Source organism: Blennius ocellaris (assembly GCF_963422515.1).
Source record: "Blennius ocellaris genome assembly, chromosome: 21".
NCBI lineage: Eukaryota > Metazoa > Chordata > Actinopteri > Blenniiformes > Blenniidae > Blennius > Blennius ocellaris.
Genome location: NC_137670.1, coordinates 5,626,480 through 5,759,156, shown reverse-complemented (window position 1 = coordinate 5,759,156; position 132,677 = coordinate 5,626,480). Strand labels below are relative to the sequence as shown.

The following is a 132,677-nucleotide window of genomic DNA, read 5'->3' as shown; positions in this document are numbered from 1 at the left end:
ACACACGCACACAGTTTCTACAATTATGTGTTTAACTCAGCTGTTTTGTCTTGTAAATTATAAATTAGTATGGTCACTAATAGAAACAACAATAATATTAATGATAATAATAATGATAATAATGTCGATCGTACATCGATAGAAAATGTAAAGCCACAGCAAAGTGCAAACAAAGAGAGGCTGAATGTACCAAGTCTCTGAGGAGTTGTGTGTATGTGTGTGTGGGGGGGGGGGGGTCAGAGCAGAGGGAGAAATGCAGCAGCGGTCCTTTTTTTTTTCTTTCCTTTTTCAAGGAGCTTTGTGAGGCAGAAACAGGACTAGATCGCCCCCTGCTGGTCACAATAAAAAAAACTGTCCTTAATTTACGAATTTATTTACGTTGTGTTTTTCCCCTAATGAAGCTTCAAACCTTATTCCAAAAAAAAAAAGTTCCCCATCCTTTTAACGACTCACACCAGGTGCAGTGGGCTGAACGGGAGGGCTCGCCTGTGGACTCAGCTGTGGGATTCAAACCTATGACCCTCCTGCACGAAGCGTACTTATCGAAACTGTAGGCTGTGAGTCAATAAGAAGAATTGTGTGAGGAAAAACTGTATACTTCGTATTTGTCCATCCCTCTCACAAGTCATTTTGTAGTTTATGGCGAGCAATGTGAAGTGAAAGGATCTATCCAGTCAAGGGAGTCACACACAATCTTATACTTTGCTGTCACTTAATGTGTGCACTTCCTGTCTCATTTGTGTATCTCCTTTAAAAACAGGCCGTCAGAGCCGCCTCACCTGCTGTAAATTAATCGAACTGAGCCACAACTACGTTGGCAACGACTGAAGCATTGCTCATTCCTTCAATCGTATGCGAACTTCCTGTCAACTTCACTTTGGTTGACGGCGAATGTCGACGATTATTCACACAGTGGACATAAACTGAGAGGCTGATGTCAGTTTATGCACATAAAAGCTCAATCGCGGTGCTGCTCTGGAACTAAACCCAAAATATTCACCCTTTTCTGCTTGATTCTTTCAGGTAAAAGTCATGCTGGGCCACAATTTTCAGTTTGTAATGGGCAGAATTCTATAATTCATTTCAGAGGTGGTGTGTTGTGCATTTCTGTGTCATAATGATACAATATGAACAAATCTGCAAGGCCATTTATAAGAAATAATGCATTTTTAAATGGCATTGTTTGCTTTTTACAGCAGCATTTACAGTATTTTAACAGAAATGGGAAAGTCTGCAGTTTAGAAGCACATTATTTTGTCGTGATTGTTGGTCAAACATATTTCATTGCACCCTTCTTTATGTGCAGGATCACACAGACAGTGATCCTGCTGCACTTTTCGTCAAAACGTCAAAGAATCTGAAGAAAATAAACTTTATTAAACCTTCAAATCTACACAAAGGCACAAGAGTCAGGTGTGTGTGTGCGTGTGTGTGTGCGTGTGTGTGTTGTGAGACATCGTTTCAATAAAATGATAAAAGTTTCATTAAAAAGGTGAAATTAGAAACATTTTATCTGAATCTAACAGGAGAAGAAATAATGAACTTTTCTCCCCGCCACTTTATTTATTTATTTATTTATTTATTTATTTATTTATTTATTTATTTATTTATTTATTTATTTATTTATTTATTTATTTATTTATTTATTTATTTATTTATTTATTTATTTATCTATTTATCTATTTATCTATTTATTTATCTATCTGCTTTGCGGATACATTTAAACTTTCTTTAAAGGAAATCCCCTAAACACAGCCGCTCAGTCGGGTAAAGTAGCGAAACCCGCCGAGCGAGAGCAGCTCTCACAAAAGTTGGGACGAAGGAGACGGATCAGAGGAAGGTCTGGCCGGACGAGGTCAGAGGTCAACGGCGTCCACAGACAACACTCTGCGCGTCACACTCTGAGGTCTTTTCCTGCTCCCCGCCACCCGACCCCCCCCACCCCCCAACCCCCCCACCCACCTCCCCCTCCCTCCTCTCAGTAAAATGACATTTAGAGCAGCAGGGTGAGAAAAGCAATCTGCCGGTCCTCCCTGGAGAGGAGGAGGACGGAGGGAGGAGATGTAAATGTAAAAATGAGTGGAATAAAAAAAGGGGAGATGGGGAGGAGGAGGAGGAGGAGGAGGGGTAGACATGGAGTGGGAGCAGGAGGAGGAGAAGGAGCTCTGTGTGTGTGTGTGTGTGTGTGTGTGTGTGTGTGTGTGTGTGTGTGTGTGTGTGTGTGTGTGTGTGTGTGTGTGTGTGTGTGTGTGTGTGTGTGTGTGTGTGTGTGTGTGTGTGTGTGTGTGTGTGTGTGTGTGTGTGTGTGTGTGTGTGTGTGTGTGTGTGTGTCGGCGCCCTGCTAATGTCAGTTATCCTCCATGACTTCAGCGATTCCTAAATCGCCGTTACGAGCGATTTAAATGAGGACCTCACGTTGTTTCAAGATTTGTTTGACTCTTCAAACCTTTTGCAGCCGATTGATACAAACACAAGGCCGACAAAAAATCACTTGAATTTATTATAACAAATGCGTCTTGTAAATTCTCCTCAGACTCTTTCTGTACAGCGGAAACTGTTCAAATGTATTAAAATGACTGAGCAGGTGTGTTTGTATGTGTGTGTGTTTAAGCGGAGAACCACAAAACAAACCTAAATAACTAAAACTGCGTAACTTTCCATCTTATTTTCCATCTTTGTAAGTGACTTATGTAAAGACATTCGAGTAAGATTACATCTGTATGCAGACGACAGAATATCTGATTCCTCTGCTCCCTCTGCAGTGCAGACGACAGAGGAAGTTATTGCAAAGAGCTTTGAAAGATCTAAAATTGCTTTTAAATGCATTAAGAAAAGACATTTATGATGTATCACATGCTCGATTGCAAAGCCTTGACAGTCTGAGAATTTATACCTTTTCTTGAAAGTGTTTGGAATATGGATTGGTGAGAAACTTTTTTTTTTTCTAACGTACAAATCTCCGATCAAGTTTATAAACTCCATGTGACCTGCTGGAGATCTGCTAGCATTCGTAGACCGTTTGACATAGAAGACGCTCTGCTGGGGAAACGCCAAGAATGCATCATCATGGAGGAGGAGGAGGAGGAGGAGGAGGAGGAAGAGGATTTGTGTATAATGGACGTGACGTTGAAGCTCTTGTTTGAAGCTCATTTTGTAAAAGTTTTAACTTTCTGGTAAAATAAATTTAAAAAAAAAACACCAAAAGAATAGAACTAATCACGTGTGAGGAGGTGGAAAAAAAAATGTTTTAGCTCCTCACCCGTGAGGAGGTGCTGCCTTGCTCAGCAGTGATCTTCAGTGTGAAGGACAACAGGGCGTGTTGATGTTAACAGGAGGCGACGCGGAGCCGCTGGACACATGTTCATGTTCATGGAGGTCCGCAGGGAGCAGGACGCTCCTCCTCCTCTTCCCCCTCTTCGTCCTCCTCTTACACCTCCTCCTCCTCTTCCTCCTAAACCTCTGCTACAGAGTTCATGGAATGATGTAATCTCGTACTGGCAGAAGGCAGAAGGTCCTCCTGAAAACAAGAGCAATTATGTCTGTGTGTGTGTGTGTGTGTGTGTGTGTGTGTGTGTGTGTGTGTGTCTGTGTGTGTGTGTGTGTGTGTGTGTGTGTGTGTGTGTGTGTGTGTGTGTGTGTGTGTGTGTGTGTGTGTGTGTGTGTGTGTGTGTGTGTGTGTGTGTGTGTGTGTGTGTGTGTGTGTGCGCGCGCGCGCGCGCGTGCGTGTCATTTTAAAATAATCTGCACAAAACAAAAAGCCGTGATTGGTTTCTTTTGTCTGTGTCATAAAGTTTCCAGGTGCTCATTAACCAGCAGTTTTATCAGGAGGAGGAAGAGCGGGAGGATGAGGAGCGGCAGGAGGGGAGGGAGGGGAAGAAACATGTAAAGAACTCAGAGGTGAAGGAGCAGGAGGAAGAGGAGCTCCAATCATTCAAAAAAATCATTCACATCTAGAGCTTCATCACACACACACACACACACACACACACACACACACACACACACACACACACACACACACACACACACACACACACACACGATGATGATGATGATGATTTTTATTATGAGGAGAAGGAGGATGACGACAATATTGAGGATCATGGTGTTGATGGTGATGATGATGATTATGTTGATCGATGATGATGATGAAGGTGATGATTATGAGGCTGATGTTGAGGAGGCGGATGATGATGATAACAATGGTCATGGTAGATGATGATGATGATGATGGTGATGATGATGACGGAAGTGATTATTGTGAGAATGATGATGATGATGATGAGGATGATTCTGATTGATGATATGATGAATCACGATTACTGACGTATTCACTGAATCCAGCCTCGTCGACTGACTGCGTCACGAGCCTGTGCAGCTCCATCAAGGTGGTAAAACGAAACATAAATATATTGCGAAAAGTTTTGGAAAAACTCACAACAACCACATCCATTGAGAGGATCAGCTGGTTAAACTCACCTGTGAGAAAAAAAGTTTGGAAGATGTGCTTGAAACATTCCTCTTTTTTTTTTTTTTCTTTTTTTTTTCTTTTTAAATCTTGACAACAGACTCAGGTTTAACTTCACTGACTACAGGTTTTATCTTCCTTCAGTCAGCACAAATTTACTCTGGTGATTTAAACCTGCACCCCTTTACTTGTCAGTGTATCTGCCCCCCAGCCTCATCACAACCCCCACACTCCTTACATGTCAGCCCCCCCCCCCACCACCACCACCACCCCCATATCTCTCGCTCTAAGAGGACTCTTAAAGACTTCCCAGTCGACTAACCCCTCTGCTCTCTGCTGCCGCCTCATTGGTCGGTCGCTGACATTTTGTTAGATGTCGTTAAGGCCGGCGGCTCCATAAAGCAGCCGAGGGTGACACCCCCCCACCACCACCATCACCACCAGCCTCCTCCCCCCCACCACTACCAGCCGCCACCACACAGTGGAGGAGACGGGGGAGACAGGGGGACGGAGGGAGGGAGGGGGCATAGAGTTATAGTTCTTATTTAAGGTCTCGATTAACCTTCTTTTCTGTACGACTAATCAATTTTCATGATACCAGCTCCATAAAGTCTCCTCAGACCCCCTCACACACATATGGCAGGACTCAGACCCGGACCACAGAGACCACAAGGAATAGGACCAGGCCACCACAACAGGCTCGTCGACACCAGAGAGTCAAGAAGTACAGAGAACCAGGACCATCAAGGCCATAGTCACCAGAACCAAAAAGTTCATATTGGCCAGGCAACTTGAACCAAAGAGACGAGGACCATTCAGACCATCATTATGAAGTTAATAAAGCTTTCAGACTAGGGGCCCAGTCTCAGTTGGAACAGGGGGCCATCAAAGTGCAGGGTACATATCGGTGGGTGGGTTCCCTCTCCACTGGTCATGGGGTCTAGGTCTATATAGATTTTAGCTGATGGCTTGTCGGGTCTCTGTGTCCCTCCTCTTTCTCCTGCAGGATTCTCCTTCTTGGGGTGGTCCTCTCTGTGTTTCCCCCCTGATCCCATCATGTCGGAGACGTGGATGTATGAGGTCTGATAGTCTGTGAACGCCATGGATCTTTGTACGTGTCGCTCTGGGGTGTCACTATGAGCTGAGAAGACGTCGGTCTCAACTGTTTTCAACTGTAATATTTCTGTGGCCGTTGAGGAATCTCAGATCATCAATAGGGTTACTGTGTGACTGACCAGACTGAAGCTGAAGATGGCCAGGGTGTCAGACTGGATGTTTCTGGAATTGTTGAAGGCATTGAAATTTCCACATTAAATGTTGCTGGAGATGTTGAAGGTCTAAGGCTGGACTTTTCTTAAGATATTCAAGGTCTCAGACTGGACATTTGGGAAGGTGTCAAAGGTTTCTGAAAGTGATGAATGTGTCAGCTGAATAATAACGAAAGGGTTGCAGGTCTCTGGGTGGAGGTTTCTGAAGATGTTGAAGGTCAACGACTGGAAGTTTCCCAAGGTGTTGAAGGTTGAGACTGGACATTTCCGAATTTCTTAAAGGTCCGACACTGGACATTTTGAGACTTGTTAAAGGTCTCCAAATGAAGGTTTCTGAAGGTGTAGAAAGTCCATGACTGGATGATTCTCAAGGTCTTGAAGGTTTATAAGTGGACTTTTCCCAGGTTGTTGAAGGTCTGTTGAAGGTTTCTGAAAGACACTGAACACTTCTGAATGTGTTAAAGGTCTCCGACTGAACATTTCCGAAGGTATTGAAAGTCTCAGACTGGACATTTCTGAATATGTTGACGGTATCCAACAGGAAGTTTCTCAAGGTGTTGATGGTTTACGACTGAACATTTCTGAGGTTGTTGAAGGTCTCAGACTGAATGTTTCTGAAGGTGTTGAAGGTGTGAGGCTGGACGTTTCTAAACTTGTCAAAGGTCTCCAACTGAATGTTTCTCAAAATGTTGACGGTCTTAGACTGGACATTTCTGAATATATTGAAGGTATCCAACTGGAAGTTTCTCAAGGTGATTAAGGTCTCAGGTTGAACATTTCTGAACGTGTTGATGAAGGTCTCAGACTGGATGTTCTGGCAGCGTGAGACTGAACATTTTCTGGATTTCGTAAAAGGTCTTAGACACTTCTAAACCTGTTAAAGGTGTCGGGCTGAAGGTTTCTGAAGGTGCTGAAGGACTCAGACTGGATGTTTCTGAAGCTTTCAGGGTAAAAACAGTACCTTTCTGCTCTTTGTTCCCTCTCAGTCTGTCTTTAACTTTTCTTCCTGCTCTCATTCATCTTCATCTCTCTCTCCGTCTCCATCACTCCACATTAGCTCTCTCTCTCTCCTCTATTACCTCCCTCTGTCGTCCATTAGTAACACCTGAATCCTTCTATTAGATTCAGGAAGTTGGCCTCATAAATTCGCGGCGTCTGCGGGCCGCCGAGCGCCGGCTCACTGTTTTTGATAATGAAAGGATCCAGGCTTAAATTCACATTACCTTTGTAATGTACTTCATGCTTGATCATATCCAGCTCTTTGATTTTATTAACGTCTCTGAATGGATTTGCTCCTCTCTTCCCGTCCATCTACGTCTGTCTGCCCCCGAACGACTGCTTCGACCTCCGAGCGGCCGCTGAAGGTCGAGGTCGTGGGGCCGCAGCCTCACCCGCATGCTGCTACACAGAGGTATGATGGGAAATACAGTGACAGGGTTCAACTGGAGAGAAAAAAAAAAAGAAAAGGTGCACATCAGAAATCTGCAAACTCAGCAGCTTTGTTTCATTCTGTTTATTTAACAATTTAATGTTCAACAGAATCGGACGGTGTGTGTGTGTGTGTGTGTGTGTGTGTGTGTGTGTGTGTGTGTGTGTGTGTGTGTGTGTGTGTGTGTGTGTGTGTGTGTGTGTGCGTGTGTGTGTGTGTACACAGCTCAGCAGAGTGAAAGCTCTGCTCCAACATTTAACCTGATCAGATTAATCCGAGCCGGCGGGTCGATGCCAACAACTTCACACACTCACCGTTTCATCACATAAGCACAAAACCAATTGATTTAACCCGGTTAATTTACCCCGCTGTGTACGTGTGGATGTGTGTGTGTGTGTGTGTTTGTGTGTGTGTGTGTGTGTGCGTGGAATTGAATTAGCTGTTGTGTTTTTGTGCAGTACAGCAAACATTGTTAGCTTTACAAGCTGATCACTGAACTAAAACTACATCACTAATTAAAAACCCGCTCTGAATGTGTGTGTGTGTGTGTGTGTGTGTGTGTGTGTGTGTGTGTGTGTGTGTGTGTGTGTGTGTGTGTGTGTGTGTGTGTGTGTGTGTGTGTGTGTGTGTGTGTGTGTGTGTGTGTGTGTGTGTGTTGAACTCTGGACGGGTCAACACACACATACTTTCTTGTTTTTTCCATTTCTCCATTTCTTTTCCGCCTCTGCTGTCACTCTGTCCGTCAGCCCCCCCTCTCCTCCCCCTCCTCCCGTCAGTCAGCCAGTTATTCAGCCGACACATTACGAGTTTCCGGACACAGACACACACACACATACACACACACACACATACACACACATACACACACAGAGGGTGGTGACCTGCTATTACTGAGCTTTTCTGCTTCACTGCAGTCTGGTAATGATGGTCAGCTGTGTGTGTGTGTGTGTGTGTGTGTGTGTGTGTGTGTGTGTGTGTGTGTGTGTGTGTGTGTGTGTGTGTGTGTGTGTGTGTGTGTGTGTGTGTGTGTGTGTGTGTGTGTGTGTGTGTGTGTGTGTGTGTGTGTGTGTGTGTGAGCTGACCAGTTGGCAGTCCATTAGTGTGATGTGATGGACTGTTTGGCCGGAGTGGCTCTGTGATGGTGGTCCATTCAGCTGCTGTTTGAAGTGAAACTGAAACTTTAAGAACAACCAGCTTTTTTTTTTTGTTCGTGCGTTTCGTGCATGTGTGTGTGTGGTTCCTCTCCGACCACAATTTTGACACATGATGATTTCCTGGTGAATCTTTCGGTTGCCTCAAAATGTTTTGTGGCTGTCTCTACAATAACCGATGCACCAACCGTCTTACCGTTAGACTGACAGAGAGGTGGAATCGTGGTCAGCGCGCTCGTCTCATATCAAGAAGTTCATGGATTCAAATACTGGCCAGGCCTTTCTGTGTGAAGTGCCTTCAGGGTTTTTCTCTGTGTGTCCAGTTTCCTCCCACAGTACAATAATATGCATGTGAGGTTGATGAGATTAGATATAATCAGTGTTACAGGTTGTGCGGGTTTTATGTTATCAGATGATATTTGCTGAGACCAATCGTTTTCAGTATCTCATGTTGTCGGGGCCAACATGTTGTCAAGATCACATGCTTTCGTCGTTAGATGTTGTCAGGATTAAATAGTAAAAAGATCACATGTGATCAGGTCAGATCATGTATTACGGAGGCGATATGTGTGACCCGTGGCTTTTCAGAGCTTTGTGATGTGTTACTGTGTTCCGGCACATGGCTTTCTGATGCAGATCAGAGTTGAAGTCTGCGTTAATATTTCATGTCACGACTGGATAATTCATGCGTGCGCACGCGCGCGCTCGTGCGCACGCACACGCCCCACTGGCCGCGCGCGACCACGTGCACGCCTAACGAGCTGTGGCGGCTCCCTGCTGCTGAAAAATTCACACAGAGCATCAAAGTTTAACCAGGACTTCCTCTCTGTGTCCTAATGAATCTAAGTCCATTTGTTCACATTTAAATACCCGACCAGGCGCCTCAATTAGAATTGCAAACACACACACACACACACACACACACACACACACACACACACACACACACACACACACACACACACACACACACACACACACACACACACACACACACCACATGCACACAATTGAAAAAAACAAAAAACACATGAGGAATCCTGAATGTTTTATTTCAATGTGCATGGCGCACTCAACTATAGTGTCACATAGACCTGTGTGTGTGTGTGTGTGTGTGTGTGTGTGTGTGTGTGTGTGTGTGTGTGTGTGTGTGTGTGTGTGTGTGTGTGTGTGTGTGTGTGTGTGTGTGTGTGTGTGTGTGTGTGTGTGTGTGTGTGTGTGTGTGTGTGTGTGTGTGTGTGTGTGTGTGTGTGTGTGACTGATGGTTTATTCATGACAATGTCAGAGTGGTTGAAACAGGAAACCTCTCATCTCTGTTTAGCTGCAGGCTGAACGCTGTTCGACCCATAACCGCCTCGTCTGTGTGTGTGTGTGTGTGTGTGTGTGTGTGTTTGTGTGTGGGAGAGTTTTAGATGGCATGTTATAATGTGTATCACCTGTAGCTGCTGTTCATGGAGCACAGATCCAGCATGTTCCTCAGAAACCTGCTGATCTGACACAGTAAATGCTGACCTGACTCAAACACAACATTTCAAAAATAGTGTTAAACTCAGATCAATATGGCATTATGAGCATGGTTAACAAGTTAAAAAAAACATTGTTCTGGCAGTGTATAGACAAACACCTTTTTTTTCATACTGATTCAGTCTTTCTGATTTTAAGGTGAGTTTAAAAAAAAAAAAAAAACAACAACTTTACCTGCTCCTGCTTCCTGCTGTTTATCACTCCCAGTAAATCCCAAACTCTTGAAGACCTCTCTTATTTATAGTTATTGATGTTGGTAGAACACATGGAGTTACACTTTAGTTTTTAATAGGTAAAATGTGCAATACAGTCGTTTTGAATTTATCACTGTATGGGTGATTTATGATCAATTATGGAGGCATTTGTGTCATTACATTTGATTCATTTAGGTGCATTTGATTTTTGCGGGTTGACTTGTGTAGATTATATACGTGTTGGAGTTTTTAAGATGTATTTGATTTGTATAGTGGGGTACGTTTGTGGAGGGGCATTTGTGTAGGTGGACTAGGAGCGTGCGAGGCAAGTTGGTGCGTTTGATTTGTGTACATAAGCTTCATTTCTTGGAATGCATTCGATTGTGTAGATGTCTGTAGGCGTGTTTGATTTGATTGTGTAGATACAGGTGATGTTTGTGGGTTCCTTTGATTCAGGAGCATTTGATTCGGTTTGTTTGTTAGGCCCGTAGTGGTGCGTTTGATTCTGGAAGTGTGCAGGTGCGTTCGATTTACGTGGCTCATTTGTGCAATTGTTTTCATTTATGCATGTGATTTGTAAGCCTGCTGTTGATCTCTGTGTGGAGCTGGACCTGTTTCATCTGGGTGTGTTGTATGTGTGGAGGTGCGTTTGATAAATGTAGGTGGATTTCATTTATTTGGGTGACTTTGACTTCTGTAGGTTCGTTTGATTTTGTATAGGTACGTTTGTTTTAGGGAGATGTTTCATTTCTGTAGGTGTGTTTGATATGTGCGGATGCATTTGATATTTATCGATGTGTGTGATTTGTGGAAGACGCTCCTGCGGGTACATTGGGTTCTCCCTCCTCAGTGTCACTCCTCAGTTATTCAGTGGATTATTTGGCTCATTTCACGGTTAATATCGGTGTTTTTTAGCTTGGCTGCAGATGTGTGAAACTTTAATGTAAGGCTGTTTAAGGCGGGTGGGTTTCCACTGAATATTTCACACTGTAATTGGTTCCTCGGGCGGGTGGAGTTAGTGTCAGCAGCTGTTTTAATAACTAATACCGACTGTCAGTCCGAATTAAACATGGCTGCTGCATAGGAACAACTCCAAAGCCTCTGTCAGCCAATCAGCAACGTTGTTCTGAGTGGACCGAAAACAGGAAACAGAAGAGCTCACAGACCTGATCGACATTTAACACACCCGATCCACGCCTCGTGTCTCACTTTGCAACAGTGCCGCAAACTGAAGTTAGTGCATTGATTTGACCAAATCTCTGTGGGACTTTTCGTCCTCCTGTTTGACACAAATCTGCCCGTTTTCCAAATTAACTGACAGTCTGTGTGTCCTTGAACTCATCATGTGCTTCCTCATGACGCCCAGTGAATATTAATGACCAGGTAATTAATCTTAATTACACAATGTGTACGCGTGTGTGCGAGTGTGCGTGCCGAGACATTAGTACCCCTCACTGTATTCTTCAGGTGATAGACGTCCTAGTTGTTGTCTTTAAATGTCAAGGTAGACTTGGCTCAGAGTCCAAGACTTCACCTCCACTTTATAACCTCACAGACTGGAAAATAAAACCCACACACATACGCACACAGACACACACATGCTCCAGCTCCTCAGAAAGAATCCCATCCACACGTCACTATGAACAAGGTTTAACATGACGCCTAAGGGCATGTACTACATATGCCAGGCCTTTAGGGGCACTGTGGCTCACCAAATACACCAAGGAGACACAGCGAAGTTAACTCCTGCTCATAGACTTCGGTATAACTCAGAGTTATATAGGTCTATGATCCAGCTTCTCCTGGCACTCGCAAAATCCAGCAAATCCCCTTAATAAAACTGTTGGTTTCAGTAGCTTCTGCAGCAAACAGCAGTGGGCCCAGAACACAGCCTTTTGGAACTCCACATGTCATTTTGATGGGCAGACTTGAACTTACGTCCTGACACGACGGGTGTATGAGAGCAGTTTTTAGGGCTCGCGGAACGCGTCTGTGCTCTGATGTATACCGACTGAAACTCTGTCGTATATATATATTGAAATTGCTGTTTGAAGTGTGCGTAGGAGCACTCAGGTGAACACATGTTGCACTTGTGAATTCAGGCTCTGGGTTCAGGCTCGAGTTTTGGTTCAGTCTGGTATTTCGTGACGGAAATGCGCAGTGGCATTTGAGGCGCGTTGAAGCCGCTGTTCTCGCCGCCGCAACATCCAGGAGGTTGAGAGGTCGCGGGGACGAGTCGCGTTCTTCAGACGAGACTCTGCTCTGCTCTCCATCAGGCTCTCAGTGGGAGTCTGTGAGTGCCACAGGATGACGATCACAGGGTTTACTTTCTCAATCTGCTGCGGGACAATTCAAAACATCCTGGCATGCAGGGGGCGCCGTCACCGCACGGTGAGTCAACCATGTACGGGCTGCTTCCCAAACACATTGATTGACAAAAAAAAATAAAAAAATTTTGTCACGTGTTTAAGAAATGTTGAGGGTTCTCTGTGTTTGTATGCCGTCGAATGGTGTAAGCATGAAAAAAAAAAACACTTCATTGTGACACGCATAAAGCGTTTTTACCGCCGCTTCGTCGGCTGCGTAGCTGCACTGCAGCTTGTTAGCGCTGTAAGTGGAACCGTAATGAGTTAATGAGCTGTTTACAGGCAACGCGGTGCTAATCGTTTCGGCGTAGCCTTTTCGAGGAGGGAATGTTTTCTTGTTAACAAAATTAGCCAATTAACTGAAAGCAGATGAGGTTGTTACTGTAATCAGCGATCCACGCTCCTCCTTTTCTTCGCCTTCCCAGGGTAATTGCTTTTAAAGAATTTTGACCTAATTATGAAACGGTTTTGGGCTCGTTTAGATCTCGGATAAAGAGGAGGTGACAGAGTCAGTTTCATCATTTTACCCTGAGTGATATCTGAAGCTTTTGAGGCTGGAGGAGACAGATGTGGAGGAAGAAAGAGGAGGAACAGCAGGAGGCGGAGTAAAGATGTTGGGGCCTCTTTGAGTACTGTGGTCTTTTTACTGGAGTGTTTCCTACTTCATCTCTGTAATTGACCCCCCCACCCCCGCCCCTCCCGTCCCTCCCGTCCCGCATGCCTCCCCTCCACCTCCTCCTCCTCCTTCGCCTCTCTCCGTCTGTCTGTTTTTAGCTGCAGGCCCCGTCTTTCTCTGTTGATGATTGGCTGGTAATTCACTGAGGGAATCGCTGTGATTGGCAGCTGAGAGGCCACAGAAACAGCTTGGCACGAAGAACACAGGACTACTAATTACTGAGAGAGAGAGAGTGTGTGTGTGTGTGTGTGTGTGTGTGTGTGTGTGTGTGTGTGTGTGTGTGTGTGTGTGTGTGTGTGTGTGTGTGTGTGTGTGTGTGTGTGTGTGTGTGTGTGTGTGTGTGTGTGTGTGTGTGCGTGCGTGTGTGTGTGTGTGTGTGTGTGTGTGTGTGTGCACGCGTGCGTGCGTGTGTGTGTGTGCACGCGTTCCTGTCGTTGGATGATGTGACGATCATGTTGTCCCCAGCGGTCATCAGAGAAGATTAGCTTCCATCACCAAGGGACACACACACACACACACACACACACACACACACACACACACACACACACACACACACACACACACACACACACGCACAGAGACGACAGCCAACAATCTCAAGTTGTCCTATAGCTGCATTCTGTCCTCTGCATTACTGTGGCTGTATGCTGTCCTCCATGTTTTTAGCCTTGTAGCTGCTTTATATTATCCTCCATATTTGTAGTCATGTAGCCGCCCACTGTCCTATTGTGTAGTCCTCCATGTTTGTAGTCCTGTAGTAATTTCCAGTAAATCCAGTGTAATTTTAACTCTACATCCACAAAGTGTCCGCCCAAATGTGGATTTTGCTCCTCATTCAACCAGTCTGAATCTCACCGTAACTGGACTCTAAGACCTTCAGCTGAGTTTCATTACAATACAAATCGCAGCCCGTTGCCTCGACACTATCGTGGACCTTTGGCGTTTCTACTGCGAGGGGATGTCTTGTGGAACACAGCGACTGAGGCAATTGCTATTTTATTTAAATGAGATTTCTTATAAATTAATATCCAACTGTCAAACAAAGCTTTACTCATTTTAATTTGTGCTTATGTACTGTAAAACAAAGTGGAGTACCGGAAGCGATGTAGTAGCGCGGACCAATCACAGCCCTTGCAGTCTGCTTTGCTTTGATGTACAAACAATTTTGGAGGTTCATGTCAGGCAAGGCATAGGCTTTGTGGAGGAAGTTCACAGCAGCAGCACATGCGACCATAAATTGGCCTCGACTTTGTCCAACAGAGACGGAGGTTGTCTCTCTGATGCCAGATCTCATATTTTATACACAACGGAGTCACGGAAGGACATCAGAACCTCCCATCCCAGTTTCTGTCCTTTTTTTTCCTTTTTAGAACAACAACCTGTTTTACACTCTGTTCTGTCCGTCTCGCTCTCTGGAATGACCTGGAGGGTGGGTGGGTGTGTGTGTGTGTGTGTGTGTGTGTGTGTGTGTGTGTGTGTGTACTTGATCATTAGTGTAAATCTCCTCATGATCAGAAGCTCTCGAAGTCTTCAAACTTTGATTCCTGATGAAAAAGTTTCAATTCTGTTTCTGTAGGATCAAGGCTGGTCATCACTCTGTGTGTGTGTGTGTGTGTGTATGTGTGTGTGTGTGTGTGTGTGTGTGTGTGTGTGTGTGTGTGTGTGTGTGTGTGTGTGTGTGTGTGTGTGTGTGTGTGTGTGTGTGTGTGTGTGTGTGTGTGTGTGTGTCCGTGTCCATCTCCATGTCCGATAGAGAAAAACATATCATCTTGTCACACACACACACACACACACACACACACACACACACACACACACACACACACACACACACACACACACACACACACACACACACACACACACACACACACACACACACAGACACACACACACATACACACACACAGTAATAGACACACTGTAAATCTGTCCTAAAGGTCGGCAGAAGCAGAGTCACTGAGTAAAAGCTAATGGCAGGAATAAAAATCACATATCACCTGGGTGTGTGTGTGTGTGTGTGTGTGTGTGTGTGTGTGTGTGTGTGTGTGTGTGTGTGTGTGTGTGTGTGTGTGTGTGTGTGTGTGTGTGTGTGTGTGTCCGGAGGCTGGTCAGTTTGTCTCGTTAACGGCCCCTCCTTCCTTAATTATCTAATAATGAGCACTCGTTAAGACCCAGCTAATAAAGCAGGGTTACTGCTCGCTATCAAAGTGTATGAAGGAATCTGTCCAGGTCCCGACAATCCTGGTCCAGATAGCTCTGGTCCCATCAGTCCTTGTCTCTACAATCCTGGTCCCTGCAGTCTTGGGCCTGGTCTGGATGGGTCTGTGCGTGGGGCTGAGCCTCCCGGGCCCTGGGCCCTGTTCCTTGGTGGTGTTGGACTCTCACCCGGTCAGGTGTGCTCAGCCTCATTAATCACTGATTCTTCTTCTTCTACTTCTTCTTCTGTGGTCTCATTAGTGTCCTGACCACCCAAGGCACGTTGCGTCCTGAGGGTGGAGGCGGGCGAGCCTCCATTGATCCACGCCGCAGCCGGGAAACTTCCAACTCCATTTGTGAGCGCGCTGCAACCTTTGACCTCCGGGGGGTAGCGACGGCGGTGCTCGATATGCGTAGCAAGCCAGCGCCGCCGTAAATGCGCGCATTAAAACAACTTCTGCTCATTAACGAGCAACCTCTGACCTCCAGATGTTTACAGGAGAGTCTTCCGTTTAACCTGAACGCAGTGCCGAGATCTTATTAATAAAGGAGCAGGAGGAGGTGGTGTGTGTGTGTGTGTGTGTGTGTGTGTGTGTGTGTGTGTGTGTGTGTGTGTGTGTGTGTGTGTGTGTGTGTGTGTGTGTGTGTGTGTGTGTGTGTGTGTGTGTGTTCGGGGTTTTGCATCTGCTGAAGCATCGAAACATGAGGAATTTAAAATGTGGATTAAAATGTGTGAAAATGTTTTGAGTTGTTCCTGACGGCCCCTGACTTCAAGGCATTGGAAACGAAGGCTCAGCCTTCAGGAGAGATGCTGCTGTAATCGCGGCGAGGGGCATTTCTTTTTTTTTCAGCTGACTCCCCACAACTTGTATGATCAGATATCGTCTGTGTTGGAAGCTGGAAGGAGTCGGAGGAGCACGAAGTAACACGGCAGCGGGAAAGAGTTTCAGTCCCAACCATATCAATTCCCTGAAAACTTCCCTTCTCATATGATGAATTTGAGACACACTGCTGTGGGTAATTTAACTGGGGTTTTTTTAATACTTTATTCAACACACAGATTGGAATTCCAATATTGTTTGCTTGTGAAAATAGAAGTCTGATACTGTGATATGGCTCATGGACACACATTTGAACACATGTACGGACAAATATGGAGCTGGACACGCCAGTACGGTATAATCGTGTGTGTGTGTGTGTGTGTGTGTGTGTGTGTGTGTGTGTGTGTGTGTGTGTGTGTGTGTGTGTGTGTGTGTGTCCCTCGGCTCCTCCTTGTCCTCCCTGATAAAAAGTCTCTGAGGTCCGAACTCTTCCAGGACTCTCCAGGATTTTCCAGGACACCTTTGATGTGTTTGCCAGGTGAGACTGCTGCACGACACACTGCCAGACACACACACACACACACACACACACCCACACACTCTGCATGAGTGTTGTGTGTGTGTTTGTGTTGATAAACATAAATCTCAAAATGGGATGGAGATTTCAGTGACCTCCTCTGTACTCTATGTGAATACTGTCGTATCATTCGTTGAATATTGCATATTACTAATGTGTCAGTACTGCAGTACTATTGTAAAAATACTGTAGTAATATTGTAAAAGTACTGCAGTAATATTGTATTAATACTGCATAATTAATACAATAATATTGTTGTTTTATTGTATTAATACTGCAGTATTAAAGCGACTGCAGAGTTTATATGCGGACCAACAGCTTCTCCTGCAGGACCAACAGGGAACTGCAGTTTTGTAATTCTGCAAAAAGTAGATCCGCGCGCGCGCGCAAACACACACACACACACGCACACGCACACAAAAATCCTATGGGAGATTATTCGAACATTTTCAACTGTTTTTAGTTTTCTTCTCTCCTGCAAACTGACAGAAAATCAATCACACCTCCATCAGTCCCTCCTTCTCCTCTTCCTCATCCCCCCATCTCAAATACACACACACACACACACGCACACACACACACACACACACACACACACACACTAGAAGCTGGTATTCCATACATACAAGCATCATATAGTCACCATGACACCTACAGTTACTCTGATTGGTTTTCAGGGTTTACTACTTCATGTTAAACTGTGCACACACACACACACACACACACACACACACACACACACACACACACACACACACACACACACACACACACACACACACACACACACACACACACACACACACACACACACACAGCTGTCTGTCAGGCAGGGATCAATAGGTGTGTAAGTCGGTTAAAGTTGCAGCGGAACCCAATTAACCTGAGAGAGCGGGTGTGTGAGCGCTGGTTTTGCTCACGACGTGGGGACGTTTAACCCCATAAAACCTTCCCGTAAATCACGGAAGTCCTCTGAAATCTGAAGTTGTGTTTTTTTCTCAGGTCAGCCAGGTGAACCTGCAGGGCGCAGAAGGTGAGTGATGTAGCGCCATCGAGTGGCTAAATGGTGAAAAAAAACCTGCATTTGTTTGGGGTTTTTTTTGCTTAAGTTTCAAGAGAAAAGTGTACAAATAATCAGATGATATTAAATTAAAGGAGCAGTCAATAAATCTGATACTTTGTCGTTTTTTGTGCCTCATGAAGAATTTATGGTTCAGAAAGCAGAACAAAGCTCACAGAGGGAGAAAACAGGCTCCAGTCAGCAAAAAAACACTGCCTTTAATCTGACTGTCACACTTTGATTTCTACGTTTCTGCTGCAGTGTTTTCCTGCCGACGGCGACAAAGAGGAGGAGGAGGGAGGAAGTACAGAAAGAAAGAGGAATGACAGAAGGGATGAGTGATGGAGCCAAAAACTAAAGCCAGAGAGGAGGAAGAGCGGGAGACACGGTGAGAGGGTACTCCTGTTTAAAGTGTGGATGTTAAGTCAAGTGTCAAGTGAAAACAAACAGCCAAAAGGTGGTCTTCAGGAGAATTATGGACCTGTGGTCTTGTTCTCCCAGGCCCCATGGCCGCGCCGTGGTCTGATACCTTTACGCCACAGAGCGAAGGCAACTGAGTTCTTGTTGTCCGGTGGGACGTTTTCTGGAAACCTCCAGTTCTCATAGAGCCACATCTCTCTTTCTGAGCTACATCGCTGACCGAACCTCAGAAACTTCATTGTCCAACTGGACGACCTCCCGCAGCCGGGCAGACTGCAGCAGAAGTGCAGGAGAAATAGGAGGAGGAGGAGGAAAAAGAGGATCAGCCAGGGGAGGACATGAAGCAAAATGAGGAGCAGGGCGAGGAAGAGGAGTAAATCAGGCAGCAGCAGGAGTTTGTGCATTGAGGGCCTCGGGGACGCTGATTATTCCGCTCAAAAACCTTCAACATGAAGTTGATGTGAAACAAGCTGCTGAGGATGGAGGAGGAGGAGGAGGAGGAGGAAGAGGACAAAGAGGAGAAGGATGACAAAGAGCAGGAGGATAAAAGGGAGGAGGAGGTCGAGGAAGAGATGCAGATGGAGGAGGATGAAGAGGAAGAGGAGAAGCAGAAGTAGCAGCAGAAGGAGGACATGCAGGAGGAGGAGGAAGAGGAGGAGGAGGAAGAGGAGGACCTGAGGGACCAGGAGAAGGATGTGAAACAGCGTTTAGCACTCGGCCGACCTTCACTCCTCCTCTACTTGTTCTTTCGCTCTGTTTACTCAAACAGCTTCCAGTCATTTAACCAGACCTCAGGAGACAAATCCTCTCTCCATCTGTTCATCCATCCATCCCTTCGTGTGGTCATCTGCTCACTCCTTCAATTCTTCATCTGACCAACCCTTCAGCCATTCATCACTTCATCGACGTGTCGAAATAAGTTCATGTGACGTAGTTCATGTCTGCAGCACGAAGGACTCAACAATGAAACAGCATCATTGTTGTTACGTTTTTACTTCCGAGAGATGAAGATAAATAGAGAACATAAATAGAGACACAGACATATGTAGGTTGACACACACACACACACACAGTCCCATGAAGACATACACTTTCCACTTTACTCGGGACATCTTTCTAGCAGCAGGTTGGACCTCTACCTTTATTAGGGTCTGAGTCCGAACAGAGTCCGGCAAGGCCCTATAGGAATGCAAGAGCTTAGTTAACCCACATTTCCTCACACTCTGACGAACATTCTTTCACTTGATGTGTTTACAGGTTTAGTGTGTTCATACTGTACTTCATCCATTAACGTGTTCACTGTGTTCGGATTTGGTGTGTTTATCCGTTTAATGTGCTAACATCTAATGTATAGATTCCTTAAAGCACTGTAAATAGCTCTATGTTTCAATGGCGCTCTGTCAATTAATGTTCCTTGCCTTGCCTTTAAAATTCACAGATTTCCATCACAACTAAAATGTTGGCGAGATTTCATACCTTTAATAGGTTTAATAATAATATTAATTTGGTGTTTAACATGGATGTAGGTTAAGATAAACTTTATTTTAGAGGAATTTGTGTTTCCTCAGACCCTAACCGGAACTCGTCATCTTCCCGGTTAGTTTTCTTCAGTCCAGGTTTGTCGACGGGACCAAAACAAACAGTCACGTGATCTGATAAACTAACTGGATCTCTGCTCAAAGTTGTGTGTTTTCCTTTAAAAGATAGCGCCAACGTTTTGGACTTATATACTTTCCTGGTTTGCAGTTTAAATATCCCACGATGAAGCTTCAGGTGAGGTCCCCTTCACCGTTCTAACCGTGAGCAGAGTGGCTAATCCAAGTTAGCATTCGGGGGAATATAAATTACACTTACAAATATATGTGAAGATACATTGGGCGCGCGGACTCGGACAAGAAGTTATATGTGATCTTTCCGAATAAGTTTAATTAGATTTTTTTTTTTTTTTATGCCAACCGTTTGATTTTATTGTTTTTACTTTTGCGTTAGAATGGTTATCGCGAGAGTTTCATGACGGTCCCGCGATGTCACTGGATTTGAAGTTTAAAATAATTTCTCTTGACGTATCACACAGATTTCCCATCCGGTCCATTCAGGAGGCTTCAAACTAAAAGTAAATGATGCCCTCAAAGCAAGAGTGTCTCCAGCGCCACTCATTGTTGTTACCTTGGACAATAACAAAACCAGGTCACTACCATCTGAAAAGGTTTTATAGCTTAAGATTGATATATATTTTCATGAATTTACTGTGAATTGCTTTGTGTCTTAATGGTGAATGAATAATGTCCCTTGCGTTCACCTGCGGGGCTCTTGTTCTGAAGAATCACAACTTCCGGTTGCTGCAGTTGCTGAAAAGCTTCAGTCAAAAGGTCAAACCGTCAGTCAACAACAGTCACTACAGCCCGCAGCGGTCCGTCCTCACTGTGTTGCTGAGTTATTTTAGCAGATTGATCCGCAGGTTGCGACTTTATTCTTCGCTGAGTCGATGCTCGCGGTGGAGCGTTGAGGCTGTTAGCCGTTAGCATGCAGTGTGCCAACCTGCTGAGGAAGAGGAGTCTGCAGGAGGAAGAGCAGCTGTGGAGCTGCACCGCGGTGAGTGCCGATACAGACACCGGCACAGTGGAGAGAACAGCCACGGCAAGATTATTAAACAGTTTGTGACTAAATTCAAACTTTTCTACCGCGATGCGCTCGGGTTGTGTGATTTCAGACTGGAACGTCCGAACTTCACGTGTGTTTTTATTTCTATTCTGCACGTGCACGGTTTGGATTCCCTGTTCGTAATCCGAGCTGACCTGCGTAACCGAGTCTTCGGTTTTTGCCTCCTGGTGTTTGGATGATGACCTTTGGCCAAGATCATTTTTGACTTCCAAGTGTTTTCTCCTTTCAGAAACGCAGGTGTTTGGGGGCGGAGCTTCGGGTGGTCGACTGTCCAATGGAAACCTCTCCCAGTGTTGTGCTGACCAATCAGCAGCAGGAGCAGCAGGTAGTGCAACAGGAAGTGAAACTCTGCTGTAAAAGTGTGATAACGACTGATAAGCAAACACCCGTCAGCAACTGCTGATACATATTCATGTTTTTATATAACGCCAGAGCCAATATGACAAGATCTACCTGCCTTTTATTGTATTAATTTGCAATATAATTAATTTAGGGGCTTTTTACAGGAGTATAAATTGTTATGCACCGTATCAAACGTATGCTAACTCGTCCGGCAATACCCAACTTTATGCTGCTGTAAAGAACTCCAACTGAGCAACTCCAACCTCTTTGTTTCGTTTCTTTAAAAAAAATTATGGTGTTAAGGTTAAGATGTTGTCAAAGCTATGTGGCCAGTAGCTAATTCTGTTGCTATGGTAACCTGTGTGTGTGTACACATACACAGATGGGAGTGGTCCGGGACAGACCTGCACTCTGCTGCCCCCGGTGTCTCGGCGGAGAACCGGTAAGACTCATGAACAGTACACACAAAAACCGATTCCGGTGGAAACTGTAGGAAATCTTGAGACCTTTTGGTAAACTGATTCGTCTTATGACTTCAGGGCCACATCAATCACATCCTGGGCCACTGATCAGCCACACTCCTGCACCAGGACCAACCAGGACCCTTGTCTCGCATCCGTCCAGTTCAATGTCTCCGTGTTCCCTGAACCCCACCCTTGAGCATTCAGTCACTCCTGGTCGAAGCCACTTACTGGCTTCTGTTTGTTTTTCCTACAACCATTGAGGACTTCTTGGTTCCTTCAGTTTACATGCTGTTCTCACAGGTGCCTTTAAGGACGGAGTGTCTGTGCGCCACCTTGTGGCCCGTCCGGAAAAATACAGTGTTAACATTTTTTTCTAAATTCTTTTAGAAGCACCTCAGCCGTGTAGCCACTGATGCATCATGGGAGATGTAGTTTACACAGGTGTTATGATTTTACAAATGCTTCGAGCTGCCTACTAATTTCAAAAGGGAAAAAAAAAAACCCCAAGATAAGATTATCTTGAAAAGTTGCACCAGGTGAAGTTTCACCTCATCTGTCTGACTCCTTGATTGGTTTTATATACGTCAAATTGTTTTTCTAAGTTGCACTCTATGCAGCAAATGAGTCTGTGTTGTGTTTTCTGTGAACACACAACTGAGCCAGTATTTCAAAATGTAAGCTGCGGTAACTATATTTCATGAATGAGGTTTTATATACACACGTTGTGTGTAAAAGTTTTTAAAGATTCAACGCTCTGGTGTCGCGTGTTAATGACGCATTCAAGTCTTCCCGCCGCTAAATTTCTATTTTTCTGATAGATTTTTTTACTTTTGAATCCAAGTGAATGAATGTTGAACAGCATTTGTACTGATTTGAAAATAAAACGCAGATATTCACACTCTTCAGACTCTTTATTGGAAAAGGAAAGAAAAAAAAAAAGTCTTGAACTCAAGCCGAGTAGAAATCAGGCGCCGCTCATCAGGTGTGTTTGGGTCTCTTCGTTGACGGCTCGTCACCTGCTCCAGTAAACACAGTTCAGAAAACTGCACCTAAATGCATCGTGTGGCACATCTTCAGAAACCTACGGTCTGTTTGGTCCTGCAGCGCCTCCTCCTGTGGACGTTTTGAAGTGGAGATGATCCCACTCGCTGTCCTCCGGGTGTCTGAACACACACACACACACACACACACACACACACACACACACACACACACACACACACACACACACACACACACACACACACACACACACACACACACACACACACACACACACACACACACACCCTCAGCTGCTTCCTCTGACAGCACTGCAGTGTCGGTGTGGCGGCAACTTACCCGCGTGCAGTAAAACCGATCTGCAGGAGGCGGAAACGGCCGCTTTGGAGTCTTCGTCTGACAAACCGAACAACGACCCTCTGATACACACACACACTTCAGGAACACAACAACTCACTCAGCGCGCACACACACACATCACTACACGGCGTGTTTGTTGATGGATACAGGGTGATGATGTCATACGGTCCTCTGAGCTCCAGAGCCTGAAAACACAAAAAGATACGATCACACCTGAACCCACCATCCTCTCTGGGAAGCCTCAACTGGCTACTGACCTTCTCTGCTGCACTGGACAGGATCACATTCTGAAACACAAACACGGGTCCGACATCAGTACGGCGCTGTGTGACATCACACTTCAGCCGACCAATCGCATACCTTTCGTTTGCAGCTCTCCGTCAGACAGACCGCGTTGGCGATGGTGTAGCGCCTCCTGGTCGAATCTCTGATGGCTGCTGAGTAGGACAGCTCAAACAGCACGCCTCTGTCTGCAGCCTACACACACACACACACAGATACACACTGAGTGTGTGTGTTGCAGTGACACATTCAGACATGAGGCCGTGTCGTGTGTTCACCCCGTTAATCGGCGCTCTCTTGAAGAAAAATGGAAGTTTCTCCGTGACTGAGATGCACACGATGTCCACGTCATAGGTCATACAGGCGGCCTGCACACACCAGAAGCAGTGTCAGTGAACGCCATGCGCCGCTGCAGCAGTTAATGTGCGTCAGTGAGGCTCACATGGAAGAGTTTCTCGGTGGTCGGCTCCACGGCGAGGAGGTCGAAGCGCCTATACTCGGCAGCATTCGGCCTCTGGGAAACAGAGTAAGTAAAGATCACACTGTAAACAATACGTAAACACACACACAGGTGACTCAACAGGGACACTCACAAAGTGGCTGGCGTCCGACGTCACCACCGTCAGCCTGTTCAGCACCCTGATTGGACGAGAGCGGCCCTGCACCACTGGCAGATGACCAATCAGCTCACTGATTGGGGTCGGGACTGGGATCTCCTGCAGAGACAGACTGAGGGTGAGCCAAAAAGAGAGCTCCGGTGTTCTGCTGTCTCTGAACGCACCGCAACAGGTGACCTCACCTGCTTCTTTTTGGTTGAAGGTTCAAAGACATAGTTCAGAGCCACCGTGGAGAAACCAACTGGAGAGGAGACACACATAGGGTCGGTAAACGGTAAATCATGCACTTTAATTTGTACTTTAAGGCACCGACATATAATAGGCATTTAAATCCCAACAAGTCCAGTTTTTAAGTTGAAATAACCGGTGTTTTGGTTTAAGTGGTTTTCATGTCAACTGGTTTTAACATCCGGCTGGTGCTACATGTTAAAAAAATCCGACAGAAACCTGTGTCCCACACCTTTGAACAGCATTTACAATAAACGTTGTAAGTGCTGTCGCTTTTGCGAGTCTCTTTTTTTTTAACATCTGCTGCAGCAGTTACGGGTCGCTGGAGGAAGTCGGTCACCGGTTAACACGGAAACCAGTTAATCCGAAACACCCGAGCTCGGAGCTCCGGCAGAGCAACTCACGGTGAGCCGCAGTGTCAATGAGTTGCTGCAGTTTGCTCTTGTCGGGATTCACCCTGATGTTTAGGTCCATGAACACCGCCATGCTGCTGCTGCTGCTGCGGCTGCTGGGAACCCCGGAAACACGTGGGAGCTGCTGAAAGGCATGCCGGGACGTGTAGTGCATCGCAGAGGCCTCCGGGAGATGTAGTTTAATACGAAAGTTACTGCATGGAATTGCATAAAATCATTGGTAAAAATAACATGGTGTTTATTGTTTTCTTTTTGTAAATTATGTATTTTTTTTATCGCTTCAAGTGAAGCGACGAGACACATTTATTGACCTGAGAGACACTTTGAGTCCTGCAGATGGCAGTAACGAAGCAGCACGGATATGGAACCGTAGAAGAAGAAGGACCAGCAGGAGGTCGCGTGGAGGCTGCTGTTACCTCATATCATGAGCTGAGATCCACTCTGGATTAAACTCAGGATCCGTCTCGGAGAAGAAGCTCCTGATTGGATCCAGACCTGAATACGACCGGAAATACATGGTAACGTCACGTGGCTTTTTGTTATTATTATTGTTTTTGGGTTTTTTTAGGTTTATCTGAAAATGGCTCATTGCAAGACGATTTGATCCTCCATGCAGGTGCAGCAGGTGGTGTAACTATCAGTGTTCATTTTGATTTATTGACTAATGATTGGTGTTTTCTTGTGTTGTGGTCCATGTATCTATGAAATCACTACTAATTTTCTTTTTCTGAACTGAGATCAAACAGAAGATTAACAGTCAAATGATCTAAACCTGTAGTAGCTGTATTACTGTGACGTCCAGCACCACTGTGAAGAACCTGAGAAGTTACTTTTGACCAGGTTTTATCCCTCCCACAGTCTGCAGGACTTCTTTCTTTCACCTGTAATGTCTCTATAATCAGAAACATGTTGAATCACATTGTCTGTGATTTGTTTTGTGCTTATTGTGGTTCTCGTGTCTATTGTCGTTGTGTGTTTTTTTTATTCTGCGTTTGTATCTTCTTGAGTGTTTGCTTTGCGGCTTTTAACTGTTGTACAGAATGTGGTTGTGTGATATTCTTTATATACTTTTTTTTGTGGTTGTGCATTTTTTCTGATGAGGTTGTGTGTTCATTTCTTAGGTTGTTGTAGGTGTTTAGTGGCTCTCCACATGTTCCTCCCTTCCTCAGCGTTGTGTGCTCGCATAGCTTTATCAGTCTTTAGCTTAATGCTGAATTCCGAATTGTGTTCAATTCCAATTTTTCATGCACAGCCTTTGTGCAAAGCTCAGTTAATTTGTGCGTTTGTGCCCTGCTCTGTGTCTGCAGGTTCATCATGTTCAGGTCTGTCTGGCTCCTCCTCTCAGCCACGAGACATCCAGTGATCCACCGTGGCTACTCCTCAGGATACGTGTCCCGGATGAGGTACAACTTCTCCGATCTGATTGGTTGGCTGGTTGAGCATTTACCATTTTGTTTATTGTTTGGCTAGTTGGTGACCCTTGTTGTTTCGTTGGTTGATTGTGTAATGACTGGTTGGTTGAATAATGAATTCCTCTTTTCAGGTACCTGAGCCGGTTGAGGGAGGACGATGAGGCATGCTTCACTGCACTGCAAGCGGGTTGCGTCTTTCTATTTCACCGGCTTGCTCCTCTGCTGCAGAAAACCGACGGGGTAACCTTCAGACCCACCACGCTCGCCTGCTCAGGTAGAGGACCAAAGCTGCGACGAGCACCTCAGATAGAGGTCTAAATCAAAGTCAAACAGACCCTTACGTCATTGTGCTTTCCATTCCAGATGTGCAGTCAGTACTGCAGAGACTCGGCGCAGACCAGTCCCTGCTAAAAGACTCTGTTCTGGTCGGCTGCTCTGAAAACAACCAGGCTCAGTTCTGTCTGGATGTTGGTAAGAACAAGTTTGGGAGGAAACTCCAGAAGGCACCGGCTCGACTCTGATGTTCTGGTCTGTGTTCAGGAGAACTGGACAAGGCAGCAGTAGAAGCGGAGTGTAAAGGAGTCTTTGTGGATCTGAGGAAAGCTTTCTTTCTCCTTGATGGAGATGCAGCACCTCGGGTGGCCAAGGTGAGCAACTGGAGCCGGAGCCCAAGGTTTGACCTCTGATCTGCGTTCCGATTTGCTTTTGCAGGGTCAGGCTCTGCTCAGGTGGCATCAGACCAACAGGTTTAGTAGCGTCACGGGTCAGCCAACCCAGCGGAACCAGTCTGGCAGTCAGAGGGTCTGCAGCAACAGCGCCACCATCTTCTACCCCAAGGTACCAGAGCCTTCCTCCACCAGAAAGACCTGGTCCCCTTACAAGTTTCATCAGAGTTTTCCTGGTTTGTTCACAGATGTCTCCGGTGGTGATCGTCCTGGTATCTGATGGGAAACGGTGTTTGTTGGGCCGTCAGTCCACCTTCCCTCAAGGGCTGTACAGTGCTCTGGCAGGCTTCTGTGACATGGGTTAGTCTCAGCTGACCGTCGGGTGTGAGCAGGAGAGCCGGGTTGACTGTGACCCGTGTCGCCGCAGGGGAAACCGTGGAGGAGACGCTACATCGGGAAGTAGCGGAGGAGGTGGGCCTGGAGGTCCGGAGCATCTCGTACAGCTCCTCACAGCACTGGCCTTTTCCGAACAGCTCATTCATGATTGGCTGCCACGCCGCCGTAAACCCGGCCCACACGCAGGTGACGTGTGTAGATATGATCTTCTGTAGTTCTGACCGTGATCCAGGTGACCGATTGGACCTGATGACTCGCGGGTGTGTTTCAGCTGGACGTGGACCACTTGGAGCTGGAGGACGCTCGCTGGTTCTCTCTGGAGGAGGTCATCTCTGCCCTGCAGGTGAAGACTCCGCCCAGGAGGGGCGACCCGCCCGTCACCTGGCTTCCTCCCCAACACGCCATTGGTCACCGCCTCATCTCCGAGTGGGTGGAGCGTCAGCAGTGCGGTGTCCAGAGCTGATGCACGTTTCCTGATTTGCACAGTCCCGAGACTGACCCAGAACCCTTGATAACCGGTACTACGAAGCTGGGGCCTCATTTATACACTGTAGTTTGCATACGCACAAAGCGGGTGATGAAAGATGCGTATGCCACTTCCCACCGGCACGCACATTTTGGAGACGGGGAACCTGACAGCGCTGATTGTGAGGTGGAGAATTAAAGCCAGATTCATCCCATACATTTGTTTTTTTCAAATATCAGACTTGGAGATCCACGTAACCATAAACAGCCTAGCTGCAGTGGTATAGATGTGTTTCTTTAATGAACCATTACTGCTGAATCAGCAGCACGATGTCAACCTGTCATCTTCATATGATACAGAGCGGTGAACAAGTCCCTGTTCAAGTATTTAATTCATACATTTTAATAAACAGATAAAACTTAACTTTATCAGTCAGCTGTGGTCTCCACCAAAGCATGGGTGCACGTACATATCCAGTCGGAATCCTATTCTACGTTATGTAAATGAGGCCCCTGGTAATTAACTCAGTAATTCAACCGAAGCGAATTCAAGTGAACCAGCATCCTAGTACGAAAAGCTCTGGCTTGATCCCTTGAAGTTGCCTCGAGAAGAGAAAATCCTGCTTCGTAGTACAGGCCTCAGGACAGTTAGTTTTTTTCAATTTATAACTTCGTCCTTTTGTTTCATTCTGAATGAAAATGGTGAAAAATAGTAACTCTATTTTTGTTTTTAACAGGGATTATTGAAATGACAATTATTGTGAGACAATAAATCACTTGAAAATGCCTGTTTGTTTGACAAAGATGAGCTGATGATGCGATCTGCAGTGTTTTGTTTGTGTTTAAAGATGAGCTGGGATATTTAACTCTATGAAATCTCTTTGGAAGGAGGATCTGGGAATACCAGATGAGCATTCAACAGAGATACTACATATGCCTTATTCAATGTAAACATGTACACCATACCAACTATACCAATGTACAGTTGGCTAATGTTTACTAAATTAATCCCCGTTGATGTCAGCTGTGACCTGCAATCTTGATTCTCTCTTTCAGGCTCTGTCCTCACTTATCAGATATTTCTGTCAGAAGTTTTAGAAGAATGAATTAAACCAAGTGCACTTCTGGAAAATTGAACCTGCCTCATACTCATTGAATAAGAGACATTTTGTATTCTATGAGAGTGGGGGGGGGGGGGGGGGGGGGGGGGGGAGATGACTGTTTGTTTATTCAATGATATTTGGGGTCCTTTCTTTCAATGTTAATTTTCACTCATCCTTTGCATGAACATATTTAGCTGTGCCTCACTTCAGAATTCTGAAAATAAAAATTACAAATAAGATATAATGAAAGTGTACGTGGGACAAAGATAAGTTTAAGACTGCAGGTCTTCACATTTTAATGAATGTTAAGTGATGTGTTTTTTTTTAGGGTGTGTGCTTAATTTGATATATTTTTTCTGTTTTGCTCATTATATTGAGGTTTTACTGTAATTATAATTGACTGACTATGTATTTTTTTTTTTGCAATGTATGTTTGAATGTGTTGCACCAAGAACACAATAAACAAAGTTTATTTTTTTTCTTTGGAAAATTGTGGGATGAAACATTTCTTTTTCCGGTTCAACCGGATGTGTTTCCACCCGGAGCAGAGAGCGGGGGACACTGGCCGTGCGGTGTTGTTTTCGTCCCTGTTTATGCTCCGCGGCAGCGTCTCGCTGCGGGATGAGCGCCTCCGCCGGGCTGCTGCACACGCAGCTGGCCGCCGTCATGGAGTCTCTGGTCCACGCTGCCGTGGCGGAGCTGCTCAAGCTGCTGGAGGAGGAGGGAGGAGGAGGAGAAGGAGGAGGAGGAGGAGGAGGAGGAGGCAGCCCGAGGAAGGAGCCACCGGAGCCCGGGAGAGAGAGCAGGGAGAAGGCGGTGAGTCACCTAAAACGGCAGTTCTTCGAAATGCTCACAGACTTGCTGTGTTGTCATTTTTCGAGCAAAGCGGTAACTATGTGACGTCACAGAGGCTGGGGACAGTAACCTTTGACCTCTGGCGGTGCATTCAGGTGCTGTTCGCCTCCGTCATGGAGACCCTGGGAAACGAGGCTCTGGGGAAGATCCTGAACATCGTGGGTGAGGCTCAGCCGCTGCTGGAGTCCGAGGCTCCTCGGAATGCGAAGCGTCCACAGATCAGGGTGCTCAACGTCCTCAGCAACGCGAGAGTCGGTGCGTACGCCACCGCCACCCAACCAGGCGTTTCTCCTCCTTACGATGTTTAAAGAGTTTGTTGTTTTGTTGTTGCAGACCTCGAGCACTCGTATGGCGTTCGAGCTGAGAACACACACGCAGACTCACTTTGTCAGGTAACAGACTCCTCCTCGGACTCACCTGCGTGTGTGTGTGGTGCATTCACTGACCTCCTGATGCCTCTTGTCTTTGTAGACTAAGTCAGAGCAAGAGGGACCTGAGGTGCCGTTCGTGCTCGCCGTCACCGTCAAAAACGAACTCGGAAACATCGACCTGGGAGCCATCGCCGAGCGTGAGTTCCTGAATGCACCACGCGCGAGTCTGTCTGATCTTCATTGATGTGAATCTTTGTTTTTTTCGAGGCATTCAACTCGAATGCGACTGTGTTCTCTTGTTCTCTTTCAGGAGCTCGGCTGGAAGCCGCTCAGCCGTCCGACTCACAGCCGCCATCGCCGCCGCCGAAGGTTTCCGTCAAGTCTGACTCGAGGCCGCAGGGCGCTTCCTGGAAGTCGCTGGCGTGTTCCCTCTGCAGCAGGTCCTTCACGTCTCAGAGCAACCTGAAGTCGCACCTCCTGATCCACACGGGCGAGAGGCCGTTTTCCTGCCCCACCTGTGGCCGGACCTTCCGCCAGCGCCAGACCATGCAGAGCCACATGCTCACGCACAGCGGCGAGCGCCCGTTCGAGTGCGCGGAGTGCGGCAGGCGCTTCTCCAAGCAGGCGCAGCTGAAGACGCACTCCATGGTGCACAGCGGCGAGAAGCCGTACGGCTGCGACGTGTGCGGCCGCCGCTTCAGCCTGCTGCAGAACCTGCAGCGCCACGCGCACACGCACACCGGCAAGAAGATCTTCGTGTGCACCGTGTGCGGCAAGGGCTTCACGCGCGCCGTCACGCTGAAGACCCACCAGCTCATCCACACGGGCCAGCGGCCCTTCAAGTGTGACCAGTGCCCCAAGACCTTCCGCTACGCCGTCAACCTGAAGAACCACCAGCGCGTCCACAGCGGCGCGCGGCCCTTCAGCTGCGAGCTGTGCGGGAAGAGCTTCGGGCAGGCGGTGAACCTGAAGATCCACCGGCGGATCCACACCGGCGAGCGGCCCTTCCGGTGCGTGGAGTGCGGCAAGGCCTTCAGCCAGCAGAGCAGCCTGATCTCGCACGGGCGCACGCACTCCAGCGAGCGGCCCTTCGAGTGCGACTCCTGCGACAAGAAGTTCAACAACGCCAACAGCCTAAAGCTGCACATGCGCGTGCACACCGGCGAGAAGCCGTATGGCTGCGACGTGTGCGGCCGCACGTTCAGCCAGGGCAGCCACCTGCGCACGCACAAGCGACACGTGCACGCGGGCGGCAAACAGTTCATCTGTGACAAGTGCGGCAAGAGATACTCGGACCAACGCAACCTCAAGCTGCACAAGTGCGGCTACGCGTGATCCACGGCGAGGCCACGCCCACTTCCTGGAAAACAAATTGAATGTTATTAAATATAAGGACTTTTTTTCTTCTTTTTTTTTTTACCAGTACAAAAAAATGTGTTGGGCTTGTTTAAACTACTATAGGTCATTCATATTGCATTGGGTGGAACTTCTACTATAAGCTGTGGCACCATCAAGCCCCGCCCACTGACCTGCTGCATTCTGATTGGTTGGAGATGGTGACTTCACCTTTACTATGACTTTTCATGTAAATATGTATAAAGTTAAGATTCTTGAGTTTTATAGACAATCATTTTTTATGTTTGGGAAATAAAATGTAGAAAATGAAAAACAATGCGACTGAGTTCACTCAATTCTAGAGAAATGGTACATTTCTAGAGCATTAATACTCCAATGAACAAACTTCCTCTCTATTGTTTCATCAGCATCAGGGTGTATCGTCCGAATACAGAACATCAAAAGAATATAGATATTTTTTGTCTTATTGATCTTTTGGTGTCCAGAATATTGCATACTTTTTATTTATCCATGGAAAAATGTTGATCATATCCCCAAATGTATAATAGCCAATATTTAAAATCAATATCTAAGAATTAATTTGACTTATAGGATTGCATTTTCAGCAAACAAGGTGATATGATCTAACTCAAACCAATCAACCAAATGAAAATGTGTTTTTCTGGAAATCACCAAACGTAAATGCTGATTATGATGAGTCTTAATATTATTATATTTACATTTCTGAGCGTGTTTAAGTGAGAAACCCGTTATATTTTGAGTGTTGAAGCAGCTTTTCCTCCGACCGCTGGGGGCGCTGTGCCCAGCCCAGTGGCAGCCGTGTTCACTCTTTACTTCCGGGTTACCGTTCAGCACGCGTGCGGTGACCAGCTCCAGCAAAAACACCGACTCCTTCTACCTGCAGCAGCCGCGAAGAGCGACTTCTGTCCGGCCTGAGTGACTCGAGAGCCCCGGGGAGCTACCGCCATGGCTCCGGTGAGTGTCTTCAGACCGGAGTCTCTCCAGGAAACATGATGACAGTCGACATGTTGGAGTCACTGTGGATAAAAACTGTTAAATTCAGTGTTTCCAGAGAAAAAAGTGTGGTACTGGTTCAGTAACAGCTAAAGTCAACATGTGTATAAACCCAGGCATTGTTCAGATTGAAGTCTGGTTCTTTTTATTTAAACTCAACTTTCTGAGCAAGAAAAGCAAGGGAAAATATTTCTGAAACCAAATCTAGAATCTGGACCTGGACACTCTAAACCAGAGTCTTTAAATAAGACCTGGACTCTCTCCAGACCAAGACAAGAATTTAGAATCTTTAACCTAGACTTTGGCTCTCCAAACTAGACCCATACTCTCCAAACCAGACCCGGACTTTGCAAAGCAGAGTCATTAATCTAGACCTGAAATCGAGATTGGAAATCTAATCCAGAATCTCTGACCCAGACTGAACTCAGATTCCAAACACACACTCTTTAAAAACTAATCTTACTTTTTATTTTTTTATTCAGACCTTTTAAAAGGTTAACTTTTACTGTTCAACAGTAAGTTTATGACTTCTGAATTTTTTCCCCCCTAAAAGTTTCAGATTATCTATCTTCCTAACGTTACTATTTGTATGAGTAAAATTGAATAGCAACACGTCCCGAATCTGTTTGGGAGCTTCTTTAGGGAACCAACAAATGTCGTTGTCATGGAGACAAGCTCCTTTCACACTGTTTATCTGTCACGCGCTACGATGGGCTAATGGAGCCCGACAGTTTATCAACTCGATATGCTAGATTTCACGTTCATGACATCATCCGATTTTCCCAGTTTGGTAGCATTCAGGAGGACGTTGCAAACGGCTTGATGCTTGAGTTGCCTCGGATATTTCGGTAACCCCGTGTTTGCCTCCATGTCCGCAGCCACGCTCGAAGAAGCGGCGCCCGTCGTTCCGCCGTCTGCTGAAGACGAGCGGCGTGAAGCTGGACAACAAGATGAAGAACCGCCAGCAGAAGAACAGCGTCACCGCCAAGAAGCAGCGGAAAGAGCAGAAGCGGCTGCGGCAGGCTGTGAAGGGCGCCGTCGCCGCCCGGCCGCCGCCCTCGCTGGAGACGTACTGCCCCAGGCCCGGTGAGAGGACGGCGTTAAGATCAAGACTTGTACCATTTTAAATTATAACATAATTCACAATTACAAGGTTCTTTGAGCTTTTGTCATTGGTCTCGGAAGTTTGGTATTTGGCCTGTAATCTTCAGGGTTTTCTGACCAATTGTACACGTTTTTTTGTTTTTTTTTAAGTCTTTCTTCTAATGTGCGATGGAAAGTGAACAGTCTCTCTCTTTCTCTGCTTCACAGATGAGGAGGAGGAAGAGGAGTTCCTGGACACGTTGCCCACTGACATGTTGGAGGACGACGACGACCTGCAGCAGATGAGCACCATGGCTCAGCGGGCCTCCTTCGTCACCAGAGACCTGTCGTCATGGTAACACCTGCACGCGAAAAACACACGTCTTGTTGTACGGCGCACACTTTGCTCACTGGGGTGCGTTTGTTTGGTGCATGGGGGTGTCCCAGCGCGCCAGTGCACAGTGGCAAGAAGCGCGGCGCGGAGGTGACACGGGGCTACGAGAAGGTTCCCCGTAAGTTGGCGAGGATCGAGCAGAAGGAGGTGATTCACCTGCTGCCCATTAAAGACAAGACACGGCTGATCCCACAGAGCATCGAGAGGGGTAACTCGTCCTACTTCGAACTACCACCTCGCGGCGACCGCGCAGGTGGTCACATTTGTTCTCTGTGCCGCCAGCTGTGCCGGAGCAGCTTGAGGACGAAGAGGAGGGGGAGGAGGAAGATGCCGCCGAGCAGACGGACCACCAGGAAAATGGTAAGAAGTGTCCCCGATTTGTTCGTGGGCAACGTGGCGGGCGTGTCGCGTGACTAGTGGTGTGCCCTCCCGGCCAGAGGGGGCAGCGGCGAGCATGGAGGAGCTGACGCCAGCGGAGAGGGAGCAGCGCAGAGCTCAGAAGGTCCAGGAGAAGAGGCTACACATTGCTGCCCTGGGATCAGCCGTCGTATCGGACCCCGTCAGCAACGTAAGAATTCCCGCCGCTGCCGCCGTCAGGCTCCCCGGGGTTTGGAGGTTGCCGTGGTAACGTGACGTTGTGGCGCTGCAGGTGAAGCGCGTCAAGGAACTGCGTGGGATGCTGATGGAGGCCGACCCCAGCGTGGCGGTCACCGTCAGGAAGCTGGTGATGGTTTCTCTGATGGAGATCTTCAAGGACGTGGCTCCGACCTACAGGATCCGCCCGCTGACGGAGGAGGAGAAGAACACCAAGGTAAAGACGAGCAGGAAGTGACGCCGTCTGTAGTCCCGTGTGCTGTACTGATACACAAAGTGTGTTTCAGGTGAAAAAAGAGACTCAGCAGCTCAGAGAGTTTGAGGAGATTTTAGTGAGTCAGTACAAGTTTTATCTGGAGGACTTGGAACAGACCATCAAAGGTATATATATACACACACACACACACACTCTTAGACACACACACACAGTGACCCCCTCCCTCTCTCTCCCTTGCGCGCTCAGACTGGAAGCAGCAGAAGAAGAAGCGGCGCCAGGCGGTGAACTTGGCGTCGTACGCCGGCCTGGCGGCGGTTGCCGTGCGCTGCCTCACCGAGCTGCTGCTGGCGATGCCGCACTTCAACTTCCACAACAACATCATCGTGCTGCTCGTGCCCCTCATGAACGACCCCGACAGGAAGGTGAGGCGCTCCCCCGTCCCCGCTCGCCCTCCTCGCGGGAGCCACAAAAGCCAGGGCGCTTCGCCAGTCGTCACGTTTTCATGCGCTTCCCGACTGTTCAGGAGTCAGAACTCAACGGCCTTCTGTGCGTTTTCAGGTGTCGGACATGTGTTGTGACGCCTTCAGGAAACTGTTCCTGCAGGACAAGCTGGGCACCGCCTCGCTGGCCACCGTACGGGTGATCTCCGGCCTCGTCCGGAGCCTCAACTACAACGTCCGACCTGAGGTAACAAATCAAACGCACCCACGCAGTTTCTGGTCCGATGGAAAGATATCAAACACACAGCGGACAGTACATTGACGTGGAGTGCGACGTTCCGTCGTCAACCATCAGATGCTGCGGACGCTGCTCAGTCTGAGGATCAAAGAGGTGAAGAGAGACATCGAGGATACGAAGCCGACGAAGAAGTTCATGAACCACAAAGAGAAGAAGAAGAACCTGTCGCGGATGCAGAGAAAGGTGCAACACCCAACGCTCGCCTCTACATTCAACACGTGTGTATAGGGCGTGTGTGTTACAGCATGACCGTTTGTGTTTCGTTAACAGTGGAAGAAGGCCGAGGAGAAGTTGGACAAAGAGTTGCTGGAAGCCGAAGCGTCGGAGACCAAAGAACACAAACTGAAACTGGTGAGTTCAAACTTCTCGAACTGGATTCGGTCACCGAGACGATGGGACTGAACTGCTCCTGCTCTTCAGCACACAGAGACTCTCAACATGGTCTTCCTGGTGTACTTCAGGATTTTGAAGAAGGCTCACAGATCAGTTCTACTTCCTGCAGTTCTGGAGGGGCTGGCCAAGTATGACACACACACACACACACACACACACGTGCACACACACACATACATATAAAGACACACATACTTTCTCTGTCATGACACTGGCGTTACTCCCCCAGTTTTGCTCACCTCATTAACCTGGAGTTCTTCGATGACCTGCTCAACGTGCTCCAGAACCACGTCCAATCAGGAGTGAGTATTCCCCCGCCCCCCCCCCTCCTCAGTCTGCTGGTTGTTGATTGGTTTGTTTGTTTGTTTGTTAAAGTCTTGTTTGATTGGCAGGATCTGAGTAATCAGGAGAGTCTGCACTGCATCCAGACGGTGTTCACCATCCTGTCAGGACAAGGTCAGAGCGCTGCTTTATGAAGGGTGTAGGTTTTACTGTGGAGGGTGAGCATGTTTGGAGCTTTATTTTGGCGGGGGGGGGGTTGTGTTTGAACCAGGTGACGTCCTGAACATCGACCCGTTGACCTTCTACCAGCACCTCTACAAGATGTTGCCTCGCCTCCACGCAGGTCAGTCTCTTCAGGACGTCACATGACTGCTGCTTGTTTTTGTTTTGTTTACACCCCGACGTCTCTGATGTGACGTTTCAGGGAAATCCAATGATGACGTCCTCATCGTGCTGCGGTGCCTGGACACCATGCTGACCCGCCGCAAGAAGCAGGTGACCCTGCAGAGGGCGATGGCGTTTGTCAAACGACTGAGCACCGTCAGTCTGCAGCTGCTGCCCGACGCCAGTGTGGGAATCCTTGCCGCCACGCGAGCCGCCCTGCACGTGAGTGTGTGTGTGTGTGAGAGGAAGAGTGTGTGCGAGTGCACTGGTGACAAAATTGTTTAAAGTTAAAATGTCTGTGTGTGTTTTTGTCAGTCCTTCCCAAAGTGTGACTTCCTGTTGGACAACGAGATCCAGGGCAGCGGCTTCTACCTGCCAGAGCTGGACGACCCTGAACACTGCAACGCTCAGAACACGGCCTTATGGGAACTACACACACTGCGGGTATACACACACACACACATACACAGTACACGTATATATGCTCAAAGATAAAGAAGGGACTAAGACACTTACTGTTGTGTTTTGCAGAGACATTACCACCCGGTTGTGCGTCTGTTCGCGGGTCACCTGTGTCGTGGAGCTCCGAGTGAAGGATCAGCTGCACTGAACGTGGAGCTGAGCCGCAGGTACTTCCTGTCACGTTTCACCTCAGGCGGCGTGGCCTGTCCGGGAGCAGGATGGGGCGTTTGTCTTTGATTTAAAAGACTTGACGCAAAGACGTTGTGTGTTTGCGTGCAGGGCACCGGTGGAGCTATTTCGGGACTACAGTTTCAAAGACATGACCTTCAACCCACCAGTGGATAAACCTCCAACCAAGAAGAAGGTGAGAAAAATTGAATACACCTCAGGGATGGTGGAAGAAAGTCAAACACTTTGATCTGCTATGTTTTTGTTTTAAAAAAAAAACAAAAGGTCACTGGCTGATGTTCGGGGGTTATTTGTGTGTTTCAGGATCAGTTTGTGATTGGAGAGGCTCTGCTGGACGCTGAGCTGCAGAAACAAATCAGCAATGTCCTCCACACACATACACAAACACAGCTCTGACACACACATCCTGTTCCTACTGTGATGCCTGATATATTTGGAAATAAAATCAAAGGTGACTTTTTGATATTCAATGAGCACAGTGTTGTGTGTGTTTGTGAATGAAGGAGTGAGTGAATTTTCTAAATTCCACTCAAAAGATGACGAAGATACATTTAGGTAAAAAAAAAAAAAAAAAACCTTCAATAAAAATGTTGAATATAATATATTATGCAATAACTTTAATCACACCAACAACAACCCAAATGAATAAACTCCTTTGTCAATATTTAACCCATACGTGTTATTTTGGCGACACTAAAGTCAAGTTGGATCTCTTTGGTGCTTTATGTTGAGTACTGAATGAATTTATCTGCATTTCTGGCAGTTTTTTTTATTTAAACACTTATGAATAAACCATTTCAGATCAGCCTTGATCATCTTATACTTGAAAATTAAACCAAAAAAAATTCTCCATTCAACCTTGTTTACTTGCGTAAACGTTTAAACAAAATTAGTGTTATAATTAAGAGGAACACCCCTTTTATGTGATTTTTTAAAAACGAATTGTGACGTCATCGGTCGGGGACGGAAGTAGCGGATTGAGGGATTAGAACTGAGTGAGAGGAGAGCGACAGTAAATCTAACGGACGGATTTACGCGTCTCTTCTCACTTCTCTACAGTCCTGTGTCAGTTTTCCTCCGAGGTCTCTGGAAGTAGCCCCGAAACGGAATCTAATGCCCGCTGCTACACGTCTTTTCCAGGCGTTTTGAGGTCGATAAACCGCCTGAACGACCGCCGTCAAAGGACGCACAGAGCCGGTTTCCTTGGTAACGGTGAGCGCGCGGGGGGGATTAAATGACTGTGAAGATAATTATTAACACACTACACTATACAATAAACAACACATTCAATGAAAATAAAGCAGTGTTTTGTTTATTTCAAACACGGAAACCACTCGAACCAAAACAAGGAGCAGGTCGAAGAATTAATCCCAAATTCATATGGATTCCCCTTGTAAAGCGCCAGTCCCACAGGGATTTAGGTGCTTCTCGTCTAAATACTATCTACAGATGTTTCTGCACACTATCCCAGCCACTTGGTTGTGTCTCACCATGTATGCTGATCCTGCTTGTATCTTACACCCTGCTGCTATGTGCTGGATAATCTCTTGGGCATCTTTGCACGGCATGCACCTTGGATCTGATCTGCTACGGTAGACCTGTTCCTCGATCGCCCTTTGTGGTCGGTGTTTGTTCTCGTGCTGCGATGATTATTAACCTTCGCCACACGAAAGTTGGGCGACCGAGTAAAGGTATGCGCTCTGCAGAGAGCCCGTTCGAATTGCCTCTGTGTTGTCCGTCAGTCCGGTATTTTCCATTCATTGGTGGGTCTTCTTGATATCAGTCACTTCCTCGATCTGGCAAGTGGCACAGACCATCAGAACATCTGGAGCAGTTCAGAGGTGCTCACTTCTTGGAATAACTCAAATAACCCTAACCCTAGAACCCTCAAACACCCAATAAATATAAACAACTGCATTTTTCTGGGGGTCATGTGCTCTGTGCTGTGATGGGTCAGTATTGATGTACCCCTGGTCATCTGGGTGATTCCAGGTGTCGGTCATGTCTTCCGGGGAGTCGAGCGGCGACGGGGGCAAGTGGCTCGACGCTCACTATGACCCGATGGCCGGCCTCTACACCTTCTCGTCCTGCGTGGACCTGGCTGAGCTGAGCGGCGACGGGGAGAGCCGCCTGCTGGTGGGGGACCTGGGCTCCGGCTCGGTGGGCATGAAGCTGAAGGTGTACCGCGGCACGTCGCTGACCAGTGAGAGCACGCTGCTGGACCTGCCCTCTGGCCTCGTGGCCTTCTTCATGGATCTCCACGAGCCCCGCATCCCCGCCGTGGCCGTGGCGTCCGGACCCTGCATCTACGTCTACAAAAACCTGCGGCCGTACTTCAAGTTCACCCTGCCCAGCCTCCAGGTCAACACGCTGGAACAGGTACTTGTTTGAAACCCACAAACCCAAGTTTTCAAATTTAAAGTCATTACCAAACAGAAAGTATCAACCCGATTTTTAGATCTCGTCCTTTAAGTCTTTTTTAATGCTTCTTCATTGAAGATGTACTGCTGCTCTTCATTTTGGTGTCTTTACTCCAGCTTTTAAGAGTGTCGTTAAACCTCCACTGAAGAGAAATCATTTAGACCTGCAAGCCTCAGAACTACAAGCCAATATCTAATCTTTAAGAAATATTTTATAAAAAGTTTGTTTTCAATTAAGTTAAATGATTTTACGAGTGTTCACAAAATCCAATCCGGCTTCTGAACTAATTACAGCTCAGAGGCGGGACTGGTCAGGACTACATGAACTCACATAGATGAGCTACTTCTTGGCAAAAGTGCAGCAAACTTAATTATCTCGGAGGATCTTCATAAGCATCTCTGAGTTTTTAATCTAAAAGCCATAAAATGAACTGCAGTGCTCCTGAAGGCTCTCAGCTTCCACTATTTTAACCTTTAAATTCCACCACTTGGAGATGTCAGGATGAAACATCAGTGTCCATAGGTTTGTTTGTTTGTATTTATAAATCTCTTAATAGTCTTAGGTACATCAACTTATCAGACTTGATTTTATCAGATCAGCCCTCACGTCGTCAAATCTTCCAATCATTCCTACAGTTAGAATAGAGCCCACGGCGAAGCTTCCTTTTTATCACTAAGGTAAAATATCCACTTTTTTTTTTTTTTTAAACAAACTTAATTTTAACTAGACTTTGAGATGATTAGTATTCATGTGTATATTCTATTGCTAATTTTTACTAATGTTTTTAACTATTTTTCCAATTTACAGAATGGTGCACTAATAGATTAATTTGAGTATTTTACCATCATGTTAGATTCAGTTATCTTTGTTTTTCATCTTTATTTTTTTGTCTTCTAAGTGCCTCACTCTGTCTCTAGTGTTTCTTCATTGGAGATGTCAAATCGCTCTCCTCAGTCTTTGCTGCCTTGATTTTGAATTTAACCCTTCAGTTATCATCAGTCTATGGACTGACCTGCGATCTAATGCTGTGTTCTGATTGGTCAGGATGTGTGGCAGCAGGTGAGGGAGGGGCAGATCGACCCTCTCACCCTGAAGGAGATGTTGGAGAGCATCAGGAAGAAGGCCGACGTGCCGCTGTCCATGCGCTCGCTCCGCTTCCTGTCCCTGGATCCCGACAACATGGACGACTACGTTCAGCTGCACAAGCAGCAGCCAATCAAAAGACAGGTCTCCTCCAATATCACCCATTTGTGACCACATTGTCATTTGATGCAGTTTTGTCTGCTGTTTGTCAGTCAAACTATGTTCAAGAATCAAAACAACAAAAACATTCTGAGATGAATCCATGCCTGAATCACAGAGGATGTGGAATCTGTGTCCTTCTCACCTCCACTGAGCCTTCTGATTGGTTGATGGTGTGATCTTGTGCTTTCAGACGGTCATCACCTGCATCGGGACTCTGAAGAAGAGCACGGCCGATGAAGACGGCGTCAGCTGTCTGGTCATCGGAACAGAGAGCTGCGACGTCTTCGTCCTCGACCCAGAGGCCTTCATCATCCTCTCCAAGGTACGAGTCCAACAGCACAGCCAGGGGGCGCTGTGAGCCGCTCTGAACTTGCGTTTGGACCCCGAGGGCCATCTGGGGAATATCTGACTCTTCGGGACTGTTTCAGATGTCGCTGCCTGCCGCTCCCTCGTTCATGGATGTGACAGGTCAGTTTGACGTGGAGTTTCGCATCACAGTGGCCTGTCGCAACGGGAACATCTACGTCCTGCGCAGGTGAGAGCCTACAAGGACGGTGACAGTCTCCTCAGTCAGATCCTGAACGTTTCGGACCAGAAGAGCCAAATGCCACGCTTCACCCTGATTGGACCCTCAACTGTCGTTTAGCCACTGATCTACTGTCTGCTTGTCCTCTTCAGAGACTCGGACAAACCAAAGTACTGCATCGAGCTGGCGTCCCACCCCGTCGGTCTGGTGCGAATTGGGAAGAATGTAGTGGTGGGCTGCACAGACGAGAGCCTGCAGAGCTTCACCCAGAAGGTAAGGCCCGACTCTGCCGAAGGTCTGTCAGGTTCACATTCCCCTTTCCCACAAAGTAGAGAACAAATAATTTTTTTTCAGGTTTAATTCAGATGTTTGGGACTAGATTCACCTCACAAAGAAACAGCTTCAGCCTTTTGTGTTGGTTGTGTGTTCAGGGTAAAAAACTGTGGAGGATCGTTCTGGCAGCTCCCATCACCACCATGGCGGCCATGGACCTGCCGACCCGCGGCTTCCAGGCTGTCTTGATCGGCCTGGCCAACTGTGAGGTGCAGCTTTACCGGGACAAAAACCTTCTCAGCACCATAAAGACGCCCGATGTGGTCACCAGCATCTGCTTCGGCCGGTACGGGCGTGAGGACGGAACCCTCATAATGACCACCAGAGCCGGCGGCTTGATAGTGAAGATCCTGAAGAGGACGGCGGTATTTGACGACCGGGACGGCGCCCCCGGCCCGCCGCAGGCGCAGAGCATCCGTCTCAACGTGCCCAAGAAGACGAAGCTGTACGTGGACCAGACGCTGAGGGAGCGCGAGAGCGGCTTGGCCATGCACCGTGCGTTCCAGATGGACCTGAGCCGTCTGCGCCTCGCCGCCGCCAAAGCTTACGTGAAGGCGCTGGAGTCGAGCCTGACGCCCATGTCATCCAGCCTCACCGAGCCACTCAAGATGAACGCCGTGGTGCAGGGTCTGGGCCCGACCTTCAAACTGACTCTGAATGTCCAGAACACGGCGGCGTGCCGGCCCGTCATGAATCTGGCCATCAGCTTCCTGTACGACGAGAGCCTGTACCGCGTCAAGAACCCGTTCCTCAGGATTCCCCTGCTCGTGCCCGGACTCATTTACCCCATCCAGACCTTCGTGGAGTGCACCAGCGACAAAGGCATCGCTGACATCATCAAAGTGTTCGTCCTCCACGAAGGGCGGAGCTCGCCGCTACTGACCGCACACATCAACATGCCGGTCAGCGAGGGACTGACGCTCAACTGAGCACGAGACACATTAGCAGCACACCAGAGTAATCTCCTGTAACTTCACTTTTATTTACTTCTTCTTTACCTTTAGTCGTTTCAACTTCACCTTTATTCATTCAACTACCTTTATTTATTATCAACTTTATTCGCTTTGTTTCTCTTTAACGTTCCTGAAGTTGTCAAACAGCACTAATCAGACCAAAAATATAACTTTCTTACAAACTCAATCAAACTGGACTCAACGTGACCAAAGAGCACATTTACTTTAATATAGGAACAGACCACCTCCACTTCTAACTCCTCATTTTGAGCTTTAATGCACATGCTTGTAGATCTTGTTTTAGTTTTTTGTTCAGAAAATGTAAATAGACCAGATAATTTAAGCTAAATCAAGCCAATGTCTGTTTATTCCCCTGAAAGAATGACTCTAAATAAATCTTTCATTCATTCTGAGGTATTGAGTTGAATATGTTCATGTTTAGTTTCTTATATAAAACTGACATTTTTTTTTTTTTTTATAAAACTGACCTGAAGAACTTTTAATGTCGGACTGAAGTTTAATCAGTAAATGAAACCAGATCTGCATGCGCTCACAAAATTCTATTTTATTTATATAACACCAAATTCAACACAGTCAAGTGAAGGGATAGGGCTTATTTTTTTTAACCTGCACACATACGAACGTTGGCCAGGTCCTGCTGGTTCTGTGAGTCCAATTGGTTGCCACACCAAGAGCCATCTGCTCAGACAGTTGGCCCTGGTTGCCTCATGGGTGGCCTCTCCAGCCAAGCATGAATGGACAAGATGTCCGTCAGATCTAATAGGTATTACATACTCAGTCCATTTTGGTGCAACTCTCGTGAATGTTTTCTTTTTCTACCTCGAGGGAAAAAGATATTTCTTCCATAACCTGAATCTCATGCACAGAGTGGCGGCTGGTGATACATTTCTTAGGTGGGGTTCTTCATTATTATCAATCCCCCCCCCCCCCCCGCCCATGAAACATTATAGTTCTTTTAAAATTTTGTTAACATAGTTGTAAACAAATACAAGCAGATGCTTCATTAAATCTCTCTCATACATCGATCACATTCAATTGATTGATACCACTTCCGCTTTCATGAGGCTACTATTTTGAAAACCGGAAGTAGTTTGTGGTTACGTTTGTACACTTAATATTTTAATTGTTGATTTTTTTTTTTTTTTTTACAGTAAAGTAGCGCCAGTGTAGAGTGGCTCCTGCTTTATTCATTTTTAGTGTGTCATTGTTTTAATTTTTTTTATTGTTTTGTTTAAACCGCTTGTGGACACTCGGTGTGTGGGTGTGTTTGTTTGTTTCTGTGTGTGTGGGGGCGCGTGTGTGTCCTCACACACCCGGAACAACCCCGCACTCGGACCGGGATCCTCTGGAAATAAAAAACCTCCGCCGACATGTCCTCCGCCTCCCTGCGGGCTCTGTGCGCGCTGTTTGCGGCTCTCTGTCCGCCCTGCTCGGCCGCGGCGGCCCCGGAGCTACCGCGCATCCCGCGCATCGCCACACACTTCGGAACCAAGACCCGCTACGAGGAGGTGAACCCGCACCTGCTCCGGGACGCCCTGTCCGTCAACGCCTCGGTCCTCCGGGCTCCGGCCGCCGAACGCTGCACCCCGGTGCACCTGACCGCCGTCATCCGCCACGGCAGCCGCTACCCGACCGCCAAGAACATCCGCAGGATCCGCCGGCTGAGCGAGCTAGTCCGCAGGGAAGCGGCGGGAGGCTCCGACGGCTGGCTGCAGGAGCTCCGCGGCCGCTGGGAGGCGTGGTACACCGAGGACATGGACGGTGAGACACCGGGGAGAACCGGGCTGAAACGCCAAGGACAGAAATGTCAAGTTACAACCGAGAAACCGAGAAAGACTGAAACCTTTCAGAAATCAGGCATCAGAGGGAAGAAAAGTTGGGGGAAAAATAAACAAAAAACTACACAAAATGTTTGTTTTGTTGTGGAAACATAGATGTTAAGCAGACGTGGGCCCAGGATGGTGCCTTGAGGAACTCCACATGGAATTTTGTGAGGATACATTGATCAAACACAGTTTTATTTAATTTTATTTTTATTTTAGAGCACTATTCTGACACAAGGCACTTGTGCTTTCCAAAAAATACATAAAAGCTTTTCAAAGAAATAAAATAAATATGTTTAAGCAAGCCATTAAGAAACTTAACCTCCAGAGTTTTAGCTATTTTACTGAGCCTCTTGACACGGGATGGTTTTTTTTCAGTGTGAAAACAGGAGAGTTCAGCATGAGTCTTATCAGATGAGAAGGACACTAGTACCTCCCTTAACTGAGTTATAAGAGTGTGTGTGTGTGTGTGTGTGTGTGTGTGTGTGTGTGTGTGTGTGTGTGTGTGTGTGTGTGTGTGTGTGTGTGTGTGTGTGTGTGTGTGTGTGTGTGTGTGTGTGTGTGTGTGTGTGTGTGTGTGTGTGTGTGTGTGTGTGTGTGTGTGTGTGTGTGTGTGTGTCCCCTCAGGTCACTTGGTGATGAAGGGTCGTGACGAGCTCCGACTCCTGGCACTCCGCCTGCGTGCCTTGTTTCCGTCCCTGTTATCGGAGGAGAACGTGAGGGAAGGGAGGGTGAGATTCTTCAGCAGCTCCAAGCCCCGCTGCCTCGACAGCGTGGAGGCGTTCCAGGACGGCCTGCGGCGGCACGGTGAGGCGGGCTGCAGTACGCTGGGAAACGTAGGCCTGGGCGGCGTGCTGACGTGGCTCTGACCTCCGCAGATGAGGCGCCGGCCTACGCCCACGAGGTGGATGACCACCTGCTCCGCTTCTTCGAGCGTTGCCGTGGCTATGTGGAGGGAGTAGAGAAGAACCGCACGGCGCTGCTGGAGGTGGAGAAGTTTGAGAACGGCGAGGAGATGCAGGCTGTGATCAGGAAGGTTGCAAACAGACTGGGGCTCCCTCACCACCGCCTCACGCCTGGTAAGCCTGCAATAGTGTTCCCACGTTGTAGTCCTGTAGCAGTATGCTATCCTCCATGTTTGTAGTCCTGTAGCAGTATGCTACCCTCCATGTTTGTAGTCCTGAGCCGTATTTTTTTCTCAGGGGAGGATGCTGATTGACTGACGAGAGCAGGGACAATCATAGATGAATATTCAGTTTGATTTCTTTATCTTTCTGGTGGTTTTGCTGTTTGGTGACATTAAGGCATTTTGTCCCTCTGCGTCTCCTCTAGATCTGGTGGAAGCCGCTTTCTTCTTGTGTTCCTATGAACTCTCTATCAAATCCATCCACTCGCCATGGTGCTTCCTGTTTGATGGGAGTGACGCTCAGGTAATGGTGACGATAACCCCACACCGTTTTAATCACAACTTTTTCTTTAAAGATTTTCCAATTTGGAAGAGTTTTTTTTTGTATTAACCTGTGAAGAAATCTCTCAGTGGTGCTGCTGGTTGAGTGTCCTTAGAGTTGGACATTCTCTGTGTGAAATCTTGACCTACTTTGTGTTTACAGGTTTTAGAGTACAAGTCAGACCTGAAGCAGTACTGGAAACGCTCTCACGGTCACACCATCAACAGCCTGTCCAGCTGTCCACTGTTCCACCACGTCTTCAGGTCGCTGGACAAAGCCGGGCGGCCCCGCAGGTCAGTGAGGGTGAGGGGGGGGGGGTCAATGTTGTCTGTTGATTGTTTATGTATCAGTTGAATTACTTTTTGGTTGAGTTTTTTTTTTTCCCACAAACTTTTTATTCAGGTACATGAAATAAGTACTAGTTATACAGCAAAGTATACATAGATATGACCTTCATTGAAACCCATTACAACAATGTTGGTTAAATGCATAAAATAAATAAATAATTGATTGATCGTTCAGTCGGTATATCGGTTGATTATTCTGTGGGTTGGTTGATGTATCGTCTTATGAATGACGTGTCTCACTCGGGTTCTCGCTCAGGTCCACTGACGCCTCCCCGGAGCCGGCCTCCATCCTGGTGGGTCACGCCGAGACGCTCCTTCCCCTCCTCTCCCTCCTGGGGCTCTATAAAGACCAGACTCCGCCCACTGCCAGCAACTACCAATCACAGCACAGTGAGAAGCCCCGCGCTCATACTCATTCACAACTCGCCTCGTTTAAGAAAACAAAAAAACGTTGAATTTTCAGCAGCAGCATTAGAAGGCCGTTTAAAATGATTTAATATAAATATCTTTCATGCTACATCTTTTTTTTTTCCCCCCCGTTATATGCTGAAGTCTGGCCTCGCCTCATTCGCGTGTTTCCTGTTGCAGGACGCCTCTTTCGAAGCAGCCGCATCGTCCCGTACGCCGCCAACCTCCTCTTCGTGCTGTACGACTGCCAGCGAGGCCCGAGGCTGCAGCTGCTCGTCAACGAGTCCCCGGTTCGATTCCCAGGCCTGGAGGCAGAGGAGGCGCCGCTGTACCGCGACGTCAGGGCGACGTATCGCCACCTGCTGGACGGCTGCGACTTCCGCCAGGAGTGCGAAGGGATTTTGGTGGGCCGGGGGCCCAACATTGAGCTCTGAGGCCAGGGGGGCAGAGCCACCAGCACCCGTGGACAATGCCTCCCCCCCCCCCGAGACAGCGACCACAGTTTGACGGGATCCGACGTTTTGTGTTTCAGACAGTAGGAGACTCGGCTCGACGAAATGTTAACGTAAAGTCTGCGATCCACAACTCCTTCGTTACGATTTGTAAGCGTAGGTTTTATTTTTCCAGCTTTTCTTTAAATCGGAGCTCTCATTCCTATTTTTTACTCCGATTTGTTGCACCGGCCCTTTAATCATCACCAGTAGGTGGCACCGCCCTCTGTAGTTCTTCACTCACCATTAATTTATTCTGTCTTGGGACTCGAACTCACTGATGCTCGTTGGGATGATTTTCAACCTCTTACAGGGTCCAACGCGTCGTCTTTGTGCCAAAATCAGGATTTTTATTTTTTATTTAATAAATCAAAGCTTTAAATAAAGGTTTTTCCAAACTCTGATAAATTTATTATACATTATACACTATACATTTTAGGCTCATTCTTTATTGATCACCCTGGGAGAATTACTCAAGTTTATCCCTGCAAAAGAAAACTAAGAAACTGAATGATGACATGAGTTTATTACATTGACAATAATTCTCTTTTCTGTTTTGAACAGATCAATGGATAAACAATTTGTTTTGAACATAAAAAAAAACAACCCTTTAAATAGGATAAAAGTAAAGCACAAAAACCATGGACATTTAAAAAAAAAATTCCCAGTGTAAACTGTTAACTGTCCAAACAGTTCAAGCCCAAAAGGTCGAAACAAGAATTTTAACCACTAATCGAAAAGAAAAAAAAACAATTTAAAACTTTTTTTTTTTAAACAAATTATTATTTTTTTAAATTGTAGTCTCTGAGGCAACAGCAGCCGAGGCTCATGGGTAAACGGTGGTTTGTGGAGGCCGGACTGAGCGAAACCGAAGAAACCCAGCGACAGCGAGACGAGAAGTGAAGCAGACATGACGCGTCGGCAGCGTTTCAGACGCTGCGTTGAGCTGCTCTGTTTTGCTTTATTGACAGAGAGCAGCTCCTCCGAAACCATCTCCATATTTACACCCGCGGTCAGCTGACCAGGAAACAGACACACGGGGGGGAATTGCTGTCCAACAAGCCGCGGGCGGGCGGGAATCGAACCTGCGCCCCGTGAGCTCAGTCCAAAGCGGCGTGCACCAAGGCGCCGTGTCCTCCCGCAGACTTCGACTTCTTCATCTTAACGATGGCCTTCTCCATGTCGGACTGGTGGATCGGGCGGATGTAGTCCTCCAACGGGCTGCCGGGACACACGGGAAGAACGCCACTGTAACATCGACTGGAACGCCGTAACGGCGCCGTCACTCTGCGTTGCAGACGTCTTACCTGTTGACCTGCGTGTGGACAAAGTCCCGGACGCACAGCAGCGCCGCGTCGCGACACATCTCTCTGAGGTCACTTCCTGAGAAGCCGTCCGTTTCCGTAGCGACGCCGTTGAGGTCGACTGACGGGTCCACCTGCGGGTTGACACTCAGTAAGTTGGGGACCGTCTGAAGAGCCGCCTGAGGACCTGGTGGGAACCGGAAGACCTGAAGAGGAACTTACGCTCTCGTTCTCCAGGATGAGTCTGAGGATCTGCTCTCGCTGCCGCACGCTCTGCATGACGGAAACACACCGTCAGTTTCGGTCCCCGTCTGTCGCGGCGTTTTGGTTTCGGTCGATACGTACCGGCTGGTTGATGTGGAACCTGGTGGGCATCCTCCTGAGGATGGCAGAGTCCAGGTCCTGAGGTCGGTTTGTGGCTCCCATGATGATGACCTAACAGACACACACACACCAGTGACGTGTCTTGACTTTTGTAAACACCAGACTCTCAATGTCCATACTTCTAACTCGGGAGCAGGCAAATACTACTTGCGTGTGTGCATGCGTGTGTATGTGTCTGTGTACCTGACAGTGGTGGTCCGTGTCCAGTCCATCCCACAGACTCATGAACTGAGCCTTCATCATGGCCGTGGCCTCGTGGTCCGAGCTGGACCGACTCCTGAGGAACGAGTCTGTTCAAACACACAGAGAGGAACCGACTGGTTAGAGAGGTTTTTATTTATAAAAAGGTCAGTCAGTGTGTGTGTGTGTGTGTGTGTGTGTGTGTGTGTGTGTGTGTCTGTGTGGCCCCTCACCAATTTCGTCGATGAAGATGATCGACGGCTGCAGCTTGACGGCCAATGAGAACACGGCGGCGGCGAGCTTCTGGGACTCTCCGTACCATTTGTCTGTCAGCGTACTCGGCTGCAGGTTGATGAAGCGAAACCCCGCCTCCTTCGCCGTCGCCTTGGCGATGAGTGTTTTGCCACATCCCGGAGGTCCATACAGCAATACCCCTGTTACCACGACGACGGCGTGAGACCATATCCACGGCACCCAACACCTCATTTTTGCAGAGCGGCTACATTTGAGTGGACTTTTTGTTGTTTGTGTTGTGTCTGAATTCAGTGACGTGTCCGGCAGGGGAGTGACCTCTGACCTTTGGGTGGCTGCAGCAGTCTGGATCCCTGGAACAGGTGTCTCTTCTGAACTGGTAAGATCACGGTCTCCTTCAGCTCCGTGATCACCTCGTCCAGGCCGGCGATGTCGCTCCAGGTGATCTGTGAGCATTCAGGCGTCAGGCGACCAATTCACAGCTGGGGTCTGCTGACGTGTGACGAAGAGCTGCTTCGCACGCGTACCTGCATGGTGAGCGGGTCCACCAGGTGGGCTGCAATGCTCATCTCGTACTCCGACAGCTTCACGTTCTTGACTCCAATCTGTCGCATCAGCTTCTCGGCCTGCAAGAGAGCCGATCGGAGGTGAGGAGGACTCTTCGCATCTCTAAAGCGTGTTGACCTTTTCAGAGCATCTATAGCCGCCGGGGTCCAATCTGCACGCTTTGGACAGAGCCGACACGCCAACGGGCTCACCTGCTTCTGAGCTTCCACCTTCTGCTTCCTGGTGGGGTCGATGGCGTCCACCATCCACTTGATGGTGAAGTAGGTGACGGCTCCAAAGATGGTGAGACGGAAGAGCAGCCCGATGACCTCGTTCCTGCCCAGAGGACGGGCGATGTGCTCAGCCGGGACCTCCCTGATGACCATGGTCAGACTGGCTGTGATCTGACAACACACACACGCAGAATCAGCTGCACAGATTACCAATACTATGAGGTCGCGACTTATTTAACCGGCCGATCGGAACATGGGAGCTCCTGAATCTCGCGGTATTGCAGTTTATTGAAACGAGCCACAGCTGCTCCTTCATCCAACCCAAAGATCTGACACAGGTGTGTGAAACGCCATCGCGTTTGAACACATGCAATGTTCTTCAGTTGAAAGTGATCTGTTCCTACAGAGAGGAGACGGCGCCACCCGAGGAAGACAAAACTAAATGTGTCAAGGACCCTCAAAGACAACCGTCATACTTCACACTACAGGCCCACCATGATGCAAGACACTGAAAAATCTCTGAAGACAACGGTGGTCAGGGTTTTCCTCTCCTGGACCTCCAGGTGAAAACTATCCTATAGAGAGAGACTTCATTTAGAACTCTTGGAAGGTAAGAATGTCCTTCTCTGATGGCACTAAAAACACCAATAATACTGTTGCAGAGTTCCTCCCCCTGTGTGAGTGAGCTGAATTGTTGAATACTATGTACCATAGTTTACAGTAGACAATCCAAGACATGGGGCAACCAGTCTCCTCTGGCTTATCGGGAACAGGACGTGTGAAGGTTTCATTGCCAGGCGTGATTTAGATTAAAATAATAATCTGTAACTTTATCTGTAACAGAACTCGTCTCCAAGGTTACCTTTAGAAGCACTTCCCTTTCTGACCCGAAACATCTCAGGGGGGAAATCAGATCACAAATGAATGCAAACGTTGAAGATATGGTCAAAAGTACGGAGGGAAAAAAATGGGATTGTCAAGCTCCATTATCAGAGCTACTCAAATAGCAGTAAATCCAGAGTTTGTACCCTCCACCATGGATACCGGATACAGCAGGCGGGAAAACAAAGGACTGACTTTTATAGCACAACTGTTTACAGGACAAAACATGAAGTCCATCGAACAACTTTGGACTGAGTTCAGTTTGCCTGTGCAAGAATCATAAGGAATGGGTTAACATTTGCAGAGCATCCTCGGAAATAGAGCAAGTGTTTATGTCACTTATAGAAAAAGATTCAAAGAAAGTATATGATAGCTTGAGGGTAAAAAAAAAAAAAAAGGAACTAGAATGAAACATTGTAATAACACGTGAACAATGGGAGGAAAAATTTAAAGAGGGACATTTTATATACGTTTTATTTCATAAGCACAATTTCATGAAAAAATTGAAAATGTAATGAAAAGCACCTCCTGGTGTATGTTGTTCCTGTATATTCAATAAAAAAAAACAAGTTCAAAAACTATTTATAAAATACACATTTTTCTGCTTCCAATGCCATGTGCGTGTGAGATGTCTTTTGAATTATTCACACTTTATTGATATTCACTCTTCGAAGAAGAGCGAATCTCTTCTATGGAGAGATTATGGTCTCTATGGAGACTTGGGATCAGAGGTCACAGGTTCAAATCCCACAGCTGACCACTGGAATGTGGCAGCTCAACACATCCGAGAGATGGGTCATAAAACAGGAATTTCTCCCAAGGGGATTAATAAAGTATAAAGAGCTGTATAAATGAAACAGCTAAAGGAGAAAACGTGGCAAGACGCTTAAAAATTTCAGTTTTCATTTTCAGTCACACCAGTAGAGGTGAAACAGAAACCACTCTTATAACTCCGGTTCATCCGGTTTGACGTCTCTGGCTTTTTAAAAGCATTAAAACGAAAGAGAAGAGAAGTCATGTTTGTAAATGACAGGGAAATCTATGGTTAAGTTGTAAAATCTCGTCAGCAGAGGCTTTCTGTGATCCGCAGGAAAACTCTTGTTGTGGTGAAAACCCCCCGATGGTCTGACAGGGACACACCGTGACAGTGTCACTGGTTCAGTTAGAGGAGACATTCTGTGATTCTGCGGTTACAGGATCATCTGACCCGCAGCAGGTCTTCGGGCCAGGGTTCGGACCAGCAGAGCCCGGCTGATGGACCCGTGAAGACCCCCGGGGGACCCCGGCTAGCTTTAGCTTTAGCGTTAGCTTGACCTTCCGGGGTGCGCGGCGGTAACAGAGCGAGTCTCCACCGGAGTCACGTCCCTGAGAGGCGGCCGTAGCGTGCCTGAGGCCCCGGGAGAAAGTCACGGTGATTCTCCGGTAATATCCGCTTATATCCCGTTTAGACTCACCTCCTCTCCGGCTGTCGGACCCTCAAACTCTCAGCCGCCAGACTCTCGTGTTGCGGACCTCCAGAACGGTCTTCTACTTCTTCTTTCGCGTTTAAACTGTAGCTGAAACCACCAGCGCGAATCTCCGCCGCCCACTACAGGCCAAGTACAGCACTGCACCTCCTATTAACTATAATTTGTATCAACATAAACCATTATATTCTGTGTGTATAAAACTATTATATTACATGTAATAGTACTGAATGGAACGTATTATTGTTGTTCTGTATAATAAACTATAATACATCTCTATAGTGTGAAACAGAACCCAGGCCCTTTTGCAGAGGAAAAACCCAACAATTTTACATGAGCACGAATAGCAGATGGTGGAAAGATAAAACAAATTTTTACCAGGAAGAAACCTGCAGCACCAGACTGACTTTCTGCTGTTCCGGTTGGGGTTAGAGGATAGAAAGAATAGGGCAGACAGAGAGATTGTGGGTTGGGATTGAAACCTTGGTTTGGGTAGGGGGTGACACAAGGGGAAATCTGGGTCCATCAAACGTATCACTACTGCACTCTGTGTAGTCTTACTGTGTTCAACTTAATATGTTCTGTGTATCTTCACTCTATAAATCTGAGAATATTCATTGTATTTAATATCGATTCAATTCATAGCTTAAATGCATACAATATTCAATATTGCATGTATTTAACTTTGAAAACTGATAATATTTGTAGTCCACAATGTAACACGTAGAAAGTATAGTGTAAAACACTAAGGATACTCTCCTTATTAAAGCTGTCTTCACTTTCACTGCTCTGCTGATTCATGTGTGGTGCAGTTCCGCCTTCTTCCCAGTAGGTGTCACTGTTTTCCGTCGACTTCGTTCATTATTTAATATGACGTTATATTTCCTCAGTTTTATAAACAGTCCTTGTTTACACCGTTTTCAGTGCAAACTTAACACTTTTCACAGTGTTTGTACAATGCATATTGGTGCCGATATACTCAATGACGCACTGTGAGCTTATTCCCATTCCGCTGTTGGTCCGGGTTTGTTACGTAATAGCGGCAAGTTGCCAGGTATTGTAGAAGCTTTATAACGGAGGATAAGACTTTGTAATTTTGGCAACCCTAACGGCTAATTCTCCACTGGAAGTGACGTCACCAAAAGAGTGCCTACAAAATAAGTGCAGTTTTTTAAGCATTACGTCATTTGCTGCATCTTTTTTTCCCCCACATTGTAACGCGTTAAATAAAGCTGAACTAAACTATGAATTCTAAGTGCAAATCAGAAGGGATCCCATTATTAATATTATGAACGAGCATGAAGACACCACCACGAGAAGGGTGAGCTTATTATTCCAAACATAACTGTAAGGTTTCTGTGTTTTTATTTCGCACTAAGCAGGTACTTTATATTGAAGGCTGCTGGCTGCGCGCCGCTCCTGCCGCCGCCTTGACGCGTGCGTCGCCGCTCGTGCCGCTGTCTCGCGTGCGTCGCTCGCTGCTCCCGCCGCCGCCTTGACGCGTGCGTCGCCGCTCCTGCCGCTCAGCTCAGAGTCTGGCGGAGATTTTCTAATCACGGCAGCTCTGCCGCGCTCCGAGGCCGGGGATCAAGTCTTGCCCTGTACCGCTTGGACGGCCGGTTCTGCACGGAGGAGCGACCCGTGGATGGTCTCCGGGCGGGGACCAGGAAGCCCGGGCCCGCAGCGGGAGCAGGGAGGAGGAGGAGCAGCAGGAGGAGGAGGAGGAGGGCCCGACTCCTTGATATTTTGAGCCGGAGAACGGCACCGACAGCCGGGCTCTCTGGCTCTTGAAGGCCGGCGAGCGTCTTTTTTTTGTTTTTTTTTGTTTTTGTTTTTTTGCACCGGGCTTCTGGGGGAGGGCGGATAACGGACCGTATTCTTACCCAGCGTCGGACTCCCGGTGTCCTCTCGGAACATTGTCGAAGTGCTGGTCCTGATTTATTGATGGACTAAGAACTGTGAATAAACTGGGGACCGGGGCTAGTTAGCTCCGGGCTAGCTCGGCAGTCGGACGGCGGAGGCTCCGGGGGAGCCGCGGCGGGGCTGTCGGTCCTTTCTCACCTCATCGGAGGCCCGCGACAGAGACGATGGCTGCGGCTTTGATTAAAGAGATCGTCAGTCGAAACAAGCGGCGGTATCAGGAGGACGGCTTCGACCTGGACCTCACATGTATCCTTTCTTTTTTGTTGTTGTTGTAACGCCCCGGTTCGCAGCACGCGAGCTGCCCGGCGAGGACGAGCCCGTGGCGGGCAGCGTCACCGTGCAACACACCGCTGCTTCAGTAGCGTGTCCATAAATCCAGACTCTCATCCCCGCAGACAGGTCACTTTGTGTCGTTTACAGCTGCTGCTGCTGCAGCAGCCATCCGGGGAGCAGTGCAAGTTTTCTGGTAAAGTGACCTGCAGGATGCTGAGCCACACGAAAACACCCGAGAAATAACAATCACACGTCTGTGCTTGCTGATCTGGAAACATTTGATCATTTCCAGGCGATCCAAAGTAGTGATTCCTAAGTAGTGATAATAGCTCTCATGAAATAAACCTGAACAAAGGTGTAAAAAAAACCAAAAAAAACCCCACAGGTGTGACTTCCACTGGCTGCACAACAGGAGATGTCAGCTGCTCTGCAGCACACAGAAGGAGCTTTCACTCCCATGCCGTCCAGCAAGGTATTCTACCCGATGCAGGATTCTATTTGTCTCTGAATGCACTAGTTGCGTTTGCTTTATTTATAATCTATTCAGAAAGTAGGAAAATAAAAGACAGAGGGTCGGAAAGTTGACCAAACTTTGAAGGTTCCGGCAGGTTGTGTTTCTTGTGCAGCAGCAGACGTGTTGGTCCTGAATGCCGTGAGCAGATATTTATCCCAACATCATCGCCATGGGGTTTCCTGCTGAGCGGCTGGAGGGCGTTTACCGGAACAACATCGACGACGTGGTCAGGTGAGCCGCCCGTCCGACCGAAGCTTGTGACAGACGTTTACATCGCCACGCTCTCATCACTGTTCTCTCTCTCTCTTGCTCTCTCAGGTTTTTAGACTCGAAGCACAAGAACCACTATAAGATCTACAACCTGTGAGTGCCACATTTCTCACACCGCCAAGAGGCCGTTTTTAACTTGTTGCTGATGTTCGTTATCGTTGTTTCCGCAGCTGCGCGGAGCGACATTACGACTCGTCCAAGTTCAACTGTCAAGGTGAGCGTCTCTTAAGGGCGGGAAAACGTTGTCGGCGCCCCCCCCCCCTCGGGGCTCACGGTCTCTCCGTGTCTCCCGCAGTGGCCCAGTACCCGTTCGAGGACCACAACCCTCCACAGCTGGAGCTCATCCGTCCGTTCTGTGAGGACCTGGACGAGTGGCTGAGCGAAGACGAGCAGCACGTCGCCGCCATCCACTGCAAGGCGGGCAAAGGTCGAACCGGCGTGATGATCTGCGCCTACCTGCTGCACCGCCACAAGTTCCAGGAGGCTCAGGAGGCGCTGGACTTCTACGGAGAGGTCCGCACCCGCGACAAGAAGGTACAGTTCAGAGTTACAGGGGGACGTCGGTTACGTAGAACTCCAAAGTGTTCGGTCCACCTCGTCCGGATCTGGTTGTGCATCTTGAGCTGATTTCAGAGCCGTTTCTTTTTTTGGGGAGGGGGCCATAAATACATTTTTATCCGATCCGTCTTTCTTTATAAAGGACTTTAATACTTTAACACAGAGCTAGAGTGCGGCTCACACATTAACGTCAGAGAGAAAAGGTTGGTTTTAAGAAGACCGAAGTAAGGCGCCGTGTGCAGTGGCGGATTGTTTCATAGTGAAGGAGCTTCGAATGGAAAAACGCAGCCTGGTGATCAGCTGACCTGACGAAACGCTCGGGGTCGGAAGGGTGGAGCAGTTCAGGGTTTGAATCCGCCGCGATGCCGAGCGTCATTTGACGGTGGACTTTTTGGAATTGTGCATAACGTTGACTTTTGTGAGCCGTCGTCCTCCATCCTTGACTTTTCAGAGGAACCAGGCGATTCTCCGTAGCTGTAGGTCTCTAAAGCCGAGGAGTTTCCGCGACTCCCCCCGACCCCCCCTCCCACGTGACTGACCCCTGTGTTTTCTTGCTCAGGGCGTCACCATCCCCAGTCAGCGGCGCTACGTGGTCTACTACAGCTTCCTGCTGCGGACCCAGCTGCACTACAAGCCTGTGGCTCTGCTCTTCCACAAGATGCTGTTTGAAACCATCCCCATGTTCACCGGAGGCACCTGCAGTACGTCCCGCCCGCCACCCCAGCATCCCGCCGCCACCTTCGCAAGGCACCTAATGACCCCCCCCACCCCTTTTCCTCCCTGCAGACCCACAGTTTGTGGTGTATCAGCTGAAGGTGAAGATCCACACGTCGAACCCGGCCCACACCCGCCGCGAGGACAAGCTGATGCTGTTTGAGTTCCTGCAGCCGCTGCCGGTTTGCGGCGACATCAAGGTGGAGTTCTTCCACAAGCAAAATAAAATGATGAAGAAGGTGAGTCCTTTTTTTTTTTTTTTGCATGAATCCTCTCTGATGGCGTCTCACAGGCTTCCTCCGGTTGTGAGTGAGACGTCGTCGTTGGTTATCGTTCAGACTCCTGCCGGTCTTTATGAAATCCTCTTCAAGTCGTTCGTCTTTATACGTCAGAGTTCTACTTTCCAGGCTGAGTCCCGTTGGTTAATTCTGGTGTGTTTGCTTTGTTGACTGAACCCTTCCGGACCGACTCAGTCTTATTCAGTTGATACGTTTATCGTCTCATGATTGTGGTAGTTTTTAAAACACCCACGTGTGTACAATTATTTGTGTAGCTGTCCTGTAAGAAGTCTTGGCTTCACGGGTTGCTCTCATTGGTTGAGAATATCTCCAGTTAAAGTATGTCGCTGGGCTTTATTCTCGGTCCTGCGTCACTCCGGTGTTGGACAAGAGGTGTTGCAACACCGCGGGTTAGAGGCGTCCTCACCGTCCGTCGTGCTCTTCTCCCCTCCCCTGCAGGACAAGATGTTTCACTTCTGGGTCAACACCTTCTTTATCCCGGGGCCCGAGGAGACTTCCGACAAGATGGAGAACGGCAACACCGGGGCCCTCCGGGACCTGGGAACGACGCTGGTGACAGGGATGGAAACGAACGAGCGCGACTACCTGATCCTCACTCTGACCAAGAACGACCTGGACAAGGCCAACAAGGACAAGGCCAACAGAAACTTCTCCCCCAACTTCAAGGTAAGGCACCCCCGCAAGCTTGGAGTCCGGTCCGTCGTCGGCCCACCCGGCTCACGCTCGCCTCGTTTGTGCCTCAGGTGAAGCTGTTCTTCACCAAGACGGTGGAAGAAGGAGCCAACTGTGACTCCAGCAGCACGTCGGCCTCGGTGACGCCGGACGTCAGCGACAACGAGCCGGATCATTACCGCTACTCCGACACCACGGACTCAGACCCCGAGAACGAGCCTTTCGAAGACGACCACCACAATCAGATCACGAAAGTCTGACGTGTTTGCGTGTGTGTGTGTGTGTGTGTGTGCGTGCGTGCGTGCGTGCGTGTGTGTGTGTGAAAGAACTGATTGCTGGGACTCTGGATTCAAAGAGCTCTAATCAGTGGATAACCCTGACCCCCCCTCCACCCCCCCCCCCATCCAGGTTTTGGGATCTTTTACTTGCTTCACAGTTGGACAATCAAGTGACCAGGTGAGGGGGGGCTGGGGGGGCGGGGTCATGGATGTGGTTGGACAATGAGACGTTAAATGGACAGGTTAATTAAGAAAAAAAGAAAAAAAAATGTAAGGAGTAAAACTTGAATCTAAACAAACTGAAAGACAAGTCGACTTTTTACAGACTTCCGCCACCACGTTTGTTGGATGAATTCCTTCAGCCGCCAATTTTTCCCTCCATCCTTGTTTCCTTTGTCCACGTTCAGTAACTCTGTGCAGAAACGACGAGACTCTGCGTCACTGCCGTGCTCTTCAGGCTTCAGTAGTGCTGACTCTTCTTTCTGTGTGTCAACGTCACATTCGTCAGCGTAAACTAACTCCTTCTGTGGAACTATTCTTTTTTTTTTTGTGTGTGTGTGTTTTTTTTTTTTTTTATCATCACCAGCCCCGACTTCTTTCAGCTCAACGATTTTATTCGGCGTTCGCTGTGAGCCTCAAATTATTTATTGACATCATGACGCCATGATTGTGATGACTCACCAGTGAGTCGTTTCACGTCGGAGATCTTGGTTTTTAATCGGCCCGATCGGTGTAGAAGGAGACGGTTTGGTTTTGACGTGAATTCGCGCACAGAGAGAAGTTTCAACTTGTCGGATGTGACGACGACGAGGTGAGACGATTTGCGGCACCCTTGTAGCCGGACCCTCTGGTCCCTCCGGTCATCTCGTACACTTACAGGAATCCTACCTTTGGTCGTGCTTGTGTCAATCCTGAAGCGACACGCGGTGTAACTCCTCTGAAGCTGTAAAACTCTCGACGCTCTTGAGGCCGTGGCGGTGCCTGGAGGCAGGGGAAGTTTGCACTTTACAAAGAACACTTAAAGGCCCCGTTGGCATTCCTTGGGCAGGCGTACTCCATCCTCTGCGGTCAGCAACCCGCGTGGTTTCTTGGGACGTTTAGTGGGAATGGAAGCTCGACGTCTTGGTCGGATCCATCCAAGAGGTCGCGATGACGAAGCCGCCGCACCACAGAAGCTCGTTGTCGGTTGTGCAGCAGCCGAGCGCTCAGGTCCGGACCCTGGTTGGACGACACCCGGTCCATCGGTTTTGGCACCGTTGCGTGTCTGGTTTGTGATGTTTTTAACGAGAATAATCGCTCTCTCCATAAATGGTTAATCATATTTACTGGCTATGTTTACTTACGTCAAGGTCTAATTGTATCAAGTGAACATCGCAGACGCTCCAGTCGGATCGAACGCGGAGCCCGACGTCGATCAAGCTTAACTCGAATCCGACAGTTTCTACTTTCTAGTCCGGTGAAGCGTCGCCAAACTTTCTTTAACTGTTTCCGAGTGTCGACTTTCATACTGCAATAGAAGCGAGTACGTCAGTGATCTGGATCTGGGGCATCGGTAACGGTTGTCTGGGGTATCTGTGGTCTCCAGGTATCTGGCGGGTCGACGTTTGAGTCCTCGTGCACGATCTGGGTTCACGGACCTGCCGTGGCCGATCGTTCTTGCTGTTTTTTTTGGGTCCGATCGGACGCACTCTGCTCCATGATTCGGATCCAGAGTTGGTGTTGTACAGGAAGGTTATCTCTCAGACGCTTCAATGCTCAGTAAGACCCTGAAACGGATCCCGTGTGAAGAGAATAATGTTGCTTCATGGTGGCTCCCTTGATATTCCCGTGGTCTTCACCGGTTGTTCTTTGGGCTCCAGCAGTTGGCGATCCTTGATTAACTTCAGAACACTCTGTGGATTCACGCACACCTCCTCCAGTCTCCACGAGTTTGGAGTGTGCGAGTCTGTAAACTATAAGCTGCATTCTGTATGCTCCCTTGTCTCGGTGTTAACAGCTCATTGTGGTGAATTTTTCGGTGCTAAGCTAGCCTGAGTTCCTCCATGGTGCTTTGTTCGCTCCGTCATTCCCGAGGCAACCGAACCGCTACGCTTCCGGTCTTTGGTCCTGTTTGGTGCTATCGGACCGAATGAGGAGTCCCATTCAGATCTGTAGGGAATCGGTCGAACGGACGACTGGGTGGTTCCTGTCAACGAGTTCGCGTACAATCTTCTTTCTGGTACAAACGTATTGCTGTCGTCATGAGTGAAACCTCCCATACGGTCGTTGTTAGAAAATATAGCGTTGACCGTTTTCATTGGATAGTTTCTGTACAAGAGACACAGTGAGAAGAAACCCACGTTATCTTTTGGTCTCCGTGGCTCCAGAGCTCATTTAATCTTAATACATTGGATTTATTAGGTAAATGTCAGGTTTATTCCAGAAGAAAAAAGGAGGCTACGTGAACATCAATCCAATGCACGTGCCGTCGGCAAACTGCTGATGTCCCCAACGTAGCTTTCAGGTCGGTGCTGCGATCTTTTTCACCACAGATTTTCAATCACGAGTGTCAGGAATATCAAAAAATACTTAACTGAACCAGAGTGAAGCTATGACGAGGCTTTTTTTTTTTTTTTCCCCCTTCTTTTAATTGTATTTCATGCGCTGACTCGGCTCAATCCGTCGGCACTGGAAGTCGTTACTTAATTTTGTTAATGAACCAATCTTTGCTTCAGCTTTTCTGTTTACATCGCGTCACCAAACTTGCCAAATAAAGCTCACACTGACATTTTCTTTCTTTTTTTAAAAAAAAATGTTTTTTATTTCCAGTACGTTTTGGCCTTCAGGTGTGCTCGTGTGGTTCCCTCCGCTTACAGATGCAGGTTTATTAGTTTCACATTTCAGACCTTGGGGAGTGTCTGTTGAGCTTTTCAGATATAATCATCGTGCGAGTCGTGTGACTGCCACATAAAGAACCATCCCTTTGGATCCACGAGTCCAACTGTCGCTTAAAAGTCGCTCACATCAACCACGTCTGTCGGGGGCAAAAACAAAAAAAAAAGTCCGTTACTCAAAAGTTTGAGGAAGATCAAATGTTTTACTGGATTCGTGGTTAAGGAGGCCAGTGTCGGCAGAATAACTCCATTCACTTCTGCTAAACTGTGATTGGACAATCAGTGTTTGAGGTTTAAAACATTTTTTTTTAGGTTTAAGAAATTGGTCTGAAAGCTTAAAAGAAAAAAAAAGAAAAAAGTTCTCTTTCATTATTAGCTGTGATTGTCCCAAACATTTCAGCCCACTCAGTGAGGGACGGACGACCCGTTGTGGGACGGAGGGAGGGGGGTTCTGACAGACCTGGTTCTGAATTCCAACCGGCTTCATTTCAGGAGAACAAAATTTATTTTTCATCTGTTGTTGATTTCAGTGACTCAGAACTCACACACACTAGTATACACACATGCCACTTGGTTTTATAATGGAATAAAAACACTGTAAAGGTGAATAAACTATTTATAAACAGTTGTTTGTCTGTCTCGACGGTGTGTGCTGTTCGGCGAAGCCATGCTCTTTTCTTTCTTTTTGACCGATTTATCCATCTTCCATTTTTTTTCCAGCTGCTCACTTTGTTTATAAACATTAACAAAAAAAATAATTTCAAAATGAATAATACTTTGAATGTAAATGCAGACTCGACTGTAAGACTTTGCGTCCTCCCCAGTTGGGAACCACTAACTTATAGCAACAGTCGCACCCCAATGCGACGGTGAACCCCCCCGCGCCCTAACATAACCATGGTTACCAGTGGGACCATTCCAACCCCTGTAATGTCTGCCTCCAATCCAGAGCAGTCAAAGCAGCTCGATGGACTCGAGTGGAAATGACAATACAGGTTTTCTTCAAACGCTGAAATTTATTCAAAAGTGGAAATGGAAACCTTCATGCGTGCGACGTCACTAACAAACGTCCGACTGGCCGGTTAAGTGTCGGGGAGGGCATTCTTGATGACCTCACAGCGAGCTCTTCAGTGCTCCAAGCAGGCTCAGCGCCGACTCCACGCAGCCGTCGAAGTTGGAGTGGGTGAAGGCGTCGCCGCCGCAGACGAGGGGCGGTCGGTTCAGGAGGGTCATGTGACCCGGACAGTCTGGCACTGTGGTCAGCACCTGGAGAGAGGGAACGTGAGTGGACGGCTCCCTACAGCGGGGGGGGTTACGTACGACGGACAACCGGCCCACCTGGGAGTAGCGCCACTTGTGGCACTTGGTACCGATTGGCTGAGGCAGATCAGGAAGCAGCCTGTAGAGCTCCTGCAAGATGATTGACTGGACCGCCTCCTTGTCCTCCTCCAAGTGTTCCACGCCAAACGGGATGCTGGTGTGGACAACCAGGGACGGACCGCGGCCGGCGGGATCTGAGGGGACAGACGGGTGAGACTTGGAGGGGAGAGAGAGAGAGAGAGAGAAAGACGAGTGAGACGCACCTAAACTGCTCTTCCTGGGATCCACGGCGATGTAGCGAATGCAGCCACTCTCTGTGAAGTATCGGGCGCCCCACGGGAAGCTGAAGACGGCGTCCGGGGAGAAGAAAAGGGCGAGGGCGAATCGCGACGAATAGACGACACCGTCCAGCTGCTGCTGCTGCTGGTCAGACAGCACTGAGGGGGAGACGGGGGACACAGACGGGCAAGTCTTTCAACACGCAATTGCAAACTGAAGCTTCCTCTCTGATCACTCAAGAACACACACTGTGTGTTCACTGTGTGTGTGTGTGTTTCAGGCTCTCACAGGGTCTCACATCCCCCTCCAGCTGGAGGATTTGAGGGACGGGCATCGTCAGGACCACGGCATCAAACGTCTCGCTCTCTCCCGCTTTCCTCTTCACCTCCCATGATGCACCGCGGCGGTACACTCCAGTCACGTGACGCTCGAAGGCCAAATCAGCCCCTGAAGGACGGAGACACGAGCTGTCAGGACTGAGTTTGGAGTCAAGTGTGGGTAGTCAGCATCAGGTCGTTTGGTGTGATGCGTCAGGTGGGTGTTTACCAGACTCGGAGAGGAAGTGTTTGACCAAACTGCTCATGCCCAGTGGCGTCACGTAGTCACAGCTGGCGTCCCTCTGCTTCAGACCTTCAATGTGACAGTCGAGGGGCTTCAGGACGCCTGCAGCCAGCAGCTCGGAGTAGAAACTACATACGCACACGCACGCACGCACACGCACAGTTCAGTCCAGTCGGTGCTCATGAGGCCTTCAGGTGGTGTCATGTAGAGGTATATTGTGGTGATGCATCCAGGTGCACAGTGGTGGTTGGTTGTGATGCATTTAGGAGCTTGGTGGTGATGTGTTCAGTTGCATGGTGGTAATTGGTGGTGATGTGTTCAGTTGCATGGTGGTAGTAATTGGTGGTGTTGTATTCAGGTGCATGGTGGTAATTGGTGGTGATGTGTTCAGGAGCATGGTGGTAATTGGTGTTGTGTTCAGGTGCATGGTGGTAATTGGTGGTGATGTGTTCAGGTGCATGGTGGTAATTGGTGGTGATGTGTTCAGGTGTGTGGTGGTAATTGATGTTGGTGTGTCCAGGTGTGTGGTACCTGTGGTGGGACTGAGCGTAGGCAGGTGTGGTGGAGATGTACTGAGCTCCCAGGTCAGCAGGGTGAGACGAGGGGTCTGGGGACCGACTGGTGCACATGCGGCCACCTGAGGCGAGAGACGCGACGACGGGTGAACTTTAATTCCAAACCTGGCGGAGACAATTGACATGAGGGACGTCACTGACCTGCACCCCTGGATTTGTCCCATACCACGATGTGGACTTTGCTCTGCAGCTCCCTTCTCAGCAGGCACGCGCACAGGCTGCCCGTCAGGCCGGCACCGACAATCAGGACCCGGGACATGTCTCACACCGGAGCCGGACCGGGATGCAGACTGGGCGAGAGGCACGGAGGCAGACCGGCATGGGTTCGAGTCCTCGGCAGGAGAAGTTAACTCCGCCCCCACTGTTACCAAACGGGAGACACAGGGAGGGTAAACAAACACTACCGGAACTTCCGGGTTAAAGGCAATTCCTACGCCACATTCGGTTTAGAGGCGGCAAAATTATATTTTCATTTCATTAATTAGCGCTTTCACTAAATCAGTCGTTAAAAATATTTGGAAAATTTAAACATGTTTGAATTGATTTTTCATGTTAATGTTATATTGCTATTTGGACCTTTAAGAACTGATTAGGTTGTTCAGATCATAAATAAATGAAGCTTTTGCTCACAAGCAAAACTGTAAAATATCAAAATTCCAATGCTAGATTTGTCTGGTTTGCATCCCATTTATTAAAATGTGGATATTGACATCGTAGTCAGTATTTTTAAAACATGTTTTTGTCCCTGATTTATCTATATGTATATATAAACAATGCAGTGGAAAATTCTGCACCAATCAAATTTCAGCAAAGTGATGTTGGTTTATATTTGCTTAAACGACAACTAATGACATTTAAGTCCATTTACTTGTTTGAATATCCATTTCACTTGCTTTTATAATTTTATAATAATAATAATGCATATGTTTTATATAGCGCCTTTTTTCTTGGCGACTCAAAGATGCTTTACATTGCATTATTTATTCACTCCAGACTCAATGGTGGTAAACTACAGATGTAGCCACAGCTGCCCTGGAGCAGACTGACAGAAGAGAGGTTGCCACTCTACCTCCTCTGACCACCACCTAGCACTCATATTAAATTCACCCAGGCTTCCTAGTGTTCCCTCACTGGCCCCCATCACGGTACTGACCAGACCCTACCTCACGTAGCTTCCGGGATCTGACGGCGTGGGGCACTCCCAAGGTGGTATGGCCTATTTTTAAATAGTGTTTATTTTGTTTTTCTCTTCGTTTCATATTCCACTCTTATACCAGTCACCACTGAGGCCTGTATGTATTAATATTTCATATTACTTACTTGCAACTCCACAAAGAATTTTCCTCTGGGAATAATAAAGTATTTCCATTTAATTCTAAATACTGAAACAGTATATGGAATTGTTCTTTTGTATAAGTATAATTTAGAACATTTTTATAGTTGATGTGTTACACAACAGAGCCATGGTTTGATCCTGAATCAGAGCAGATCCCCCGTCATCACTGTTTTCAATGACTAACTGCAAACATAAAACATTTTTTATAGATCAGTGGTCCATAAATGATGAGGTCACTGTAGTTCTTCAGTGTGGTGTCGAGGCGTTATCTGAAAATGAACTTTAAATCGGTTGAGTTCATCAATCGATTTGCTCGGGGAGTGTCGCGCTAACCAATCAGGTGACGGTCCGCCCTCTGGTGTCACGTGACCACTCAGCTGCTCTGAAGTTTGTGTCCGACTGATCAGAAGAGGAAGAGGAGGGAGAGGAGCACAGGTGAGCATTATTAACCGGCTTATTACCAGATCATTGCCGGCGTAGAGTGAAAATTCAACTTGAAATGCGATTTAATGAAGCGGAATCTAATCCGAGGAGCCGAAAACGATCAACGAGCTGATGCTTGTGTGTGTTTGCTTGTGTGTGTGTCAGACAATGTTGTGTGTGTCGGTGTGTGTGCTGGTGCTCTCTGCCCTCGTCCACAGCAGGCCAGATGTTTACAGACATCGACACTATGGAGACCCGCGGCACCAGCTGGACCCTGAAGTGCACATGAACATCGTGAGTACAGTATTTGAGCTCAAAGGTCACGATGACTACATTTGTTCAAGAGACACCTTTATTTCTCTGCAGACACTGTAAGGGCCATTTCCCCTCGACAAACAAAATATAGTAATAATTATGGAACCTTCAGTAATAGAATAATATCTTTTAGTTAATTTTTTTTAAATTAAAAATCTGTTTTCAGTGTTGCAACTAACCACCAGGAGGCGATTCAACTTTTTTGTCGGCTTCATCACTGTAACTTTTTAAGGAACAGATCACTGATATAAAGGAACCGCAACCTAAAGCTCGATCCATCTGTTGGGAATAATCTGGGGATCAGCTCAAGGACACTTGGTCATCAGGAAAGTGAGAGATGGGGAACTGAAACATTGCGATCAAGAGACAACTCACTCTATCAGCTGAGTCACAGTCTGCCTAAAGGTCACATATTTAATGGAACAGTTCTTAATATCCAATATGCCTCATGCAGAAAAAGATGAACACTCTACTATAAAACACGTCATCAATATACAATAAACCCGTGAATGGGTACAACTGTAGAGGTAAGTGTGCATAAATATGCGCAAAAAATATTTTCAAGCAGCAGATATGGAGATAAGAAGAAAAGGCCCGGCGGGTATTTGACAGTTCAGTAATTATTAACAGGAAAAATGAAATGTCTCAACTATATCAGCTTATAGATATAAAAGAACAGCTCAAGAATGTAAAAAAACAAACAAAACTGTTCACATATTGAAAAACTTGGTTCACCATTTTAAAGGAGTCATTCACACAGTTTAAAGATTTATGGAGCAGTATAGGAACAGTTCACATATTCAAATGATTCGTCCTTGGATTTAAACAAGTAGATATAAAGGAAGATTCCTCAGATAGAACGGAGCAGTTTACATATTTCCACGAATAAATAACAGACATTCATCATTTATTAGAAGGATATTGTGTTGCTGTATATTTAGATTGTGTTGTTGTTGTTGTTGTTTGTCTGTGCGTGCAGTCAGAGATCATCAGGAGGTGGGGTTACCCTGCAGAGGAACACGAGGTGGAAACCGAGGATGGATACATTCTGACCATCAACAGAATTCCCAGCGGAATAAAACGCAGCGCAGGTATGTGACGACAAAGTCTTTTTGTGATTGTTTGTGTGTCTTTGTGGCAGCTTTTACTTGTTTGTATGTCTGTTAAGACATTTTATGGGTCATTTGTTTTCCCTTGACAACATCTGTGTGTCAATGAGGACGTTTGTGTCTCCAATAGAGCTGCGCGAAAGCATGTAATTGCAATTTCATATTGCCATTTATTATGTAATATGGGACTAACAGCTGTTTAAGATACGCTGGATCCTGGTTGCTAAGTGCTAGAAAAGTTAAAAGAAGAAGTTAAAATGCTATTTTTGATTTCACAGGAAGCCACTGAAGAAGTGTGAAGTGATCTGTTACTGTCACTCCTTTCACTTCAGCATTTCGAATCGGTTGGATTTTTAAAACAATTTTCTCACACTCGTAATCATGAATTACAACAGTCTCATCTAGGAGAAACAACTGCACGGATATATTTGTCAGTGTCATTTTGAGTCAGCGTATTTCTAATTTTAGAAATATTACAAAGGGGAATAAAAGCAGTCTGGTTTAATGTGGGAGTTGAAGGATAAATCCTGGTCAAAAATAACTCCCAGGTTCCTCACAGTGGTAAGGAGGTCAAAATGAATACCATCCAGGGTTACTAGATGGTTGGATAATTTTTCTCTCAGGTGGTTTAAGCCAAATATAACAGTTTCCATTTTATCTAAGTTCAGGAGCAGACAATAACAGCTCAGCCAGAGTTTGACAAGTTGATCAGTATACTCTGGTTTGAAAGAAGAATACATTTGTGTACTATCTGTATCCCAATCCAAGTTGATGGTAAATGGAGATCACTTATACAGCAGGAATAACAGTCCACTAAGCGCAATTTTAGTCCCATTCAATTCAGTTCCATTTTATTTGGCGAGTGCCAAATACAACAGTAATTTTAAAGCACTTTTACAGAGAAAACCCCAACAAGGAAAGTAAAAACTCCCTTTATAAAGGTAGAAATCGTTGTATAATTACACACTTTGACCTCTGGACAGATGGGGGTTCAGACTTGCAGCCTTCCAATTTAGATGCACAATAATTTTCCCTACATTAAGTGTGTGTATAATGTGAAAAGTCTGAACATAGATTATGATTTAGCAGTATTTACTTTTGTAGTTTCACGTCTGGGCCCTGGGACACACGGACACTGACCCCTCTGTCTTCATATTTTAAACTTTGGAGTTGTCAATAACCAGACTTGTCCCTGTGAACGGGTCGATGGTGTACCTGGGGCTGAAAACTCTACTTTTCTTGTACACCCACCCCTCGCTCTGGTATCCCGCGGGTCTGTTTAACGCTTCCTTTCCTGGTTCTGGTTCTACAGGCCCAAAGCCGGTGGTTTTCCTGCAGCACGGCCTGCTGGCCGCCGGGAGTAACTTCATCACCAACCCTCCAGACACCGGTCTGGGCTACGTGCTGGCAGACGCTGGTTACGACGTGTGGATCGGGAACAGCAGAGGAAACACCTGGTCCAGGAAACACCGGAGCCTGAGCCCGGAGGAGGACGACTTCTGGGCATTCAGGTATCGGCACAGGCCAGATCCATGTTGGGCCTGAAGGGACACTGGAAGCTAAACGAAGGGAACGGAGAACAACAGACAAAAAAATAAAATAAACACGTGTGGTACAATAGAAACAAGGTTGAATGGAATGACGATGGTGATGATGATGGTTGTGACGTTAATGCTAATGATGAAGATGCTCTGTGGTTGGCTGCAGCTACGACGAGTTGGCTTTGAAGGACCTTCCGGCTGCAGTGGACTACGTTTTGAAGATGACCGGCGAGGAACAGATTTTCTACGTGGGACACTCTCAGGGAACCACGATCGGTAACGCAGTGCTCCGCTTCCATTTCAAGATCCAACTGTCACACGGTTCCTATCTGGTATTTAATCCACTTTTACCCGTTTCCCAGCATTCATAGCGTTCTCCACGCTGCCGGAGCTCGCCAGCAAGATCAAGATGTTTGTTGGGTTGGCTCCAGTCGCGACGGTCGCCTTCACCGGCAGCCCCATGACCAAAATGGCCATCCTGCCGGACAACATTATCTGGGTAACACCCAGTCACGTGACCCAACATTGTCCTAACCAGTCACGGGACCCAACATTGACCTAACCAGTCACGTGACCCAACAATGACCTAACCAGTCACGGGACCCAACATTGACCTAACCAGTCACGGGACCCAACAATGACCTAACCAGTCACGGGACCCAACATTGACCTAACCAGTCACGGGACCCAACATTGACCTAACCAGTCACGTGACCCAACATTGACCTAACCAGTCACGTGACCCAACAATGACCTAACCAGTCACGTGACCCAACATTGACCTAACCAGTCACGTGACCCAACATTGACCAAACCAGTCACGTGACCCAACATTGACCTAACCTGTCACATGACCCAGCAATGACCAGTCACATGACCAAACACGTCAAAGTTTCTATGAGTTGTGTTTGTTACACTTTGTTTCACCTTGTGTTGACGGCTTGTGGTTGATGTTTCGTTCCCTGCAGGATGTCTTTGGTAAGCGGGACTTCCTCCCTCAAAGTCACATGATCGAGTGGTTTGCGGAACACGTGTGTGGGAAAACGGTGCTCAAGCAAGTGTGTGGGAACATCTTCTTTGTCCTCTGTGGCTTCGATGAGAAAAACCTCAATGTGGTTGGTTCTTTTTTTTCCCTTTTTGATTATGAAAGATCGCAATCTGTGGTGATTTGTCTGACTGACGTGTGCGTTTTGTTCCAGAGTCGGACTCCAGTCTACACCACTCACTGTCCTGCAGGGACGTCTGTCCAGAACATGATCCACTGGTCCCAGGTAACATGTCTACGAGCACCTTCTGTCCGACATCGTTGGTGTAAAGAGGAGGAATGTCTGAATCGGTTTGGGTCTGTGTTGCTTGCAGGCTGTTCACAGTGGGAAACTCATGGCCTTTGACTTCGGAGCTGCAGGAAACATGAAGCACTACAACCAGGTGAGTCTAGATTCCTATATACATCCTCAGTTAGCAGAGTAAAAGGATCAGTGGCCAGAAGCAGTGCCCGGCCAACCTCATATCGCTAGTTGACACTAGTAACTCATATTCTGTTCGAAGGGCTAAAAGATATTCATTGTTTCAGTTAGTAGCTTCATGGTGAGAGAAGTAGCCTCGAATTGAAGCATCTAAAAATGACAAAGAAGTTGAGCGCCTCCACGCTGCAATCAAGTTCTAGTGAACCCACAGAACCTCCAGCCCTCTTTTCAGTAGACGTTATGACAGCTTCTCGCTCCAGGTTCCCATGACAATGAATGAATCATGTTCCCCTTTTTTGAATTGAATCACTGGAATAAGTCGGCTTTTTATTGATATTCTCATTCGTTGAGCTGCAGCCATATATGAGACCCATGATTAGGGGTCGGACGTCAGGTGGTAGTCCATAATGCAGACCTCCTTGGACTACAGGAGAACACATTGCAGTTGGTGCATGACATGGTGTAGAAACTTTCATCTGCTCTGGGTTGATTTCAGTTGCTCGGCCTGAAATCGGGGGGCACGAGTCGACTCATCAGAGTCCAGAAACCAAAAGAGACCCAGACTGATTCATATTTGAACGTGTGAACAGTGTCTTTGTTGACCGTCTCTGTGTTCTCTGTGGCCTCTGCTCAGTCCACTCCACCTCAGTACCACGTCCAGGACATGAAGGTGCCCACCGCCCTGTTTTCAGGGGGCCATGACACGCTGGCGGATCCTAAAGACATGGCCGTCCTCCTCACTCAGGTGAGTCAGTCAGAAGACTGCTGGGAGCACAGCAGCACCTGGTGGACAGTCGAGGCACTGCAGCAGATGCATGAACGCATGCAGAAGAATCAAGTAAAGATTGAAAAGGAACGTTTGTGCTTTTGTGCAGGTGCCAAACTTGGTCTTTCATCGATACATTGAACACTGGGACCACCTGGACTTTATTTGGGGTCTGGACGCTCCTCAGGAGATGTTCCCCTACATCCTGAAGCTGCTGCAGGAGCATCGCTAGATGACCCGTCACACCTCTTTTTAAAGCTCTTAACTTTAAAACCCACCACATTAAAATCAACACCATTTTTAAACCTCGAGTCTGTGCTGCTTTTACACAAGGAAGCTCTCATTGAGCAAGCCAAACAGAAGTGAATATGTAACAATGCTATTAAAATAATAGTATGCATAAATAGGTGTCAACCAGAGGTCAGTGGAGCTGATGACGGATATGGGAGGAGCCAAATAAATCACATTGTGCTGCTTGGATTTGCTTTATTGACATATTTGAAATGTTAAACGAGGACTTTCATAAAAACATTCTTTTTCGGTTTATTTTAATGTTTCTTGTAATTCAAAACAAATGGGATGTGATAGATGGTTAGTAAGCTTAGCATTAGGGAGCGTCAACCAAGTTGAGCTGGACAGTTAATAAACAGGAAGTGCTCATGGCTGTTAGTGTAACTTAAGGTGCGTTTACTCATTACGAGAAGGAAGGAATGTCACGAATCTCAATTCCTGACCACGGATCACGATTTTGACCTAAATTTTATATATATATATATATATATATATAAGTAACAGCAGGAAACGGTGGCGGATCATCACGAATCATTACGCACGGTCACCAATATTGTTCCGCGGTGTCGCAAACTTATGCGCATCGTCACTTTGTCTCACCGATCTGTCAGGAGTGTGGCGATTCGGAAGAATTTGGTAAATACAGTGGTTTGTCCTCTGTAACGTTCCAATCTATTCCATGTCTGTCCTTGGTAACACCATCATATGTCCCCTGTCTGTCTTCTATAGCACCATCGTCTGTCCTTTGGAATATCTCCCATCTGTCTCTCTGTCCTCCCATTTGTCCTCTGTAACATCCCCATCTCTTGTGTAACGCCATCGTCTGTCCCCTGTAAAAAAACCCAGATGTGTGTCCTTTAAAACCATCACATATCCCGGTCTGTCTTTTGTAACTCCCCCATCTGTCCCCCTGTAACGCCATCACAACATCTGTCCTATGTAACACTGACAATCTTTCCCTGTGTCTCCACTACGACACGACCATCTGTCCCTTACCTGCTCCCTTTGCCTTTCCACTACAGCATCCCATCTCACCCGTCTGTACTCTATAACCCCCCCCCCCCCCCCCCCCCGGCTCCCTCAGTAACGCTTCCTCAGCATGACGATGATCTTGTTGAACCTCAGTCTTTTAGCGATGTCCATTGGAGTTTCTCCGTCCTGAAAAAGAAGACGGGCATTGAACCTGTGATTGTGGCTGCTGTGCAGAACGTGTCGCCGTGTGGGCTGGTGTCTTGTCCATACTTTGTTTTTGAGGCTGGTTTTGGCTTTCCACTTCAGCAGAAGAGGAATCAGATGGTGGTTTTTTCTCTGGCAGGCGTAGTGAAGCGGCGTGTTTCCCTGCTGCACCAAAAAAAAAAAAGAACCCACCGGGTTACTGTCAGGGGTTTGCTGGACGGCACACACCAGTTGTCCAGGTTAAAATGGTCAGGATGTGAGCTGAGGCCTGTGAGGTCAATGAAGACTTGGTGCAAACCGCGTGTCGACTCACCAGATCGACGGCGTTGACGTTGGCATTGGCCCTGAGCAGAGCCTCCATCAGAGACGCACTCTTGCGCTGCTTCTGCAGCTGCAACACAAGAAAGCGCGTCAGGCCGACGTCGTCTGGGCTGCTGATCGGCTGAGGGACTAGCTGTCGTGGTTACCATGAGGAAGTATCCGAGCAGCACGACGGGCATCAGGATGGCGATCGTCAGGTAGTCCAGCAGGGAGAAGGTCTTCCGGGAGACATGGTGGACACACGTCCTCTTTTTCTACAGGCGGGGCAGAAGTCAGTTATTGATTTCATTGGCATTTGATGACGACAATGTGATGACATCACCAATAGGAGACACCTTATTGGTTCGGTGGATGTCGGCCTTGTGTTCCAGGAGATATTTGACCGTTCCCAGGTTGCCGCGGCGGCAGGCGGCGATGAGGGGCGTGTCTCCGTTATGTTCCTCCTGAACGTTGATCTGGGACGGGTCGACTTTCAGCAGCTCGTACAACTGATGGACGTCTCCGTCGTACGCTGCCTGGCAGGCCGGCTTACGTGTGACGGGGGCGGACAGAAGGTCAGGAGAGTCGTCAATAATCGAACGAAGAGTTGGCAAGATATGGAGACGAGGAGTGGAAATGTGTTTTGGGAGCAGTTTGAAAAGCGGACAGTGTTATCTTTAGTATGAAAAGATAATAGAAAATAATTGGGACCAAACACCAGGATGTTATTGAGACATAATAGCAGCAGTGCGATAAAGGATGTCTCTTTTATAGCTATATATATATATATATATATCCTACTATCAAGAGCATAAAAGTGGAAAGAAATGTTGCGATTTTAAAAATGAAACCCCCAAAAAAGTAAATAAACAAAACAAAACAAACAAAAAAAAACAACAATCATGGGGCTCTGGAATTGAACCCCATGAGTCACATGAGCAGAAGAGTTATACACATAGTAGTGTAATGTAGTGTAATGTTGTGGAGTGTAAAGTTGTGTAGTGCAGGATAATGTTGTACAGTGTAATGGATTGCAATACAGTTTAATATAGTGTTGTGTAATGATGTGCAGTGTGTTGATTATCAGTGAGATAGGACATGTACCATAAATGAAATCAGGTTTGATTTTGTTTTGAACAACAATTTTTCAGTCATGTTTTCTCACAAAGTGTAATATTGTGTAGTGTGTTTGATGTCAGTGAGTTCAAAACTCAGCCACAGAAGCCTGCAGTGATTTTTTTACTTGCAATGTAAAGTTATCCCATGACGGGTGATTTTGCATGGTGTAGTGACATAGTGTGTAGTGTGTTGTGTCGCTGTGTTGTGTAATGTTTGGCTGTTGCATAATACTTTTGTTTTGTGTGTTGATTGTGACTGACATTGTAAACATACCACAGAAGAAACCAGCAGGTGTGAGGTTTGATTTAGTTTTAAACTAAAATAAACTGAAACTTGTGCGATTAATGTTCTGTAGTGTAGTTGAGACATAATAGTGTGTGTGTGTGTGTGTGGGTGTAACGTGAGTTTGGATGTAATCTGCAAAGGAAAAACGACGTGACAACCTTTTTTTAAAGTTCTTGCGATTTTTTTTTCCTTCCAGCTGAACTTAACCTCACGTGGAAATGGAAACGTGGTATCAGTTACAACACATCTGTTTGTCTCCGTTTGAAAACGTCAAAGAGAAGAAAAGAAAAGAAAAAAAAGAGTCGCTTACCTCGGAATACACGAGGCCCATGACAGCTCCGACACACCTGGACACGTGACTGCCCCGTCATACCTGGATTATTACTTCCTCCTGCGTATTTCACTATAAAATAGGGTTATGTTGATTTGGTCACGTGATGTGACGTCATGCTGGTTTAACGCACATTGTGGACTATTTCTTCAGAAATGTGTTTATCGGATTTAAATCTGTCATTGTTCACAATTTTATGATTTTTATTGGTGTCTACTTTGACACCACAGTATATGTTTTGTTTTTTGTTTTTTTTTTTATTATTTTTGGTTTTGTTTTTTCTGTTAGATAAATCTCTCGGACACTTGTCTGCAACCTTTTTGACCAAAAGAGCCACTTTGTGACTTTACATCAAATTTAATACAACTGCAGCCGAAAAACACACTGGACCTTTAAAATGAGGCTGACACAGCTCTTCAGGTTTCATATATAGTTTTGATATATGAACATGAACAGTGTCTTGTGTTGTATTTATCAAGTTTCAATTACAATTTAGGATGGTAATCATTTAATAAAGTTTTCAGCTGTTTTTGGTACCTGATTTTAGAGTTTTCAACCTTCTTTTTCAGCATTTATGAGACAATTTAGGCAGTTTAGGTGTCATTAAATCATTTTTGCTCTTTAATTTAGGATGCTTTATCAGCCTTTTAAGTTTTTTTCCTCCCATTTACTATGGTTCTTGCTATTTTTAGCCATTTTAGTTGAGCTTTTTTTTGTATTTATTTATAGCAAGAGTTAAGTCATTTTGAAAATGACTTTGCAAAAGTATGAATATTCACTCACTGTTTGTCAGGATATTCTTCTTTTTGTCAGATAGGAATGTAGCTGTGGGGCTTTTGGGTTGCATGTAATTTAGAACTTGTCATTCTAGTTTGTGAGCTCTGTTGAAACCTCTGACCTTCCTTCTTCTTGCTACAATTGGTGCATTTCTGGGACAGTTTTGGCAGGTTTTACCATTCTCTGTCACTCGAGGGCAATCTCACTTCATTTAAATAGACACTCCTTGCAAAGCCAATAGTACCGACAGGTCGAGGGCGAGGCATTGGTGCTGTATTTTCAATTTCCCGCAAACACACAAATATAAGCTTACAATCTATAAATCTCAGTTAATTTGTCAAGCAATTGCAAATATTTAATAACTTATTAAAAGAATCCCATTCAAGCATTAACGTAAACAAGTTCATGATTTGAGGTATGCAAACAACAATTATAACAAATACTTTTGCCAAGACACGCAAAAGATGACACGTGTATATGTAACTGATGAAACCGCTTTACCATTTTAAACAGTACATATAACAACCCATGAAGATTTTACAAACTAAAGCATAAAAATGAAATCAAACCTGGTTTCTCGTGATTGCTGGATGAACTGTCGATTATTCTATCCCCTTTTCACTATGACAAGAAGAATTGAAAGCTTTTTATAGTCTTTCTTTTTTCCCCCCAGTGTTCTAAAGTTTCAGAATGTAGTAGAAATATGAATAAAACGTGTTTCTTTGTCCGGTTTTTGTAAAACACGTCGAAGTGAGTCATTGTTCTGTTTCAGCCAGTCTATGGAGACGGTGATGTGGCGCATGCGCAGCGGAGGTGGCCAGTTGTTGGTGAGTCATCTGTTTTCAGAGACGATCTTCGTCGCCACTGTCTCTGCCGCGGGTCGCCGTTTGAGCCTCGTTCGGAGCTTTTCCCGGTTTTCATCATCCGCAGCCTCCGGGGCAGGTCGATCCGCTTCTGGGCACCACGCAACGGCCGCGGGATGTCGACGTGGTTCGGACTGAGGGCCGAGAAGAAACAGCTGGTAAATTGAGGTTTTTGGTGGATTTTGTTTGTTTGTGTGGATGTACAAAAGAAAAACAAAAAAACAAAAACAAACTGCGTTTTGTTCATCCTCGGCCGGTGGTGATTTAAAAGAGCGGTGAGGTCAGAAATCACAGGCGGATATTAGGATTTATTTACTTTATCCTGAAAGAGCGACGTGACTGAATATCCTTATGTCAAATACTTGTATTTTGAAAAGCCTGGTTCACGTTGAAGGCAGAGCGGATATCCGGCGTGACGTGACAGTGACGTTTCATCTGCACAACATCTGCATGGCCACACACCATCCCTGCGTCTATACTACTGTATAACATCTGCACAACAAATCTCCAACATCTACACAACTGCACAATATCTACACAACATGTACACAACCAACATCTACACTCTCACACACCATGTGCACAATAAACACACAACTGCACACTTGCACAACTATACAGGTCATATCTACAATGACATCTAAATAACAATGACACATAATTTACATAATCCACTACACGGCTACCCAAGAAGATCTAGAAAACTGAAATAGAGCCTGTATTGCACAAGTAGAACCAATCCATTCAATCAATGGTGAAAAATAAATCAAATATATCATCAACTACGCAAACAAAGGCCGTGAGACAACAAATGCACTATTACACAACAACATGACAAACACCACGACTCCAAAACTACACAACAAATCTATACAACAAACATTCTGTACAATTATACATTATTATTACAAGTACGAACTGATGGTGATAATGATGAAGATGGTGATGATGTTGTACTTCATCCCGATGACTCAGTTGATTCTCCCCTACAGTGAAGCATCATGGGAGGTGGCAGATGGGCGAAGCATCGGTGTGCGCAGGAGTGACATTGGGACAAAGTCAAAGGACGAGAACGCGATGGAACAGGGCTTCAGCTTAACCACGCTGGTGAGTCACACAGATGTGTGTTTTACCAGGATGAAATACTTTGCCGCCGTTGTCATTGTCAGCTGATTGCGAAAATTGGTTAACATCTCCTCCGCCAGGAAAAACTGGAAAAGTAATCAAAAACTGAGGATTTATTTCAGAGATGTAACTCTTGACAGTATTCACATATGCACATTTATTCACAAATATAAACAACAATTCCTGTATAAATGTACCCGTATAGCTGCAGTGTATATATACACACCCACTCATACCACACACACAGTCATCACGTGTGAAAGTGAAGCGACACTTATTTAATCCAACATTTTCGTCGACACTAACTAACTATAGTGTGTTCCTGAATCCTCCACAGCCCATCTGTTAAAACTTTATGTGAGCCAGGTGTATTGGAGCGGAGAGACGTATGAAACACGTAGAACAGCGATCCTTGAGGAGTGCAGTTTAAATCAGATATCGCAGAACTTGGGTACCTTCCATTAAGTCACCGTTTCCACTGGTCAACCGCTCAGCAATCTGAAAATACGGGGGGGAAATTCGGGGAAAACATAATTTTCTCTGTCGCCAAGAAAACCGCCCCCCTCAGGACGAAGTTCCAGTTTACAAAACAACTTTTTTTTAAGTGAAAATGTAAAACTTTTGTCAAGTTCTTTTGGAAAATGCGCAGACTTGTCTCCCTGGAAACCGGAAAAATTAAACTTTTCTGAAATGCTGCTACTGCGCATGATCGCCATGGTTGTCGCGATGAGTTCTTCTGCACATGCTCAGTGGACCAAGAATAACAACCATGTTTTCCTCCACAGTGTCATGACTGTCAGTCCATATCCTGGGACTTGGCAGTTTTATAGTTGACAGTCGCCGTAGTAACAATCCAACTGGGTCGCCGGTCCTTACGTGCGCGTACTCCCATTGTTAATTGTGTTTTTCTCTGTTTGTGTGTTTGTGGTTTCATTACTAAAACAACCAACGGTGATCTCTAGTGGCCTGGCATGGTAACTGCGTCTGCTGTTTCCACGTCAGCGGACATCATTTTTGAATTGTTTGCTGTTTAAATGCGGAACTTTTCTGAAATGAAAATGTAAAGATGTTGTCGAGAAATCGGGACTCAAGGTTATTATTGTTATTACTTTCCAGTTGAAGAAGTTATGAACATAACATACCTTAGGCTCACCATATAATGTACAATATGTCAAATAAACACTCTACCAACACATCGGTGATATTTACAAAACCAGCCCAGCGAAAACTCCCATGATTCAACAGGAAACACGATTGCCACGTCGCCGGCAGATTGAAGTCCGAGCTCCAGAGTGACCAGTGTAGTTGATGTTCTGGTCCCAGCGTCTCGTGTCGATTCACATCCGACGGCAGTGGAAAAGATGGAAGTCGTAGTGTGTGAAGAGTGGCTGGATCTGCTGCGTCTGAACAAAAAGATTGTCATAGAAATTTTGAGACTTTCTAAATTGAAAGTGAAGCTCTTATTTCTGGATGACTGTGGGGTTGTTGTTTTTTTTTTTTGATGGTTGCGATTGTTCCTCTCTGTTCCGGGTGTCTCTTGTGACAGAGGGCCGCTTGTCCTCCGCTCAGACGTCTCCTCATGTCAATGAGCTCGGTAAACAAACGCCGCATTCAGGGGGTCGTACATCGTCGTTTCCTGTCCGCAGACTCAATTCAATGTTGGACTTTAAAGTGTTTCCTGACTCGGTGCTGGCCGGTGTATTACTGGCGTTGACATGTAGCCGAAGGCTGTGAAACCAGGCTTTCAAACTCATTTTCACCAGGGGGCAACATCAGCTCCTGGGCGGGATCTGTGAGACTTTATAACACGAACCACTGCCTCACAAGAGATGTACAGCTTTGCAGTTACGTTCTTTGATTGTTAGTTATTCAAATATACACACTGCATGTTAACACGGATTAGTGTGCAAGTGAGCCTTGACACCACTTGTGTGGGATGATCATGGCTCTTTCAGATGCTGAATCTAGACACAGTCCTTGCTTATGGATAAAGTTGACGCTGTGCTCTGATTTTTTTTTTCTCAGTAATTATATTTTATATAAGATGTGTAAACAATTAAAAAAAATAGTTGCAATCTTTTTTGTTTTTAATTAAAAAAAGACATTTTTAAATACAGTACAGTCATTCCAATGTGCTTTTATAGAGAAAAAAAGAAAAGCCCAACATATCCACATGAGCAAGCAGGTTTGTTTGCGACTGTGGAAAGGAAAAACTCCCCCCAAAAGGGAGAAACCTTTGCAGAAACCAGACTTAGAGGTGGCGTCATTCTGCGGAGCGGTTGGGGTGAAAGGATAGAGGAGAGGAGAGGAGAGGAAAGACAGAGATAGACAGTGTGTGTGTGCATGTGGTTTGTCCACTGAATGTGAATGGAGCTGTGCTCTAATATCAAATACGTTTTTTGTGACTTTTTGCACTGAGAAGCAAGAAGTCTTTCGTCTGGGAGGCTCCGGCGCTGAGCGATACCTGTGTTTGTGTAGAAGAAGCTGGCGGCTGAGCCGGAGTACACCGACGTGTCCCTGACGGCGGCAGAGCGGGTCCGGGCGCTGGGGAAGATGGGATGCAGCGTGGAGATCAACGAGGACATCGAGCCCCGGCGGTACTTCCGCTCCGGGGTGGAGATGGAGCGCATGGCGGCAGTCTACCTGGAGGAGGGCAGCCTGGAGAACGCCTTCGTCCTCTACACCAAATTCATCACGTGAGAATCAGACAGACCGTCACCTTGAAAACTTCTCAAAACCTTGACACTGACCTTTTTTTCCACTTGTGTCCAGGCTGTTTGTGGAGAAGCTGCCCACTCACAGGGACTACCAGCAGTGTGCAGCAGTTCCAGAGAAGCAGCTCATCATGAAGGTAGTCGGATCAGACCGACTGTTTTAAAGGCCCGATGGTGTGAATATGCAGTTTAGACGGTGTCGTAACATGTGTTTTTCATTGCTCCAGAAACTCCAGGAGGTGGCATTTCCGCGTAGAGACGAACTGAAGAAACGTCTTCACGAGAAATACAGTCGGGAGCACACCGAGTACCTCAGATCGCAGGTTCGTCCACCGTCCAATCGGCTTCCTGTGTTTTTACACCCTGGGGTTTCCTCACGGCGTTGCTCACCCACGGTTGTTGTAGAAATTGTAGGAGCCGACGACACTCATGAATTCGGAACTTTGAACAGAAGCAGGTTGTGGTGGTCGACGGGTGTGGCCAACAAGTGCAGCGGCTGTCCCTATTGGACGACGACAGGAGGCGGGGCTTGCTGGAGGAGGAGCGGCAGCGCGTCGCCACGCTGAGACAGATGCAGATCGAGTCTGAACAGTTCCGCTACTTCGAGGACCAGCTGAGGCGTCAGGAGCTGGCCAATCGAAGAGGAGTGGAGGCGGGGCACAAGGTAGACGGACGGATACCCGTACAACAGTTCTCCCCCCGTGTCTTGGACCACCAGTACGATTCGGTACTCCTGTTGTTTCTTCCAGCAGGTGGAGACCAAAGTGCCTGAGGTCACAGATGGATCTTGTCTGTCTCAGCAGCCAATCAGAGACAGCAACAGATCCCAGCGGGCGGACCAGAACCGAAACAGACCTCCTGGTCCAATTGGCCAACCAGCTGCCACGCTGGCTGGAGTACACAGTCAGTACACCGAAACCGTTTAAAATAAACAACAACAAAAAGCAACCTTTCTAATACCGCCTGTGGATATAAACTTCAAACTCGTGCACGCGCAGGTCAGCGGGTGGAGGGTCTGAGACGGGTGGTGATTCCCAGAGATCTGACATACCGCTTCCTCCTGCTGGCCGACTCCAACACAGCCAGAGGGATTGAAACCTGCGGCGTGCTGTGTGGGCGTCTGGTGAGCAGTCCACCGTCGGCCGCGCGTGGTCCAAACTTTTTGCTCACGTGCTCCTTTAATTAGCTCAGGACCCGCTGACCCTGTGAATGCCCCCTCCTCAGACCCACAACGACCTGGTCCTGACCCACGTGGTGATCCCCAAGCAGTCTGCTGGTCCTGACTTCTGTGACATGGAGAATGTGGAGGAACTCTTCAGTTTCCAGGACCAACAAAACCTGCTGACCCTGGGCTGGATCCACGTACGATCTCACTTTAAAGTTATACTCGACGCACGCTGATGCCGAAGTATAGAAAATAAGTATCGAACACGTCGCCATTTTTCTCAGTAAATCTTATTTCTGAAAGTGCAATTGACATGAAAGTTTCACCATCGGTTGGAAACAACCGATGTAATCCACGTGTTTCGGTCGAATGTTGTCGTGCGAGACTTTTGGTTCGGGCCAATGAGAGGACGGGATCACGGGCGTTTGACCTCTGACCTCTTGTGCGTTCAGACTCATCCCACTCAGACGGCCTTCCTGTCCAGTGTCGACCTCCACACGCACTGCTCCTACCAGCTCATGCTGCCGGAGGCCATCGCCATCGTGTGCGCACCAAAACACAACGAGTATGTACACACACACACACACACACACACACACACACACACACACACACACACACACACACACACACACACACACACACACACACACAGAGTGTACTATGTTCCGCTGATGCCACGCACTGACTCTGCCCTCTCTCAGTACGGGTGTGTTCAGGCTCACTGCTCCGGGGATGTCGGAGGTCTCCAGGTGCAGACTCAAAGGTTTCCATCCTCACTCCAAAGAGCCGCCACTGTTCACCGTGAGTATCTGCATTCACATCTGACACACACACACACACACACACACATACATGCAGTGTTTTAACAACCTCCTCGGTTGAAGCCCCCCGTACTCGGTTCCATCTCTCTTCAAGGAGCCTGACTAACGCTGCTCCTTCTCTTCACGCTATGCTAACCGAACCACTTTCTACCTGCGGTGGAAATACGACCGAGAACTTTACATTTTTACGCCGAGTCTTCCGGAGGCGCCGCATCTAACTGCTGTAACTCTGCCCCCCTTTTTTCTCAGGTGTGTAAACACGTGCTGGTCAGGGACTCGAAGCTCAGCCTGCTGGACCTCAGGTGACAGAAGTCGCTGTTTACGACCATGCTTCTTTCTTTTTTTTTTCTGAAGAGGAAACTGTGAATGTGTGTATGTGTGTGTGTGTGTGTGCGCGTATGTGCGTGTGGTTTTCTCTGGGATTTGTTATGTAACATGTTTGCAACTGTACAGACAACAAACGTTTGTTTCTACCTGTTTGTTGTGGTTATTATTGTTGACTTGTGGGTTAAGTTGTGGGATTAGTTGTGGGTTAGAGTTTTTTTCCCCCTGCGGTGTGATACTGTGGTGTTTTAAAGGACCTAAACGTTGGAGTGCCTTCTCATGAGAAACACATGAATGTTTGCTGTTCGACCTGATGGGGATTCCCTGAATCCGCTTCATCGGGAAGCTTGAAGACTTAGTTTAAAATTTGCTGTGCTGCCGTTTTAATTTATTGGATTTATTTCAGACGCACGATATGAGGAGTTTTAACCCTTTAATGATCCCTGCTATCTGGCAGGGAGACTTTGCAGCTACTGAAAAGAGTGTTTTCACTGTCCTTCGACAGTAAAAGTGCCCTTTTAAATGTCATTAGCACCTGAATGCCCAACGGATCCTTCACTTCCTGTGAAGGTGGCATTTAGACTATAATTAATGAGCAGTTTGAAACGGGCCGACCTGTTCTTATCCGTTATACCCATGACAGTATGAGACTACCAGCATCAGTTTTCCATAGTACTTTCTGCTCTAATAACCAGGTTAAGACTAAATATTGTCTTACTTTAATTTGTAAATTTAAAACATGTTATTGAATCCCATCTCGCCCCTTTTCTTGACCTCTGTGTCACTACGCTGCTGCTGTTTTCATCACTTTGACTTCTAGTGGGGAGTGTGTGTGGGGGGTGGTTATATTGTTGGGGCTGAACCTGCCCACCAGGAGACAGTGAGTTAGACACCAAATGTTTGAAGGTGTTTGTATTTTTTATTTTTTTTTCCAGAAGGAACAAACCAGCTCAAACTTTAAATCCAAAGTTTTTGCCAGTGTTTTTTTTTTTTTTAAACCCTAATGTGATGTAGTGAGATCCTTGGACTCAGCAGGGGGCGCTGGTAGTTACATTCACTGACCCCCAGTATTCACATTTCATCCCAGATGAAGGAGGAATCCAACAGACTTTTATGCTGGATTCTGAGTCAACAATGAAGAAACGTTTTTCTATTAACAAAAAGCTGCTCAGATGTGTTTTGTGCCCGCACACACACTCTCTGTGCCGACTGCTGGTGGTGTGTTCACAGGCCGCAGGAGTTTTGATGTTCAGGTGTCTCCATGTATGGCAATAAAGCGCCTCGTGTTTCCTCTCACATGTGGGTGTGGATTTATTTCTCAATCGGGGGAATGGAGAAGGGCGAGAAAAACCGGACCGGTGATTTGCCGTCGAGCCTCGATTTACAACTCAAAACCACTTCAGAACCATTTGTAACCAGTGTCACTTGTAAAATTAGAACTACTCTATAACTTTAAGCAAGTTTATAACTAGGTTACAGTATAAGCACATTTTTTTGCACATTGTCATATTTTACATCTATTCATATCTTTGTCTATAACTGTGTAACGACTTTGATCGAACTGAACTTGTTCTATAAAGTAGTAGCTCTGTATCGATAAAGTCATCTGACCAAGTATTTAAGATGGCTTTCGCTTTAAAGTTTGAGTGTGGTTGGTTGTCTGTGTTCTCTTTTGCCATCTTTCCTCGATATGAAAATCTGCGAAAAGCATAAATTAGGACTCATTTGTCCTGCGCATACATGCAAAGAACACATTTATGCACTTCAATCTATGTAAATGCCACTGCTTTTACACTCATTGTGCATCCAATGTGTTGAAATAATCGGTTCTTTTCGATACAGGAGTCAATGATAACTATGATAGTGAGGACAGCGATATTGAAAAGGAGCTGCTATCTGGGGTAGCAATGTCTCTGGTAGTGTTAACATCTTCAGGTGTTACCACAGACGTTCTTTGAACTCTTGCACCACTTATTGTTTACTTTTAATCTTGCTCCTTTACTCCGTTTCCCTACACTTCCATGAGATTGACAGAAATAAGGACCAAATGCCAGAAGGCTTCCTCTGTGTCCGTATACTCATCTAATGTCTTCAGAGCCCAAAGTAATTGGCTTATCTAAATCTGGGGTGGCCAATGTGGCCAATGAAGAGTTTCTCATCATCTTTGCTGGTTTTAGTTTGGTCTGAAGATCATGTGACCTCCAAGCTGCTGTTGCCCCAGTAAACAACAGAAAAGCCAAATGCGGCACCAGTGTTCAAACTGCTGATCCGTGAACTGTCAGAACAAACGGTGAACAACAGACAGGTTTCTGGCTTCAGAGCTTTTTATTGTCATTGTCCAACCATCACCTCACACGTCATCTTTACCAGACCACATGGAGCGCATGGCCATGCCTCCTGACATCATCATACACCGTGTGACATCATAGTGTTGGCGGGAGCACTGGGCGGCCTTCAGGCCCTTATTCATCAAAAAAATAGAAACACTTTCTGACAGAAACATACCAACCTGGAGGGTGGAGGAGGCGGGGTCACAGGTGGAGTGAGGGGGTGGTGGTGGGTGAGGCTTACAGGTGACAGGAGGAGGAGGAGGAGGGGGGGGGGGGGAGGCTGATTGGGCTGAATGTTTCCTGTTGGGCCTTCCGAAAGTTTTCAAGGTTCAGTTCACCAAAAGCAACTAAACACCACGTCCCGTTTTCACACCGGGGCTTCCTGTGGGCGGGGCTTCTGGTGACCTGATGCGGGTTAGCTGGTGCTCGGTGAGGGTTAAAATACAGAAGGTGCTGACACTGAAGGGGACGGGGCCTCTAGAAGCACTTGCGATGGACGATGGAGGGTCCGGCCTCGTCGTACTCCTGCTTACTGATCCACATCTGCTGGAAGGTGGAGAGCGAAGCCAGGATGGAGCCGCCGATCCACACCGAGTACTTTCTCTCTGGAGGGGCAATGATCTAACGGACGGAGGAGGACAAGGTCAGAAACCCCAGCACTGGTTTTCATTTCTAATAATTCAAGACTCAAGTTTAAGGATTTCACTTTTTTTTTCTTTACACATATAGAAATTAGTTTGGTTGTTGTGTACATGTTGAGGGCGCAGTAGGTCATGTCAACTGTTGGTATTAGTACAAAACAAAACAAAATAACTGGGTTGACCTGATACTGTACTGTCATTGTCATAGTAATTGCAAGCCATAATAATAGGTTAATGGTTGCCATAGTGACCGGAATGAACATGAAGTTTAAAAAACATTTAAGTTTCAAACTGCTTTTAGTAAACATCCTATTGTACAAAGCCACAAGAGGTCATCATAAAATGAACCTTCTGGCAGTAGACGGAATTAGATTTTGCTACATCACATTTGTGGACTTAATGAAAATGGATAAATTTTTCTATTACAATAGCTTGCTGTGGTGCGTTTGTGGTGCCCACAGACTGCAGGATTTACTCCGTGTATTTGGAGTCGACTGAGCACTGACCTTGATCTTCATGGTGCTTGGGGCCAGAGCAGTGATCTCTTTCTGCATGCGGTCTGCGATGCCTGGGTACATGGTCGTTCCTCCGGAGAGCACATTGTTGGCATACAGGTCTTTGCGAATGTCGATGTCACACTTCATGATGCTGTTGTAGGTGGTCTCGTGGATGCCAGCGGACTCCATACCTGCAAGGAGGACCCGGCACCAGGTTGGCTTTGTATTCAATCAATTCTTCAACATATTTGATTTTCAAGCTCATCATGAATCAAGATGTCAGATTCAGGAGGCCTTTGACCAGATGTATGGTCACTATAGGATATTTTACGGAAACAAGTAGACTAACTACTGACTGAACCCTTAATAAGAACATCCTAAAGTTGTCTGTGTGTACTAACCAATGAAGGAGGGCTGGAAAAGTGTCTCAGGACAGCGGAACCTCTCATTGCCGATGGTGATGACCTGACCGTCAGGAAGCTCGTAACTCTTCTCCAGAGATGAGGAGGTGGCTGCGGTTCCCATCTCGTTCTCAAAGTCCAGTGCCACGTAGCAAAGCTTCTCCTTGATGTCCCGCACAATTTCCCTCTCAGCTGCTCACACACACACACAAAAACAAAGTGTGTCAGAGAAGGCAGCTGCAATGGGGGGAGGTGGGCGCGGCCGAACTTCAAACCTGTGGTGACAAAGCTGTAGCCTCGTTCGGTCAGAATCTTCATGAGGTAGTCGGTGAGGTCACGACCTGCGAGGTCCAACCTCATGATGGCGTGAGGAAGAGCGTAACCCTCATAGATTGGCACGTTATGTGTGACTCCATCACCGGAGTCCAGGACGATACCTGAGGAGAAGGAGAAGCACTTTTAACACTTTGACTTAGCGAATAATCAGAAACTGTATATTCAGTTAATGGAAGTTCCACTTGAGGTTAAAGTTTCAAATTTTATCTTCAACCCAAACCTTTAACGGGGGTGGTTTTCAACATGGTTCTGTCTCGTGGGAAGTGGCTTTAAGCCCAGTTAGATCTAGTCTGAGGTGGATTTATTCTCGCTTAGATCTGATGTGAGTAAAGTGGTCCAACCTGTGGTGCGGCCCGAGGCGTACAGTGACAGGACGGCCTGGATGGCCACGTACATTGCAGGAACATTGAAGGTCTCGAACATGATCTGCATAGTCGACATTAATTAGGGGTAATTAGCAGTGCTTAGTAGTACTTTGTCATGTTTCATTAGATTAGCAGGCTTAAGCATTAGATAGTGGCAGTCTTTAGCAGGAGTTGGTGATACTGAGCATCAGAGGTTCAACTTCAAATTCAATTCAACTTTATTTATGAAGCACCAAATACATCAGTCATTTCTACGTGCTTTTTACAGAGAAAAACCCCGCAAATCCATATGAGCAAGCATAGCCAACTGTGGAAAGGAAAAACTCCTGAATGGAGGAAAACTTTGCAGAAGTGGCGGCTTTGTCCCATTCTGGTTGGGGTGAGGGGATAGAAGAGAAAAATGGATAAGACAGACAGACAGATTGGGGTCGGGATTCAGACCCTGGTTAAACCCTCGTTCCTCATATTTGGTTGTTGGAGGTATTAAGCAGTACTTGGCAGCCTTATCAAAAGTTAGTGATATTTAGCAGTCGTTAATATAATTTTTTGCTCTAATTTGCCTTCTTTAGCAGCAGATAGTGTTTTTTTTTTCAGTAATCATATTTATTTAGTATTAGTTAGCAGTCCTTAAAATGCGTTAGTGATCTATAGCAGTAGTTAGCGGTGTAGCGCAGTAGTTTGTGATCTTCAGCAGCACGTGGTCCGACCTGTGTCATCTTCTCGCGGTTGGCTTTGGGGTTGAGCGGCGCTTCGGTCAGCAGGGTGGGATGTTCCTCTGGCGCCACTCGGAGCTCATTGTAGAAAGAGTGATGCCAGATCTGACCAATCGGAGTGCAGAATGAGGTGAGGTTAGGCCCAGATCAAGTTTGTTGAGCAGGTGTGGGTTAGGGCTCTGCCTCTCACTCACCTTCTCCATGTCATCCCAGTTGGTGATGATACCGTGCTCAATGGGGTATTTGAGGGTGAGGATTCCTCTTTTGCTCTGGGCCTCATCGCCCACATAGCTGTCCTTCTGCCCCATGCCCACCATCACTCCCTGAAAGACACGAAGCAATCAGGGGGTTTAGGCCTACAGGCGAAGGTCATTAGAAGTCACAGTAAAGCATAATCAATTAACCCAACTGCACTTGTAAACTGTACTAAACGTCACCATGGCTGTGAAAGCGAGAAACCCCCGCGAAACGTGAAAAGCAGTCACCTGGTGTCGGGGTCGGCCCACAATGGACGGAAAGACGGCGCGGGGGGCGTCATCCCCGGCGAATCCGGCCTTGCAGAGACCGGAGCCGTTATCACAGACCAGAGCGGTGCTCTCCTCATCATCACACATGACTGCAGGGGGCGCTGTGGGCGGGCAACGACACTACAAGTCACACTGCAGAGAGGAGACAAGAGTCACTCAACTTTTTGTACTTTCTGTTCCGTGCAGAGTCGGTGGATTCCACGTGCTGTAGAGAAGATTCTAACTTCGTAAGTACATTTGGATGCTAATTCACCACGGCTGGAGCTGTGAGCGATTCACTGAGGTCACTCCACCTTCTCCTGCATCCCATCCTCCTCCTGCTCCCCCCCCCCCCCCCCCCCCCCCCCCCCATCCCCACCCACCCACCATCCCACCCCACCCCACCCACCCTGCTGCCCCTCCTTCATGACATTTTTACTACTCTCCTGTAGAGTGAATGAACACAAAGGACTCTGGGAAAACTTCCTAATTTGGGCATGAAGCCGAATTCTGACTCTCTTTGGTGTTCTCTTACCCCTCTGGACCTCCACGCACACACACACACACACACACACACACACACACACACACACACACACACACACACACACACACACACACACACACACACACACACACACACACACCGCTCCACCCCTTTTGACCATATCTAGTCAAGTTTTTTTGGGTTTCAGATGTTTTTCACAAATATGACCAGAACTCTAACCCATTGTGTTTATAAAGAAATAACATATATAAATAAATAAATATATCAAACGATGCAGCCCTGCATGTTTGACCGGAGTCGGAGGAAGAAGCAGAACTAGAAGAGGCTTTGATACACAAACTGCTGTTTATCAAATAAACCCGAACAGCTTTTTCCACGCCATTACAGGCTGAAGGTCAACATGCAGAGTCGACACACAGCTGAGAGTCGGCCTCAAACTAAATATCAGACTGCGTCTTGATCTGAGGTCAGAACAAATCAGGACGTCACGATTCCACCTCACTTCAGAACAGACTGCTTACCACAGACCAGAGGATGGAACTGTCTCTGTTTTAATGTCGTGCAATTATTTTTACTCAACCTTAGTATTGTCACTGGCAATAATTCACATGATGAAAATGTATCAGAAAAAGTTCCATTCAGAAGACATGTCCTCACAATAGTCTGTGAAACTTAGTCCAAATACCATATAATACATATATAATCTCTTAAACAAGTGTTAAACAATGATCTGCCTCCCTTGAGTCCAAAGGGAATGACGAATTCCAGAAGATCACAACATTCAAATCAGAAGACAATCTGGCAGCAGCAAGCTCATGTTCACTGGTTTGAATCCCACAGCAGACAAATTCTCCGTATGAGTCCCTGAGCAAGGCCGTGGACCCCCTGGCAGCCCCCCTGGGTGCTGAATAGCAGCTCACTGCCCCCCCCGTATGTGTATTTGGGTGTAGCTATGAACACGATGCGTAATGCAGAGAAGTCATTTCCCAGAGAGATTGATGAGGTATAAAGTGTTTAAACTTCAACGTGAAATCCAAAATTCTGTTATGGTTTAACTGAAAACTTTAGTTTGTAGTTTTAAGGGTTAGAGTTTAGGTTGATTTAAAAGTTTCAAGAGTTCCACTTCAGATTAAAGCTTAATTTAATGTTTAAACTTCAAATGTTTAAGGTGGAGAGATTATTTTAAAGTTTAGTGAAGCTTATAATTTAATTGAAGATATGAAGTGAATTTTAAGATTGAAGTTTGAAGTTAATTTGAAAGTTTATCGTTTAGATTGAACTTTGGAATTAAAAGTTTCAATTATGGTGAACGTTCAAAGCTGACAGAATGATTTACAATGATTTTGTGTGCAGGAATGTCGGACTGTTCCTCAATGTTGAGTCAGGCATCTCTCCAGTTGGGAGGTTTGTTGCCATGGCAACTGATCGCTGACAGCAGGATGCTGTTTCAGTTCAAGTTCACCTTATTATTTCATGAATCACTTCTGCTGCTCTCCCCTGCCGAGTCAAAACAAATGAAACCAATTCTGCCCTCAGTTCGTTCTGGGCATCACACACTGTCTCACAAACTGAATGTGATGCTGGAAACCACAAGATGGTGATCTCAGTGAAATCTCAACGATTTTATAAATCCACAAATATGAAAGTGAGCCCATCAGCCATCAAGGAGGGAAAAGTGAGCCCGATAGTCATCGCTGAGGGCAACAAGAGCCTTTTAGTCATCAATGAGGGCAAATCAAACTTGTTGACCTTCGCTGAGGGGAAAAAATAAGCATAATAGTGAATTCTGTTGGCAAAGTGAGCCTGTTGGTCATTACTGTGGGTGGAGTGAGCTTGCTAGGCTCACTGTGGGCAAAGAGAGCCCATTAGTCTTCACTGATGGAAAGGTGAGCCCAATATTGAATACTGTGGGCAAAGGGAGCCTGTTAGTCACACTGAATGCACATAAATCCTGTTAGTCATCGCTGAGGGAGAAGTATGCCCTCAGTAATTGGTTGAGGGCAAGAACCTTTCAGTCATTACTGAGAGGAAACGTCATACCTGAGGGTAAAATGACCCTGATAATCCAAATTAAAGCAAAATGAGCCCCACTCCCCTCAGATTCAACCAAATTTCCAGAGCTGAAAAAGAGACAAGAGAAGAGGAGAGAGGGAGCAAGGGAGAGGAGGAGGAGGAGAGCAGAGATGGAACGCAAAGACAGAAAAAGTTGGTGGGAAAGATAAACAATAAAAAGGACAAAAGTAGTTCAGAAAAGATTAGATGAAATAGGCTCTAGGCAAATAATATGAGAGACAAGCGAGGGAGCTGGGAGGAGGAGGTGGAAGAGGTTTAGACGAGGTGAAGTTCCAGGGGATGGAGGAGGTGAAAGAGGACTTACCGTGGAGGTGCGGGGCCTGCTGGGAGGTGGGGGCAAGACAGAAGTGAGCATCGGAGGAGCTGCGAAGGAGTTTAATAACCCTTCTCCTCCTCCCCATCTCTCCATCCCAAACATGGCAGGGACTCCTCCTTGCTCCTGCACTCCTCCTCTCGCTCCCCAGCTTCACTCCTTGTAGGGCAGGCAGCGAGGGAGGCGGCCAATCAGATGGCGACAGGCGCCGCGGACTTTCTCCCATCATTCACTGCATTCCTCCGGCAGAGTGCTCGCAAGTACTACAACGTACTCAAAATAAACAGCTCTGATACGACACAGTCGCGAAATTTGGTTCATTTCAGCTTGAGCCATATTGCACCAAGTGAACTAAGTTTCCTCTGGGTACTCCGCTTTCCCACAGTCCAGGAACATCCAACGTGAGGTTGATTGGTGACCCGGGAGAACATGCAAACTCATAAACCCAGAAAGGGTCAACCATGACTTTCTGCTTTGAAGTAAGATTACCAATGAATACGTTATGTTCCATTATTATTCAAATGTCAAGAGAATAACTGTGTTTGAGTCTCTGTAGCAATAGAACTCATTTGTTAGGTGGCTGGTATTGTACCCAATTTCACGTGTTTGCCAATTCAACTCAGTTTTATTTGAAAAGTGCCATTAAATCCTGCAGAATCAGTTTCACAGGTGGAGACTTTTATTGTTCTGGCTGGAGGCTAGAAGATAGAAAGAGAGAAAATGAGAGGACAGACAACTGTGCTACCCACATATTATGGGCATGTCGATTCGATTCGATTCGATTCAATTCACCCTCAAAAACACCCTTGAAACAGGAAGAAGCCTGCAGACTCAGAGGTGGAGACGTCCTGCCGCTGCTTGGAGCTGAAAGGAGAGAAAGAGAGCAGAGAAACAGATTGTTATTAGAAGCTAATCCACAGCCTGCAGCCTTGAGAAAATCAGAAAAGGATTTTCAACGGCGAGCTCTAAAAACATAAAAAGACTCAAATTCACCATGTTTGTGTGAAATGGTGACAAAACTGACGTGCAACAACGCTTCCTATGATTTTACGGATAAAGGGAAGGTTGGCTGTAACTTGTTAAACACCCAGAGGAAGGGTGGTCATGACTGCTCAGAATTAAAGGGATACGAGGTCCAATAGACTATTTGTCAGCCTTTAGTGCTGAAGATGAACATCGGGTTGTTCTGATTTTCTTCTGTTAAAGTGGAATAGTAGGAAGTTCAAATTTTACGGGCTTTTTTTGAACTTTGGAATTAACAAACTATCTTTATATGCTGATGAGAATATTTCTAATTTAGTTAGAAGCCTTTTTCTCCTGTTTCTGTGCACAATTTTCTTGAAAAAAAAATTGTTGGCAGTTATCCGTTCTACCAAGGAGCTAAGCTCTTCTGAGTTGTTGCTTTTATGTTCAGAGGATCAATAGAATGAACTGTGGAGCAAAGTGAGGCTGCGGCACCTTCGACAACAAAATCAACCTGTGGGAGCTAATTCTCCTCAAAGCTGCTCACAGCTTTGTCTAACAGACATCTCATATGTCTTCATTTCTTCATGGGGACAGTAAAGCCAGTTAATGTAAATTACAATTATATTAGGAAGTGATCTGATAACAGCGTGGCCGTGAGGAAAAACTGTCATTAATCAATGTCCATGCCATAAGTGAGAACAGGATCAAGGGTGTAAAATCATGAATGGGTTCATTCACCTTCTGCAAAAAGGAAACTGTGTACCAGTAATGAACTAAACTCATCGTCAACATCTACGTGAATGCTAAAGTCACCCACGATATCAACTTTGTCTGACCTCAGGACTAAACTGGAGTCTGAGAATTCTGATAAAAATCTCAGAGTATGTAGCTGAAGGATGAGACACTATGGTAAATAGCTTCTGTGTTTTCCAGTGGAAGTGCACAAGACTCGGAGTCAGACTTTCAAAGGATTTCTGGTTAGTTTTATTTCTTGGTCTGAAAAGAAGACGAGAACATGACAGTTGATATGAGTAGTGGAGGTCACCTCACTTAAGCTGAGATATTCTTACCCCTGAACCACCAGATTTCAGTGAGGATAGTTTTGATTTTAATTACATTTCCGAGATTAACCATACTAATACAACTGCAAAACTTTATTAATATAAGTACATGTTTGGCCGTTGGAGGTTCACAAGGTAGGCGAGGTGGCAGCAGAGAAATATGTAAAGCTGTGACTCCTTAACGCCTTTCCTAGAGTCTGGGAGGTTAAGAATATACAAATGTATTCACAGTCACACACGCATAGCGTGTGTGTGTGTGTGTGTGTGTGTGTGTGTGTGTGTCCTGACAGCAGCTCACTGCACCCGAGGTGTTGAAGTGCAGTGTGTAAAGGTCCCAGTGGTTCACTGAGAGACAAGCTGCTGTCATCAGGTCTGAATCCGAGACAGGGACACACACACACACACACACACACATTCACACACACACGGTAATGTGGTCCCATATACATGTTTGCACATAAGCACATGTTAACATTAATCTTCATGTTACCCTTGCAGATCTGGTATTTATATACTTGTTCACACACACACACACACACACACACACACACACACACACACACACACAGATGAGGTCACACCCACATTCTCTCTCTCTCTCTCTCTCTCTCTCTCTCTCTCTCTCTCTCTCTCTCTCTCTCTCTCTCTCTCTCTCTCTCTCTCTCGCTTTCTCTCTCACACACACACAACTAGAACAACCAGATCAATGCGATGCATTTCGGAATATTCCCAGTTTCCCCTGAATGCAACAATACTTCATTCCTTCATATTGTCACAGACACACTACAGAGTTGTGTCTCCTGCCTCCCTTCGCTGCTTCTGTCATTATTGCCACCTCCACCAGGGGGCATAAATCTGACCTTCCTTGAGGAGATACAGGTGAATGGTGTCACCAAAGCTAATTTAAACTCCTAACGCAATTATCAAAAACAATACCTATTTATTAAAAAAAAGACAGTTTTCGACTGTGACAGAGAGAAGTGTGACTCTGCAGAGAGAAGTGGAAGCCGAGCGAGGGGGCAGCGGCGCAGCATCACCATAAAAAGACAAACAGAGCTGGACAGAACGAGGAGGGGAGAAACGGGAGGGAATGTTTGTGTCCATATGAAGGACGTCGTCCTGACGTCTGAGTGCAGAAAATCCCCATGTATGGACTTTGTTGAAAGGAATTGTGGGATGTGTAGGAGCTGAGGGAGGGGGGCTGACGCAGACTAAACAGTACGAAGGGGTTCAGGTGGAGGTGGGCTCTCCTGCCCCACACCTCCAACGCTTTAGTGTATCCTATTTATTTATATACACCATTGTTACCACACCCAACAATCTGATGTCGCCTTAATGCTGGGACTGTTTGTCTGTCACACGTCATTTGAAGCCCCTTTTTAAAAGCTTGTAACTGATATGTAAACATACAATGTAGATTATTTCTATTATGTATACGTTATCAGAAGTGTTGAGAGATGATGGTTTTCAGATTGCGGCCATGTGTTGCACCACAGGATCCTATCTGTTGTGAATGCAATTGTGCCTTTAATCGATCTTGTTTCTGCAAGTTCTGTGTAATCCAGAGGTGTCCAACATGAGGCCCGTGGGCAAAAACTGGCCCACAAGATTCTCCAACCCGGCCATCCAAACTACCAATCAAATTGTTTAAATAAAAAAAAACCCCAATGATTTAAAAAAAAACCAAACACATTTCTTAACAATAGCACAACACGACACAACACTGACACCCAAGCGGAGATATCAAAGATGCTGCCATGTAAGGTATCAAATTAGCCTCAAGGCTGTCAGAGTTACTAAAAACCTGCGACTTTCGCTCACACCAGTTGAAATTGGGCCATTTGTGGCCCCTGATCTAAAATGAGTTTAACACTCCTTGTTGTAATCTGAGGCTGTGTCTTGTTGAGGTGCTTCCCTCTCGAGGTGTTAAACCTCTCCTCATCTCGACTTCTGACAGACCTTTCAGACCTTGTCGTCTCGCTGACCTGTTAACTGACGCGTTTTTAGCGTCGCGTGACTTTTTCGGGCCGCCGTTGCCCACGTCCGAACTTTTCCGTGCCTCCCTCCCGTGCGACAATTCTGTAGAAGTCAGTTTAACACAGCTTGTTTTAATTCCACACACCACCCCCATCCCGATTTCTATCCTGAACAGAGGTCACTGTCTCCATCCATGTTTCTGGTGAGCTTCATATGAGAGGCAGCAGGTGCAAGGGCTGATGGGTAGTGTAGTGTTTATAGACAGCATTTCTTTTTTTTTTCCTGAGGAATTTTTTCTCTACAGCTTCTCCTTAAAAGGACAATTCAATAGCAGCATGAACACCTCCAGCAGGAGGAGCATCGCCCTACCCCTCACTGCTCCTCCTCACTGCTCCTTGCTCCTCGGTTTGTGTGTGAATGTGTGCGTGGCTCCAAATAAGGCACCCTGTCAGTAAATGAAAGAAGATTTGGCATCAATAACGCAGGACCCCCCCCCCCCCCCCCCCCCCCCCCCCCTCCGTCCCTCCTGTCCTGTGTAAGGAGAGGAGTTGTGGTGGGTGTGACTGGCTGTGTGTATCTTAGTGTCCTTGTTTAGTTGTGGGATGTTCCCCCCCCCCCCCCCCCCCCCAAGCCACAAGTTACCCCTCCATTCAATGGTCTGCCCCCTGCAGGAAGCCTGCAGGACCTGGAGAGGGGTATACACACACACACACACACACACAGCTGCCTGGACTTTGACCTAAAATGGGAAATCAGCTGGACTCCTTAAAGGCTGAACCAGTTTTTGATTGGCTGACTACACTACACAACTGCACACAACCAGCTCAGGAATGTGTGTGTGTGTGTGTGTGTGTGTGTGTGTGTGTGTGTGTGTGTGTGTGTGTGTGTGTGTGTGTGTGTGTGTGTGTGTGTGTCCATTCTTTGCTGGTGGGGAATTAAGCCTATATTCCTCTTTTAAATAAACAAAGGAGCAAATCAATTAATTGTGAGGAGAATAAATGTTTTACAGTTCATGGTTCATGGTTGCGGATTGAAAATGTTTCAGTGTCTCTCCTTGTTCCCCAATGATACGAGTAAAGCAGCTTCAGAGAAAATTGCGGTGCAGTACATGTTTGGGCTGCACTCCCCCTCTGTCGGTTTAGGGTATACACTACACACCTTAATCTACAGCCACTCTTTCTAATCTACTCCATCAGATTATGGAGGGAGTGAGGGAGCAGGAATAAAGAATCATGTTTTCTGAATATATTTGTCGTATTCCCCTTCTCTTATTCTTCTGTTCTATTGTTGGAATTTTATAACCGCAGTCAAGGTTTCCTTGTAATGCTGATGTCATTTTTCTATCAGGATGAGTTCCTATAAATTTTGGTTTCAGCGCTTGCATTGTTAGTAACAAACAAAAAGATTTCAAGGGCTAACTTGAATATTGGAGTTATCTCATGGGAAGCTGTGATTCATGATTCTAAGCTGTGTATTTCTGTATGTCTTCTAATCACGTTTGGTGACTCGCAGGAAGTGGAGGGTTGTGGGGGCTGTGAGGGGTGAGTGGACAGGACAGTGGATGAAGAGATAGCCTCTTCTTTATGTTACATTTTACTGTAATAAGACGTGCTCCATGAAAAAAGACTGGTCAGTGGTCGGGTGGAGGGTTTATCAGTGAGTCACAGTATTTAAACATCATACTGATTTACTCCGGATCAGAGTAAATGTTTGCGAAAGAAGATTCTTTCTTACTAATGTACAGTGTTTCAATTCCCCTTGAGCACAAGTAGACACACACAGAGCTTTGATGCAACAGCTTTATTTGGCTTCTTCTGAAATCCATCCAGTTCTCAGTAATCAACCTGCATAATGATAGTAGTTACATGCATGGTTTACATTTCTGTCTGTCTGCAAACACCCAGCAGCTGTTAGTGATTATGGAAAAGGTTCCCTGGATCCACAGGGACAACAGGTGCTGTACATAGAAGTACTTTTTTTAATCCCTCAAACAAAAGTTGTAAAAAAGGAGAGGAACCAGAATTTGTTTTAGATTAGTCAGAAATGAGAATAACTTCATGGACAGAGGAGGAGTCGGATGAGGAGATAATCAGCAGGTTTCCGCTCATTAGTGTTCTTGTGAAGAGTGAAGATGGGGAGGAGGACCTTGAGTCATCAATTTTATCTAAACAGCAGCGGGATTAACCAACTGAAAACAGGACGTCATGTGGAAGAGAAATTTACGGTCAAACACTAGCGGAAAGGATTCAAACTGGTCAGACAGAAATTATGATATATGGCATATCAATCTTTTTTAAATTCAAGCTCTAATGAAAAAAAGAGACAGAATACTTTGGTGGTTTGGAGAAACACACCAGGGTGCAAACAGGAGAGAAACCATAGATAAACTTATATGTCAATGGAAGAAACAGGAGAGAGAGCTGCATTTCATCATAGTGACCAGATGATGGCATTTTTAATTACTTTTTTACAATTTTTTTAAACACGTTTTAGTCCGTTTTTCTTAAATAAATAAATAAATAATGTGAATTATTTTGTATTACAATATGTTAAATATGTGTTATTGTTTTTTTTTCTAAGTTATCAACGTGATAAAAACAAAAACAAAAACAAAAAAAACAATGACAGGGACTTTAGGTGTCCACGCAGATTCCTGATGAAAAAGATGATGAAGGGTTCCGCGGGAGTCCTCCTCCCTCCCACAGACGAAATGACAGACTGAGATTAAGATGAAAGGACAGAGGCACACATAGATTATGAGTCCAGATCAGTCGAGGTTTTAATCATTCCTAGATCCTCTTCGACGACTCCCAGTCATCCCGTTTATAAAAGAAGTGTTGGACGCCATGAATGAAGTGAATTATCTTCAACAACACGCGACTGAAAATCTGCATTTGGACGTGAAACAGGAGATTAAACGTCTCGGTGCCTGTCAGCTGCAAGATAATGCTTCAAACCAGACTGATGGTAAGAGAAAAAGCAGATATTTGATGTCTACTAGAGGATTAACGGACGCGAAGCTTGATGATCGTGTGTGGGCGGCTATTAAGATTAAATAAACTGTAGGAATACAACATTTACGCACAAATGCTGCTTAAAAAAAGAAACAATAATCTGAACCCTCATTGTGGTTATATTCCGTTCCATCAATCTTTAAAAGAATTATCTTTACAAAATAAAACGGTTGAGTTTGTGCTACCCGGGCGATTTTTAGTGAAGGACGCTCTTTTTTTTTTTTAGATCACTCTTAATGTTACATTTCATTTTAGAATGACTGATTGGATACTTATTTAAAGTAACTTTGGGTTTGTTGTTGTTTGGGGTTTTTTTTTACCATGCGAAGATTTATAAAGTAACGTCGGCTAAAACTGTTGTTATAGCGGAACCAAAACCAGTATAGCGTCCGGACAGTTTATAGCGGCGCACACAGCGACTTTCTTTGTAGTTCACTCCAAAGTTCAAATTTAGGCTAAGATTTTGTGTTAGGGAGTGGAATCTACCATCTCTTCGATTATAATGCACATATTCTGCCCTTTGATTTACGTGCTATTAAATTAAATTAAAATCACAATTTACTTCAAAATAACGTCAACCTATCATTTCCCCCCCAACCGTCAAATAATATCCACTCCCGTTTAAAACTGCACAATAAGACGAAAACTATCTCTGTCTTCATCAAACATTCTCAATTTTACGAATATTTACGAAAAAAAAGATGCAAAAAAGTTTAAAAAAAAAAAAATTCAAGTTTCCTCTGGTCCGAAAAGTGAAGGAAGTTCACTGAATGATGTATATCCTTCTGCTGAATTTTTGAGACGTAGATTTAATTTAGATGACAACGGTTATTCTTATCCTGATGAAGACAGTAAATTGGCCGCTTTCTGACACTTGTGGTTTTGCAAATGTTTTATACCTGAAAAACAAAACTGTTCATGATCTGGCAAGTAATACAAATATAATTACTGAAAAAAAAATCGATATACACAAAAATATATGTAGAAATACAAAGCAAAGCGTTTTCTCTTTTTATAAGGACTTCTGTCACTATTTTTCATCTTTGAAATGTCTGGAGAAATTTTTTGGGCAAAACTGCACTATAGTAGACATGTGGTATGTTGTGTCCAGGCATCCAGCAGCTGGTTGTGATCAAAGAAGAGGCTTCCTGGAAACCCTGTCAGGACCAGGAGGATGTGGACATTAAGGAGGAGCCAGAAGAACCTGAGATGGTTCAGGAGGAAGAAAACATTTATGATCTGAAGGAGGAGGAGGAGGAGGATGAGGAGGAGGAGGAGGAGGAGGATGAGGAGGAAGAAGAGGAGGAGGAGGATGAGGAGGAGGATGTCAGCAGGCTGTCAGTCATCCGCGTCATCATAAAGAGTGAAGACGATGAAGAAGCACCTAAGTCTCGAGCGGAGGCTGCAACCAGCAGCTCAGCCGAACGTGTGAAAAGGAGGCGCGATGTTGACGCCCGCAAAGGAGTCAAGAAGGTGCGTCCTCGCAGAAAATCAAAGTCCAATGCTGCTGGAAAAGATTCCGACTCTGCTGAGACTGAAGTCAGCGTTGAAGATGAAAACGAGTGGCAGAAGCCTCTGTCGGAAAGCGGCCAAGCTCCACAGACGGGCGAGCAACACGGCGGTAAATTATTCAGCTGTGACGTGTGTGGGCAGCAGCTCACCCAGCTGGGGAGCCTGAAGGCCCACATGCGGGTCCACACGGGAGAGAAGCCCTTCGTTTGTGATTTCTGTGGGAAAAAGTTCACCGTGCAGGGGGACCTGAAGCGGCACACCAGGGTGCACACCGGAGAGAAGCCCTTCAGCTGCGACATCTGCGGCAAAAGCTTTCGGCACCAGTGCAATCTGAAGACGCACACCAGGGTGCACACGGGCGAGAAGCCCTTTGACTGCGACTTCTGTGGGAAGAGCTTCACGCAGCGGGTGAATCTGAAGAGACACATGAGGGTGCACACGGGGGAGAAGCCGTTCGAATGTGGACTTTGTTCCAAGACGTTCAACCGGAAAACGTACCTTAAAAAACACATGCGAGTCCATTTAAATTAACAAAAAAAAAGAAAAAAGTGTCATCTTTTATGTTTTGCCCCTTCAAGCTCGACGTGAACATTTTGTCACTCCGGTGCTGAATATCCAATGTTATTTGCATATGTATGTACTTTCAATGTATTTATTTTGTTTTTAATATTGATGCTTCAGCCACTTTGTAGTTTATTCTACTGAAAAAAAAGCTGATGACTATAAATCATCCTATGCAACTTAATTTTATAATTATTTATTTAAAACATGGATGTAATCCAAGAATTTCAGGCTGATTACTTGTTGCAGTTTCCTCATATCACCAGAATTCAACGAACCACAAAATGCATTTGTTTTTCTTTGATGTTTAGTTTTATGTAGTTTTTAGGCATTCTTTATTTTACTTTTGAGAATAATGTATGATTTTCCTGCTGAAAAAGGCTCCTGTCATTATTCTTTTGACAGACACACACACACACACAATTTTGTTTCATAAGTCAATATTTAAATGTGGAATTGCTTTGAAACCCTTTTGGGAGATGAGATCAGGTTTTTATCCACTGAGGATCTACAGGGAACTTTTGAGGAGAACATGGAAGAGTTACAAGGTTTATTTTCACTTTTTTGAAGTCCCACTTCAGCATCTCTTTCTTTACTTTTCAATTTTTTGTCCTCATTAACACTTATATTCAGCCACATTGTTGAAATTGCACACTATTCAATGTTCCTATATGAAAGGCGAAGCGACTGGAATTGACATAAAATAATAAAATTACCAGAAAGAAGACAAGCAAACACAATTTACATAGAGTCACATGCATTTTGTTGTATTTATAACAGGATCTGTCAGAATTCATCTAAAGTATATTGAACAACATGGAAGAGAACTCGGGAGAAAAAACCTGTTGTGAAAAAATAATACAAAATGTGATGAATTTGCAGAGCAAAATGTTGGTTCCTAAGATAACAATGATTTTTAATATGAATATTTGGGGGGGATGAATATATAGGCCAGTATTATTTGGTATACAATAACTTTCCTGCCAGATCATATGACCAGCGAGCAAGAAAACACTTTTGTGCTGCAGATGATGCTGAGTTGCCTGCCCCACACAGCTGTACAGAGGATGCATCTTGTGCTGGAGCAGCTCTAAAAGATCACAAATGAACCTGTCAGCCCTCTCCTGGTGAGTTTTTCTCTCTTTTTTTGGATTTGTGTAAATTATTCAGTAATTATCTTCATGCTATCTATCTAAATAACACAGAGTCATGGAATGTGTATAAGTTATGGCACTAGAGACATTATCTTCTAAACCTAAATATTATGTTAATTTCTCCACCTTATCAAAGTTATCACTCTTTTTAAACGGGGGTCTTGCATGAATGTGTTGTAGTTTCTCAAACCGGCCACAAGATGTCGCTAACCTAATAATCGGCGTTTGTAACCCTTTTTCCCGTTTATAATTTTGCATTTTAAATAAAAATAAACCTTCTCCCAATATATTAACAAGTATTGGTTGAGAAAAAGACCGTTTCATGTTTAAATGATACAAAATGTAAACACACAGAGGCCGGTGTTGCTATGCCGGTTACGTTGGTGACGGAGGATATAGGTGCCCGTTCAGATTCCTGATTTAAAATAAAATAAATAAATAAATCTCCCCGCTGGAGTCCAGAAGGAGGAGGAGAAGGAGACATTATGAACGAAGTGGATTATTTACAACAACACGAAACCGAGAATCTGCACTTGCACGAAAAACAGGAGATTAAACCTTCGGGCGTCTGTCGTCATCAGGAGAATATTGGAAACCAAACTGCTGGTGAGATGCACGTTGAATTAAATGTCTTCACTGACAGCTGCTTTTGTGAGAACAGAATAAGCACACATGGCATTAAAATGAAGGATTTTTTGTGTGGATTTCCTGGATTATTTCTTTGTTGTCTGAGGCTGTGGGTTGCGCCGATTGAAACTTTGCCAAATCTCCAGCTCTGATGCCAAACTGCTCATTCTGCTGCTGTTTGACTGGATGACTGATATCTCACGTCATGGCTATTTAACTCATCATTCATGTAACCAGGGGACTATATTTACTCGGTGCCATGATTAGATTGTATTGTTGGGTTTTTGTACGCAGTATTGTAATTCTCTTCACGTTTTACATTTACAGGGTGCTCAGCTGCAGCTGGAAAATTTGTTGGACACAAAAATCCAACCTCCATGTTGGAAATGTTTATATGACAACAACCAACTCTTAAAATCAATTGATTAAAATAATATTTCCATGTTGGGAAGGTTTAAATAACATTGAGGGACATACTCTACTTAAAATAGCCAATAGTTGTTAAAAACACTGCCTTGCCGTTTAGTATGACAGTAAGAATCAGACAGAGCTTTACTTTTTTTCAGACAATTGAGACATTTCAGAGTGTGGGTCATCTTGAACCCTGAATGGATTCAGCCATTAGAAGAAAAAATGATGATGAAGCAATTTTAAAGCTTGGAGTGAATTTACTTAAAGCAACGCCTTCACATTATTGAACATGTGTTTTACGTTTGCCTGCAGATGTTCAGCAACTGTTGGTGGTGAAAGAAGAGTCTCCATGGATCCACAGTGAAGACCAGCAGGACCTGCACATAAAGGAAGAGCCAGAAGATCTCCAGATCAATCAGGAGGGAGAACAACTCCATGGAATCGCAGAAAATCAAGAAGAAGAGGATGATGAGTGCAGCAGGTTTTCACTCTTTCAGGTTATCGTGAAGAGCGAAGATGAGCTGGAGGAGGAGGGAGCTGAGTTCTCTCAGCCTCAAAGTGAACCCCCAACCAACAGCTTAGCTGCACAATTAAAAACCGGAGAGGACTGCGACGGGGCCAGTAACACAGAACCTGAGAGACATTTACTATTAAATACCGATAGGAAGGATGCAGATTCCTCTGAGACAGATGATGACGATGAATGGCAGGGGCCTTTGTCAGAATCTGGTGCCGAGACTAAAATCAGTGGTCGGGTCCACTCAGGAGAGAAACCCTTTGTTTGTCACTTTTGTGGGAAAGGATTCACGATACCGGGAGATCTCAAGAGACACACCAGGGTGCACACTGGGGAAAAGCCTTTTAGTTGTGATGTTTGTGGCAAAAGCTTCCAGCACCAGTGGAATCTGAAAACACACACCAGGGTGCACACGGGTGAGAAACCTTTTGACTGTGACCACTGTGGGAAGAGCTTCACGCAGCGGGTCGATCTGAAGAGACACATGAGGGTGCACACTGGAGAGAAGCCGTTTGTTTGTGACTTCTGTGGATTAAAGTTCACCGGGCAGGGAGATCTGAAGAGGCACATCCGGATCCACACCGGAGAGAAGCCGTTCAGCTGTGACGTTTGCGGTACGAGCTTCAGGCACCAATGTAACCTGAAAACACACATGAGGGTTCACACGGGTGAGAAGCCCTTTGACTGTGCGTTCTGTGGGAAGAGCTTCACCAGGCAGGTGGACCTGAGGAGACACCTGAGGGTCCACACTGGGGAGAAAGCATCTGGCGTGGCTGCGAAACAACCTGCTACTGTCTCCATCAACAAGTCGATAAACACAGAGGAAGTGGACTTACAAAGAAACCCAAATCCCTGATGCTGTCAGTCTTTAATCCACTTTTAATGCCTGCAGAAAGGACTACAATGGGGATCAGCTATAAAGCAATAACTCATTGTAACTTTATTTTAAATATTGATGTACTTTTCTGAGGATAATGTACTAAAATGGTGTGTAAGTGCAACGTTTAAATCATGAGTTGTTTTTTTTAAAATGCACTGGACATTTTAGACACCATCACGAATAAAGAAGCTGTTGTGATGTGCTATGACATCTTCACCTGTTTCCTTTGTGAGAATAATGCGCACCAACCTGGACTGAGAACTGTGGCGATCGTTGGTGAAACCGCTCAGGTAAATCCTTGAACAAGGCCAAAATGTTAGACTAAAGAAAAAGTCACAATTGGCCAATCATATGGAGCCAATTGCCCACTGGGTTGATGTGAGATTCTGAGGTCACAAGGTCACGAATCAGCCATTGCCAGAGATTACTGCCTATATGATGCATGTGTGAATCAGTGCATACTATCAGGAATTTAATCTGCTGTTTTCTTACTTTTAACCCCACAAGCTGACAGTTTGTTCGTTTTCTCCTGCAGAGACAGTCCACATTAACACGTACCTGTGGCGTGGTTGACTCACAAGGTACACCTTTAATCTCCACTTTCTCTTCTGAATGCATGCATATTTGCCCTCACCTTGTTAATTGTTTTCTTTTATATATATAATCAGCTGCACGTCCGGTCCACGAGAGCTTTTTCACGCTGCATTTTATTGTGCGTAAATAATTCTATTCTTGCATAGTTGAGTGTGTTTTGAACAGGCATCTGCTCGGGCAGCCTTTGTTTTATTTTACACAATCGATCACTAAACGGAGTGACAAATACAAATATCTACAGTAAAACACATTACTAAACTACTAAGAGAAACAAAACGATATAAACGATAACAAACGAACAGTCGTAATAAAACAATAATACGTTATTACTGTTAGTAAGTGGTTACTATGGCGACAAAGCGTATAGGTGCCCGCGTAGATTCCTGCTTAAAAAAAACCGTTATGAGCGCGATGTACTGATCGCGCTGCGCAAATAATGAATCGTTAATTAACGCACGTATTGGCCGATCGCGCAAGCATCGGTCGATCGCGCAGTGCTTTTGGTTGATCAGCCCGAAATGATCAATCGATCAGGCAGCGCAATTCATCAATCTAAAATATTTTAAACAGACTGATCATCTCAAATGCTAGCTGCTACTAGTAAGGCTGCTACATACCCGACAACAACTTCTCATCATGGAAGAACTTGCCTTCAAACAACACGTGCAATGTCTTGCTGATGAACTTGGAGCATCTCCCAGGACCTCCTTGCTCTCAGAAGAGAGGTACAACTCCATTATCCAACACCTGCAGTATCCACAAGAGAGGATTGATCCATACTTAAAACACTGGGTGAAGAAGAAGGAGTTTCAACTCGTGGATCTGCCACAACTTGGGCTTAGACAGGTTCTTGTCGTGCCCAATGACAACAAGAATAAGGTAAATATTACACCTTAAATGTAAATAATATTTACATCATCGTGTTATATTGTATTATTCTTTTTCGGTTCATTAGGATGCCAGTGACTCTCAGTATCTGCGTGTCCTTCACTCCGGGAACGTTGTCAACGTCCTCCACAACATCCACTCCAAGGAACTGAAACACAGCGGATACAAGCGGGTCCTGCACTGTGCTCAGCGCCAGTACTTTGGAATCTTCCGCCGTTTGGTCCAGGAGTACTGTAACAACTGCCCGACATGCAAGCTGAAGCAGCCTGAAGCCACCAGGCCTCCCCCCCGCCCCATCATTGAGGACGGATTCTTGGTCCGAGTTCAAGTGGACCTGATCGACATGCGCCATTGTCCCGATGGAGACTACAAGTACATCGCCCATTTCATGGACCACTTTTCAAAGTTTCACATTCTGTTTCCCCTGAAGCAGAACTCAGCGTTGGAGGTGGCCCAGATGATTGAAGAGCGTGTCTTGGCCTACCTCGGCCCACCGAAGATATTCCACAGCAACAACGGCAGGGAGTTTGTCAGCCAATTTATCAGGGCTTTGTCCGACTCCTGGGGAGACCACGTCACCTTCGTCAACGGCAGGCAGCTTCACCCACAGTCTCAGGGACCCGTCAAGCGTGGGAACCGAGCTGTGGAACAGAAACTTGCCGCGATGAAGGCCAACAGTGACAACACCAGCGACCACTACCCCTGGGCCTCTTGGCTTCCAAGAATCATGTTCGCCATGAACAGGCAGCGATATGACACCATCGGGGATTCACCCTACACAGCCGTCTTTGGCATGAACCCACCATCTGGCATCTTCCCAGGAGCAGCAGCTTGCGTTGACGAAGAGGCCTTGGAGCACCAGCCAGCTTCTAAACCAAAGCCAGTATCTGATCGGCTCACATCAAGGACATCAACACAGCCACCCAGACCACCAGTGTTTGGTGCAGGAGTGGAAATCCCAGCATCACCGAAGACGTCGGCATGCTACACTGAATCGAAGATGGATGGGGATGATGGCAGCAGGGCCTCACCTACAGCTCCTTGGATCCACAGTGAAGAGCAACAGGACCTGTACATAAAGGAGGAACCAGAAGATCTCCAGATCAAACAGGAAGGGGAACAACTTCATGGACTCACAGACAACCAAGAAGAAGAGGAGCAGGATGACAAGTGCAGCAGGTTTTCACTCTTTCATGTTATCGTGAAGAGCGAAGATGAGCTGGAGATGGAGGGAGCTGAGTTCTCTCAGCCTCAAAGCGAACCCCCAACCAACAGCTTAGCTGCACAATTAAAAACGAGAGAGGACTGCGACGGGGCCAGTAACACAGAACCTGAGAGACATTTACTATTAAATACCGATAGGAAGGATGCAGATTCCTCTGAGACGGATGATGACGATGAATGGCAGGGACCTTTGTCAGAATCTGGTGCCGAGACTAAAATCGGTGGTCGGGTCCACTCAGGACAGAAACCCCTGGTTCGTGACTTCTCCGATAAAGGATTGACCAAGCCGTCAGATCTGAAGACAGACACCAGACTGTACACTGTGGACAGGCCCTTCAGTTGTGAAGTTTGTGGTAAAAGCTTCCAGCACCAGTGGAATCTGAGAGCACACACCAGGGTGCACACGGGCGAGAAACCTTTCGAATGTGACCACTGTGAGAAGAGCTTCATGCATCGGATCGATCTGAAGAGACACATGGCGGCGCACACCGGAGAGAAACCCTTCATTTGTGACCTCTGTGGGTTTAAGTTCATCAGGCAGGGAGATCTGAAGAGGCACATCCACATCCACACCGGAGAGAAGCTGTTCAGCTGTGATGTTTGCGGCACGCGCTTCAGGCACCAGAGCAACTTGAGAACACACATGAGGATTCACACGGGTGAGAAGCCTTTTAACTGTGCGTTCTGTGGGAAGAGCTTCATCAGACAGACAGGCCTGAGGAGACACATGAGGGTCCACACGAGGATGAAAGCGTTCGGCCGGGGTGTGAAACAACCTGCTGCTGCCTCCATCAGCAATTCGATTAACCCCGGAGGAAGTGGACTTACAAAGAAACCCAAATAAATGATGCTGTTGGTCTTACAACCCCTGGCAGAAATGATGGAATCACCATCTAGTGATTCATTCATTGTTTAATTTTGTAGAAAATAAGCAGATCATGGACATGCCAGGTGTTGGCTTTAGCAGTGGAAATTTACAGGATGATTCCATAATTTTTTTCCCTCTGTTTGATCTAAAAACATAATTGTTATTGACTCCCACAATTTTTTTTTTCTTGATTTCTTTTAGCGTTTCAAGCCAGAATGTTGCCATTTTAAATAACTTTAGTTTTGTGGCATGTCTGTGCTTTTTTTCCCTACAAAATTAAACATCTGAATGAACTTCCTGCAAGACTGCTGATGTCATCATTTTTGCCAGGGGTTGTAAATCCACTTTCAGTGCTTGCAGAAAGGACTACAATGGATATCTGCTATAAAGCAATAGCTCTACTCATTGTAACTTTATTTTAAATATTGATGTACTTCGCGATGGAAAATGTATAAAAATTGTTTGTAAACATCGAGCTGCTGGATCAATGTGTATGTATATATATATATATATATATATATGTATATTTTAGCACTGTACATGCTTAATGATTAACTTTTCAGTCAAAGCCATTAAAAAAGTCTCTGCACTGTGACTTTGATCAATATGCGACATATTAGACCTCAAGTTTCCATGGATCTCACTCTTGTTTGTGCAGCACATTCCACTGATGCTCCACTGGACTGACATCTGGGGGATTTCAAGGCTAAAATTAATGTGTTTTTTTTCCCTCCTCAAATTCCTGAACCACTTTTATCTGTGCATCAGCAGTCAACATCCTGCTGGAAGAGACCACTTCCAAGAGGAAATACTGCAGATATGTCTAAAGGAAAACCCTCCGTGTTCAACATCTACTTCAGGCTCACAAAGAGGACCAAAAAAACTTGAATTCAACTAAAAAAAAAAAACTGACAAGAAGTGGGGTTGGATTAGGGAGGCAGTTACCGTGGGAACAGAGGTAGTTGCTATGGCAACTGACCCAGACTGCTGCTTTTAAGCTTAAGAGTAAAAAGAAACTGGATTATGTTCAAGGCTCCTTCTTTCAGCCTGAACTGCTAGCCTGAGTCCATGCTGAGTGACAGTTTCTGACGTGGGGAGATTTAAAAATCACAGACAGGAGTAGAAACATCGCACAGCCATGGAGGAGGCCAGCTTTATGACACGACCCAGTAAAAATACAATGATGCATTATCAAACACTCTTCTTTCAGTCTTCCCACACTGGTCAGCAACTCTTCTGATTCCAACTTCGTGTGAGCAAGCTCCGGGTCCTGCTGGTTCAGAATGGAGCAACATTCATGGGGAACTTCTTCCTTTAACCACCGCATCTGCATGCACTGAAACGCACACGTGCACATATTTCACTCCACAGCAGCCTTAGGTAAACTAGGTTTACTGCCTCGTACTTGTCTGCTTCGCGATAATTATGTGGGTTTGTGGATGTTTCATGTGTGAAACTGGTTTGTAACTCTTGTTTTTCCCAATGTAAATGGATTTTAATTACTTTGATGCGAAAATGTGCTATTAATGAAGTTGTCTTTCCTGTAAGTAATGATATAACTCGGAAGGGATGCCGAACATTGGAGTTCTGTTAAAATTTACATAATTTAGTGACAAAAGCAAAAAGGGACCAAAGAGTAATATAGCGCAGAAGTATTTTGAATATCACTCATACTCAATGCTTCATTGAAAAGTTATTGTCATTGGTGTAAATCTGTCAAACGTATGGTAGTTTTCACTTTCAAAGGCTGTAACAACGCCATCTGGGGTTGAAAACAAAATCTAGAATTCAACACTTTAACACTCACTTGTGGTCTCGTTGATGTTACAATCAAAGTCAGCTGCAGGTCCGGTCCACATGAGCTCATAGTCGCATTTTACTATGCAAGACTGCATAGTATAACCCTAACCATCGAATCACGCTGATTACATTATTATTGACGCTTTTGAGATGCTGACTATTTGGGTCTCCGGCTCTGTGTTTTGAACAGGCATCTGTTTGGTCAGCCTTTGTTTATAATTTACTTTATCCAGCGTTAAAAACAGTGACAGTGGTCGATGTGAATATCGTCGGTAAAACACACAAGATAAACAGGATCAAACGAACAATCATAATGAAACGAACCTTTAATAACGCGTTGTTACTGTTAGTACGTGGTTACTATGGCGACGACGCATATAGGTGTCTGCGCAGATTCCTGCTAAAAAAAAGTAAAACGCCACATAAACACACTACACAAAGATAACACAATCACCATGTACAACTCGGCTTCCAGCAGCAGTAACATATTAATATATAACTAATTTAATACAAGTTTAATCTGAGAAGAGAAGAAAAAGAACTCCACGAACCACTGTTGTAGTTTGAATCAGCTGCGTGTAGTCCTTCCCACCTGCAGGCGGCGCTGTGGCCGCAGCCGCTCCTCCCTGTGCCTCGATCTGTGACGTGGATTTTCATTGAGGCAGTCCGAGCTGCCACAAACACACAAACTGCAGCTTTCCACAGCTCTTCTCGGCTTTTCCCCAAACACATTTCAACACATTTAAAAAGTTCAACGCGTCCTTTCTTCTCAGCTTCCTTGTCGAGGTGAGTGAGTCTCTTTAAAGAAGACGAGTTACAAGAAACTGTTGGAGGTCTGACTGGAGGCATGCTGGTGTTCCTCTGCGTTTTCTGTCCTCAGACTTCAAGATGAGTAAAAACAGCAAAGTGTTGAACCTGAAGGACAAAGTGAGCGGGAATGAGGCGGATCTGAGCCTGTGCAACCTCACCGAGGTGCCAGTCAAAGAGCTGGTAAGATACTTTTTTTCAGTTCTCACAGTTTGGCTGTTCAGATCACACACAGGAGGTTCGGCTAAGCTGCTCATTGTCGCATTTCTTTAGACAGAAACACAATCGGACGACAATGCATCATCCCACATATTGTATTTTATCTTTGCGAACAGGCTTTATTCCCGAAAGCGACTGTTGTGGATCTGTCTTGTAACAACATCACCTCCCTGCCTGTAAGTATCAAACTTTTTCCAGATGATTGAAACACTTGACAAGTTAAAAACAACAAACAGCAGATTGAAGATGATTGATATAAGTGCTTATTTTACCAAGCTGAGTAGGTGCAATTCAATTAATGGGGGGAAAAGTACACAGACACAATCAAGACATTAAGCAGTTGATGGTGTCTTCTTAATTCCAAGTGAAATACAAGCCGAGCCCTAACTTGCCAATAGGAGATTTGACATATAAAGCTGACCCAGGGGTTAAAAAAGAGGTTTGTACTCACTAATCTAGATCAAAGATATTGGACACGCCACTTGTCTTGCTCTCTCATGCACAGATTTAAGCTAAACAAGAACAGAGATTTCTGACATCTGCCAAAAGGTGACCTGTACTCGGGAAGAAGAAAAAAAGTTTCCATATCAAATCCAAGTTTTAATGGCTTAATGTCCATCAGCGGTGAAAATTTCGAGAAAATCCATCCAGTAGTGTTGAGGTAATCTTGCAAACAGACAAATAAATATACGCAGATGATTTTATTACATCCTTTGCGGTTGTAATCATCATACCAGGATCAGACTGAGCAACGGACTGAAACACCTTTATTGCCTTCCATGATTTGATTTTGAAGCCTCCTCAGGGTCCTCGTCCACACCTACTGAAGCTGATGTGTCTGATTTGCTTGGATTTCCTTCACGACAGCCAGAGTTCTGCAACCTGACCCACTTGGTGAAGGTGGATCTGAGTAAGAACCAGCTGACGTGTCTCCCGGACGACTTGGGAAACCTGGTGAACCTTCAACATCTGGACCTGTACAACAACAAGCTGACCGTCCTGCCCGCCAGCTTCTCTCACCTGCGGGTGCGTGCTCGGCTCGAGCGTTTCTGACGCGGAAAAGGAAGCTCCGCGAGCCCTACCCGATCGTTCTTTATCATTTCACATCGCCGTAGTGAGCATGACTCGGGATTTTACAGACTCCTTCAGCTCGTGTTTGTGTTTCCTGTGCTCAGAACCTGAGGTGGTTGGATCTGAAAGACAACCCGCTGGAGCCCGGCCTGGCCAAGGCGGCGGGAGACTGTCTGGACGAGAAACAGTGCAAACAGTGCGCCTCTAAGGTAACGGAGCCGTGCACCTCGGGAGCTTTCATTAGCGGCGCAGTCGTCCACAGATCCGTGTCCTGGTCTTGCAGGTCCTGCAGCACACCAGAGCCATTCAGGAGGAGGTGGACCGTGCGCGAGAGAAACGGCTCCTGAGAGAGAAAGGTGGGAATCGGAGCGATAAAAAAATAACAGTCAAAGTGAAGCAGACTGAGATTAATCATGAAAACTCAACTGTGGTGAACAATTGGTTATAATTTTATTCTTTCATATATTTTTGTGATAAAGAACATTGTATGTATTGCATGCGAAGGTCAACTTAAGTCTCAGTGGTTCTTTATCAATGAAGGAAGGATCCGGCTTTTCCGTTGCCGATTTGTAGATTTATTCTTTTTTTAATTAAAATTATGCGATAGGTGGATAAATTGTGGTCGCTCATGTTTTTCTTTATAAAAAACGAAATCTACATTCCTTGCTTAAGGGGCTTGAGATTATTTCCGCCTTAATACAGTGATTCCCAAACCAGAGAAGCCCGCCATGGTGGGAAGGGTCTTATCTGACACTAGATATTTTCTTTTACACCTGATGAAACAATTGAACAACATCTCATTCGTCAGAGCTGGACAGGAAGCGGGAGGTGAAGCAGAGGGAGCGGGAGGCCCGGGAGAAGGAGGCGCGCAAGCGGGAGAAGGCGGAGGAAAAGGAGAAGAGGAGGAAAGAGTACAACGCCCAGATGGCTGCCCAGGCTGCGCAGGAGCAGCAGAAGAAGAAGAGCGAAGAGAAGAAGAAGAAGAACGGCCAGGCGGCAGGTGGGTGTGACCGAGGCGCGTTTACCTTTGAGAATTCATTAAACCCCCCAAAAAAAAAAGTTTGCTCACGTCAGCGTTCCGCTCCTTCCAGCAGATAAAAAGGTGGCGGTGGAATCGGCGCCCAAACCTCGGCGTTCTCTCTGCGGCCTCCTGTTCAAGCTCCTCCTCCTCTCGCTCCTGGGACTGGCCGGAGTCGCCGCCGCCTGCCGGCTGACCGACCTGCGGCGGGAGGCGGTCTGCGTGCCCGTCAACGTGGCGGTGGACGACGGCGTGTCCTGGGCCCGGGTGCAGGGGGGCGCGGTCGGGCAGCTGCTGCAGGACCTGTCGTCTGCGGCCAGAGAGCTGATCGACTCGGCACAAACCTCCAAGAACTAGCCGCAGGTTTCCCACCGTCCCTCCCGTCCCCCGAGAGTCCTGGGATTTTTAAAGGCCAACAAAAAACAAAACAAAAAATACTGAAATCATGAATTTCCTTGCGTCCTCTCGTCCTGTTTGTGGTGCTTGGAGGTGAAGAGACGGACGACGGAGTGAAGGAGGGGACAGACGTGTTCAGATCATTAAATTCCTATGGAATTGTTGTCGCTCTTGTATCCTCTTTGTACTTTGCCTGTTTTTAAAAAAACCAACCTAATCATCGTAAATGTCTCGCCGCTCCGAGCTGCTGGTTCCGTGTCGCACGGGGACATTCTGTTGGCTCCGACATGTTAAGTGACATGTGCCGGCACAACAACAACAACAACAACACAAAGATGCAGGAGACGATTTTAAAAACATGACTTTGTTTGCTTAAAAGCCAGTTTATTGACTTCCTCAAAGGATACTCTGATTCATCCAGTAAGTATTTGATTTATTATTTTTTCTTAATTTAGCCTGGAGAGAGACGATCTTTCCTTTTTTGGCAGTTTTTCCTCGAGGTTCAGCCATCACTGATCTTTATAAATCCAAAATTTAAAAAAAACAATCTTAACGCTTCAAAGTAACGTCTTCCAAATCCTCTTCAATTTCTAACTAAATACAACAAAGTACAGAAGTCGATTCCTCTGTTTTCATTTGAAAATGATAATTCAACTTAGAAAATGTGCACGTTTTAGTTATCAGTCAAAAATGTTTGACACATCAGCCATGTGTAAATGTGCCAATCGTTTTGGATGTTTTAACCGATATAACAAGTTTTTCCCTAAAAACCACTCTGCTGGATTTCATTAGCATTTTCCCTGTTTAACCTATTTCTACTGAAAGTTTCTGTAAATATAAATTACCCCTCCCAACAGTGAAAAAGCACCAGTTGCTTTTTAACTTCTCTCAAAAACTCGTCGTCGTCGGCATGGAATTTAACGACAGGATTTGTTCCCTACTTTAAATAAGCACCAATAAGTTACTTTTGACCGGATTGAATCGTCTTCTTGCTCATTGTCAAGAGAAACTCGGCCTTTGCTGCTCTGGGTTTTTTTGTATCGCTTTACTGAAACGTCGTCTGCGTCATTAAATGGCTCTGCACTGCACCCACTGATTCTTGTGTTTTTGTGACGGCGGTTCGATTCCCGGCCTTGGAATGAAAAACCAATCGGTTGGTGTTTGAAGAAAGACAAAGACAAATGTGTTCATTGTGGCGTTGCAGGGATTAATCTTCCATTTGCTGTGCACAGAAAATACAAGACACCTTCAACGTGTAATCTATTCCTCTGTAGCCACAGAATCAGAAACTAATTAGAGCCAGTAACAAAAGACTTCTAATTTGGTCAATTTAAAAAAAAAAAAAGCAAATTTGACTGGAAGGTCTTAATGACGTCACATCGTATTTGGAGTTTATCTACTATTGATATTTGAATAACGTGTCTTCACATGAAACATTTCAAAGAAGTGATTCTGTGTTGAATCAGTTACTTGATAATTCTTGAAAAGTTCAGAAATCAACTCAAATTCCCTTAAAACACTATTGTTCCATTATTTTTCTCCCGGAATTCAGGCTTCCTCCAACAACAACCCTCTCCCTCACTTTTCCCTACATGGAGCTGCAATTATCACCTTGCAGTCGTACTTGTTTCACAGTAAATAAAAGCAATTACAGAGGCAAAGGGGACGTCGTATGACAACGGCAAGCGTTTATTCAGAAAGCCTACAACTGACTGACTTACAATACTGAATGGTTTTACATAATACCATGTTTCTTTTCATTTCATTCAACTTGTTACATTAATTACTTCAGACATTTACAACAACAACAAAAAACGGTTATACTGGAAATAAATATGACTTCTACCTGCACTCTTTACCCTTTTATGAGTTTTTCCCCTTAAAAATCCCCAAAATCTTTTTGTTTTAAAAAAAAACAAACTAATATGTTTACGTTGCGTCTTTAGTTTCAGTGAATGGGTCTAACGGAGGCAGGAAACCCTCTGTTGGCAGTTTCATCGAGGTATTTCCCCCCCTGGTGGATCAATTCCTATGTTTTAACCGCAACACCGAGCTTATTGCCTTGAGATATCTGTGCTGTGAGTTACTGTGACCTAAAAGGAGAAACAAAACTTGCTGGGTGTGTCTTCCCTCCCTCCTTCCCTCCTTCCCTCCCTCCTTCCCTCGGCCTCCGACGGCGCGGCGGCTTCACTGAGAGAGCAGTTCGTGTCTGTTGCTGCAGGCCAGTCTGTAGTCCCGCTCCTTCATGTGGGCCGTGTCGTCCTGCAGCCTCGTCCGGACCGCCTCGTCCACGGTCAGCACCAGGGTCACCTCTCTGAACACCTTGCACACCGACACCTGCAGCGCACACACACACAGGGAGACACCGCCAGATTCTCACTCGCAACCCCACAACCCCCCCAACGTTGTGAACGGAAGAGATGACGTCACTCCATTACCTCCTGGAAGTGCATCTTCTTGAACATGGCGATGCTGACCTCGTTGTTCAGCCCGATTTTCGCCTCAAACTTTTTGACCCTGAGTTTGTTGACTCCTGGAGGAAGAAGACGACAACAGCAACATCATCATCATCATCAGACACGTCTGCCAACTGTTTCTTTCTGCATGGCTGGCTTCGTTTGTTTGCTACCCAGAATGCATTGCGCACAACAGTTGTAGGCGACCAAATATCGCTTGTTAGATCCGGTTCAGAGTTTTTCCCTTGAAGAGAACTCTGGTCCGGATCAAACTGGTGAATTTGAACACAAGTAACACAAGTGGAGGTTCCCTGAGACTCAAAACCTGCAGGATTATTTCATGTCCTCACCTGACATTCACAAAAATTTTTAACCATTTAAGCGATTTCTTCTTCAAACTTCCTTGTTTGAAGCCATTTTCAGGTTTAAAAAAAATAAAATCAACATTGATGTTGTTTCTAAACACACATATATGTGACTTGATTGGTTCTGTGGCCAAGAAAATAAAAAGATGCGCAGTGACACGGGTCAAAATTTGCACAGTGTCTCCATTTCTTCGGTTCTAAACATTTGAAATCTCCAGCAATGCATTTCTCACCGTAGCACATCATCATGTTCGTCACCTCCTTCCCGATGCCCTTCCCTCTGTAGCTGGGCTCTGTGGACGCCAGACAAATCCTTCGTATTAGGGGGACAAGGAGCCGCCGTTTGACGTGTGCGAATTGTCAAAATGTGTGCGCGTGTGTGTGACCTGCTATCATGATCTCCAGCTCAGCCAGAGAGGGATCGGAGGGGTCGGTTAGGAAGATGTTGACGTCTCCCACCATGCACTGCTCCTCCCGCGAGCTGGCATCCGCCCACCGCTGCTTATCCAAGATGATGAAGGTGCACTCTGGAGAATCAAATAAACAGTTCATCTTCTTCTTAATTACACAACCAGAGGCTCAAAAGGACTCTTAACACTTGGCGAAAAAGACTTACAACAAATAAGTGCTTCTAAAAAAACCTAAAATGACTTTGAGAAGGGTTAAAACAGCTAAAATGTCCAAAAAAAAGAGTTAAACTTCTAAAATCAGGTACAAAAACAATGTAATAAAATGTTTAACACTCTAAATTGTAATTAAAACTTAATAAGATCAAGTTGTTGTACATATATGTCTAAACTCGATATGAAACTATGGGCTGTGTGAGCTTCATTTTAAAGGTTAAACACGCTCTGTCCATTTAAACCTGATTTGGTGCAAAAGTCTTTCGGTCGTAAAAGTGGCAGACATCTGACAAGTCAGACAAATCCCGTACTGTCATCGTCTTCCCTCCAGCTCTTCTGCATGTCGTACTCCTGCTCCAGGGTGAGCGGCTCGGACGCCGTCAGCTGCTGCAGCTCGGGAGACTTCATCCACTCGTGGTACCTGCAGGGAAAACACAGGTCAAACTTATTCCTGGAGACGGTTTGTGCATCTCGAGAGATCAGGGCTGCGCCACGTTCTTTCGTTCCATTCCGGACTTTTAACGTAAACAAAATACAAACACATATTGGGGAAAAAGAAATAAATCAATTTACACGAATGTGAATTTAAAAGCTCACACACACACGCAGAGGATTGAATAGAAATCATTTTAAAGTGATGCTCCACAAAAAATAAATAGAAAAGAAAGTTAAATATCAAATAAGAGAGAATGCAATTAAATAATACTGAATATTACCAACTACAAGCATAACAGGGGCTAATAGAAGCACAGAAATGATGAAATTAAAAGAATACACAGCAAACACGATTTACAGGTAGTGTGTGTGTGTGTGTGTGTGTGTGTGTGTGTGTGTGTGTGTGTGTGTGTGTGTGTGTGTGTGTGTGTGTGTTCCTACATTCAATGCACAAGGCCCACACACGCACACACACACATTCAATAGCAGCAATGCATCAGGAGAAGAATATCCGACATCAACATCCCAACATCTGTCCGGCTGCGGTCCAGATGTGCAGTAAACTGACCTGGGAACGTGGCTTTCGTTGTACGGAACCAACACGACTTTGTGTCCCTCCAGTAACGTGTTCTCGTTCGTCCTCATGATTCCGGTCCGGGTTTGCGCGGTGGCTGCAAATAACGCCTCGTCGTTCGTGTAATCTTTGGGAAATGTGGATTTATTGCAGATTCACGTTCTTCTCCATGACGGCACTTCCTCGTTGTGCAGCTCGACGCGTCAAATTGCTGCTGCGCGCAGAGACGCGAAGGCAGGTGGCGCCCCCTGCTGGACAACCAGCGTGCCAACATCTTGCAGCGGTCGGAGGACGAACAGCCAATACTTCTTTTTTAACGGAACAAAATTGCAATTTCCAAAAATATATATGGTACAGAAACATTGCCTTACATTTTTAAGATATATACAGAATGACTAAAAGATACAATGATTAAAAGGGAAGAGGCCAGACTCCACTTATTTAGTGATTCTTTTTCTAACAATGCCTCTAAATCCTAATAATTTAGAGTAAAAAGAGTTACAACATTGAAGGTACTGAAACTCGAACATAATCTTTATTTCTTTTTTAGGTTTACATGCACAGAGGAAGGTGCGATCCAAACTGAGGTCCATCGCGAACAACTATTCTATTCTATTCTATTCTATTGTGTGTGAAGTTTCAGTCAAGTAGCACGGCTCAGTTTGTGCCACATTTTAACTGGCTCCTGCGCCGTGTTGACCATGTCCATCCAGTGCTGCAGCTGAAGACCCCGAGCGTACATGAACGGACCCAAAACTAACACACCCAACTGGACAGGAGGTTCTGGGGAGGAAACAAAGAGGTCCAAATTAAAACAAAGCACTGGCTTGTCCTGTCATAAGCACGTTGACTAAAGTGAATCAGATCAAAATGCACTCATTAGATTTTTAAAGTGCAGTAAAAAAATAAAAATGTATTGATGGGTGTTGGAGGTCCGCTGGGTCACCCGAGTGGATTTGGTCCGGCTGCTGCAGCTCGAACCTCAGACACGTCTCGTCCAGGTGCTGAGGTCGCAGCTTAAAGGTCATCCTGTGGTTCAGGCTCAGGTCGCGCTCGCCATTCACGACACAGCTGCGCTTGATTTTCACAACCTGAGCGTGAATCTGGAGGCTCACCTGCACACACACACCTGGGAAACAAAGGCAGATCATGTGCTGGGACGTCTGAAATAAATGCATGGGGGGGGGGGGGGGGGGGTTAAAGGTCCATTAAAAAGAGAAAAGAAAAAAAAGTATTGTCTTTATACCTGCATCTGTGCACAGCTGCAGACCTCGAGCCTTCAGAACCACCACTGAAAGCCGCTGCAGAGAAGAACTGTAGCAGAGAGAAATCTGCACATCGCCCAGCTCTGAGCACTGAGGACAGCGAGTACAAGTTTTAATGACACATGCAGTGTGTGTGTGTTTGTCTGTGTGCGTGTGTGTGTGAGACCATGACGCACCTGCGTGTCCTCCTCCGTCTCCAGGTCTCTCCACAGCACCCTGCCGGCCTGTCCCAGCTCGCCCTCCAGAGGAAACAGCACCCTCCCCACGGCGTGGCGTTTGCCGTCGTGCTTCACACTCAGCACACACACACTCAGGGTGCTCTGAGACACACACACTCCGGACACCTGGGCAGCAAGGTGGTAAATAGTCCTATGTCCACTACAGGAATCGAGATTTTATCCTCATCATCCTTTATTAAGCAGTTGAAGGCGAAATGCATTGCTTCTGTTTCCAGGCAGCCACACTGGGGCTGTCTGGGGAGTTAGTACGACCAGTTGTGAGCAAACACAAAATAAACACTTCTCCCTTCTTTATCCCTCCTAAGTTTCCAGATTAAACTTGTGTAGACTCCCCAGGGCCTCACCTGGAAGACGAAGCAGTCGTTGAACTCGGGGTCGGGCCCCGTGCACCGGGCCTTGGCCTGCCGCGGCCGCCGGTCGTCCGGGAGAAGCCGGAGCTCAACCAGCGTGACGTTGCCGTGGAAACGGGGCGGCAGGTTGCCCAGGCGGAGCAGCGAGACCACGAGCTGCTCGCTGGCGTGTCGATACTCCACGGAGAAGCAGAGGCGGGTGGCCATGCCGGGCGGCGGGGCCACCACCTCGTTCAGGGGGGCGGAGTACAGGCCGGCCAGCAGCGTCCCCACCGGGTACCAGCCTGGAGGGGGACACGAAAACGTGCGTGGGACTTTGGTCCAAACAACCAAAGTTTTTCGTTTTTCACTTGAAGACGTCGCGCAAACGGGGGGAGGGGGGGGGGGGCCTCGAAGAACCAGCAATGGCCTACTTCTCACTGACAGCGATCCACGGTGAGCCAGTACGTCCCTCGGCGCCTCCGCCTCCACCTTCACCTCTTCCTCCTTCTCCTCGGTCTTGTGGTTTTGCAGTTCTCCACGGTCCCGGGTCGTTAAGCCAGGAGGCAAGGTAAAAGGGATTTCACTGGGCCTTTCACACAAAGAGAATATTTAGTCTTGTTTAACAAAATTACATACTGGTGTTTCTATGGTTACGTTTAGGTTTTTAAGGCCACTTTTAGGCCTTAATCTCGATACTTTACTCTAATATCCACTAATAAAAGACATTTTTTCTAGTCAAATGTTCACCAGACACATATATATCATGTCCATATGTCTGAATCCTACCAAGGGTCCCTGAGCAAGGCTCTCAACCCCCGACAGGATGGTTTAAAATGCTTGGATAAAGTATCCTCTGCCTTGATAAAGCTCATCTATGTGCACCGTCGTCATACTGACATGGTGCAGGAGCCTTGAGACACCAGGATCACCGGAGCCGAGCATGCCGGGACCGACGGCACAGTGGAGAGCAGCTCCTGGTACTGACTCTGTGCTTTCTTCCTCCTCCACAAACAACACAGTGCCGAAACCAGCAGCAGCACCGACAGCAGAGCCACAGACAGACCGACGGCCAGCAGCTCCTGACCTGAACGCGCACAAACAGAATAGCCGCCAGTCAGCGTCGGTGAGCCACGGCAGGCGGTGGGGTTTAAATGTAAGTTTCTGCTCACCAGCCATGGACGAGTTACTTTTCAGTGACTCTCCCTCTTTGCGCTTTTTTCCTCCCTTTCAAGACGAAGTTCCAGCTTTGCATTCGTTCCCCGTCGTCACATTTTCTCAGCTTCAGACCGACGCAGCTGGCTGGTTCCCACCCCGACGGGCTCTTATCTGGAGGGTTGCTCTCACCTCCTGCAGGGCCGCAGGGCAACTTCCTCTGCTGTAACACTCACTCACACATATTAACCCCAAAATAATCCTTTTAATAGGTGACTGGCTGAATTCTAATGGCCATAGATCTGATTATCTGGAAATCTTCGGCAAGACTATAAAGAAATGAGAAATGTTGTTCAGAAATATTCCTCATTGATGTTTCCAGTGGGGAGTCTGACTGTGCAGGAGAGACTCCGACACATTTTGTCTCATTTCAACCACAAATATAAATGTATTTGATTGGATTATATGAGATGGACCACGACAGTGGAAGGAGAATGTTTTATGCAAATTATGTGTACCATATTATTGAATGAAGTTGATTCTGATCACTTTGCAACCGATAGTTGCGGGATAATTTGAACCAAACGAGCCAATTTCTGGGCGTGAGACTGTAATCTGTGTGAACTAAGAGCCAACAGGGTGCATTCACATTCCTCCGAGCGTCGGGCTCATGTGTCATTAATGTACAACCGTGAGTTTAAAATAAGTGCACAGAAATGCTAAAGTGAACAACATGGCACCAAGTCCTAATAAATATATTTTTACAACTTTATTTTTACACCGATCCCCTCAAACAGACCCGTGTTGATTATAATCCTAAGCAGTCATGAGTATAACGACAAACGGCTCACACAGGGAACAGGACTGCCCTGACAGCTGACCTGGTCAGAATCAAAACGCTCATATAAGCTACTCGCCCACCCACTGCTCATACCCACACACACACACACACACACTCACACACACATGCTCAGACCGTCCACAGATTGGATGGCGGCTAATGAGATGACTGGTAATCCTCAGAGCTAATGGACCAGGGCTAATGGGCCTCTGTGCCTTAAACTCTCCGACACACGCATTCGAACACACCGTCACAGAAGACAAAAAAACCTCCCAAAACTTTTCCAGTGATGCTCGTTGAGGCAGAGGAGAGCATGAAGAGTGAGCGACAGAGTGACGAGGAGGCCGGACTGTGAGGTGAGAGAGGAAGAGATGGCAGGAAGAAGAAGGGGAACCTTTTAGGGTTACCTGCTCTTTGAGAGGGGCAAAACAGGACGCGAGGTAAGAGGAAGATTTTCTCCCTTTTGTTTGACATTGACCCGTAGTTTTATGCCATTTTTTTACAATTGTTTATTAAAAACTTTACATTCAGTCAAATTAGTGGTATTGTTGTCTGATCAAATCACTACCAGAATATTTCAGGATGAATGTGCGATAGATGGTTTTCACATAATTGCTAAACGATCAAAAGCTCAGGGGTTTTGTTTTATCTACTCTCGTACAGAAAAGAACAAAATGAGAACAAGTGTGCGTCAGCATTTTGAAGGCAAAGTAAAGAGCAATCCTTTATTGAAGTCTTTTCTTGCGTTGAGTCTTGGTCTTCTGTCAATTAATGGCCAAATGCTCCCTTTAAATCTGTCTCAATCAATCTGCGTTTCGTCACAGCAATCAAATTATCAGGATTGCGTAATCCCATTTGGCTAATCTGGTAGTGCCCCGCACATGTGGTGCTTGTGTATGTTTGTGTGTGCGCTAACCGGCGTGGACAATCTGCTCATCTAACTCTCTGCAAGCGTGTGTGTGTGTGGGGGTTATTTTTTTCCCCCCCCTTTCAAAACGTGGAAACGCTTCTTCAAAATTGTGGCGACAAACAACACGTGCTACATGACAACGCATGGAATGAGGATGCGGAAAAAGGATGATGATCCTAAAGAGCATTATCATCCGAATCTGGAGCTTCCCCCGGCTTTGTGGAGCTTTGCAGTGGAGGAGACAAAGAAAGTTAACAACCGTCAGATGACCCATGAGCCGCCATTTGCTTGAGAAGTCTGTGAAGACTGAAAAACAGAAAACTAATATCAGCGCTCTTCAATCTGGCTGCAGCCCCTTGAGATCGCCTCTTGTTTAGGGAAAAAAAAAAAGACATTGCAATGAAGCCTGATTCAGGCCGTTTTCAAGTCAAAATTAAAAGCGTGTGTTGCGTTTTGGGTTTCCGTTCACTTGTTTTCGGTGCTCAGGGCCACTGAGAACAGAACATTTTGAAAATGCTCAGGCTTTGTCTCCATGCAGATGGTGGAATAGTTTGCCACTGCGCACACACACCATGGCCATAGCAAATAGTTCTTCTATGCATGAGCGAGTACATGGACATTAAAAACAATGTCTCCCCCAGAATGTCATGACTCCCCCGTTTAGCTTCTCCTAGGACTTGGTAGTTTTTTGTTTAGTTTTTTTAAAATATGACCCAAGATTGGAAAGGGCTGTACTTTGTCGTAGGTCACACTGGTTCAAAAAGGCACCAGGTGAGCAGGTGCGCAAAGATTTCACGGGACTGGAGACTCAACTGTGTTTGGGAAATGGCTCTATTGCTCAAAAACGGCAACAAAAATTAATCTAGGGATTTTTGTTGTTGCATTCCAGATCAGAGGTTTGGCCATGGAGAAGCCTGTTCGCCCAGCGTCGGAGGCCTACCCGTCGGTCTGCTGTTCCCTGAAGGAGTCGGGCTCCTGCTCCAGCGAAGCCGGACTCGTGAAGGATGAAGGCGACCAGAACCCTATTTTCTCCATGTCCAAGAGCTCCATGGACGTGAAGGCGGGAGGCCCGCTGCACAAGCGGGACCCGGCGTGGACCAGGCTGGACCTGCGACGCAGCTCGAGCACCAACACGCACTCCGAGCAGAGCGCGGCCACACACAAGCAGCTGCCCCCCAACCTCTGGCAGCACGCCAACAGCCACCAGTTATCGCTGACGGCTCAGACCGTGGACGTCCAGAGCCCGCCCGCGCTCAGCGAGCGCTGGATGCCCGGCGTGCAGCGCTGGAGCGGGTGCAGCGGCGGCACGCAGAGCCGCAGCAGCACCCCAGACACCGTCGTCTGGAGGGGAGGGTCCTCGCGTCCCTCCAGCCTCACGCAGGAAAGATCTTCCACCTCAACGCCGGATTCGCCAATGTCCAAACTGACGTCTCCCCCTGCGACACCCTCCCCACTCATCTCCCCTCTAGACACAATTTCTTTACCTCCAGAAGATCTTTTCAGTCCTTCACCTCCTTCAACTCCAAATTCTGCCATAAATCAGCAAGAAGACATACCGGACTCGACGTCTCCGAACTCGGCCTCGAGGTCGCCACGGCAGACGGCCGAGCTTCGGTCCGACTCTCCTGATCCCCAGCTCAACAGCACAGAGGACGAAGGCTTCCTGGAGAACAACATGCTCAAGTTTCAGTTCCCGTCCCCGATCCCGTCCTCTGATCGTCTCACCGAAGCAGAAATGTCCTTGGATCCTAGATGCCTTGTAGATGACGTGATAGAAAAGCTGTCCAGCCCTCGAGTCACGCAGTCGCTGGATGATGAAGGAGCGAGAGGCTCGGCGAAGTTGTTCACGTACATGATGCCCAATTCTCCAGCAGGAGAACAAGAGGCGGGTGGAGAACCGTCGGCCAGCCGCCTGGAGCTGCCGAAGCCGTCGGAGCCGAGCCGCCCGACCGGCAGAGGGAAGAGGTCGCCTCTCGTTTCCTCCCTGAGCGACTCGGGGCTCGGTCACTGCTGCAAATGCAACCAGAGCGCCAGAGACGGCTTGCGGGTGGGGGACGCGTTGAGGGACGAAGCCACGATGCCTCTACAGAAGGAGATGGTCAACACGGCGGTGCAAACGGCGTCTCCTCTCGGCTCCTGGTGGGACATGAGGAGGAACACGTCCAACTCCAACATGGACTCGCACTCCATCCTCGGGTCTCCGCCTGGATCCAGGCTGAACCTGAAGTCCTCTGTGGGATCCAACTCCAACCTGGTGTCGCCGTCGTCCAGCATGTTCCCAGTGAGCAGTGGCGAGGAGGAGGAGGGGGGAGGGGCCAAACGAGGAGACGACCCGGCGTGGGACGTCACGTCGACTTCCGCACACAACCTGGAGAGGAGGAGGTCGTGCCTGAAGATGCAGGTGGAGCAGAAGGACACCCTGGTGAGGAGGAGCAGCATGAAGCAGGTGCAGTGGGACGAGGACGGGATGACGTGGGACGTTCACGGAGCCTCGGTGGACCCCGAGGTGCTGACCACGGCGATACGGAAACATCTGGAGCTTCACAACAGTCCCAAAGTGCCGAGACGATCGTCGAAGAAGAAACGAGCCCCGAATCCCCCGAACACATCAGAAACCGCGTCGGCCGCGGCGACTTCACCTGTCCCGAATTACGCAACCGAAGGCGACGGCAAGACGGAGGCGGAGCGGCAAGGACAGGGCAAAGGGGAGGAAGCAGCCGAGGATCCTCGGAGGAAAAGCAGAGCGGAGGCGGACATCGTGAAAGATGAAGAAGAGGTGTACGGAGGAGGAGGAGGAGGAGGAGGAGGAGGAGGAGGAGGAGGAGGAGGAGGAGGAGGAGGAGGAGGAGGAGGAGGAGTTCTTGTATCCAAATCGCAGTCACACGTCCGGAAGAGGAGCATGATCAGATCACTGAGGAGGCCTGGATGGTGTGGAGGCTCCAACAAAACACAGGACTGAAAGTTCTCTGTTCATTATGAGTTAAAATAAAGAAGACAGACATCAAGAAGGTTTTCTGTTTTACAAATGTGGCAAATCATGCAATGTCAGATAAAAAAAATTTAACTGTTAAATAGTAAAAAAACAAAACACGACACAGGAGATAACTTAATACACTTAATACACATGCTCATTAAAAATGTATTTTCTGTTAATGTACAGTTTGTTTTGGTGATTAAATGAGAGAACTAAATAAATCAATATTGCAAAATGAGCCATTATTATTTTCTTGAAATTCAGTTAGTAAAATATATTGCTGTGGACATTTTATGTGCTTTTGTGAATAAAACAAAGGTTTGGAAGTCATTGCATGTCGTGTTTATTTACACTTTTATTCACAAACCAGCTGGTGAGACACACCCAGACGCTTCGAATCAGAGGAAATAAAAAAACTCATACTCATACTGTGTCGTTTTGACAGCTATCATTGTGTGAACATACAAAAAAAATAAAACATTTCTGAAGCCGATTAGAAAAAGGAAACTATTATAGCAATTATTGCCATTTAAAAAAAAAACCAGGAGGCTACATATTGAACCAAATCTTGATATTTTAAGAAAAAAACAGCACCTTATGACTCTATACCAGAGTCTCTGTTCACACTCACTCACTCTTCTCATCCACCACACACACACACACACACACACACACACACACACACACACACACACACACACACACACACACACACACACACACACACACACACACACACACACACACACACACACACACACACACACACACACACACACACACACACACACACACACACACACACACCAAGTCCAGCTGTGGGTGATAAACTTGGTGAACCAGGCTGGTGGTTCAGTGAGGTTTGACCATTCAGACTCGTCCATTCAGATGAGCGGGCACATTCTCTCTTATTCACCTCGGTCAAAAAGCTCCGCTCGCTAGTGGCTTCCACTGCAGGTATTGTTGTCATATTTTCACACATGTATGTCTTTGTGTGAGAGGGCAGGAGGGCTGCTTTATGTTTGTTTGTTGTTTGTTGCTTTTTAATATTTTGGCTGTTTTTATGGATGATCAAATGGAAAACAGGGAGGCAGAGACTTTTAGTTGGGCTTCTGTTACAGCCGTTCACAGCATAATAGAAGGTGGTGATGCTTTTCTCAGTATCTAAAAGTCAAGATTCACATCGATTGCTGTTTCTGTGTGAAGGCCTGAGGAATTATATGTTTTCAGATTGAATATTTGTCTGTCTATGCCTGCAGACGTACATCCATTTCTTTATTTTTTTGGTACATGTCAGTGCCACTGTGAAGTTACATGTGTCTGTTTCAACGAATTTCCATTTTTTTTTTTTGCTGATATATTTACACTCACACACAAAACAAACAGATTACTACAGGCTTGTGACTAAGTACAAACAACAGTGTAATAGACCAGAGTACGTATCTACTGATGGCGATGTTGTGGCAAAAGAATATAACAACAGTAATTAAATCACATGAACGTTCATGCAAACGTCTCCCGCCATGCGATGTAGTGGTGCAGCGGTTCGCTCTCTCGCCTCACGCCATGAAAATTCCCAGTTTGAGTCTTTGTGGAGTTTGTATTTCTATGGTTTCCTCCCCCAATCTAACAACATGTGATTGGTATAGATGTACAGTAAATGTATATTTCCGTTTCTCCTACGATGCTGTTAAGGTCGTGCCATTTTTTCCACCAGTTTGGACTCATATTACTGAATCGCAGAGGAGAAAGACACCCCACTGAGTCATGTTTACAGCGGATGAGTAAAAGAGTTTTATTCGAAGCTGCCGGGGTCATTTCCAGGTCACTATGTCACTTTCCATAAGTCATGTGACATGACGTGATGTTTGTTTTGCGTACAGTACTCGGCTGCTTTTGTCCCACCTACACGTTGGCGTACGGTGTGTGTACTATGTGTGTGTGTATGTGTGTGTGAAAGTGCTGATGGGACTCCCCAAAATCCCATTTTTCTCAGCTGCAGTGGAAACTCAAAGCTACAGGAGAACTATCCAGCGCCCTGCCTTTGTTGTGCCACAGGTCATTGTCCCTGGAGGTGTGTGTGTGTGTGTGTGTGTGTGTGTGTGTGTGTGTGTGTGTGTGTGTGTGTGTGTGTGTGTGTGTGTGTGTGTGTGTGTGTGTGTGTGTGTGTGTACAGTATGGCCACCTGTGTACGTACATCTGCATATGCTCGCCGCCCGGTATAAATAGCGTGGGACGCACGCCGGCGGGTGATTCTGTGGAAGACGATGGCTGTACCAGGACCACCGCTGCTCCTACTTCTGCCGCTGCTGCTGAGCAAGGCATCCCTGCCTGCAGCCGCGTACACGCTCACCCCGGGACGGCAGCCACAGCACAAAGTCCTTCACCTGGGTAAGACAAGAACACATTCAAACACATTTAAAAAAAAAAAAAGAAGAAGAAGAAAAAAAAAAAAAAGGCAGTATATGTTGATGACATGTTTGTCTCCATCTCTCTTCCTAGACTGGCCCAAAGATTGCGGCACGGCCCACTTCAAACCCAACATGGCCGAGAGGATTGTATCTGGAAACGAGGCCCGACCTCACTCCTGGCCTTGGCAGGTGTCTCTGCAGGTAAAGACTCTGACGTGTTCAGTGTGTTGTCAGTCGGGGGGAAATCAACTGATATTTGGACACGTTCCTTCTTCCTGCTTCGTCTGATGGCCCACATGGGGCAGGTTAATGAAAATAAATACTTTATCACAGGTTAATTCTTTACAAATGGGTGGAGTTGTTTTATTGATTGCCAGAGCTAAAAAAAAAAAAGTCGCCAGAACTTTTCTCTCAATTGCGCCTGTGTTATTGTTGTTACCCATCAGATGTTGGTATTGAGTGGCTTTGTCCAACAAATGACTCTTTAATTACAGTTTAAGTTGAATCAGCCAGAGGGAAGATGACAAATGGCTGAGATCAACTACCGAAACACAGGCAGCTGGTATAAATGGAATCCAGTGTTTATGTTCATGACAGCTGGATGTTAATGTTAAATACATTCATTTTGCGGCCACGATGGCAGGAACATGACAGGTGGCGTATGAGTATGCAGCTGAAGCAATCAGTGGTTATCTCTGCAAAACTCTGTGTTAAACTTGGTGTACAACCAAACAAAGCAACAACGACAACAGCAATGTTACAGTAACATGTTGCATTATTTCCATTTTATGTATGAAAACATAGGCTACTATAAAGTAATTTAACAATAACTGATGTTATGTATAGAAAACTATCAGGCTTTAGTAGATCTGCTCGAACATTTAATAAATGATCCATTTATGTTAGTTTAAATGATTTGCGGCACTAGTTGTAGATCTTAAATCTGCCGAAAATATTCCTCAAACCATCAACAAATACATTTAAAAATGAAATTCTCACTCCAGCTGGAGGAGGCAGACGGTCGCCTGGTCTGTTTTTCTTTCCTCTCGTTTCTTCTCTATCGTTACTGAACATTTGCTGTTGAGTTTCTCGACTTTGAACTCGTCTTTGTCGCTTGCATCTTGTTCGGGAAAGGTGACATCTAAATAAAGCTGTCAATGTAACGACAGCTGCTGTGAAAAGGCAGCTTGCGTTTAGTCCATTACATACAAATGAGTATTAAAGAATTGGGGTTAGGTGGGTAGTGAATGGATACGATGGATAAAACAAAGCAGGTTGAGCAATGTGTTTTTTGGGCAAAATCATAACATTGAGCTTCATGAGGACAAGACTATAAATAGAACTGGCTGTTTAAATATAATGTAGTTATTTTAAACTTCAGAAAATACATTTACTGCTCTCCGGTGATCCAACAATAGTAAAAAAAAAAAAAAAAAAGGAAATTAATCAGAGGAAACTTTTCTCTTTTTTATCTTGAGCATTTCTAGTTTATATTTAAAAAAAACATGTTAAGTCCCTCTAATATTAAATGCTGTGTCTTTGGCTGGATATTCAGTTTTTCACATTAATATAACTTCAGGGTTCATTAGTGATCCTCCAAGAGAGGGACTGAGGTCAAACTGTTGACTTTGTCGTTTCTGTGGCAATCATTACTTTGTAAACAGAAACTGAGAAGTAAGATGAGACTTTTACTTAAATAAAAGAGGAGACTCCTTACTTTGTATGTGCGTAAGTGTATTTATGACCAAGTCCCTGTAGGAAAGATGTAAACAAGATTTTAAAAATCATCTCACGTAACTGGACTGAGGAGTGTGTCTGCTCGTCTTCACCAGGTCCGACCCAGAGGGAGCAAACACTACATTCACGTCTGTGGAGGAACTCTCATCCACAAGAACTGGATCCTCACTGCAGCTCACTGCTTCCAGAAGTAAGAAAAACATGCGTCTATTTTCTACCCAACCTCTCATTGAAGAACAGTTTGAGGCGTGGATTAATCCGTGTGTGGAATATATTTAAAAAGTGCTTTGTAAGCATAACGCCATCCTCCCCTCAGGGGTAAAGCGGAGGATGCTGGGAGTTGGAGGATCGTCCTGGGGAAGCACCAGTTGAAGCGCTCGGAGACGCCGGAGAGGATCTTCCCCGTCAAGAGGATCTACCGGCACGAGAACTTCCGTTACCCCACCCACAGCGAGCTGGACTACGACATCGCCCTGGTGAAGGCCGGAACCGACATCGTCCCCTCCAACTTCATCCGCTACGCCTGCCTGCCGCGCAAGCAGACCAGCCTCAAGCCGGGGCACTACTGCTGGGTGACCGGCTGGGGCGACACCCGGGGTGAGTGGAGGGGGAAACACAGAGACGTCAACCAATCACATTCACAGGTCATTTTAGAGTCACCCGATGATCTTACAGGCATGTTTTTTTTGGAAACGAGTACTTCGAGGGTGCGCACACACATTCTTAAGAGGGAACGTACAAACTCCACACAAAGCAAGTCTTCGCATAGCTCGTCACGTGCAGCGAGATGAAAGATGAGAACCAGATGCCGTTGCCTTTGAGGTCACCGTTAAAACTCCGCTTCAGGTGGGAAGGAGAACGTGTCCCTGGCGGAGGCCCTGAATCAAGCCCGCCTGCCCATCATTGACTTCAAGACCTGCAGGCAGAAGAAGTTCTGGGGCGATCGGGTCCGAGACTCCATGATCTGCGCCGGGTTCAGAGACACGGAGGATCCGCCGGCAGCGTGCCAGGTGGGACCAGCAGCCATTCATGTGTGTGTGTGTTTATGGTAGTGCCCCCACCTCTCGATTTTAACACACACCTCTCTTCCAGGGAGATTCTGGCGGGCCTCTGCTGTGCCAGCTGGGCCAGGACCGCTGGGAGGTGCACGGCGTGGTGAGCTTCGGCCCCATCGGCTGCACGGTGGAGAACAAGCCCAGCGTGTTCACCCGCACCGCCGCCTACATCCCCTGGATCGAGGCCACGCGCATCAGGGACTTCTTCCTGCACTGAACGCTTCCCAGCGACGGCGTGTTCAAACGTCCAGATTATTAGTTCTTCGTTCCGAAACGTGCCGGAATCCTTTTCCTGTCGGCACATATCTCACAAATACTCACTTGCGCGTGAGCACAAACTACACACACCTGTTTACACTCACTCTACTGCACAATAAAAGTGTCTGAAAGCATCTTTCATGTGTTTATTCAGTTTAATTTATCATACAGTTTGATGGAGACACATTACCATCTTCCAGCAGATTTACGTACAGTGACTCGTTTCTGTTGCGAGACAAATTTCAAGAGACACACAAGTAGAACCGACAATAAGGCTTCTTGTTGGTCGAAGTTGCTCTTCTACCGCAGAAGATTCTCAGTTCCAAATGAATCATGATCCTGCTCTTGAAATGTCGATCATGGATTTTGAATATCGCATCAAAGGAGACAGATAAGTCCCCTAAAGACTACTTTATAATAAAACGCCACAACGCCTCCTTATTGCTGAGCGAGTCAGCGACACGAACACCCCAGAAGACAAAGTGAGAGGTGTGAGGACGGTCTACGTCTGGATTTCAATGGGAATTTAGTCTCTTTATTTCCCAGAATGCACCTGGAAAGCGGCCTTCCAAGCCGAGCTGCTCGGACTTCCCCGAAAAGCACACTGCATTTGACCAGAGTCCCTCTCGTCGCTGTGATCAAAGGCCGTGTCCCCCGCGTGTTTGGCCCTGAAGTCGAAGCAGCGGCGAGGAGGAACTCAGTACAGCCGGGAGGACGAGGAGCCGCCGGTCAGGTGCTCCCAGTTGTTGTACAGAGCGTAGGCAGCAGACAGAGCCAGACCAGCCAGACCTCCTCGAGCTGCACCCCTTAATCCACCTGAGAAAGCAAACGCAGAAGATTAAAGCCCATCGCACAGGAAATAACAATAATAAATTTTAAAAAATGATTGCACTGAGCAGTCTATACTAAACTCGTTGAAAGATTATAATCCTTTTTAATAGAAATTGTCATTTAAACCATTTCTGTCGAACCAACTGAAATCCTGAAAACATTTTCATGCTTCTAGCACATCAACGTTAAGGACGGAAGATTAACTTGCTTCCTAATAGATACCCGGTGAAGCGGTAAACGGTGTTATACATGTGTTGCTGCACATTCATCACAACATGCTCAAAAACAGAAAGGCCCTGTTTACAAACGTTTCAAGTGAAAACATCATTTTTGCATTTTCGTCCCAGATCATGTTATGATACCATTTATTAAACCAAGCCGTGCAGCTGTGTGTATTCAGGCTTTCACAGGGAGTTGTCAATCACAATATTTCACCTGGAACAACGACATGCTGTCCTTCTGCTTCATTTAATGTCTAATATCGGTATCGGCGCACTTACTGCTCGATTTGAAGAGCAGCCCCGTTAACGTCCCAGCAGCCACTGTGTTGATGTCGTCTTCAGCTCCTCTGGCCTTTTCGATCGCCACACCAAAAGCACTATATAGCAAGGCTGAAATACATTTTGAAAAAAAAAATGTGGCAACATGTTAGAATGATGTCTTTTTGACAAGGTAAATCTCAAACATCACAAAATACTTGCTCAAATAATACCTATTAAAATAAGCGATTCTATCTCAAATGGAGTCCGTGTCTTCCCACCACAGAACAAGTTAACGTCCTGATTCGATTAAGAGTCCAAACCAGTTTCAAGATTTGTAATGATCTTACCAACAGAACCCAAAGAGTTGGCCCATGAAGCTCCTTGTCTGGTCACCATGTTGATTATTCTGTAAAGCGGGGAAACAAAGTTTTTAAGAGGCGACATGGGAGAAGGGATCATTCTACTTGTTACTCTGCAATCTCAGTCTCTACTCACTGTACGTTACGTGGTTTGGACCATGGCATGTCTCTGGTCTCTGTCACACCCATCCGAAGGCCGTTCACAGCTCCGAGAGCCGCTCCTGCAGTGACAACAGGGACAGTTGAGTCGGTCTGACTGGTGATGGATCACGTCCAACTGAAGGTGGTGTGATGCCATTGTGAGCAGATTGTAAATGCCAAGCATGGAAAGTCATTATGAAAACAGTAATACAATCACAGTTTTTTTTTAATTGTTTGTTTGTTGTATAAACACAGCAGCTGGCTAGTGTGAGGAGATGGAGAAACATGAATGGGACATTTGTTTTGCAGTTTCTTGGGTATTTATTAAGAAAATGTTAGCCGTTAACGTCCTAAAATTGATTTGATTGGTCCTTGCATGATGAAAAATCCTCCCTGAAATTTTCGTGCAATTTGGGTGAGGAGTTTTTGGTAAAAGTTGGTAAAAAACATACATACACACCAATAATAAATAAAAACATGCAGATGAACACATGAAAACCTTCTCCCTGTGAGGCAAAAGCACTAACCACTGAGCCACCATTAACGCTTTTATAAATAAAAACAGACGAGAGCAGCGTACAGAAAAATATGCAAATACTAACAGACCACAATTACCAAAACGATTTAAAATAATACTGGTAATAGATGGTGTCTGGTGAATTTACATTTGTGAAGATTGAATCCAAACAATGAGTCTCTGACTTTTTTTTGACATTAAATAAAGCATAGGCAGCTGTGGTCAGTCAGAAACGTATAAAGGTGTGAATCCACAAAGTTATATACAAACAGTTAAGAGATCTTTTCTTGAATTATTGTGTTAAATTGCTTTTCTTTGCTGTTTGCATATTTCCAGGGAACCAAATCGTTGTAGTACTTGATAGAGGTCAAAATGTTTGAATATATCCTGACCAAAAAAACAGTATAACTTCATTCTAATGCTCACAATTTGGACGTGACACACATCAACACACTGAAGCCGAACTAAAAAAGAGTTTGAGGAGATTGTTGGGTGTGTTGATTGTTTTCATTTTCCCCCTTTACCTGTCATACATGAGCCTCCAATAGTAAAGAAGGCCAGCTCAAACCTCCCTCTTGTTTTATTGGCACCAGTAGGTAGAATGAACTCATCCGTGTCCTAAAACACAACAAAGTGTGAGTTACTGTACGAGGCGTTGAAAAACCACAAATCCGTTTGCATTCGCATAGATGGTCTACACAAATTACCTGAACCAGGTAACGAGGGTCCACATTGAGATAGGGAGACAGGGGGCTCATTCCAGTCACTAAGAATGAAATAAAACGCAGAACAGAAAGGAACATTTGGTATTTTCGACATTTAAAGGTTAAAGCTACACATGCTAACGAGAGCCAACCACAGGCGGCATTCAAACTTACGTGGGACCCCGGCGAGCTCCGTGTTGGAGTATTCAGGTGCACCGCCCCCGAAGATACTCCCGAGTCCTCCTTTC

At 46.2% G+C, this 132,677-nt stretch overlaps 20 protein-coding genes across 22 annotated transcripts in view; 12 read left to right on the top strand and 8 right to left on the bottom strand.

Annotated features, from left to right (window-relative positions):
• Positions 1–20,537: 20,537 nt before the first annotated feature.
• On the top strand, positions 20,538–22,514 carry LOC308145953 (uncharacterized protein). The gene is made up of 4 exons (XM_080517556.1): positions 20,538–20,748; positions 21,047–21,142; positions 21,542–21,601; positions 21,699–22,514. Exons 1-4 carry the CDS (start codon positions 20,680–20,682, stop codon positions 21,726–21,728), a joined length of 255 nt encoding a protein of 84 aa, XP_080373682.1. The 5' UTR covers positions 20,538–20,679; the 3' UTR covers positions 21,729–22,514.
• Position 22,515: 1 nt separating this feature from the next.
• On the bottom strand, positions 22,516–24,614 carry rpp30 (ribonuclease P/MRP 30 subunit). Its single transcript, XM_080517555.1, has 11 exons — positions 24,517–24,614; positions 24,067–24,125; positions 23,861–23,983; positions 23,710–23,781; positions 23,546–23,635; positions 23,346–23,462; positions 23,243–23,272; positions 23,133–23,170; positions 22,965–23,044; positions 22,709–22,786; positions 22,516–22,639 (listed from the first exon to the last, which is right to left on the bottom strand). Exons 1-11 carry the CDS (start codon positions 24,596–24,598, stop codon positions 22,602–22,604), a joined length of 807 nt encoding a protein of 268 aa, XP_080373681.1. The 5' UTR covers positions 24,599–24,614; the 3' UTR covers positions 22,516–22,601.
• A 293-nt stretch (positions 24,615–24,907) lies between these two features.
• nudt13 (nudix (nucleoside diphosphate linked moiety X)-type motif 13) lies at positions 24,908–28,649 on the top strand. Its single transcript, XM_080517244.1, has 9 exons — positions 24,908–25,043; positions 25,833–25,928; positions 26,069–26,211; positions 26,301–26,408; positions 26,478–26,584; positions 26,649–26,774; positions 26,851–26,962; positions 27,030–27,184; positions 27,270–28,649. The coding sequence occupies exons 2-9, from the start codon at positions 25,840–25,842 to the stop codon at positions 27,459–27,461; spliced, it is 1,032 nt and encodes a 343-aa protein (XP_080373370.1). The 5' UTR covers positions 24,908–25,043; positions 25,833–25,839; the 3' UTR covers positions 27,462–28,649.
• Positions 28,650–29,187: 538 nt separating this feature from the next.
• Positions 29,188–31,345, top strand: LOC308145538 (uncharacterized protein; the record flags this gene model as incomplete). Its single annotated transcript, XM_080517002.1, has 5 exons — positions 29,188–29,256; positions 29,517–29,676; positions 29,755–29,813; positions 29,893–29,989; positions 30,103–31,345. 5 exons carry the CDS (start codon positions 29,188–29,190, stop codon positions 31,125–31,127), a joined length of 1,410 nt encoding a protein of 469 aa, XP_080373128.1. The 3' UTR covers positions 31,128–31,345.
• A 642-nt stretch (positions 31,346–31,987) lies between these two features.
• noc3l (NOC3-like DNA replication regulator) lies at positions 31,988–37,372 on the top strand. The gene is made up of 21 exons (XM_080516856.1): positions 31,988–32,123; positions 33,041–33,248; positions 33,474–33,600; positions 33,693–33,847; positions 33,922–33,999; positions 34,077–34,207; positions 34,289–34,450; positions 34,521–34,614; positions 34,697–34,872; positions 35,009–35,137; positions 35,246–35,371; positions 35,459–35,539; positions 35,609–35,709; positions 35,811–35,883; positions 35,974–36,037; positions 36,135–36,206; positions 36,288–36,469; positions 36,563–36,691; positions 36,779–36,876; positions 36,989–37,073; positions 37,202–37,372. Exons 1-21 carry the CDS (start codon positions 32,115–32,117, stop codon positions 37,292–37,294), a joined length of 2,373 nt encoding a protein of 790 aa, XP_080372982.1. The 5' UTR covers positions 31,988–32,114; the 3' UTR covers positions 37,295–37,372.
• Positions 37,373–37,903: 531 nt separating this feature from the next.
• On the top strand, positions 37,904–42,632 carry bbs1 (Bardet-Biedl syndrome 1). Its single transcript, XM_080516708.1, has 7 exons — positions 37,904–38,110; positions 38,891–39,277; positions 40,364–40,546; positions 40,755–40,886; positions 40,993–41,099; positions 41,243–41,363; positions 41,522–42,632. Exons 2-7 carry the CDS (start codon positions 38,900–38,902, stop codon positions 42,350–42,352), a joined length of 1,752 nt encoding a protein of 583 aa, XP_080372834.1. The 5' UTR covers positions 37,904–38,110; positions 38,891–38,899; the 3' UTR covers positions 42,353–42,632.
• A 1,106-nt stretch (positions 42,633–43,738) lies between these two features.
• minpp1b (multiple inositol-polyphosphate phosphatase 1b) lies at positions 43,739–47,210 on the top strand. The gene is made up of 7 exons (XM_080516787.1): positions 43,739–44,158; positions 44,848–45,027; positions 45,099–45,299; positions 45,553–45,650; positions 45,831–45,961; positions 46,272–46,405; positions 46,604–47,210. The coding sequence occupies exons 1-7, from the start codon at positions 43,768–43,770 to the stop codon at positions 46,855–46,857; spliced, it is 1,389 nt and encodes a 462-aa protein (XP_080372913.1). The 5' UTR covers positions 43,739–43,767; the 3' UTR covers positions 46,858–47,210.
• Positions 47,211–47,421: 211 nt separating this feature from the next.
• atad1b (ATPase family AAA domain containing 1b) lies at positions 47,422–52,246 on the bottom strand. Its single transcript, XM_080517609.1, has 10 exons — positions 52,150–52,246; positions 49,793–49,984; positions 49,562–49,660; positions 49,360–49,480; positions 49,016–49,216; positions 48,786–48,892; positions 48,564–48,653; positions 48,441–48,491; positions 48,222–48,352; positions 47,422–48,135 (listed from the first exon to the last, which is right to left on the bottom strand). Exons 2-10 carry the CDS (start codon positions 49,964–49,966, stop codon positions 48,015–48,017), a joined length of 1,095 nt encoding a protein of 364 aa, XP_080373735.1. The 5' UTR covers positions 49,967–49,984; positions 52,150–52,246; the 3' UTR covers positions 47,422–48,014.
• A 1,472-nt stretch (positions 52,247–53,718) lies between these two features.
• Positions 53,719–61,416, top strand: ptenb (phosphatase and tensin homolog B). The gene is made up of 9 exons (XM_080517374.1): positions 53,719–54,330; positions 55,018–55,102; positions 55,190–55,234; positions 55,312–55,355; positions 55,437–55,675; positions 56,259–56,400; positions 56,486–56,652; positions 57,151–57,378; positions 57,456–61,416. Exons 1-9 carry the CDS (start codon positions 54,249–54,251, stop codon positions 57,642–57,644), a joined length of 1,221 nt encoding a protein of 406 aa, XP_080373500.1. The 5' UTR covers positions 53,719–54,248; the 3' UTR covers positions 57,645–61,416.
• An 8-nt stretch (positions 61,417–61,424) lies between these two features.
• On the bottom strand, positions 61,425–63,649 carry rnls (renalase, FAD-dependent amine oxidase). The gene is made up of 7 exons (XM_080517375.1): positions 63,412–63,649; positions 63,227–63,332; positions 62,681–62,823; positions 62,423–62,581; positions 62,119–62,292; positions 61,874–62,049; positions 61,425–61,801 (listed from the first exon to the last, which is right to left on the bottom strand). The coding sequence occupies exons 1-7, from the start codon at positions 63,527–63,529 to the stop codon at positions 61,649–61,651; spliced, it is 1,029 nt and encodes a 342-aa protein (XP_080373501.1). The 5' UTR covers positions 63,530–63,649; the 3' UTR covers positions 61,425–61,648.
• A 1,327-nt stretch (positions 63,650–64,976) lies between these two features.
• On the top strand, positions 64,977–71,549 carry lipf (lipase, gastric). Its single transcript, XM_080516614.1, has 11 exons — positions 64,977–65,041; positions 65,195–65,323; positions 66,324–66,435; positions 67,766–67,964; positions 68,161–68,270; positions 68,357–68,493; positions 68,963–69,109; positions 69,194–69,265; positions 69,354–69,422; positions 70,095–70,205; positions 70,336–71,549. Exons 2-11 carry the CDS (start codon positions 65,198–65,200, stop codon positions 70,456–70,458), a joined length of 1,206 nt encoding a protein of 401 aa, XP_080372740.1. The 5' UTR covers positions 64,977–65,041; positions 65,195–65,197; the 3' UTR covers positions 70,459–71,549.
• A 37-nt stretch (positions 71,550–71,586) lies between these two features.
• ankrd22 (ankyrin repeat domain 22) lies at positions 71,587–73,744 on the bottom strand. The gene is made up of 6 exons (XM_080517632.1): positions 73,708–73,744; positions 72,350–72,541; positions 72,161–72,268; positions 72,007–72,084; positions 71,760–71,858; positions 71,587–71,675 (listed from the first exon to the last, which is right to left on the bottom strand). The coding sequence occupies exons 1-6, from the start codon at positions 73,726–73,728 to the stop codon at positions 71,598–71,600; spliced, it is 576 nt and encodes a 191-aa protein (XP_080373758.1). The 5' UTR covers positions 73,729–73,744; the 3' UTR covers positions 71,587–71,597.
• Positions 73,745–75,389: 1,645 nt separating this feature from the next.
• stambpl1 (STAM binding protein-like 1) lies at positions 75,390–82,679 on the top strand. Of its 2 annotated transcripts, none has more exons than XM_080517397.1 (12): positions 75,390–75,526; positions 76,361–76,475; positions 78,972–79,189; positions 79,266–79,344; positions 79,435–79,530; positions 79,659–79,871; positions 79,960–80,110; positions 80,206–80,330; positions 80,432–80,569; positions 80,825–80,937; positions 81,077–81,176; positions 81,446–82,679. In XM_080517397.1, exons 2-12 carry the CDS (start codon positions 76,446–76,448, stop codon positions 81,500–81,502), a joined length of 1,320 nt encoding a protein of 439 aa, XP_080373523.1. In that variant the 5' UTR covers positions 75,390–75,526; positions 76,361–76,445; the 3' UTR covers positions 81,503–82,679. The 2 variants fall into 2 exon arrangements, with proteins under 2 accessions (XP_080373523.1, XP_080373522.1); XM_080517396.1 differs by having other exon boundaries at positions 79,957–80,110.
• Positions 82,680–83,835: 1,156 nt separating this feature from the next.
• On the bottom strand, positions 83,836–90,228 carry acta2 (actin alpha 2, smooth muscle). Its single transcript, XM_080517686.1, has 9 exons — positions 90,195–90,228; positions 87,289–87,462; positions 86,998–87,126; positions 86,798–86,908; positions 86,067–86,151; positions 85,665–85,826; positions 85,390–85,581; positions 84,998–85,179; positions 83,836–84,471 (listed from the first exon to the last, which is right to left on the bottom strand). Exons 2-9 carry the CDS (start codon positions 87,415–87,417, stop codon positions 84,328–84,330), a joined length of 1,134 nt encoding a protein of 377 aa, XP_080373812.1. The 5' UTR covers positions 87,418–87,462; positions 90,195–90,228; the 3' UTR covers positions 83,836–84,327.
• An 8,091-nt stretch (positions 90,229–98,319) lies between these two features.
• On the top strand, positions 98,320–99,275 carry LOC308145537 (uncharacterized protein; the record flags this gene model as incomplete). The annotated part of the gene is made up of 2 exons (XM_080517001.1): positions 98,320–98,433; positions 98,584–99,275. The coding sequence occupies 2 exons, from the start codon at positions 98,320–98,322 to the stop codon at positions 99,262–99,264; spliced, it is 795 nt and encodes a 264-aa protein (XP_080373127.1). The 3' UTR covers positions 99,265–99,275.
• Positions 99,276–108,907: 9,632 nt separating this feature from the next.
• Positions 108,908–112,756, top strand: lrrc59 (leucine rich repeat containing 59). 2 transcript variants are annotated; one of them, XM_080517620.1, is made up of 8 exons: positions 108,908–109,043; positions 109,138–109,247; positions 109,400–109,459; positions 110,151–110,309; positions 110,459–110,563; positions 110,638–110,710; positions 111,163–111,354; positions 111,449–112,756. In XM_080517620.1, the coding sequence occupies exons 2-8, from the start codon at positions 109,146–109,148 to the stop codon at positions 111,727–111,729; spliced, it is 972 nt and encodes a 323-aa protein (XP_080373746.1). In that variant the 5' UTR covers positions 108,908–109,043; positions 109,138–109,145; the 3' UTR covers positions 111,730–112,756. The 2 variants fall into 2 exon arrangements, with proteins under 2 accessions (XP_080373746.1, XP_080373745.1); XM_080517619.1 differs by having other exon boundaries at positions 111,446–112,756.
• Positions 112,757–113,933: 1,177 nt separating this feature from the next.
• nat9 (N-acetyltransferase 9) lies at positions 113,934–116,401 on the bottom strand. Its single transcript, XM_080517403.1, has 6 exons — positions 116,216–116,401; positions 115,524–115,633; positions 114,976–115,116; positions 114,823–114,882; positions 114,207–114,301; positions 113,934–114,105 (listed from the first exon to the last, which is right to left on the bottom strand). The coding sequence occupies exons 1-6, from the start codon at positions 116,290–116,292 to the stop codon at positions 113,956–113,958; spliced, it is 633 nt and encodes a 210-aa protein (XP_080373529.1). The 5' UTR covers positions 116,293–116,401; the 3' UTR covers positions 113,934–113,955.
• A 463-nt stretch (positions 116,402–116,864) lies between these two features.
• On the bottom strand, positions 116,865–119,233 carry syt15 (synaptotagmin XV; the record flags this gene model as incomplete). Its single annotated transcript, XM_080517000.1, has 8 exons — positions 116,865–117,004; positions 117,168–117,350; positions 117,468–117,576; positions 117,663–117,830; positions 118,070–118,359; positions 118,489–118,640; positions 118,955–119,141; positions 119,227–119,233. 8 exons carry the CDS (start codon positions 119,231–119,233, stop codon positions 116,865–116,867), a joined length of 1,236 nt encoding a protein of 411 aa, XP_080373126.1.
• A 6,968-nt stretch (positions 119,234–126,201) lies between these two features.
• LOC308145834 (elastase-1) lies at positions 126,202–129,354 on the top strand (the record flags this gene model as incomplete). The annotated part of the gene is made up of 6 exons (XM_080517412.1): positions 126,202–126,325; positions 126,437–126,546; positions 128,178–128,272; positions 128,399–128,679; positions 128,929–129,092; positions 129,175–129,354. The coding sequence occupies 6 exons, from the start codon at positions 126,202–126,204 to the stop codon at positions 129,352–129,354; spliced, it is 954 nt and encodes a 317-aa protein (XP_080373538.1).
• A 191-nt stretch (positions 129,355–129,545) lies between these two features.
• Positions 129,546–132,677, bottom strand: part of timm23a (translocase of inner mitochondrial membrane 23 homolog a (yeast)) — a 3,479-nt gene continuing 347 nt past the window's right edge. Inside the window, exons 1-7 of the mRNA XM_080517438.1 lie at positions 132,604–132,677; positions 132,433–132,491; positions 132,250–132,343; positions 131,204–131,288; positions 131,056–131,114; positions 130,727–130,837; positions 129,546–130,211 (exon numbers count right to left, since the gene is read on the bottom strand). The exon at positions 132,604–132,677 is cut by the window's right edge and continues 347 nt beyond it. Coding sequence (XP_080373564.1) covers positions 130,093–130,211; positions 130,727–130,837; positions 131,056–131,114; positions 131,204–131,288; positions 132,250–132,343; positions 132,433–132,491; positions 132,604–132,677 — 601 coding nt within the window. The 3' untranslated portion in view covers positions 129,546–130,092. The remainder of the gene's footprint in view (positions 130,212–130,726; positions 130,838–131,055; positions 131,115–131,203; positions 131,289–132,249; positions 132,344–132,432; positions 132,492–132,603) is intronic.

What these genes read in the sequence shown, in the direction of transcription:
- LOC308145953 (XM_080517556.1), top strand. Translation starts at nt 20,680, where the DNA reads ATGCAGTGTGCCAACCTGCTGAGGAAGAGGAGTCTGCAGGAGGAAGAG. An exon ending in ATCAGCAGCAGGAGCAGCAG is followed by an intron (nt 21,143 to 21,541) that starts GTAGTGCAACAG and finishes ACACATACACAG; the next exon opens with ATGGGAGTGGTCCGGGACAG. An exon ending in GGTGTCTCGGCGGAGAACCG is followed by an intron (nt 21,602 to 21,698) that starts GTAAGACTCATG and finishes TTATGACTTCAG; the next exon opens with GGCCACATCAATCACATCCT.
- bbs1 (XM_080516708.1), top strand. Translation starts at nt 38,900, where the DNA reads ATGTCTTCCGGGGAGTCGAGCGGCGACGGGGGCAAGTGGCTCGACGCT. An exon ending in AGCAGCCAATCAAAAGACAG is followed by an intron (nt 40,547 to 40,754) that starts GTCTCCTCCAAT and finishes TTGTGCTTTCAG; the next exon opens with ACGGTCATCACCTGCATCGG. An exon ending in TGCAGAGCTTCACCCAGAAG is followed by an intron (nt 41,364 to 41,521) that starts GTAAGGCCCGAC and finishes TTGTGTGTTCAG; the next exon opens with GGTAAAAAACTGTGGAGGAT.
- stambpl1 (XM_080517396.1), top strand. Translation starts at nt 76,446, where the DNA reads ATGGAACAGGGCTTCAGCTTAACCACGCTG. An exon ending in CACGCTGGCTGGAGTACACA is followed by an intron (nt 80,111 to 80,205) that starts GTCAGTACACCG and finishes GTGCACGCGCAG; the next exon opens with GTCAGCGGGTGGAGGGTCTG. An exon ending in TGCGCACCAAAACACAACGA is followed by an intron (nt 80,938 to 81,076) that starts GTATGTACACAC and finishes GCCCTCTCTCAG; the next exon opens with TACGGGTGTGTTCAGGCTCA.
- atad1b (XM_080517609.1), bottom strand. Translation starts at nt 49,966, where the DNA reads ATGGTCATCAGGGAGGTCCCGGCTGAGCACATCGCCCGTCCTCTGGGC. An exon ending in AGGTGGAAGCTCAGAAGCAG is followed by an intron (nt 49,661 to 49,792) that starts GTGAGCCCGTTG and finishes GCTCTCTTGCAG; the next exon opens with GCCGAGAAGCTGATGCGACA. An exon ending in ACACGGACCACCACTGTCAG is followed by an intron (nt 48,654 to 48,785) that starts GTACACAGACAC and finishes TGTGTCTGTTAG; the next exon opens with GTCATCATCATGGGAGCCAC.
- ankrd22 (XM_080517632.1), bottom strand. Translation starts at nt 73,728, where the DNA reads ATGGGCCTCGTGTATTCCGAG. An exon ending in TGGGCCTCGTGTATTCCGAG is followed by an intron (nt 72,542 to 73,707) that starts GTAAGCGACTCT and finishes GTCACACGTAAG; the next exon opens with CCGGCCTGCCAGGCAGCGTA. An exon ending in ACATCCACCGAACCAATAAG is followed by an intron (nt 72,269 to 72,349) that starts GTGTCTCCTATT and finishes CCCCGCCTGTAG; the next exon opens with AAAAAGAGGACGTGTGTCCA.
- rnls (XM_080517375.1), bottom strand. Translation starts at nt 63,529, where the DNA reads ATGTCCCGGGTCCTGATTGTCGGTGCCGGCCTGACGGGCAGCCTGTGC. An exon ending in TACGCTCAGTCCCACCACAG is followed by an intron (nt 62,824 to 63,226) that starts GTACCACACACC and finishes GTGCGTATGTAG; the next exon opens with TTTCTACTCCGAGCTGCTGG. An exon ending in TCCCAGGAAGAGCAGTTTAG is followed by an intron (nt 62,050 to 62,118) that starts GTGCGTCTCACT and finishes CTGTCCCCTCAG; the next exon opens with ATCCCGCCGGCCGCGGTCCG.
- minpp1b (XM_080516787.1), top strand. Translation starts at nt 43,768, where the DNA reads ATGTCCTCCGCCTCCCTGCGGGCTCTGTGCGCGCTGTTTGCGGCTCTC. An exon ending in GTACACCGAGGACATGGACG is followed by an intron (nt 44,159 to 44,847) that starts GTGAGACACCGG and finishes GTGTCCCCTCAG; the next exon opens with GTCACTTGGTGATGAAGGGT. An exon ending in CAACTACCAATCACAGCACA is followed by an intron (nt 46,406 to 46,603) that starts GTGAGAAGCCCC and finishes TTCCTGTTGCAG; the next exon opens with GACGCCTCTTTCGAAGCAGC.
- acta2 (XM_080517686.1), bottom strand. Translation starts at nt 87,417, where the DNA reads ATGTGTGATGATGAGGAGAGCACCGCTCTGGTCTGTGATAACGGCTCC. An exon ending in CGCCTCGGGCCGCACCACAG is followed by an intron (nt 85,827 to 86,066) that starts GTTGGACCACTT and finishes CCTTCTCCTCAG; the next exon opens with GTATCGTCCTGGACTCCGGT. An exon ending in TTTCCAGCCCTCCTTCATTG is followed by an intron (nt 85,180 to 85,389) that starts GTTAGTACACAC and finishes TCCTCCTTGCAG; the next exon opens with GTATGGAGTCCGCTGGCATC.
- noc3l (XM_080516856.1), top strand. An exon ending in CCCACAGAGCATCGAGAGGG is followed by an intron (nt 33,848 to 33,921) that starts GTAACTCGTCCT and finishes CTGTGCCGCCAG; the next exon opens with CTGTGCCGGAGCAGCTTGAG. An exon ending in GTTCTGGAGGGGCTGGCCAA is followed by an intron (nt 35,710 to 35,810) that starts GTATGACACACA and finishes TTACTCCCCCAG; the next exon opens with TTTTGCTCACCTCATTAACC.
- nat9 (XM_080517403.1), bottom strand. Translation starts at nt 116,292, where the DNA reads ATGAGGACGAACGAGAACACGTTACTGGAGGGACACAAAGTCGTGTTG. An exon ending in AACGAAAGCCACGTTCCCAG is followed by an intron (nt 115,634 to 116,215) that starts GTCAGTTTACTG and finishes TTTTCCCTGCAG; the next exon opens with GTACCACGAGTGGATGAAGT. An exon ending in GAACATGATGATGTGCTACG is followed by an intron (nt 114,302 to 114,822) that starts GTGAGAAATGCA and finishes TTCTTCCTCCAG; the next exon opens with GAGTCAACAAACTCAGGGTC.
- ptenb (XM_080517374.1), top strand. Translation starts at nt 54,249, where the DNA reads ATGGCTGCGGCTTTGATTAAAGAGATCGTCAGTCGAAACAAGCGGCGG. An exon ending in GTCCAAGTTCAACTGTCAAG is followed by an intron (nt 55,356 to 55,436) that starts GTGAGCGTCTCT and finishes TGTCTCCCGCAG; the next exon opens with TGGCCCAGTACCCGTTCGAG. An exon ending in TCCGCACCCGCGACAAGAAG is followed by an intron (nt 55,676 to 56,258) that starts GTACAGTTCAGA and finishes TTTCTTGCTCAG; the next exon opens with GGCGTCACCATCCCCAGTCA.
- nudt13 (XM_080517244.1), top strand. Translation starts at nt 25,840, where the DNA reads ATGTTCAGGTCTGTCTGGCTCCTCCTCTCAGCCACGAGACATCCAGTG. An exon ending in GGCAGGCTTCTGTGACATGG is followed by an intron (nt 26,963 to 27,029) that starts GTTAGTCTCAGC and finishes GTGTCGCCGCAG; the next exon opens with GGGAAACCGTGGAGGAGACG. An exon ending in TAAACCCGGCCCACACGCAG is followed by an intron (nt 27,185 to 27,269) that starts GTGACGTGTGTA and finishes GGTGTGTTTCAG; the next exon opens with CTGGACGTGGACCACTTGGA.
- lipf (XM_080516614.1), top strand. Translation starts at nt 65,198, where the DNA reads ATGTTGTGTGTGTCGGTGTGTGTGCTGGTGCTCTCTGCCCTCGTCCAC. An exon ending in CTCTCAGGGAACCACGATCG is followed by an intron (nt 68,271 to 68,356) that starts GTAACGCAGTGC and finishes CCCGTTTCCCAG; the next exon opens with CATTCATAGCGTTCTCCACG. An exon ending in TGCCGGACAACATTATCTGG is followed by an intron (nt 68,494 to 68,962) that starts GTAACACCCAGT and finishes CGTTCCCTGCAG; the next exon opens with GATGTCTTTGGTAAGCGGGA.
- lrrc59 (XM_080517619.1), top strand. Translation starts at nt 109,146, where the DNA reads ATGAGTAAAAACAGCAAAGTGTTGAACCTGAAGGACAAAGTGAGCGGG. An exon ending in GCAAACAGTGCGCCTCTAAG is followed by an intron (nt 110,564 to 110,637) that starts GTAACGGAGCCG and finishes CTGGTCTTGCAG; the next exon opens with GTCCTGCAGCACACCAGAGC. An exon ending in ACGGCTCCTGAGAGAGAAAG is followed by an intron (nt 110,711 to 111,162) that starts GTGGGAATCGGA and finishes CTCATTCGTCAG; the next exon opens with AGCTGGACAGGAAGCGGGAG.
- rpp30 (XM_080517555.1), bottom strand. Translation starts at nt 24,598, where the DNA reads ATGGCGGTGTTCATGGACCTAAACATCAGGGTGAATCCCGACAAGAGC. An exon ending in CATTGACACTGCGGCTCACC is followed by an intron (nt 24,126 to 24,516) that starts GTGAGTTGCTCT and finishes TCTCCTCTCCAG; the next exon opens with TTGGTTTCTCCACGGTGGCT. An exon ending in GCTGCAGGACCAAACAGACC is followed by an intron (nt 22,640 to 22,708) that starts GTAGGTTTCTGA and finishes TTACTGGAGCAG; the next exon opens with GTGACGAGCCGTCAACGAAG.